This window comes from Wyeomyia smithii, chromosome 3 (genome assembly GCF_029784165.1).
Source record: "Wyeomyia smithii strain HCP4-BCI-WySm-NY-G18 chromosome 3, ASM2978416v1, whole genome shotgun sequence".
In the NCBI taxonomy this organism is placed as follows: Eukaryota; Metazoa; Arthropoda; class Insecta; order Diptera; family Culicidae; genus Wyeomyia; species Wyeomyia smithii.
The window spans coordinates 72739520-72883698 of NC_073696.1; the positions used below are offsets into that span (position 1 = coordinate 72739520).

General features: G+C 39.8%; 3 protein-coding genes across 6 annotated transcripts in view; 1 reads left to right on the plus strand and 2 right to left on the minus strand.

Annotated features, from left to right (window-relative positions):
* Positions 1 to 9155: 9155 nt before the first annotated feature.
* Positions 9156 to 72500, plus strand: LOC129729057 (uncharacterized). Its single transcript, XM_055687537.1, has 4 exons — positions 9156 to 9596; positions 57361 to 57461; positions 71165 to 71565; positions 71628 to 72500. The coding sequence occupies exons 2-4, from the start codon at positions 57362 to 57364 to the stop codon at positions 71784 to 71786; spliced, it is 660 nt and encodes a 219-aa protein (XP_055543512.1). The 5' UTR covers positions 9156 to 9596; position 57361; the 3' UTR covers positions 71787 to 72500.
* On the minus strand, positions 21628 to 23751 carry LOC129728343 (ras guanine nucleotide exchange factor R-like). The gene is made up of 2 exons (XM_055686779.1): positions 22808 to 23751; positions 21628 to 22765 (listed from the first exon to the last, which is right to left on the minus strand). The coding sequence occupies exons 1-2, from the start codon at positions 23749 to 23751 to the stop codon at positions 21628 to 21630; spliced, it is 2082 nt and encodes a 693-aa protein (XP_055542754.1).
* Positions 72501 to 87208: 14708 nt separating the features above from the next.
* LOC129732808 (protein gustavus) overlaps positions 87209 to 144179 on the minus strand; it is a 267291-nt gene continuing 210320 nt past the window's right edge. For 2 of the 4 annotated variants that reach the window (XM_055694080.1, XM_055694078.1), the window contains 2 exons: positions 92825 to 93732; positions 87209 to 91221 (listed from right to left, as the gene is read on the minus strand). In XM_055694080.1, coding sequence (XP_055550055.1) covers positions 91082 to 91221; positions 92825 to 93530 — 846 coding nt within the window. In that variant the 5' untranslated portion in view covers positions 93531 to 93732 and the 3' untranslated portion in view covers positions 87209 to 91081. Of the gene's footprint in view, positions 91222 to 92824; positions 93733 to 125911; positions 127143 to 140001; positions 140230 to 144179 lie in introns of those variants that run through there. The other 2 variants (XM_055694081.1, XM_055694079.1) reach the window with 2 other exon arrangements.

Genomic DNA, 144179 nt, shown 5'->3' on the forward strand with positions numbered 1-144179 from the left:
GCTTCACGTTCGATGTTCCAGTACCTCAGACACGGGCAAGGACAGCTGTACCGAGGATGAGGAGTGGGCAAGGGTTACGAATGAGGAATTCATTGTGATCACCAACTCCTTAAAGGTTAACAAGCCACTGAACTGGATGAAATCCCGAACCTAGCCATCAAGACCCCCGAGCTGTTCTGGCCTCTCGAGTACCTGGATGACCGACCCTTCTCGGAGATGTGGAAGTGACTAAAACTGGCACTATTACCGAAGGCAGACAACACTACCGGCAAGATGCATGAGAAAATATTTCTCAAAAGACTGGTGAAGGACACGGAAGGTGAAAACGGCCTGACAAGTAACCTGCTTTCGGAAAGGTAAGTCCACACTGGATGCTATTCTCAAGACGGTCTAGCGCAAGGGGCATTCGTTATTGCGCAATCATCACGCTTGACGTGGAGAATGCGATCAATAGCGGAACTGGGGCTCCAGCGCGCTCGCGCTTATGAGCATCCATGTTCCGTTGTCGTGGTACAAAATTTTGGAAAAATACTTCCGGAATTGAAATACAACACAGAGGAAGGTCAGAAGTGCACCCCAATCACCGCTGGAGTACCGAAATTTCCAGCCTGGGTCCGGTGTGGAACCTAATTTCATAGCGCCTATCGCCTTCATCCTAGCTTAATATTGTCTTCGGAACAATTGTTTGTATGAACGACCCGCATAATCGCAAATTGTCGAAAATTCTGAAAAGTTTACTATACTAAAAATAAAAAAATACTTTTTTGTGTTAAGATATAGGGGAATGATTTCTTAAGAAAAGTTGTAGAAGAATAAAAAATATTGAACTTTGTTGATCAAAATCTTTATTCGGTACAAAGTTATGAGAAATATTATATGTAACTTACTCAAAATTTAGTTTTTTGTATGTAATTTTGGAAAGTTACATTTTACATGAAAGTGTTGTTCGGAGCAATTGCTTGAGCACACAAAACACACATTTTTACTAAAAACCAGACATTTCCAAGACTTTTCCTCACATAGTTATAACATATTTTGGCTTATTTTTTGATAACTTCAACGTTAACGTATAGGTTGAAAGGAGCAAGTGGAATCATGATGTCAACCCTTTACTTGAAATTAAGCTGAAGTACTATAACCTCTTGTAGATTCCATTTGTCCCATTCCACGCATATTAGAGTACGGCGAGCATATGCTACAGTAGGTTTTCATATATTAAAAATACTAACTTTTTTGTGTTACTCAGTGGTCCATTTGGCAAAGTTTAGAACGTGCAAAAATATGAAACATTGCTGAGCAAACAAAATTCCTATCTTTATTGTGCACAGAGTTACAGAGTATTTTATATAAAAGTTACTTGAAAGGTAGTTCTTTGTACTTAACTTCTGTTAGTTACATTTCACAAGAAAAAATTGTTCAAAAGAAGCATTTGTGCATACAAAACACACATCTCCAGGACCTCTCCTCCCAAAGTTATAACATATTTTAGCTTATTTTTCCGATAGTTATAAAAACGTATGAGATAAACAAGGGCAAGTGGAATCATGATATCAATAATTTTCTCAAAGTTTAGCTCGAGTATTCAAATCTGTTATAAGTTCCATCCGTCCCATTCCGCACACTCTTTATTCTATACGAATAAATTTTATTTGTTTATTTTGTTTATTTGTGTACAAAATCCATCTGACCAATAGTCTTAATGAACTAGTATAAAATTAATATATGAATTTTGAATTACATTAAGAATGAAACCTAAGCGTTAACCTATTCCGAGCTTTATGGTACCGCACTTATTAGGGCAAATACCTCGAGGTACGATGCTGGCCTATCAAGCCAGTCGTCGTAGGTTCGAGACTCGGCTCGAGGGAGACTGTTGGTGTCAGTAGGATCGTAGCGCTAGCTCCGCAATTGTCCTGTACACTAAACAGTCGACTGCGAAGTCTGTGTATAAATGAACAGAAGGTCAAGTTCCGAATCGGAATGTAGAAGCAAGAATCGGAATGTAGTAAAAATTTTACAATTCTCTAGATTCCAATACATGTCACGGTTCTAAAAAACTTCCCGAAATCGAATGATTGGCCATTGTATTAAAAAACTGAATCTATCCTTTCCTTATTTTCAGAACCAAAGCAATAACGTAATCATACTGGGCACACTCGCGCGCAAAATCGTTGTATAAACAGGCATCTACGCGACACCCGGTTATTCATATTTTTACATAAATTTGTTTTCTGTTTCTACTGTACCCAAGAAGTATTTCCAGCCCTTTCTGGTTCAATTATGATTAAAATTCCAGAAATTGAATTTCTTTCCAACGTTTTTATGAAGTTAAAGCGTTTTTAACCGTTATTTCCTTTGTTTTCTAGCCTTTAGAGACATTTTTCTACCGTTGTGATCTAAATCCGGGTTTCATTCTTTTTTCAGGGTTTTCGAAGCGTTTATAGATGTTTCGCGTTACATTTACGAGAGTTTCAATGCATTTTATATCATGTTTGATTTAGTTTTTCTTGAGTATGAGGATTTTTTTCTGGTTTATAGTTGCTCTTTTATGTTATTAGATACTAATTTGAGATCTATTTTTAGCTTATTTTCTGATTTCAGAGGTGTTTTTCTGCTCCTTCAAACGCTTTGAAATTAATTTCTGTTATAACCTTTTCACTGTCTTACGTTTTTCAAACATTTTTGCTGAATTTTGATCATGTAATACCTTGGTCATTCTGTCTTCTAGAATTTAGAGATATGTTTGAGATTATTATATTTTATTGTTTTTAGCCGAGTATATAAAATTTTTAATTTTTTTATTATATTGCTTTTGTTTTTTTTTAACTTTCAGAAGTGCTCTAGTTAAATTTATTGATTATTCATGTCTTTTTTGATTTGCAAATTTTGTAGATTATAACAATCAGTGAGATTCAATTTTAAGAAGTTAAAAGTATGACGGTCGAGTGAAAAATTATTTTTCTTTTTTCTACGATTTAGACTAAAAATACTTATAAGTTAAAAAATATGATTAAAAAAGGCTACCAAAAACAAATAGGTAAATGTTCTTTTTTTTCTAACGGTAGGTTCGAGACTCGGCTCGAGGGAGACTGTTGGTGTCAGTAGGATCGTAGCGCTAGCTCCGCAATTGTCCTGTACACTAAACAGTCGACTGCGAAGTCTGTGTATAAATGAACAGAAGGTCAAGTTCCGAATCGGAATGTAGAAGCAAGAATCGGAATGTAGTAAAAATTTTACAATTCTTTAGATTCCAATACATGTCACGGTTCTAAAAAACTTCCCGAAATCGAATGATTGGCCATTGTATTAAAAAACTGAATCTATCCTTTCCTTATTTTCAGAACCAAAGCAATAACGTAATCATACTGGGCACACTCGCGCGCAAAATCGTTGTATAAACAGGCATCTACGCGACACCCGGTTATTCATATTTTTACATAAATTTGTTTTCTGTTTCTACTGTACCCAAGAAGTATTTCCAGCCCTTTCTGGTTCAATTATGATTAAAATTCCAGAAATTGAATTTCTTTCCAACGTTTTTATGAAGTTAAAGCGTTTTTAACCGTTATTTCCTTTGTTTTCTAGCCTTTAGAGACATTTTTCTACCGTTGTGATCTAAATCCGGGTTTCATTCTTTTTTCAGGGTTTTCGAAGCGTTTATAGATGTTTCGCGTTACATTTACGAGAGTTTCAATGCATTTTATATCATGTTTGATTTAGTTTTTCTTGAGTATGAGGATTTTTTTCTGGTTTATAGTTGCTCTTTTATGTTATTAGATACTAATTTGAGATCTATTTTTAGCTTATTTTCTGATTTCAGAGGTGTTTTTCTGCTCCTTCAAACGCTTTGAAATTAATTTCTGTTATAACCTTTTCACTGTCTTACGTTTTTCAAACATTTTTGCTGAATTTTGATCATGTAATACCTTGGTCATTCTGTCTTCTAGAATTTAGAGATATGTTTGAGATTATTATATTTTATTGTTTTTAGCCGAGTATATAAAATTTTTAATTTTTTTATTATATTGCTTTTGTTTTTTTTTAACTTTCAGAAGTGCTCTAGTTAAATTTATTGATTATTCATGTCTTTTTTGATTTGCAAATTTTGTAGATTATAACAATCAGTGAGATTCAATTTTAAGAAGTTAAAAGTATGACGGTCGAGTGAAAAATTATTTTTCTTTTTTCTACGATTTAGACTAAAAATACTTATAAGTTAAAAAATATGATTAAAAAAGGCTACCAAAAACAAATAGGTAAATGTTCTTTTTTTTCTAACGGTAGGTTCGAGACTCGGCTCGAGGGAGACTGTTGGTGTCAGTAGGATCGTAGCGCTAGCTCCGCAATTGTCCTGTACACTAAACAGTCGACTGCGAAGTCTGTGTATAAATGAACAGAAGGTCAAGTTCCGAATCGGAATGTAGAAGCAAGAATCGGAATGTAGTAAAAATTTTACAATTCTTTAGATTCCAATACATGTCACGGTTCTAAAAAACTTCCCGAAATCGAATGATTGGCCATTGTATTAAAAAACTGAATCTATCCTTTCCTTATTTTCAGAACCAAAGCAATAACGTAATCATACTGGGCACACTCGCGCGCAAAATCGTTGTATAAACAGGCATCTACGCGACACCCGGTTATTCATATTTTTACATAAATTTGTTTTCTGTTTCTACTGTACCCAAGAAGTATTTCCAGCCCTTTCTGGTTCAATTATGATTAAAATTCCAGAAATTGAATTTCTTTCCAACGTTTTTATGAAGTTAAAGCGTTTTTAACCGTTATTTCCTTTGTTTTCTAGCCTTTAGAGACATTTTTCTACCGTTGTGATCTAAATCCGGGTTTCATTCTTTTTTCAGGGTTTTCGAAGCGTTTATAGATGTTTCGCGTTACATTTACGAGAGTTTCAATGCATTTTATATCATGTTTGATTTAGTTTTTCTTGAGTATGAGGATTTTTTTCTGGTTTATAGTTGCTCTTTTATGTTATTAGATACTAATTTGAGATCTATTTTTAGCTTATTTTCTGATTTCAGAGGTGTTTTTCTGCTCCTTCAAACGCTTTGAAATTAATTTCTGTTATAACCTTTTCACTGTCTTACGTTTTTCAAACATTTTTGCTGAATTTTGATCATGTAATACCTTGGTCATTCTGTCTTCTAGAATTTAGAGATATGTTTGAGATTATTATATTTTATTGTTTTTAGCCGAGTATATAAAATTTTTAATTTTTTTATTATATTGCTTTTGTTTTTTTTTAACTTTCAGAAGTGCTCTAGTTAAATTTATTGATTATTCATGTCTTTTTTGATTTGCAAATTTTGTAGATTATAACAATCAGTGAGATTCAATTTTAAGAAGTTAAAAGTATGACGGTCGAGTGAAAAATTATTTTTCTTTTTTCTACGATTTAGACTAAAAATACTTATAAGTTAAAAAATATGATTAAAAAAGGCTACCAAAAACAAATAGGTAAATGTTCTTTTTTTTCTAACGGTATATTACGGAAAATGAATTTTCGAAAAGATTAGTTTATACTACTTGTTTTACTTTCGACTATGGCAATAATTGATAATGTAATACTTAAGTATTTTTTTAATCAAAAATTTCAGATTAAATTAAAATTGCAGGCTTCTAAATTATATGTTGATTCACAACCTTGGCAACGGGAGCTGCAAGCATTTCAAAAACTGTATCAACAAACCTGTATTATGGAACCTTTTTTAAAATTAAGACACCGTATCGCTGACAGATTAATTTTGTGTTACGAAAATCATAAATGGAAAGCAATAGTGTAACACTATTTACTTTGACTGTGGGAATCATAACAAATATAGAGAGTGAAATACATGGCAGGTACAGTGGCTCACTGCCATTTGTGAGTAATGTAATGCTTCTCATTATTGCGATGCTTATCTTGAAATGTTTTCAGTATACACGAAAACATCAAGCATGTAATGAAATTTAATTTAGTCGAATTGAAAAAAAAAAATGCTTCTGCCTCAGGTCCAAAGTTTGTTAGACTAAACACAGCAAGAGGTTACTACCTTTGGCATGGGTTGATATCTTAGTGACCCTCACGATACCAAGAGTAATGAATCGCTCGTACATCATGTATCCTGACATCGCCGATGTCGTGTTCGGTTTAGCCAATAGAAGATTGAACAGACACGGTTCTGTCTGGCCGGTTGTTCTAGTGGCTTTTCGGACACCTTTCAAATGTTATTCCCCTTTACAGAATGTGCGATGATTTTAAGTTCAAGTTCATGACCATATAATTGATGATCACCTCACATGCTGCTGCAAACTGCGCGTACCAGGCTGAGTGAAAGGCATGTGTTGGTTCATGTAGGTATACACAAAAAACTATGCATCCAGTAACACACGTGACATTAAAAATCGTTTATCCTTATTGCAATTAAATTCGATTGGTGTTTTTAATTTCTGAGCCTTAAATGAGCCTTAAATCACATTTAAAATACTAAATAATTTGATGTACCACGAGAATTAGCAAGGATTAACAATTTGAGGAAACAGATAGCGTATCAATGCAGTATGGTTAACATATTTTGACAATTATTTTAATGCCGGATGGAGAGGCTTAAAATCGAAAATGGAACTCGAGATATAAGCGGAAAATATCAAGGTTGAAAATTATAAATGAAACCAGGTTTTGTAAAACCACCTACATCGAGGTTAAGCAAAGAATCGTTTTGGCAGTAATTCGATGATTTGCTTGATGGGACTATACAATACATACATATTGGATCCATTTGTCGGAGCATAAAAAATGCACAACGTGCATTCGCTTAGGAACAGCGTTAGGCCACCAACTACAAAATTTACCTTTCGTTTAAAGACCAGTTTCACAGGAACAGACCAGAAAGTTTAAGAATCACCCGGAGATGTTTTTGCTATGTTTTTCAGCCCCTAATAATGCAAATGGATTTTTTCGCAAAACTTTTCTAATCAACTCGAGTAATTTGCAGATTTCCAAACAAACGAGGTTGAACATTGAAACTTAAAAAAAAAATAAAAATACCAATATACCAGTATAGAGCTGTTGTAGCTATTTAGAAGTAACAGTTATGCACATTTGGAGTTTTTCTTAGACGCAGTTTTTCTTAGACTTCGTAAATAATTGTGCTGGAGTATCTTCCCATTTATGCTGACATTTTCAAAACGCTTGGAGATTTTTTATTTATTTATTTTTTTTTTTGACTTTTGAAAGGTTGCCGAACATCTGGCGTTTCTACTATAGAAACAAAAAACAATAGCATGTAGAGTAATTATTCGTTTTTCGTAATTCCAGTTCCGTTCGTGATGTTAGATGGTTTGTGGTAAGGTGACGGGCTCTCGAACTTGGTGATCAACATTGCCTTGGATTGCCTCGTATGCTCCTTGGTTTTGCAGATGATGTTGCCTTTACTGGTATTAACCGTACAACAGTGGAAAAGGCATTCATGCTATTTGAGAAGGACGCGGTTACTGATTATCAACTCTACCAAAAAGCCCAGTAGAGAGCGTAAAAGTTTGTATTGGTATTGACATCATGACAGTTGAGAATATCTTTGAAGTAGGTAATGAATTCTTGTACCTTGGTACTCTCGTAATGACCAGTTTTCGGTTTATGCAGCAAGTTAAGGTCCCGCAGCCTGCATGTCTGCACGACATTCGTGCTCTGTAAGACACTGGATATAAAACGATTTATTGCCTCAAAGGTAAAGTAATCGAGTAATTATGTGTTTTTATAAGTACTAGTATCTTTGTAACATTCTATAGAATCTGCTTTTCTACTATGTCTTTTCTATGAACAACATTTTTCATCAATTTAACTACATTTCATAATAATTTCAATACGTAATAATTTGGAAATCAATTTGGTAATGGCAAATAAAAAAATGGTTGTCATAAGTACAATCGATATTTGTAACTGATATAACCATAAAAAGGTCTATGATCACGTTATTAAAATAAAAGATCAATAGTATAAAACGATAATGTTTCGTGAAATATTTCGCATTCTCGGATGGCAGGTTTATAATGCGTTTTCAATTAATTTCCAAAAGTCGAAAAAGTGACGTAACGCCACTGTTGTAAGATTTAATTAATTTTTTTTCAATATTCTATCAATTATTATTAAACTCCTAACTAAATTGTACTCTTCCAGAATGTTTTCTGTAGAAGTATGTGGTTATTTTATACCATTTCACATATACAGTTTATAACACTGGTAAAAAGCGAAAAAAAGTTGTCCTAGGGCTCAAAAAAGCTTTTTAACCATTCCTGTAAAATTTGGTGCCCCTACTAAATGCAAAAGTGCGTCGAACGGCCGCAGAGTAAATTCGCGCCGGGTTCGTTTGCTTATGGGAAATTTCATTTAAGTTCACATGATGGGTGAAAAGCAATAGTTTGCAGCGATTTGAAGAACGGCTTGTCACGTTTGCATAAACCTCATATTCGAGTATCCCAAAATGGTGCGTTTCAAAAGACGTCTTTACTACGATAAGGATCGCCGAGAAACTCGTAACCGATTTTCTCAAAATGTTCGCTATTAACGTGTTCAGTCCTCGAACAATAATTTTTGTCATTTTTCAAATATTGATTGAAGCATAACTTGCTTCAAATTTTCATCTTGATTCGAGGATGGAAATACTACTACTATTTAGTCCTTTTACAAAAGTGTTTAACAAACGTGATTAAAACCTTTTCGCAAGTATTTTTTTAAAAATTAACGCGGGTTTTTACGCATCACATATCTAGTGCGTAAAAATTGACTTTGGAGTAAATAATTTAGCATTCATTCCGATAAATGGTGTATCCGAGCTCAAATGCGCCTCACGTAGTAACACTGTTGAAAAACGATACAGAAGTATGTTTTCGTGTTTCAAACATGCTTATTTTCAGTGGCAACTTTATGGCTTATTTTATTTGCAGTTATCCGCTAATTCTGAACACATGAATCAAATTTTTGCGTTTCGTAAACATACGACCCACACTGTAGTGTAAGGCAAAAGCGCGCGCCGAGAAAGCTCACAACGGCCGGCCCGCGAATCTCCCGTTTGCGTTTCTCTCTTTCTGTAGTCGACTCTCTCGACGTATATTCCCAGAGGTCTGAGCCCGTGTGGATCTCCAATGATGGCACAGTCCGGCGAGCCGTTTGCGAGCGTCGAGCCTCTTGCATTGTTGCTATTACCATTATTGTCGTAGTTCACGAGCATCGCCGTCGTCGTCGTCGCTAAAGTCATCATCGCGATCCTCGTCGTGCAGTGCAAAAAGGGGGTCCCACGATAGTGTGTAGTTCCGCGTGTGCACGCGAATCGTGTTCGGGGGCTCATTTAGGCCAGCTATAAACCGATACCAGAACGTTTTGCCATTCAGTCATCTCTCCAACTGCCGAAGCGTACTGATCTCTCCTGGCTACAAGACCAGAGGACGTCAGCCACATCATACCGTTAGTGTTTTTGGTGCTCACCGTGTTGAACCAAGTGTTGTGTACCCTCTGTTGACAGCGATCTAGTAACCTGCCAGGGAATCAACGGGATCCGTTTACTGATAGTGGAAAATCGTGCATTTTCGGTGTTATTTTTAAGGTAAGTTCATCGATCGATTTCGGGATGACCCAATAACCACGTGGACCACGATCATCTATCCGAGTGTCATGTACCGCATGCCGGTGATGGACTGTTTTCGCGATTACTGGTGTGTCTCCGCGGAGAGTGGCCAAGTGAAATCGAACCAAAACAACCCGTTATGATCGGGAATGTGGAATGAAGTAAACAGTGGAATTTTTCCCTCAAGTGACGCATAGTTTAGCAAGAAAAAAAAAAGAGTAAAGATTACCTTCGTACCAACCTTCGTTATAGCAAAACGATGATGAAAAAAAAATGAATTCCGTTCCTGTTGGAGGAAATGGGAGTACAGGACAGACGTGCAGCTAGATAGCCTAGCCGCATGAAAGTTATGTGCGGTTACGAAGCGTGGTTTTAACAGTTCTTGCATTTCTCTCGCTCCGGCGGGTATGTTGGCCGCGCGAATGCCATCCAATTAAAAATTCAAAACTGGTAGCGGTTTCTTCGAAATTCCGGTCCTCTTTCACCGGGACCGGGAGTGAGACCGATGGGTGTGTGTGCGCGCGCGCGTACTTGCGCAAAAAAAAGAGAAATGCGCGCGTGGCTCTTCAACTACTGCAAAGTGGCCTCTTAAATGCCGGGTTGAACTGGGTATTCGCGCAGGAGGAGACATTACTATGCGTGCCGTGCCGAAACTGTCATCCGAACCAGGCGAACCATTTGGGGTGGTTTAGCTTTCCGGGTGAGGCGACGAGTAATTGAAAACGAGTGACGGTTCGATAACATCTCGACATCAAGTGTTAAATTGATGAATGCCACCGGAGAGAATGGACTGAATAGCGATGTTTTTTCGGGTTTGCTGTCGTTATTTTATTTTGAACAGAGACGTGTGTATTGCTCTCAAATATAATTCCTCCGCAATTTTAAATCGGTAATCCCAAAGTATGATGTTGCATTTTGCCTAAAAACAGTTGTAACAGTTGTGAAAAATTATTACTGCAAATATCCTAACAGCAAAACTTGTATAAGAAATGGTTTTTGTATTTTATTCATTTTGGGTATTTTGATATTGTTAACCAAAATATCGTAATATCATTCCAACGATCAAAAATAGATATCAAAAATTTTATGAATATCAAAAACAGTGCTTTCAACATATTTTAATTTAATTTATTTAGCTCTACCAACACATCTTATCTCTGTTTCGTAGTGTTTTTCATATTAATAACTATTAGCACTAGTCAAAAAATATCTGTTGGTAGAGCTTAATAAACTAAATATTTTGCGTTTTGACCGTCATTGATTTGCTGTATTTTTTTCTGATGCTTTTTTCCGAGGTTTTCACCTACGCTAAAGTCTTTTTTCACATGGGAGTACGCAGTGCATATAATATAAGCGTAGTAAAACGCATAAACTCCGAAATCCGCGTGAAAAACCGCGTAAATTCCAAAATCCGCGTAAATTACGAAATTCGCGTAAAAAAATTTATTTGCAAAGATCATTTCTTCTGAAAGAGAATCACTAGCAGTGTTATTACCGCATACGAATCTGAGAATCAAGAAAAAATATTTTAAATTTGAGCCAAGTCATTGAATATTCAGTAATTGGATTAAGTAAATTCATCTGACACTCTAAATAAACGATTTAATAATTGAAAACCAATCAAAACATACCGCGTAAAAACAACTTTTCTAAGGAATCTGCGTAAATTCCGAAATCCGCGTAGAAAAAGATGCGTAAAAAAGACCTTAGTGTATTTTGTCTAATCAAAGCATTGCGTATTAGCCTGCCTCAAGGTCAATGAGCAATGCAGGTAAAATACACTTTGCACGAGATTTCACTACTGAACCTTTCCAGTGAATTAGACAAGTGATGTGGGTTTCTGAAAATATTACCTGATAATTTTCTGAAGATAAAGATGAAGAGGCTGTAGCGAACTTCTAAGACATTAGTTCGAATACACAATGAATTCATTGTTTACAGGACAGTGTTGAGAGTTATATCGAAACTTCATATTACATAAAATCAATTAAAACATCCTAGGCGGGACCAAACAAATGTGGAAAAATTCTAAACTAATTATTTTAATTCTTTAGTTATTTCTAATAATTTACCAAATGTAGGGAGACCATTCCTATATTGATTTCAATAGTTATATTCATATCATCACCTTTAATTGTCTAATTTACCGTAAAGTTTTATCTTTTTTCAAAGTTAAAAAAATTTTACTTTTTATATTTATTTTATCGAGTGGTCCAAAGTTTTACTTCGGAAAAATAGTAAAATTTGACGGCAAATGGGATAATTAAGAGCGATGAGATGCATATGGGTGTTGACATGAATGTATGAGCGGTTCTCCTCCATCATTTCACAAAAAAAACCTCCATTCAACGGATTCGGGAGTTGGAGAGTATTTTCTGCAGCTATTTGTGAGAATAAACATGCTCTAAAACTGTTCTTCTCATAGCAAAGGAGGGAATTTTCGGCAGTGATTATTATAAAATCTCAGGGGTTGGTAACAAAAAATTTTTTGCATAATGCTTATTCTCATCTCAATGTACCATATTACAAAAAATTACTCTATTTGAAATTATACTTCAATTTTGTTAGATTCTATGTAAAGTGGAATAAAATGAAAAGAGCAACTTTAAAACATGTTTATTCTCACAAATAGCTGCACTTCACAAAGAAAAATGCTCCAAATTAAGGATCCCAAAAAGTACAAACAAAATACGAATCTTGACAAAGTTTCACTGCTCAATGAGAATTTTGTTTCAATTTTCGAAGTGAAAAATAATGAAATGTGATATTCAACAAAAATGAAACGAAAATGGTATCGAAAACAGTATTATTTTTTCACGGATTTGAATTTTGAAAAGATTCATCAAGAAATTTTTTCTTCTATTTACCATTTTCAGCACTTTATCCACTGCAACTTTGAACTATGTAATTTAAAATCTGTTTACTGATTTATTCTAGTCTATTTTTTCGAAGTGGTTCCTGACTATGTAGTTTTTTTTGTCGATGGTTCCTTGAAGGATTTTGAAGGATTTTTTACACTGAGCAAATGCTGCACTGTTATTCTCAGGCTGGAGTTCCGATATCAATATATACATTAAAACAGGAAATAATCCTCCTAGTGGTGTAGTCTGGCCTTCCTCATACTAAATCTATTATATGTGTAAGTAGAATAGCTAAGTGCTTTCATTTTGAGAAACAGTATTACAGCCTGATGATATTTTTTCTTCTGAAAATATTTTTGTTGTTGTTGTGAGTTGATATTATTCATATTGTTCCCTTTGTTTCCGAGGGATATTCGACTGTAACACGGCTAAATACCATTAAATATGAGTATTTTCAGAATCGGGATGATGTCCACAGGCCAATAATCGTCCACAGAAACTATTTTGTAGTTTTAAATGGCAACGTTTGGTTTTTGGAAAAAAAGTCTAACAATAGGGATTCTTCCGGAATCGGAATAACGCCCAATGACCGAAGATTAACGCTAGATGCCTGAATGGTGAATTCTGTTTGCTAAAGAACGTCATTAAGTGACTAAATATCAGCCAATACGGCTATTCCCGGCATCATGATGATGCTCAGAAGCCGTGAATCAACTTCAGATGTTTAAAAAAGCACTTCAAGTGTCTGCAAACCGATCGTGGATACCATTGTAAATTCCAAGATGACGACAAACTTGTATTTCAGGTAATGTTTGAATTATTCACATACTGTGAAATGTGGCGTTATATTTGTGAAGCTAGTAGTGCTAAAAAGAAAGTAAAATTTAAGAAATGGATTTTAATTTTGTCCCCTCCTATTCTAATCTACAGTGGAAACATGCAACTAGTTTAATATAAAAATAAAAACGTAACATCATAACGCAATTAATTTAATTGTTATTGTTGCTTTCGTTTCTGAGGTCTATTCAACCGTAGAATCGCTAAGAAACACCCGTCATGGGTATTTTGAAACCAAAAAAGGTTCGAAGGCTGGAAATCGACCCCAAATATTGGATGGAAACTTCAGGTTTCTGCTAAAAAACACACGCAGCACTGTCCATTCGAAAACCCCAAGGACGCGTTGCTCCTACACGAGCATGGTCCAGGTTTCGTGGCCGTAGAGGACTACCTGTCTGATCAGTGTATGTAGATGGTCAATTTCGTGCGGTGGCGTATTTTATTTGAGCGGAGCGTACTCCGGAGTCCAAAGTAAGCACAATTTTCTGCCATAAGACGTCGATGAATTTCTCTGCTGGTGTCGTTGTCAGTAGTCACCAGTGAGCCCGTCCGGCTTCAGCCTTCAGTCTGATGTACGTCTCCGTCATCTTATCAAGGGTTCGTGCTACGATGTTGATGTCATTGGCGAAGCCATAGAGCTGAACGGACCTGTAAACCTCGTCGAGATTCTAAACAACTCGAGAGTATCCCCGAAACTCGAACCACGCACATCATCCGATCCATCGTCGACTTGACGAATCGTGTCAGTTTAACCGGAAAACCGTCATAGTGCATGATCTACCATAGGTGATCTATTGTGTCGTACGCCAATTTGAAGTTGATGAACAAATGGTACGTGGGCACGTTATATTCATGGCATTTCTGTAAAACCTGACGTACCGCGAATATTTGGTCAGCGGGTATCAATAAAACCCGCCTGGTATTGCCCCACGAATTCCCTCCCAAACGGTGATAGTTGACGTATAGTCGTATAGAATTTGAGGCTGCGCTCAGCAGCGTGTTTTCACGGTAGTTGCAGCAATCCAACTTGTCATCATTTTTTGTAAATGGGGCATACTGTACCCTCCATCCACTCCATCGGTACTACCTCCTCATACCAAACTTTGGCAATAACCCAGAGTAGCGCCTTAGCCAGTGATTCGCCATCGTGTTTCAACAGCTCGCTGGGGAGTTGATCAGCTCCAGCTGCTTTATTGTTTTCAGCCGGCGGATCTCCTCTTAAACATCCTGGAGGTCAGGGACTGGAATTCTGTCGTCATCTGCGCGTACACCGAGATCTACTACCGCTTCGTCGTCGTTTTCTGCTAAATCGCCATTAAGGTGTTCATAGTAAATGTGCTTCTCAATCTCAATCACCTCACACTTGTTCTTGAAAAGGTTACTGTCCAGGTTCCGGCATATGTCGGCTTGTGGCACATAGCCTTTACGGGATTTGCTCAGCTTCTCGTAGAACATTTGTCTGTCATTCGCACGGTACAATTCCTTCATCGCCTCGTGATCTCGATCTTCCTGCTGACGCTTCCGAGTCACCGAGTTTCGCCTGTTCCGTGCGCGTCGGTAGCGCTTCACGTTCACCCTCGTTTGGTGTTGCAGCATAATCGCTCGTGCTGCATTCTTCTCTTCCACTAACTGTTTACACTCATCGTCAAACCAGTCGTTTCTCCTGTTCAAAGCCATTGTACCAAGTGCCGCTACAGCAGTACTACCTATGGCTGATCGAATGTCCCTCTCGTCATCTTCAAGAGTAGCTGCGCCAAGTTGCCCTTCCGTTAGTAATGCCGATGACATAGTAAGAAGCGCAAATAGCGTCGCGAAGCGATTCTCGTTGCCGCGTTTAAATGTTCAGCTCTATTTACGTTATTCGCGCTTACTATGTCACCTACCTAATGCTGCTTCCAGCTGTTGCGCATATCTCGTGCAACTTCAGCATCCCGTAGTTGTTTCCGTAGTCGATGTTCGTCGACGGTGGGGACTTTGACCCGTAATTCCCTCCATCGAAAGTTTTGAGCGCATGCATACTACAACGAGGTAATGGTCCGAATCTATGTTTGTACTGCAGTAGATGCAAATGTTGATATCGTCTGAGAAGAATTTACTGTCAATAAGAACGTGGTCGATTTCCCAAGTAACACACAAAACATGTTAGACAAGAATTTACAATGACAGTAGTCATATAGGAGTACTATAAGCGCAATTGCAAACTTGTGTTGTTATATTCTTGTTCTCGAGATGTTTTTTCATAGCAAAATTGTGTCTCATAGATTATTGAACATAGACTGCCGCTGCTTGTCCGTACCTGTGTTTATGATGTTATCAAAACTGCACAGAAAACAAATCAAATACATCATTTGAAGTTGTTTTTCACCAGTGATTCAATCACATTTCGAAAACAAGCTCGTTTTTTTCCTGGTTTTGGAGATGTTTTTTTAATAGCATGAGTTAAACGAACAATAACTATTACATGAATGGCACTTGTTTTCAAGTTGTCATCCAGATGTTTGCACTATTAGAAAAACTGTGTATAAAATGCCGGGGCAGCCGCGCCTGTTCAATATTACACGCCAAATAATGACACTACGTACCTACAAAGTGCTTTTCTTATGATTGATTTTAGTATTCAGCAGCCAACGCAAAATTACTTGATCAAATTGTTATTTAAATATTTGTACGATTTCAATAAAACTATTCGAGGTGGGTAAAAATGTGCCACGAAAAGATAAACAAAACGCTTGCAGTGCAACCAATATCACTTCATTTTTTGTAACCGTATATCTAACAATGTTTTCTAGTTTTGTTATATTTTAAGTCTAGATAACGTTGAAACTACACAGTACCAAAAAATGAAATTTACAACTAATACAAATGAAAGCACATATAACGGTTTTTAGCACATAAGGTGGAAAACTTATATAATTTCACACCGTTAATAATGCACAATACAGAATCGTTTGTACGTTTGTCGTAAATTTGTACGTTAAGTGATATAAACTTAAAACTTTGAATATGCATGCAAATTAACAATATATTCATTTACATTGCATGTGAATATAATGCCACACGGAATAATACATGGTTTCCAATGCTCCAATTATGTGCATTTAAAGAAATGTAAATTTTTTCACTAAGTATGCGAAAACAATTTTAATATTCAAGCTACAGAAACAATCCATTTTGAAAGGTTGTACATTGCATATTATAATCAATTTAAAATTAATTGAAAGTACCATTGACGACACGATTGTCCATCTAGTCGCACTGCGCATAACACCACATTTGCGCATGCGCTGGGTAGATGTTGTCATAGCAACGCATTTGCGCATGCACTTAGTTGTAGCGGATTCTGACCCACGAATGCGCGAATTTCTTTATTCCACTGGGTCAGTGCAGATCTACCCAAGAAAAAAGAAAAGACATGCGATTTACTACGCATGTAAGAAAGAGTTGCCAGATAGCTGTTTACGAACTAAGCCCATGCGGTGGCGGGCTAAATCGACTCTTGTTGCTCTCTCTATCTAACGTTACATTAAAATCAGTTGGCCCTCTGGCAATCTGTCCAACTACGCAGGGGCTATTCCGTGCCAGGATACAATAGTAGATTTCGGTAAGGGAACTAGGAGGAATTAACGAACTCAACTGAATTAAAACGATAAGACTCACAAAACAATGCGATAAGGGAGTGCAGCTTAACATAAGAAAATCAAGTTACATTGCTAACTTAACTCTATTGGCATACATACATTTTGCCACCCTTTACAAAGTTCACATCTTTAACTTATTCATATCGGTGGGGGCCCCTTGATGTTGACTTTACTGTACTTCACACGCTGCCACCGGTGCGCTAGATCCCTTTCTGTCTTGCCTAATCGGCAAGCATTGCGACGATCGTGTAGTCGGCTCCTTCGTGTCCTTGCGGTCTCGCTATCGCACGTATGGTTGGCGGGAACGAAATGCAGTAAATTCGGCTCAATCGGTCTTGCCTTTGCAGTCCCTAGATACTATCACTACGCTCAGAGAGTCTCGTTGCTGTGGCACGACCGAAGCACCTAAGCCTGTAAATTAAAGGCCCTCTAGGAGGCCATGTGACGTCATTCATTTGCTACAGAAACGCTGCAATTTATATGATGTACCTTTCGAAGGCCTTTGGGTGTCTTGTGTTTACTCTTTCGATACTTAAATCCAACGCAGCCGAGTCTCGTTGTGGCTTAATCTGTCGTCGGAGCTAGTGCCGTATAACTCTACACGAAAGAATTGAGGTTATGTTCTCGCTTAGGTCGTAGTTATGAGAGTTACCTTGTTTCTTGGGATTCGCAACTCTCGTAGCAAATCTATCTCTCCAAACTATACAGATGTTACGTGCAAGTCTTGCGATAGCTCATAGGGAACTTGGTGTATTGATTGGAATGAAGTCAAACGTGCTCGCGTTGCATGCGGTTATCCGAGAACAGATCGGGTGGTCCCTTTGCGATTAAAAGGCACCAAATTAGCTTCTATTGCATGGGCATTTGAGTGTTTTACCTTTTGTTTGCGGGCTATTGGTGTAACCTGCCAAATCGTGATATGCGATGCGTCAAACCTTCTATTTCGAGCACTTCAGATCGGCTTCTTAAGGACGACCATAAACCACCTTCACTCTATGACTGTACCGTGCAATTGTCTGAGCCAAGCTTTGTTCCCGAGGATTATCGTTGCAGAGCGAGAGCGGGCAAGCGGGATTCATGTTGTGTTTAGAGACTTCTAGCGAGAGACTGGTCATTATACTCGCTTCGATTTGGTAGCGATGTGAGTGCATGCAATTCGTAGAGCTTGCACTCGAAGAAAATTTACGGTATTTTAGTCGGCAAAATCTCGAAGTTGTAACACAACATCATGCAAGCGGCAACGAAATTTTTGCGGGGGCTTGCATCCGCAAAAATTTCGTGGAATGCTGACGTAAGATTTTGAAGAGGCTGATCGATTCTTACTCTACACAATCTCGAACAAATTTGCTCCCATTTGGGAATCGATGATTGCCGCTTCTTCACTTCCAGGAACTTGTATACAGATCTTATTAGTTAAAGGTAACTGCTGCTCTTGCTACACCTTTTGGTGCCAAATACTTCCAAGAGTTTGATACTCGCTAATAGACTTAGCTGAAGATTTCTAACACTAGCTTATATCTATTTATATCTAGGGCCGATCGCATTTTCAAAATCTGTGTTATAGTTTTGAGTTGGGCGCCAGAAATTACGCCGAGTAAATACATAATAAGCATTTTAACTGAACATTGATATATAGTGAACTTGCAGATTGAGTACTTTGTTAGTGAGTCATTTTAAAACAGTTTGGCACTTGCGCTGTTGTAATTTGCTTGAGGCGACTAATGTTATGATCTTTCTAGAAGAAGCAACGTTATAATTAGCGTTTGCGTGGGTGACTTGTGAGCTTTGCGTAGTAACTCCACTCCTTTCTGTCTGGTGGATCTAAGGAGGATTTTGTTTGAAGTTGTGGACGATAGATGGTTTGTGCTGACCGTGATCGACAGGGTTCCAAGGCTAATCGTATAGGGCCTCTGTTCGAACAACGGCATCAAGTCCTGTGGCGGAATCGCTCTTGATCTACAGTTAAACTGCGTACATAGCTGGTTAAGTAGATGATCAATCTGGTTTGATGTCCTTTAAGTGATAGACTCCGATTCTCGAAGTTTTAATCTCTTCCAATAGGTAGTTGTTGCAGCCTTGGACTTGTCGTACAATGCATGGTATGAATTTTGCTCCTAACTTCTTCGTGCGGTGCTCCGCTGCCTGGGATAATTGAAACGAACGTCTCCAGACAACATCCCCTACGTTGAAGCTTCTGTTTCGCGCTCTTAGATCGTATCGCTTTTTGCTATGTTCGTGAGCTGCCCTGATTTTGGCGATTACAAATTGTTGAATGTTCTGTACTGTCTTAATTCGCGCCTTTTGTTCCTCCTCGGGATTTTGCAAAGCGTTAAGCTGGGCCAGTGGATATTGGTCCGTAAACAGGATGTGGTCGCGACCGAAATTACAATAGTACGGGCTGCATCCCAGCGTCTCGTGTTTTGCCGTGTTAATAGCACAAACTACCTGCTGAATATGTAGGTCCCAGTCTCTTTGGTCCTCATCTAAGAGCGATCTAACACACGTAATCAGCGTGCGATTCGTTCTCTCTGCAGCATTACACATCGGTGTGTAAAATGCTGTTCTCATGTGGATAATGTTGTACCTCTTTAGCAGTGACTGAAATACATGAGAGAGGAACTGTGAGCCTGAATCGGAGACTATGATCCTTGGCGTTGAGAAGCGATGAAATACGTACTGTTCCAGGAAAGTAGACATCTGCTGTGCATTCGCTGAGCGAAAAGGCTCCGTGATGACAAACTTAGTCACCCAATCGACGATGACCAGGAGAACGGTATTTCCCCTTTTCGAGCGAGTCAGAGGGCCGATGTAATCAATCGAGATCAGTTCCCATGGTAGTTGTGCTGGTTTTGTGCTTCCTAAGGTTGGTGTTAGCGTGGCATTAGAAGCTTTGCTGGCTTTACATACCTCGCAAGATTGCACGTATTTACGCACGTCTTTCGCCATCTGAGGCCAGTAACAATCTCGCTGTATGCGATTGAGTGTGCGTTCTGCACCAAGATGCGCTGCTGTCGGGATGTCATGATTGCGATGCATTATGTCTCGCCGTTGATGCGTTGGGATCACTTTTTTCCATCGATGACATTTACCTCCCGATTCGTCCTTTGCCGTGCAGTTTTTATAGAGTTGCTCTCTTATCACCTTGAAATCTGGAAAACTATCGGGGTTCGCCTTGACATCTTCCGCCAGTTTATTATACCATACATCTGAATGGGCTGGAATTGATGAATCGATCATATCTATTATCTCCACTCGACTCAGACAATCTGGTACGACGTTTGAACTTCCTTTGCGATATTGATCTTGGCTTTCGTGAGTTCTGTGAGTGGTGCTGCGATTCGCGAGAAATCCTTAATGAAACGGCGGTACCAGCCACACATACCGATAAAACGTTGGACTTCTTTCTTTGTTGTAGGGGACGGAAACTTGCTGATTGCTTCTATCTTCTCCTCGTCCACGTGCCAACCTGTCTCGTCCAGAACGTAACCCAAATATTTCAGGCTTTTTCTGCCGAACACGGATTTTTCCGCATTGATTGTCAGCCCTGCCCTCTCCAACCGTTTTGCAATTTCCTCCAGAAGATCCAAATGTTCCTGTAGTGTTTTGGTAGCAAGCACCAGGTCGTCAAGGTACACGAAAACCTTCGGTTCGAGGTCAATTAAAGGTGACTCATGACCCGCGAAAGAGCTTGACTGGCCGTTGATAGTCCAAATGGGACCACGGTGAATTGAAAATGTCCACGTTGCGGAATTGTGAAAGCGGTTTTCTGTTTAGATCCTTCTTCTAACGGTATTTGCCAAAACGCAGACTCCAAATCAATCGAGGATAGAAAGGTCGATCCACTTAGATTATTCATAATAGAGGCTATATGTGGAATCGGATAAGCCTCCTGCACTATGACTGAATTTAATTTTCTTGCGTCTAAGCATAGTCGCATGGAGCCATCCTTTTTCTTGACTGCCACTGTAGCACTATTCCACGGACAGCAAATCGCATTTTCGATGACGCCTAACTCTAACATCCTGTCCACTTCTTTGTTCAAATTGTTCAACACGAATTTGGACATCGGGTAATGTTTCTGCTTGAACGGGGTCGCGCTTCCTGTGTCAATTTTGTGGTAGTACAGGCTCGTCCTTCCTAATTTGCCTTTTCGCTGTGAAGTCGGAAACTTCTGAATTACTTCCTTTAACCGCTGCTTTTCATGCTCTGACAAGGACTCTTTGATCGATTGCTCGGAATTTAAGTTTGCCGTAACACCACACACGGTTGCTTTTACGCCGAAGTGCGACCAGAAGTCCATCCCTAAAATGCAGATGGAAGGCATCGTTTCAACAAAAAGCACGGGTAGAACACGGCTCCTGTTATTGTAGAAAATGGGCACTTGGGCGAAAAACGATACTGAGTGGGCTGAGTCGTCTGCTGTTTTTACTTCCCCCTTGACGGGAAATTGCTTCAATCCTAATTCGTCTGCTATTTTGCACATTGCACCTCCCATCAGACTGCAGGTAGCGCCGCTGTCCAGGAGCCCACGTATCTGTCGACCTAAGATGCTGATGAATGCGTATGGACGATTGTCGCTGTTGTGCGGATTTATCACGATCGATTCTACTTTACTGAAAGCAGGTATACTTAAGAGTGAAGGGATGTCGGTTTGAATGGAAGAGACCCCGCCCTTCATTGAGGGTTCTCCCAACTGCGGTTTCCCGGATGCTGCGGACCATTTGTCGAATCTAGCTGTCTCCATCTCGAGATACATGCTTCGCAATTGCGAGTAGTGCAACCTTTCCTTCCACAACTGTAGCAGAAAAGGTAATGTTTCGGGTTGGGACAATTTGGATAAGTGTGACCAGGTTTTTCACACTGCCAACATATGATGCTTGGTGTCCATTCCCTTGTACGTTGCTCTCCACTAGTTGGTGGATGTGGATTCATTGCGGGCCTTTCTCTAGAGTTATTCTGTAAACGCAGTGCGTTCACTTCCTCCACATTGTTAGAATCTACCTCATTACGTAGAGCAATATCGTGTTGAAGCATTTCGCGTTCTAGAATGTCCTGTGGGTTCAAATTTTCTTCTAGTTCCGAGCTGAGTTCCATTGAGTTGATTTGTGCTGTGTAATGCGGTTGCCGGTTGAACGATGGCCGGTTAGGAATGTCCATCCTGTTTGTCCCCGGACGCTGTTCTGGTTTGTTCCAAAGTGAACGATAAGTTGTAGCAGATCTACCTCGCATGGAGTAAGATCGCGACACTTCGAAGTCTTTACAGACTGTGACTAATTCTCTAACTGTGCTAACTCTGGAGGCTGCTGCTATGGGGGTGTAGTCTGAATTTAGGTGAGATTTTACGATAAATAGTCTTTCTGTCTCTGAAATTGCTGGCTCTACAATTTCGAAGGCGGCTACTAGGTCCCTGTAAAACGTGGTGAATGATTCGTTTGGGCCTTGAAACCGCAGATATAAGTCTTGCTTGATGATCTCGGAATAATTTGGTGGTAGAAATTCCTGTTTAATTTCCGATTTGAACACCTCCCAATTGGTTAGATGCAAGTAAGATCGTGTGTACCATTGAAGAGCTCTCCCCTTCAGCAAATGCTTGATAGAACGCAGAAGGGTTTGCTCCTCAATTCCTTCGGTGTCCGCGTATGTGTTTACTTGGTTTAGGAATTCGCCCAATTGTATGATATTGGGTTGACCCGCATATTCGAAAGGCCATTTGTGTACTGGTTGTGTAAACCTATCCAAACTTTGTGCTTGTCCACTAGAGCGTGGTGTGTTTGGTCTATGTTGTGTTCGCAAGAAACGCATAAAATCATTCCTGAGATCATGAGGTAGCTGATCTACTCCTGGAATTGAATGCAATAGCCCTGGTTCCTGTTGCCTATTCAAATCTAACGAAGGATTCGCTGTATCGCCTAACTGGCTGAAATTTTGCTGCTGTTGTTGTAGATGTCCCATCTGGTTTTCCAGCTGTTGCCGCTTTGCTCTTTCTTGTTGCAAAAGATGCTGCAGCTCCTGTTGCTGCAGTTGCAACTGTTGTACTTGCTGTTGATGCATCTGCTCCTGTTGATTCTGCCACTGTTCCCACTGATGACTATCGTGCTGTTGTTGCTGTTGCCGTGAGAGCAACTGTTGCTCTTGTTGCAATTGCAACTGCAATTGGTGCAGTTTTCGCCTTTCGTCTTCGAGTTGATGCTGAAGCTGTTGGTTTGCCTCACGCTGTTGCTGCATCAGAATTTGTTCTGCCGTTTGCTGCTGCGGTGGCTCCTGATTTTGAATCTGTTCCTGCGTTTGTTGGGATTCCTTCATACTTGATTGCAGTTGAGGATTCTCCAGTTTTTGTAACGTTTCCGCGTCACCCGCAACGTCACCCGCATCGCCTTTTACCTCTGAGTTTGTGGTTGGCTGATTCATCAAAAAGTCTTGAATTCTTGCTAACGTTTGCTTGATTTTAGCCAACGATTTGTTTGCATTTGCTACGATCAAGCTATCGGTAATTAGGGAGAGACGAAGCTGATAGTGCATTAATCTCGATCGGCACATCTTCAATTGTTCTGCATTGTTTTGCCTGATGGCCATTTCGACGTTTAACAGAATATTTTGTAACCTTGCTTGGCATTGGTAAATATTATCTACGTCGGACATAATGTGACTAGAAGTTGTCGGCAAGGAAACCGACTTGTTTTTCAAAACTTGACGCAGCCGTGTTAGTTTTCCTAATTTGTCCTGTCCTTTTGTCTCCTTTAATCCTCGTATCCTCCACTCAAAGTCCAGCTCATCGTCTGCCAAGTGCTCGAGCTCCATGGCTAACTAGCGATTGCTATTTCGAGTCTTTACTCACTAATCACTTCCTCGATCACTTGCTACCCCCTAACGCATTTACCGTTATGTCATATAGTCTTCAACTTTTGTGGGTTTTTAGGTTGGGCGCCAATGTTGCTCTCTCTATCTAACGTTACATTAAAATCAGTTGGCCCTCTGGCAATCTGTCCAACTACGCAGGGGCTATTCCGTGCCAGGATACAATAGTAGATTTCGGTAAGGGAACTAGGAGGAATTAACGAACTCAACTGAATTAAAACGATAAGACTCACAAAACAATGCGATAAGGGAGTGCAGCTTAACATAAGAAAATCAAGTTACATTGCTAACTTAACTCTATTGGCATACATACATTTTGCCACCCTTTACAAAGTTCACATCTTTAACTTATTCATATCGGTGGGGGCCCCTTGATGTTGACTTTACTGTACTTCACACGCTGCCACCGGTGCGCTAGATCCCTTTCTGTCTTGCCTAATCGGCAAGCATTGCGACGATCGTGTAGTCGGCTCCTTCGTGTCCTTGCGGTCTCGCTATCGCACGTATGGTTGGCGGGAACGAAATGCAGTAAATTCGGCTCAATCGGTCTTGCCTTTGCAGTCCCTAGATACTATCACTACGCTCAGAGAGTCTCGTTGCTGTGGCACGACCGAAGCACCTAAGCCTGTAAATTAAAGGCCCTCTAGGAGGCCATGTGACGTCATTCATTTGCTACAGAAACGCTGCAATTTATATGATGTACCTTTCGAAGGCCTTTGGGTGTCTTGTGTTTACTCTTTCGATACTTAAATCCAACGCAGCCGAGTCTCGTTGTGGCTTAATCTGTCGTCGGAGCTAGTGCCGTATAACTCTACACGAAAGAATTGAGGTTATGTTCTCGCTTAGGTCGTAGTTATGAGAGTTACCTTGTTTCTTGGGATTCGCAACTCTCGTAGCAAATCTATCTCTCCAAACTATACAGATGTTACGTGCAAGTCTTGCGATAGCTCATAGGGAACTTGGTGTATTGATTGGAATGAAGTCAAACGTGCTCGCGTTGCATGCGGTTATCCGAGAACAGATCGGGTGGTCCCTTTGCGATTAAAAGGCACCAAATTAGCTTCTATTGCATGGGCATTTGAGTGTTTTACCTTTTGTTTGCGGGCTATTGGTGTAACCTGCCAAATCGTGATATGCGATGCGTCAAACCTTCTATTTCGAGCACTTCAGATCGGCTTCTTAAGGACGACCATAAACCACCTTCACTCTATGACTGTACCGTGCAATTGTCTGAGCCAAGCTTTGTTCCCGAGGATTATCGTTGCAGAGCGAGAGCGGGCAAGCGGGATTCATGTTGTGTTTAGAGACTTCTAGCGAGAGACTGGTCATTATACTCGCTTCGATTTGGTAGCGATGTGAGTGCATGCAATTCGTAGAGCTTGCACTCGAAGAAAATTTACGGTATTTTAGTCGGCAAAATCTCGAAGTTGTAACACTCTTCGCAATTAAATAAATCAGCGAACATTCTGTAATGCATAATCTTTTTTTCACTGATTGACAAATAGAAAACGGTATCCAATGAATGGCGCATGAGTTTTTTAAAAGTAAAACAATGTTTCACCATGAAATTTGACGCGCACGTAGAACTTTGTATTACAAGCATCGAAACGTCGATCTAATATTGTTTCTTATTTTCCGGTGATTAATCGGAACGCCAATGCACGCGGATGATGCTGTAGTTGAAGAACCGGCCCTCAGTTCTTAACTTACACATCCTCTCACTGAAGGCACTAATTGGGTTGACCACGCAGACCAAGCCAGTCCCCAGTTGTTGGTGGTGTCACAGCTCTGGTAAGCGATAGTCTATCGATGTCCGCTTCTCCATATCTTCTGTCCCGACCAGCAAAGTTTCGGCAGTGCTACGATATAGAAGTGGCGTGGATTGAGTTCATCATATAAGACCCTCTCACAGCCGTGAAAGTATAACGACCTGCAGTTCCATGTATCCAGTTTCCAACCGTGTTCCTATTTCGTTGCCTAGGTCTGTGCCGATAGTTCCGATCCGTATTTACTTCTTCGATATTTGCAACATTTGGTGTTTTGCGGGGCGGCTTGTTGGGCCCCATCGTGTCAATTCTGTTTAGAGTTCCACACTGACACCAGGACGTTGATCAGGCCCTTCTAATATGGAGATCAGACACTGTTTTGAGCCGCACCATCTTGGTGAACAGACGCTCGAATTGGCGGAGCATTTCCTCTGCGCCGCAGTATGGTTAACGCGCCAATAATCGCGTCGCACCTTCTCACTCAGCTATTGCAGCTCCTTTCAAGTTCAACACACCATTTGAAGCCCGGAGAAAAGTTTTCCCGAACATAACTTGTCAAGTTAAAATGCTGCTCTTTTTATTGACTGGTCACAGCAAATTGAAAAGTTTTTTTTCGATATTGCTCTTGGATAGAAATCAATTTTTATCTTGAATAATATTACTGTCATACTCACATTTCTCAACCACAAGCATTGTTGGTAGGTACAAACTGTATTTCGAATTTAAGAGTACTCTATTCTCTATCCCTTTCGAAACATTTTTCGGTTCAGTATAATTATCAAACTGGGATTTGAGTTGAGTTTCCCGTGGAGTAGCATAATCTATGAGAGATGTAAGGAAAGTTGATTCGTTCTGGAATTAGCATCAAGTCTACTGCAAATTTTTTTGGCATAAATGTATAAACAAGAAAACGCAATGACACGTGGACTGCAGCGTCGGCCGATAATTTGCAATTGATGACGATTCCTGGTTTTGCCAGTCTGTTCGCTTGACGTTTTTCTATAATTGCGAAAAACTACCTCCAACATTATATTGAACAGATCGATTGCATCAATTAAATCATACGCGCAGCGCAATCAATCGACCCGATATCAAAAATCAATCTTTCCTACACACTCGAAGAAAGTCTTCCATGGCGCTTTGGCCAAACTCACGGAAGCGTGTTTTCCGTTAACCACACCCGCATCAGGCTCAATTCTTCGAACTTTCGATTTCAGCCAACAACCTTCACTTTGCCTGTAAAATCGCAATGTTTATCAAAATATGGCTTTTGCAACCTCTGAGTTGCACTCGTGCAGGATTACCCATTAATGTAGGTAAAAAAAAAGAAAAGAAAACCAACAAACGTAAAAAAAATTGTTGCACTTGAAAACATGCGCGGAAAGACCTTTCCGTGCAGCTTGCTTTTAATTTCGTTTTTCACACTGCAATTTAACCGGTTTGATCGAAGCGTATGACTTCAACTTTTGACGTCAAGTGCATTAAATGTTGCTTTCGCGGCCGGACACATTTACATAAGTTCCCTGACTACAGGGAGAGAAAGGTGACGCGTTAGACAATTAGTTTGGGTTTTCTTCTGCTCGATCGTTTTGCCTTTTGGGTGATGAAAATCAATGAAAGCATTGTTTTGCACTGTAGAAAGACCCTCAAGTAGACCGCAATCGAATCAAAACAATTCCAATCGCGATACAACGAAAAAACGTAAACTCATTTGATTTGACGGTGTCTTGTATAAAGCTAAAGCTATGATTATGCTAGTTGGCTGTAAGACATGAGCAACCCGAATGCGCCCATAAGGGCGGTAGCGGTTTAATTCACATAAACCTTTACTAAACTTATGCAACCTAACCTATGATTCGAAGACTCATCAGGAATTAAATTTACGATCGTCTTAGCACGCTCGCGATGAAAGAGTCTGTCTAACAGTGCCGTAGGGGTCAGATTCAAAAGCGATTAAAGTTTTATGGCCATTAGGCTTTCACTGAGCGGTGTTTAATGGTTTAAGTCCGATACATGACACTGCAGCCGTTGACTTTTTATGTTTGCTGTGTATTAAAGGGTGCTTCGTAGCTTAAAAGATATTTGGTATGAGAAATCGTCCCAGCGTGATGATCTAATGTTCTCAAACGCTCAAACGGAAATTTCTAGCCGGAAACAAACAAAGCTCTACACTTGTGCTGTTACAACAAAAACGACTATTGAAAATGAGAGTTTATAGGCGTTTGGTGTAACGATGTAATAAATTGATCTTACATCCATCGAATAGTTTTATTACTTTGCTCTCACTGTTTGTGAAGAACCGCAAACAGTTAACTAAGGAGAAGGCGAAAGGTGAAAAAGTAGCAGTAGTTTTCCATTGCATCGGTTACATCATGCATTTTTTCCAGGTGACTTCCAGTCCGGCTTCTCTAGACTGTTGAATCACGGTTGTTTTGATAGGTCAAATGCAAATTTACACGGTGGTATGCCAAAACAAATTATCGAGTTTTAACCACCGATTATGTAATGATTTCAAACAATGAGGACTCGATCACCCGATGAAATCGAGGATAACCGCCGTTAACCTTTTCGGCAACTTTCCGAGGATTTGCACTGCTAAGTCGCACGCAGCTCGAAAAGGGGGGAAGAATGTGTGTCGACATGCTTTAGCTTCCTTTCTTCTCGTCCACAAATTAACAGGCGAAGCATGGATCAAAACAAAATTGAGAGTGATTAGTGGCAAACCGCGAAAATAAGCCAAAATTTTTTAGCGAATAGGCGAATTCGCCTCACGCACCTGATGGCAGCAGAGACGTTTGCCGGCCTGCGAATACTAATTTGGAAGTCCAAAAGTAGTGGGTTCGGCTGCCGGGTGAGGCATAATATGCTCCATAGTTTGTAGTACGTAGCGTCGAGGGTGCCGATGAGGTGCTGGAAAGGGAGATTGCATAATCCCCTAATCGGTGGGTGGTGTTTGCAACTCGAGTGCAGTCAGCCGTGTTTTGCAAGGCAAATAAGACGACGTACTATCAAATCCGGATTGTTACGAAATTGGGAAGTGCAGGATCAATCAATAATGGATAAAAATATACGATAAATAACATTTTGAAAGCTGTTTTGATTTTTAAGAGGAATTTTAGAAATAATTTCAATCTGAACTGATCAGAATGCTTTTTGTCGTGTTTAATCATAACACTGGCTATAATTGTGCTAGATTTTTCAGTTTATTTTAAAAACTTTATCCTCCTATCGGTTTTGTTCTCGAGTTTATTTATGTAGTTTTGAAGGCAAATATAAATAGGAATTAGTTACTTACCCACTGATGTCACTAGCTGCAAGCTAGCAATAATCAATGTCAAATGATAATCAACGATGAACACTATGAGATCACAAGTATTTTTGTTGGTAAACATTCATGCATCTTTTTGTCATCACTAGCTAAATTTTCTATTGTTCGTTTAACAGCGAAATCTTCAAAACAAATTTATGACATGTATGGAAGTTTTAAAACCGTTGAGATGAATTGATAATGAACGAGTTCAAAATCAAAACAAACAGTCACAGTCACAGATGAGGTCGGTGTCAAATTTTTCATTTTCTTTTAACTTTTTTCACAGCCTATTTCATAATAAACTGCTTACATAAAAAAAGTTGTCCGCACTCAAACCGCTACAAAGTCAAGTGATTGGATCATCATCACATCATCATCCTCTAATTACGAATTGTTTTAGTGTTAATAGAAATGTAACACTTTTTAGTTAAGTCGTGAAGTTTGTTTAATGAGTTAATATAGCGCAGTTAAAGCGGGGACTATTGCTAGGTAATTACTAACTTGATGATGTTACGATCAATTTAAAAATCAATATTAACTTATCAACCCAGTACCGCCCACAGACTTGAAGAGGAGTTAATCAATCAATTAATCAAAATCAAATGATTCATTGTCTCATCCAGTAATGTTTTATTCCGAATTAGCGTTTCAATTTCATCAAGTAACTATCTGTTCAAAACTTTACTTGCAAACAAGTTAATAAAAAATTGACATGTTAACGTTACAATCTGTGTTCCTCGTCTTTGTTGTGTACGCGCTTCGCGCTCGGCAGTCAAAAACGGCTTAAAGCTGTTGAATTCCCGTCAATAAAAACTGACCTTCGGCAAGCATAATGTATGTTGTTCCAAATGACTGCTCAGCTGCTCGTAAATTTTGTTACCGTCAGTCAAGCCAGCAGTGTGATCGGAACCATTTCTAATTTGATTCCGATCAGCTTTCGAGGGAGGAACACCTTAACATGGTTTCCACGTTCCCCTTTTCACGGATGATTCGACGATGACGAACCCATCATTTGCTATACATATATTGCAATCAATACGAACAATGAAGAAATGTTGAAAAGACTACTGAAACCGTGCGTTTCGCGCGGCATAATGTTGTGGCTGGTAAACAAACAGCACGCGCATTGGATTGATTTTTTCTGCTTTCCATAGACCCGTTGTTGCGGTCTGAATGTGTACTCACACGACATCCGATGATTCGGAAACATTTCGAAGCGCGTGGTGGAGTGGAATTCAGGGAGCTCACCGCCGGTTCATATTTTTACGATATTTACATACGCGAATGGTATAGTAAACTGGTTCAGGTGAACCAGCACACACGCACATTTGTCTTCAGACATGCAATCTAGAGGCCGCTGCTCTTTCGAGCGACAGAGAGATTAAAAAGTAAGAGAGAGAGAGAAGTTGTTCCGGATTTCAAGCCACAATAAAGTTTTCGCTTTCTAAAGAGCAAAGCGACTCGTTGGGGTTTAACGAGGCCTGCCCTCATCTGGTTTTGTCACTTTCTATCTGTATACAAACAAATAAATGGTTTATGCTCTACCAGGTGAAGTTTTGACACTTTTCTCTGTAAATAACATGACGCAGAAATTACACACTACGCGGTAATGCAGCGACCTGCGATGAAACGATACGATTAAGGGCTTGAGGCATAGTTGTCTGAAGCACCGATTGAAAAGAAATAAATTAATGCAAGTGACAGACAGTTACGAGTATGATTACAGGTAGTTTTTATTAGAGTTTTGCAAAGTGATTCGACAAAGTTATGTATAAGAAGTAGTACACGAGAAAAATACTTATTATGTGATCCATAATATTGTATTGTTCGAGATAAGTTATTGTACCACAATGCAGCTATAAACAACTCCAAAAAAACGACAGGTTGTTTATGGGCAGTTGGTGACCGTGATATGTATTTGGTCAACACAAATGAGATGTGTCGGCTGAGATCAACACAGTTGAGATATGGCTGCTTAACTTGACTGACGGAGTATCGGAATACTAATACCAGAAAAGCCAAAATCAGTGTTATATTGTTATAATTATTGATCTCTTGCTTGCGAATCAAGAGTCATGGCTTTCCCAAAACTTCAAAAAGAAAGAATCAACAAATCTGATACGGCGACTACCGGTTTGTGAAAAACAGCTTAAAATAAACAAATACTATCCAATATGAGTATCTCTGGAACCAGAATGATGCAAGGAGCACCATTTTGAATTGCTAAATGGCAACTTCTAGGAAACAGTCGCAAATGACCGAAAAATACTCAATATGAATATTTCCGCTATCGAGATGATGCATAGAAACCAAACATTGACCCTGGATACCATTTTGAATTTAAAGACGACCACTTTTAGTTTCTGGAAAACAACCAAAATAACTAAATACCTTCCAATATGGGTATTTCCGGTGTTAGATTGATGCCAGAAAATCTGCTGAAAATAACCGAATACCACCCAATATGAATATATTCAGAATTAAGGCGATGTACAGAAGCCAAAAGTCGAGGATGTTGTCATTTTGATAAAACCAATCATTTTAAACGATTTGTTATTCGACTTTGATGATATCCTATGACCGATTCGTCGTGCATTTGCAGATTTTAAGCACATCGCAAGGAATCAATAAATTTGGAAAGTTCAAATAGTACGATACCACATTTAAATTATGTTGAGGCCACATATACTGATCAAAGCAGGTATAGCTAAATTATAAATAAATTGTTATGAAGTTTGTTATTTGTAAGCTTGAGAGATGACTCGTTCGTATGGCACTAGTTATGTTCAAATAAGTCACGTAATCTTTGAGATAATAGACTTTCGTTGTTTTATTTACAGTTTGATACATAACGGTAGCTTAAGTTCGATTATAATCAAATGAAAAGGGAACGTATAGGGCAGCCAAAATTTGAAACCATGTGTTCAATTATAATTCATCAGTTAACCCTTAACTAGCCCGCTCATCTGATAATAATATTGATCAAATCGGTTTTTTAGTTTCTGAGATAATGAAGTTTCGTGGTTTTCACATCTCGGTACATTACAGACGAAGTTACAGTTCGATTAAAGTAAAATTCAATGGGGTGTTATGCGGCAGATAGACTTATTATTTGACACTAGTTTTGTGGAAATCGGTTCAACCATCTCTGAGAAAAGTGAGTGAGTCCAAGTAGTCTTCGGAATATGTTCCTTTGCATAGCTGGATTTCAGATTTTTAACATAACAGAAAAAGTAACAGTCCGATTGCAAAACAAATCAATAGGGTCTCATGGGGCAACTAGACCTTCCATTTGACACTGATTTAATGAAATTCGGTTCAGCCATCTCTGAGAAACATGAGTGAGATTAAACAGTCTTCAAAACACGTTTCTTTAAATAACTTTTGAACCACATGTTCAATCTTTATGAAATTCAAAAGTTAAGGGTTTTTCAGGTAGCTCGTTTATTTGAAACCAATTTTGTTCAAATCGGTATTGTAGTTTTCGAGATAATGATGTTTCATGATTTTTACATTTTGATAAATAACCTCTAAACTAAAAATCCGATCACAATGAAATTTAATAGGGTCCTAAGGGACATCACGACCTTTCATTTGCAATTTATGGAATTTCATGAAAATCGGTCCAGCCATCTCTGAGAAAAGTGAGTGAGAATAAAAATCTGCACATACACACACATACACTCACACATACATACAGAATTGCTCAGCTCGTCGAGCTGAGTCGAGTGATATATGCCATTCGGCCCTTTGGAGCACTTTTATACTTTCGGTTTTGCAAGTGATTGCTATACCTTTCTAGGAGAAAAGCAAAACGTTACCTTCGATCTTTGATGGATTCATCGAAAATAACTTGGCGATGTTTCAATGATTTCTACTGGCTGTCGTAATCGTGCAGGCTGACGTGAGCGCTAAAAGTTGTTTTTTTTTATAGTGACTCAAACCACAGCGGCGGGGCGGTCCGCCCCGGGTGTCACCCTCGAGAGGGTGACATCCATGAGGAAAATTTTGATATTATATAAATCGATATTATTTAAATTTGCTTTGTATTATCTCAACCAATTTTTCGGAAATTGGTAGATTCAGTGCAGTTGAAAACGAATGTTCTAACTCTCACAATTTTTTATAACAAAATGATAACACTGCAACCTGGTTGGGGTGACACCCAAGAGGGAAGGGGTGATACTCAAATTTTCCGCCCCGGTAATCACCCAGTCACGCTATGCCACTGAACCACAGGGCCATTCGCCACTTAGCACCAAGGTTGTCGATTTGTATTTTTTGCGATTCAACGCTAGAACATATTGAACTTGACCTAGAAACGCAGAAATTTGATCAAAAGTGTGAAAAATAGCACAACGACAATGGAATGGCGTAACCGTCATTTCTACTGCTCGTGACGTAAGCTCAACACAACTATATTTGCCACGCGTTTATTACATTGAAAGTTACATTGAATCTTTTTGGCGAATCAAGGTTAGTATAATAGGATCGTACTGCTAGCCATGCAGTTTCAATAAACAGAAAGGTCAAGTTTCGACAGCAAAATTTGAATACCTAAAGCAGGTATTAGACGGAGCGAATATTTGCTATTTTTGGTACGATTTTCATTTGCACAAAATAAAATCCGTACCAAAAATAGCAAATATTTGCTTCGTGTTATACCTGCTTAAGCTTTGCTTTGTTTCTGAGGAAGGGTACGGTGAAAGCGTGACATAATATTTAGAGAAAGGGAGAAACCTTTTAAGTACAATTTGTTGTGTTTGTTTGTGCAAAAATATATATGTCAACTAGGCGGGATTCAAACATACGACAACTGACTTATGAAATTAGCATCGTACCTACCTCGCGACCAGGGCGGAGGTGCTGATGATATTTATATACCCTTAACTGGTACTGAGAGATACAAATTTACCGCGGTAATTTTTGATATTCAAAAAATTACTAAGAGTTGCACTGGTATGATAATACAGAGTGATCTCAATGCAACAATCCCATATGTTAGTGGGGGATTACCCTACACTAATATAATAGCTAACTGCAGAACTAGCTACTCTTCTTTACAGCGACCCTTCTTTACAGGGCGGCCAAGTACCTCTAACGGAATTTCGGACTTTCGCTAGAACACTGAATAAAAAAAGCAAACAAAATAAACAACAGCTCCTGATGCAACGATCTCTGGCGGGGTAGTGTTGAAAACTGCTCCTTGGCACTTTGCCGGGGGTAGCTAATGACTTTGCTCACCCTCTCCGGCGAGTAAACACAGATTAAGCACACAATTCACGGGCCAACAGGACAACCTTCGTTGGTCATACCAAAACGGAACAGCCTTTGCTTTTACGGGACACAAATTGTAAAAAAAAAAAACGATTAAAACGTGCTCTTTTTATAAAGAAAACAAGCGACGAGTGTTACTCGTACCGTGATCGAGGCTAAACTCATTAGCCCGCGATGGCTGTCTCCGCTGCCGATCAAAACAAACCCACCGAGACCGAATTCCCACTTTTTCAAAGTTAGAGGAAAATTTCGGTCTATTTATCCTCAATCATTCATTCACAAACATGACAAAATAAAATATCAAACAAAAAAATTAACGATTTTAAACGAAAATAAACAATTTTATGTAAACGATATTCAGCGCAAGTGGTACGAGTAATCATGTTGGGTACACGCTCTCGCGGGAGTATCCGAATAAGGGTAATTTTCATTCATACACTCTCTCACAGCAGTACCCAAAATTAGGAAAATTTTCCACTCGATGCTAAATATGCAACCGAACAGGTTAGAAACAAAAAAAAAACGAGCAACCATTTTAATCGACCATTTATGGTGAGGATGAATCTTTGCGTAAATGTTTCTATGGATAAAAGATGCCATTTTATGCTATTGATTTTTTTAATCACGACTCAATTTCGAGAAGCTATGTAGAAATAGTATTGGTGATTACATATTTTTAGAACCTACACGGTTTGTTTGATTACTAGGACGTCTTCGGCAAAGTTGTAGACCAGTGGTTCCCAACTTTTTTGGTTCCGCGGCCCCCTTTACTAAACACAAAGAGCTCCACGGCTCCCTTGTGCAGCACAGAGAACTTCGCGGCCCCCCAGAAGATGTTCAGAAAACAATTTTCAGTTTTTCAGTCTCATATCGTCTCGCAAGTCTAATTTGTTTCACGGCTTGGTCCTGACACGCAAAAGAATAATGAATCTGCTTTCACAGAGATATCTGGAAACAAATTTTAGTTGCCCGTCAAAGTTACCTAAAGCTTCGCGGCTACCCTAGATAAGCCTCACGCCCTCATTGCCGACCGCGGACCCCCGGTTGGGAAACAGTGTTGTTGACAGTAACATTGTTTGGCTATACCAGTTTTTTTATATCATCTGAAAGAGTTGTGTGATATCGTTCTTCGGTTTTTTAATCACGAATTAAAATTGCTCAAAGTCCATTGAATGATATTTCGATCATGTACCTACCAAATGTCATTTAAAAGATTCAGAGCGATTTTTGTTTTTCATTTAAAAAGTCGAAGGACAAAGATATACAATTTTTAAAAATCACGTTTTTCTCCAAAAATTACTCGCTCAAATCAGAAATCCGTTAATATTTAAACAATCCAATTAGGACAAACCAATGAGGATTGTCAATTGAAAATAACTTTGTCGGACTTTGACTTCAACTTGTATCAACCCTGGGGTCTTACTATATTGTTTATTGTTTACTATTGTTTACTATAGATATTAAAGTGTTTCCATTCCAAGAAGACTGCACCGGATGTCGTATTGCGGCATGTTGACTGCGTTGTTCTACGGAAGAAGTCTGAGAGCAAATCTTGTGAATTTATTTTGGACAGCTTCGAACTGAGCATCCAAAGAATCGTAAATAGACTCTATATTACATATGCAGTCTTGAGAAATGAGCGTTAAAGCGAAAAGTATAGTGATCGTAAGCTGTAGTGAAATCTTTCGTAGTCCGCATGATGAATCCCAGATTGCAATTTGCTTTTGCAATAACGTTAGAGTAATGATTACGAAAAGTGATTGTAGACACCCAGATCTTTCACTGAATATATACACGCTCAAGTTGAGCGTCACAGATTTGGTAATTTCATATAAATGATGCGGTTTTATGGGTAAATGATATAATATATCATTTTCAGGTATTGATAGTCAGGCAGTATCTCCGGCACTAATCTTAAAAGTAATCGATCATTCGCAGTCTTCAATGTTCCGAACGATAAAATATATTTTCAAGTCATCAGTATACACTAATCTTCCTTCATAAGAAAGCAAACAGGATGTGTCGTTGAATAATATCGAAAATAATAGTGGACCAAGGTTGCTGCCTTTGGGGAACGCCAGAGCTGTTTGTAAAATAATCGGATTTCGTCGCAGCAAGTTTAACGCAAAGGTGACGATTAACCTTGTATGACTATAACCAACGTGTGAAACTGATGGGCTCCCAAACGGTCCAGTTTTGCAATCAGTATTCGATGGTCAAAGGCGGTCAAAGGTTGCCTATACATCAATATATACCGTGTCGATTTGATTACCATTTCCATTATTTTTCAGACAATATGACGTGAACTGAACAAAATTTGTGTCAATAGATCCCCCGGGAAAGAATCCGTGTTGAGACGGTGAATTGTATGATTTGGGAGCTGAAAATATGATATCTACTACCAAAAACTTATTATAGATTCTTCTATCGAACGAATGCAGATAACGATGAGTGGGACGCTGAGCGGTTCGGTGCATTTCAAGAGAAACAGAGACGGAATGCCATTTGGACCAACCGCACTTGACCGTTTCATATTTTTGATTGCGATTAAGATGTCACGTTCGGTGAACCTTAAGTAGTCAATGACATCACAAGGGACATCCGCCAAAGCGATATCGATCAGCTGAGTGGAAATTAATTCCAGGAGAAAAGCATCAGCAAAATTCGTCGCGAATAGGTTCCACATTCCTTATATTATATATTGGCTTATTCGTTGTTTAGGTAAACAACAATTGGTAGATCATTGACCATTGGGGACATGTCTGCATATCGACGGTGTTTTCCACACAGAAGGGAGATTCAATATCTAGCACTGTAGAAGGTTGGCCCGTCAGCTATGGAAGGCAGTGAGATATTTGCCACTAATTTGGAACCGTTCTACCCACCATCCATTAGTACGATATGTTTAAGCGGAAGCAGGCTTTTAGTCCAAGAGTGCGTCACCGGTTAACTAGATGTTATATTCTGTCAACCATGTTAGTGAAAGCAAACATTAAGTGATTAATCAGATCAATCGAAATCGGCGTTTAAACAAGAGCTTGACAATTTTCAATAGTACAATAGTTCGAATGATGCGGGTTTATAGATGATTTGCAAATGGATTGCAGTAAAAATGAAGGAAATTGGTTCAAAACTGACTGTGTTTTAAACATTGGAAAGCGGACAATTTCTGTGACGCCTTCAATATTTCCGATTATGTTATTTTATCATCTATATATGTTGTCGTAAGACTTAATTGTACGTGAAAAATTTGACGGCCGACAGATTTTGATTGCTAGCACTCCCGATTGCCAGCCACCCCCCCGTGTTGCTAAAATACGACAGCTTTTCGCTAGAGGAGGCACCGTTCAATATAGCTATTGGTGATCCTGCCAATACCTCACTACTACAGGAGAAGGTAGTGCCGCTACACCGCACAAAGACAACTCTTTACTAGAGGAAGCAATGTCACTGCACCTATCGCTGACGCCACTGGTACTCGCTGCAGCCATCGCTGCTTCTTAGTTAGGATCATGCTAGTAGCCATCCATTAGTGAACTGATTGGTTTGAGCAGAACCAGGATCTTATAGTGCATTCCCAGCCGGGTTTTTTTTTCTGTACTTTTCTTGAAAGTTTCTGTATGCGTTCTACATATATCGAAAATGGTGAAATTTAAAAAAATACACCCTAGTAGAAAATAAATGAACCACTCTAATGAAAATCGAATTTGAGATACCTAATAAAAAATAAAATAATTTACATCCGGTTTGGAACGCGTTGTTCGCCATTTTAGAAGCCAGTTCTAAAATATTCCATATTAAACCTTCGGTTGCCCCGAGAATGGCTAAGCCCCAGAAGGACGATTTTCGATCAATTTTTTTTCGAAATAACACCAGATCTTTTTAAGAAATTTGGCAGCGAAAAATAATTTTCGATTCTCCCAATTTCCTGTGGTAGATTTTTGAGGGTCGAAAAATCACAACTTTGAGCGCTCTGAGGCACCCCTGAACCCCTAGATTTTGTGCAGATGATTTTTTTTTGGACCGATAAACAAAATGAACATGGTTTCAGAAATTTGACATGACCCTTTTCGCTGCCATGCATGTATATAAATACTGTTGTATCATTTACTTTAAGCATTTCAGTGCGACACCAGGAACATACTCATGGTAAAACATGTACATAAACAGTTTTCTACTAGTTGCTATATTGCTCTTGTGTCTCAGTTAACAAGCTGATTCTCTTAGCGATTTGGATATCGAGATGTTATGTTTTTTTTGTTGAAAGCGCTAAACCCTAGAACTCGTGCCTTAAATAGGCTTTAATTTTTTTTTCTTTCTCTGCCACGGCAATTTTTTACGCCCCATAGTAACTTTTTCTTGTCTCATCGAGACCTTTCGAACCATATACAATACCAAAATCTTCCAATCTCCTTTAAAGTGAAATGGATTCAATTATTTTGACAATAACTAATCCATTTATCAGTTCAATACATTCGTTTTTTGTACGTTCATGAAAAACTGTACGCAATTAGGTCATAACATAAACTTAACACAGACGCTAGCTAATTTGACAAGTTATTGTAAAAGAAAAGACATAAATGCTGCAGAAGCGACGAACCGAAGTGCACCGTATTAACAGTAGGACATTATTTCATTGGCCATGTGAATGCACATTCTAACACAACTATCAACTTCGTTGCTGGTGAAGCTCTCATTCACACGAGACAGTCAGTACAATGGCATTTCTACAGAGCAAAGTTGCGATTATATCGGCTGTAAACCTAGATTCTTTTGCATTCTTTTTTTTCCTATTTTTCGCCTGTGAAAAGTTTCCCGCCCAACGCTTTTCATTGTTTGCCGTAAGTTTTTCGAACATCGCAACCCGAAGGCAGTTGTGTGCTGCTGAAAAGATTAGCTGTTTTTCGCTTCAGTGTACTGTATGCTCATAGGTTCGAGCGACTGGTACTAATAGATTCCCACCTCTTGTCAACCAAGCCTGAGAGTTACTGAGACGCAATCGGAGAGGATAGACAAAAACAAACTCTGAATGGCAGATGCAATCTGCAATCGGGCAGAACTTTGCATATTCTGAAGATGCTGGAAATAAATAGTCAAATCTTACTGGGAGCCAGATGTAGAACAGATGCAATGTTTAACTTTTTGAGTTTGCCTTATATAAACGAAATATGGATTGAGTATATATTTAAATTACAGTTAATGCGAGTGCGAATTTAAGTTTATTAAGTGATCACGGCATATAATTTTCCTCTTCCATTGCACCGAATTGCACCGGTAAATTATTATTCCATTTTTTGCGATTTCATCCACCTTCATTAGCACACGGCTGGCACGCGATGTTCGCATTCGACGATTAAGACAGAAAACAATCATCAGATTTCAGTCCTCACGTTTGTCGCGTGAAAATTTACACACATCAATTCAGCGGTGAGCTTCACGGCGGTTGCGATCGCTATCGTTCTTCTGCTCAACTCCACCCGGTACTAATTATGCCGAACAATGCAACGACTAAGTGCAAACGAGTCAAATTTAGTGCGAACTCGAAACCGCCGCGAGTTGATAATTGGCTTGACTTTTTTGAGGCGAGTCAAGCGAACTCGCATATCGATCAGGTATGACCCTTCACGATCTGACCAGTAACGCGAGCTACAATTATTATAAAAAACTAATGTTGCTTTTATGTACGCAAAATGACAGTCGTTTTTTTTTAAATATCATGGGACTAGAAAATATTTTCAATAGTTTTAAATTGTGGTTAAGCCGAAAATTCAAAATATCATCTGAGCACCAACAGACAGATGCATTGGAGTCATATCAGAATACCGATAATAGTTTCAAATTTCAATTCAATCAGGTATCAACACTACGAAATAACGAAAGCGGGGGCCTAGTGTGGTTGGTAACGTCTCCGCCAACCACGCTCGACGCCTGGGTTCGAATCCCACCGCCGACATAGGTGTCGATGGTTGTGAGGTGGCGTGATCCACTCACAACCAACCCAACTGGTCTAGATTCAATCCTAGCCGACACCGGGAGATTTTCTAAGTCGAAAAATCTCTGGGATCACGCCTTCCATCGCATGAGGAAGTAAAGCCGTTGGCGCCGGTCCGTTAATAAACGGGTCGTGAGTTAGGGACCTGGGTGTGGAGTCGCCTCCCTGGGCGTCGGTAATTGGCCACAACAGTGGTGGAAATAGACCGACGGAAAATAAGCGAGAATAAAAAAAAAAAATAACAAAATTACAGACACACAGAGTGTTTTCAACTGGGACACTTAAAATTGAAAAAAAAAAATGAATAATTCTGTAACAATTCTTAAAATTGTTCATAAAATCAGATTGGTCGAAGAATTCATCGGCACATCCATAATGACGACATATTTACATATGCATGATTTCTTAGAACGTATACTAATGAAAACTGAGAACTTGAAGCTTATCTGCCATCCGGTTGTAAACCCTAATTATACCGCACATTGAAATGCCATGCAATCAATGCACAATGAACCAGAGCCAAACCGAATCATACTAACGTTAGTTTCTTTCGTTCCTTTCATTCCAGGTTAGTACCCTCGAACAGCTGTGAGATAAAGACATCTTCGACGGCTTCGGATGCTGGGCGATGAAAAGGTTAATTGGTATACTGCACGACCGCCAGCGTTCTGTACCATTCTATTGCAGCATTATGCGCATAATGTGCAGCAGTTAGTAGCCATACAGAAGTGCGATGACCATTGACGTTTCGCAAATCGTTAAGTTGCATCTGCCAGGTGTTGTTGCTGTTTGCCGGACTTGTGCAACCGGCTATTCGCTGTAGGGGCAGAGTAACTAATCTGGAAAGTTTCGCAACAGTGCCAACAGAGGTAACAACTATAACTGGCTGGCCGCTACCATGTGATCCGCCATCCGAGCCAGTCAAGTTCATTAATCGTGGACTTTGGTTAGACGGGGGGATTGGAACGAGTCATTTCGCGCCACCGTACCATGGGGAGTTGACGACTGGAAGCTTCTTGCTGCAACCATGTAATTCTTTCATAATTTGATGGAACGTTTTACAATTAATTCCTAATGTTTGCGAACATATTACCTTGGGCATGATTAGATGCAATATTGATGTTAACGTCTCTTGTTTCAAGCCCATTGGATTCGTTCCACGCTCGACGGTACCCATTTGTACAGTAATACCGGATGTTTTACATGCCAGTAAAACCCGAGCTCAGCCGCAGACTGTTTTGATACGCGACAACATTTCTGCCCGGTTGTAGCGGGCGAGATTGATGGTTGTTTAGTCCGTGAACCGTTGTCTGTAGCAAGTGGCAACAACTGTGATTATCAGATTCGCAATGGCCAATTGAGAGTTCCTTATTTGGTCGGCAAGTTTAACCCAAGTGGCGAAGATAAATTTTCTCCTTATTTTTTGTTTCCTTCGAGGGCCATACCAGTTGCCAGCCGGTGTATGAGGTAAGGGTCGGCACTGGAAACCGGTGCCGCATGATTCTCCTGTGGTGAGAGGATGGAAAAATTTCCGAAGAATGCTATGCTGCTGACCAGATACGTTTGTAAAAGTTGTTTCTTTTTTCCACGCACAGTCGCCTGACGAGTCATTTCCCTTTCACTATCGGAAATAATTGAGCATCGCGACGATTACCTCGAAAATACGAAATGGTTTCACTTTTATAATATTGCGCAGACTATAGCAGTGAACCACACAGGACTAGTTGGGGTGCCGGAGATGATGAAGTAATGATGGGTATATGGCTGATCGTTGATCTTTAGCTGACGTTTAGCACGAAAACTTTGTGATGCCTAGGAAATCGATTTGAAAAAAAAATATAAACAACACCAAATCTCGACGATCCATGAATTTCTGAGATATTTGGCATCGAACAATATTTTTCGATATCGACAACTTCATGCTTTTTTTATCCGGTCAAAAAAGTAAAGCTTTAAATGTGAAGACTTCCAGAAGTCTCATTGCTTAAAATTAAGGTAATGTTTTAGGTCTTTGCAAGGGTCTTGTAATACATAGGTTCCCGTACGAGCAGTGAAACTTGCAGAGTAGACTTCAATGTTTAATTTAGTTAACCACAAAACTCATGTTTATCACACATTTCAGAGAAATAATTGCAGTTTAGTTTTCAAAAAACATTTGGTTTCACATTTGTTCTTTTTTAAGTGCTTCTTATTCTCTCTAATCCGACGTTTTTAAGATATTACTGATTACTAAATTTTCTCAGCTTTCCAACGAAACCAAAAGAAGAGGGAACTTTAAGTGAGCTTCCTAACACCCTGTTTAACCCATAAGTGAGCATTTGGCATATTTATTTCATTCAACTTCAATGCCATAACCGTACGCTTGCACCTTACGCTTAACTCCACTCATTGGATTTTGTACAACATCTGGCAGCAGTTTGACCTCCTTGGGATGCTTTCGTAGAACCTGCTTCATAATAGCCCAGTACTTTTCGATAGGCCTCGGTTCCGATGCGTTGTGGGGGTTCATGTCGTATGCAGATCCTTCTGGTCTTTAGCTCTCGGAACGAAAGACCTGGACAGATTTAACAATTTTTAGACCACATGCCTGATCGAAGCATTGGGATTCCGCGTAAACGCGTTCACAACACATTTGTGATACTGATCACTAAAAGAACATCTATACTGACCACATTTTGTTTAGAGTTTTATAGTAACGTTTAATCTCACGACTCATCGTTGACTGCACGATTCCAAATTGTATTCGCGGCGTTACCCGAAAATAAATTCGGTACGTTTCTTTTCGGGTAACGGATTTTTTTTCCAATTTTCGAAAAAGTGCCAGCAAAGAAAATATAGTCACGGTCCTCCCACAGACCGTTATTATAAAAAAATGCACCAAAGGATCTGAGTACACCATTCGATTCGTTATGACGCACAATGCGTTGAATGTAGGGTAAGACGGGAGAAAAATCAAAACTACACGATTTTGTCGATAAAACATGTTGATGTAACAAGGAAAGTTGTTCATTACCTTCAGTGCTACTAAATGCATAAAGGTCTTATGTGATTCACTAAATCACAGAACTGTCCCAAACGCCAATGCACTCATTCTATACCAGAAACCGTTAATCTCTTCGTAAAAGTTGTACATTGTAACGAAAACTGCGGTTTCTTTGTTTTACTTACTTTTAAACAATCGCAAAAATGACTTATTAGGAATTCTTTTATGTATTATTTTTATTTTTTTATATATATTCAATTACCAGAGTAACAAACTATTTTAAAATTCTTCATGATGCACAGGGCCGGATTTAGAAGCTGGGGAGCCCGGGGCAAATTTGTTTGTAAGGCCCCCTTTTCTTAAAACATTTAGAGGTAACGTTTTGGAAGGTGACGAGCAAAAAAAAGGTCGCCCTAGGACTAGGGGACGGCCTTCAATCGGGAGGCCCGGGGGATTTGCCCCCCCTCAAATCCGGGCCTGATGATGCATAATATAATATCTTACCAATTAAATTACAAACTTAAGGTTCGATTATTTGTTTCTCGTTCACGATTCGTCTTTAGTGGGTGCATCACCGTCGTTTTCCACGAAATACCTGGATAAACACGAATCAACTAGTTCTATAATTCGCCGTTTTTAAGTTCTGGTTGAGAAGCTTTCAAAATATTCTTGAGGAAGCCCACGAGAAGAAATGGAAGAGCAAGCGGTGACTCCAACCAAATTTCATGCTTTTTCATGAAATACTTTTTTATCCTATTGTATTTCTCCCACTGCGAGTACAATTTCGAACAATATACAACAGAAAACTTGTGCAAATTTTCATAAACCTGCTCAACTGTGTCTTCTGGTAGAGACAATGTCAAGTATCGAAATACACATGATGTTCTTCTGCTTACATTGCAGTTAACCCACTTCTCAAAAATTTGCCGTTAACTCTCGCAGGGTTGCCGTTAAAAATCTCGCAGAGTTGCGAAAGTTGCAGCTCATTTTTATATATTTTGTAGAGGACACTTCAAGCAAACTTTTGATATATGTTCTGGAGAGGAACTCGGTGGAACATTTTTTAAAACGCTAACGAAAGTTTGAGTTCGCGTTTTTCCAAGGATTAATACCTTCACCAATTCATCATACCGATTACTCATACACGCAATCGAAACTAAGTTTCTCTATCGATGGAATATATTGCATTAACCTTGATTGTTATTTTCCATTTTATTTCATTGAAATATACAAAGTAATTAAGTTCTACCAACGTTTAGAAAAACGAGCGACAATTCAGCACGAAATGTGAAACTAATGATTGCTCTGAACGATGACGCTTGCTTTTCTTGTAATAGTATTTGTGATGCTTCTTAAAGCTCACCAATACTTGTTCACAACCCAGGAGGTATCTGTGAACACTTCGGGGTACTTGGTGCAACCAAATGTAAAATATAAGTAACCAAAAGGGGAAAAATCAATAACTTTACAATTGTAGATTTGTTTGTCATGAGAAGGACAATGTTTGTATTGGAACAATAGCCCCCAATCATTAAACAAAAAACGAATTTCGTTTTGGTTAGTAGTTTATGAGCACTGTTTCTGTTTCACAGCAACCACCATCCACTTTGTCAAATACACACTACAGTCGAAAAATGTCTTCTGCCGTGTCGCGACTGACAGCAGAAGACGGTTGCACCATCGCGAATTGATGTTTGTAACAAAAATACACTTGACGGAGGGTTTATATAGCCAACCCGAATGGTGCTGTCCGATGCCTACCGGACTAAAGCAAAAACTCAATTTAACTCTTGATTTCGGGTTTTCAAACCCGAACCCGACCCGTACCCGTCGGGTTCGGGTTTGGAAATTTTGAAAGTGTCGGGTTCGGGTTTGAAAATTTTCAAAGGTGTCGGGTACGGGTTTGGCGGAAAAAAAATTTTCGGGTTCGGGTCGGGTTTGGGTTTGAAAATGTCGGGTTTAGGTCCGAAAACCCGAAACCCGACTATATCAAATAAGCAATTTTACAAGATAATGATGTCAAATTTCATGCAACAGTAAAAATCATTAACATTTCAATACCATTCGATGCTCAAAGCTTCAGGGCAGCCTCTAATTGGTACAAAAAATCGACCCCCAAAAAATCTCGGGTTCGGGTTTCACAAAATTAAAATTTTCTAGTTCTAGTTCTATTTCGGGTCGGGTACGGGTTCGGAAAAAGCCAAACCCGACCATCTCTACTACATATGCATCATTCCTGTGCTGCTTTAATGCATGAAAATGAGACCATATCTTCCACGGGAACAGTTGGATGATTGATGAAACGACCAATCACGTAGTAGAAATGAAGATGCGAGGTGTAAAGGAAATATTTGGTACATTTTTGGGATATCTGTGTATGGAAAGCAATCAGTCAATTTTTACATCGCTATACACGATTAAAATGTTACATAAAATTTTTTACAAGATGCGAGAGAAATCTCAAAATGGACCCCTAAAGGTAAGGCGTAAATTTCGTCAAAAAGTTCTAGTAGTACAAAATCATATCCTGACCTGTGCAAAGTTCCAGCGAGTTAAAAACCGGTAAATTAAAATGGTTGCCCTTTTGTGTGTAATTGTACTTATTCATAGAAATGGAAAAATCCGAAATTATCAAAAAAATTGATTTTGATCTGGAAAAACTACAAAAGTCAGAGAAATTCACTTCAGGGAGTTTTCGCTGTTTCGAAATAAATTCCTCTTAGAATTAAATTTGGCTACTTTTGCAGTCGATTTTTTAAAATCCTTTATCCCTAAATATTTGTTTCACTCTTTTTATGTTATTAGTAAATTTGTATGGCAGTTTCTAGCTATAGATTTGCTAGTTATATGCTTTGCATATACAATTCAGTTGCAGAAAATTTTGTTTACGAAGCAAACATTGAAAAACTGCAGGCAGTAATGAAGAACTTTAACTAATTTCGAGAAGAGAGCTGAGCATAAAACAATAAACCTAATTCGAAATAAGAATTGAACAAATATAGAAAATAATCTTTGGACAGGGATTTGAAAGCAAGTTAAAATACTTAACTTTTTTTAAATACTATTAAAATCGATTAAAAAGCGCTATGCATCAAAAATCGTAATACTTCTCGATATATGATTGGCTGTTGTTACCAAATCGTTTAGCGAAAGTTATAGAATGGTGCGAAATCAAAAATTAGATCCGAGTTGCTCCTTCAGACAAGATTTTTTGACATCTTGCATTATGGACCAAACTCGATCATTTCCAATTTTAATATTTTGGAAAGGATTTTGAGAAACCCCAAGTAAACTGATTTTCAACCAGTATTTCTCTTTTTATATTATTTTTAAACGATGTTCAAAAATGCAAGCTGGGAAAATCTGGAAATTTTATTCTTGAAGTTGTCTATGTTAGGATCAACCTGTTAAACCTTCAGATTTTTCGATGCAATGGTTTCTGAATCATCGTAGTTACTGCAAAGTCATTTTACGAACGAAAGGTCTTTGTAACAATCGAGTTTCAGATGGTTGATTGGTTGTTATTCTATTCGGTGATTGAAATATTCAGCAGAGTTTCCTTTCTTGTTGTTAATTTTGTGTTAGGTAAAATACGAAAAAATTGACACAGTTTTTGAACTGGTTCATTAAATCGCAGTTAGAAAAATCACAATACATATATTTAACAACCGTTCACAATATTACTGGTGATGATTTACATTTTAAACCAATTTCACAAGGTTTGCACTATATGTACCACGATACCAAAAATTGTCAGACAATTAACTCTCCAATTAGTTTGATAGTGTTCCGAATTCGAGTAAACAATTGAACAACGCTAATTATTTGGTTCTGAGTAAAAAAAAAAAAATAGACAAATAGAGTTTAATTTAGAATATCGTTGGATTGAACTAAATGCAACATGACATTTATGTCCAGAGTAAACTTATTCATATGCAATTGGGTTTCTCTTATATAAATAAATTCGTGACATTTGCCAGATGCACTTTATCCATGTTGGGAGATTGCGCGACCCTATGCTTTTAAGCCGATGGCAGAAGAGCTAGGCTGAGGAAGATATTTAATCTCCATTCGTTCCTTCTTCGTTATGACCAGTGACATTATTAAAACACGTATCTGAAACATATAACCTAAGATTTCAGTCTCCGTACCTGCCGGTTAGTTTGCTGTGGGTCGTCTATTTCGACATTTCGGAGCGCGTACGTGTATCGCTGCAGAAAGAAATTGCTGATAGGTGCATGTGTGCTACCGATGGCTTAACGAGGTGGAACAGCGCAAGTTTGGCAATGCTTTTTATGCAAATGAACCAGGCTAAGTCTTGTTTGGGTGCTGGCTGTCATCATTGCACGGCCCGACTGCGGCCGATTGCGCTCTGGGTCAGTATGGCGAAAAGAGAACCAACAACGATGTCATCACTGGCATTTAATTATAGACGAGCTTCAATTGGGGTCCGCTTTTTCGGTTCATGCGATTGGACCACTCCCCGGCTGTGTGGCGCAACACAATGACGTTCCCAGAGTTGGTGACATTGGGGTAAAATTTTCAATTAGTTGAAGAGGAAGGATATAATGAGTTGAAGAAATACAAGATTGACCTCAATGAACAAGATTTTCTAGTAGAGAACTGAGTTTTGTCCAAAAAAGCAGAAAATACAAACAAAAAATTAGAAAACTTAAAACAAAATTATACAACTGAGCATACATATGTAACCTCTCTGCCAATCAACGCGGCGGCATCCTAGCAAAGAGTTGCGAATAAATAAGACGAATTCAAACGAAACTAAAAGTACTAGTAGGACTGATCACGATCTTGCATAATAACGTACGATGGCGAATGTGCTCCAGCCGGTGAAGGATGCCTTCACCTGCGATGATGGTTGGGACGGCACGGTTGTTTTTTTTTCAGTTAAATATACGCCGATCGGTATGATGCTCTGTCTTCCTGGGCCATCCGCTGCTGCAAGGTTTGAAAATAAATCATCTTCCTCAGCCACCTTGGCGTGAGGACGACGACTAGTGATGCTGCAGGTCAAACTGTCAGCCAAGAAGCGCGCTTACCACCGTCGGTGTCTGGGGAAGAGTTGCAGCCGCCGGGCATATTTAGTGGCAATGTGTGCTGAACTCGACACTTCTTCCTTGTATGTCTATATGACGGTCCGCTGCCGGTATGGCGTAATACCACACCACACGGGCGAACAGCGGGTAATGAGAGGTTATTATGAAATGCCAGCGCGAAGGTACTTGTCTCGCGGATCGAAAGGCGAAGAACGCGTGGATTTTGGGTGATTGGGCTCTATGCCATACATTTGGTGCAGGTGATGCCGTCGGTTTTGATTTATGACTCGGGGGAGCGAATGTGGTAGCGCAAATAGTAGGTCGCGAAGATATTTTAACATGACATGATTGGCTATAACGTGTCTGGGAAACCGCTCTAAAACGTGAGTAGAAGATACGTGAAAAGATTTATATTATTACTTATACGTCTCCGGAATGAACCATTTTAAAAGATCATTACTGGAATGAGATGGATTGTGATTGTTTTTCTTGTGAAATGCAGGAAAAGAATGATTATGTAAAACTATCATTAACCTTGTAAACATTGCTTGCAAAAGTTTACTGAAATAAGATAACATTATATTACTATTATTTTACTCTCTGACAGCATTTATTTTAGTTCAGATTTTTGGAGGAAGCATGACGATTTTGTGTTAGTTTTTCTTTAGAGTCAACAGGTATAAAATACCGTAAAATACTTACGGGGCAATAAATGTTTTGTAGAGTTCGAGTGTGTGCCAGTTATACTAAGGTCGCTTACAGACATGCAGCCCTCCTTTCGAGAGGTCGTTCTTTTTTCTTTCGGCCGATGATCAACCTCTTTCGTAACGTTCAGAACGATGACGTTAGCGTTATTTTACGCACCTGCTTGTAATATAACAGCTTCCAAAGTTTGGTCAAATAGTAAGTGCGATATTCCATTACCTTGATCTAAACTTATCCCACCTTCTCGGTCTTCTGACATCTTAACCGCTAACTGAAGCTTTTGGAATTTTGATAACGTTCTCTTACTCAACAACAGACAAGCTCAGAAAGAAATGAGAGTATGTATTGTATATGGGCCATTCCATACGAGGTGACCACGAAAAAGCACAAACTTGGACACGACCACCACAGATTTTGCTCAAAGTTGGGAGAATTCTACTGTCACTTTGGGAAAATCTCAAATTTGGTGTCGATTGGAATACCCCCCGCTTTGTGGGACCCCCCTGTTTATTGCAAAGTCACGCATTTTTTGTTCAAAATCTCTTTTTTCTTTTCATTACAATTCATAGACGTAAAATGTCTGAAAAATACTGATAGATGATTTTTGAAGAAAATAAACCAAGCAATCCAGAAAAAAAATAAGTTTTGACCGGAAGTGTTGCCAGATAAATTATTTTTGTATTTGAAAACTAAATTTACATTTTTCGGCAAATGCAGTCATTTTTATTTTAAATTTGATAACTTCATCGAGTTCCTTGGGAAGTTTCACATAAGAAACAACTATCATCCCGAGGTTATATGAGCCAATCTCGAGACATAACATTTTTACGAGAAAAGTTGTGAACTTCGTAACAATTGTATTTTATAATTTCTAGACGTAAGACACCCGAAAAATAGTGATAGGTGAACTTTAAAGAAAATAAACCAAGGAATCCAAAAAAAATATTGTTTTTGGCCGGAAGTGTTGCCAGATAGATTATTTTTGTATTTTAAAACTAAATTTGCATTTTTCGGCAAATGCAGCTAATTTTATTTTAAATTTGATGGTTTCATCGTATTTCTCGAAAAATTTTACGTAAGAAACACTTATCACCCCGTGGTAATATGAGCCAATCTCGAGATATAGCATTTTTACGAAAATAGTTCTGAATTTCGTAATTAATTTTTCGTAAAAATATTATATCTCAAGATTGGCTCATACTACCACGGGGTGGTAAGTTCTTCTTACGTAAAATTTTCCGAGAAACACGATGAAACCTTCGAATTTAAAATAAAATTAGCTGCATTGGCTGAAAAATGCAAATTTAATTTTAAAAAACAAAAATAATCTATCTGGCAACACTTCCGGGCAAAAACAATATTTTTTCTATATTCCTTGGTTTATTTTCTTTAAAGTTCACCTATCACTATTTTTCTTGTGTCTTACGTCTATAAATTATAAAATAAAATAATTACGAAGTTTACAACTTTTTTCGTAAAAATGTTAGATCTCGCGATTGACTCATATTACCCCGGGATGATAGTTGTTTCTTATGTGAAATTTTCTAAGAATCTCGATGAAGTTATCAAATTAAAAATAAAAATGGCTGTATTTGCCGAAAAATGTTAATTTAGTTTTCAAATACAAAAAATTATCTGGCAACACTTCCGGTCAAAACTTATTTTTTTTTTTTGATTCCTTGGTTTATTTTCTTCAAAAATCATCTACCAGTATTTTTCGGACATTTTACGTCTATGAATTGTAGAAAAAAGAAAAAAGAGATTTTTGACAAAAATTGCGCGACTTTGCAATAAAGAGGGGGTCCTAGAGAGCGGGGGGTATTCCAATCGACACCAAAATTGGGGTTTTTCCAAAGAGACAGTAGATGAATAATTCCCCCAACTTTGAACAAAATCTGTGATGGTTGTGTCCAAGTGACATGTACACTTCGTATGAAATGACCCATAAGTAAGCTCTGTTTCTTTCCTCTGTATACGAGTATTTTTGATTTTGAACTAACGTCTATCTGGGAGTTATGTGCCTGAAATTGAAAATCTAGAAATTCAACAAGCGTTCTTTCTGCTGTAAACCACCCGCCGCATTGCATTGCATTGCTGAACATGCCCGGAAATGTTGGTAATTTTGTCAGGATCTGTCGCATCGTATCTCCTATCAGACATTTGGTCACTGCTAATAGTTAGCTGTGAGTATGCGGGTATCGTTAAATATGCAGGGCGTGCGAAGAACAACATAAGTACTAGAATCATCTTGTATTAATGGTAAATGGCAATCCGAAATATTGCTAAACCTAACGAAAATGTCATTATTGTGAGAAATACCAAAGCATTTTGAAATGCTCCAAATTATAATTGAAGAAGTAAATATATTTTTCTGTCACTCGCAAAACCTTTGGGACAGCGATAACAGCTACGCAAAAAAGTGTTTAATTGAGTTCGCTCTTTCCTTCCTGTTCATTCCAAACCGCGGCCAGTGCAGCTATCGAAAATGTTTTACTTCCCTTGCCATTCTCCAGCTAACGGCGTTTTGTTTTGCGACACACCCCTGGCAAGTTCAACTCTCAGTAGTCACGTATAAAAGCTCTAGTTTGCAGAAATTTAGTTTCATTGTCTAACCGATTAGCGCAGCAAGAGGACTCTCACCAGAAAATGGAAACAGGCTCAACCTGCGACCAGCAGAGCAGCAACTAGGCAGGCGACTTATTTTATCGCAGCGTTCCACAGCAAATGGACCAACCGACACAGAAGCACTGCATTGCTGACCATGTCCGGGCATGTCAGTAATTTTGTCTAGATCTATCGCGTCGCGTTTACTATCAGTCATTTGGCCTTTGCTGTGCGTGTGCCGATAGCGTTTGTCTGTCTTGTTTGCTAGCTTACAGTGTGCCGAGAATAACAACAGAATTGGAATCAACCCGTGTTATCGGTAAATGGAAATCCAAAATTATGTTAAATCAAACATACTTGTCTCCAATCTGAGAAATACCAAAAATGCTCTAGATCATGACTGTAGAAGGTTTTTTGTTTTTATATCACTCACCAAAATCCTGATAGTGATAACAACTACGCAAAAAGCGTATAATTGAGTTCTTGCTTTTTGTTTTTTAAAGTTAGTTGGCTTTTCGTTACTTTTTAAAATACATTACATTATACACTGGGCTGGTGCTAACATAGCATGAATTTCATTTCAATTGCTCTGGTATCCGGTTTCAAACAGTTTAGTTTAGTTTGCTGTTTGCTAAGAAAAGAAAATTAAACCAAATTCACTAAATTAAATGTTTGCCTTGGCAGTAAAGCTACGAACTATGAAGTAGAGGCGTTAATATTAAGGAGTTACATCCACTCATGTAGTAAAAAATAGCATTGATATCGCTTTAACGTTCAAGCATTAAGAAACACACTGTTAGTTAAAATTTCAGGAAAAACTAGTGGTAGAGTTCCGTCTACTATTTGTTCTGATGGAATAAGAAAATAAGAAATAGTCCAAGGTCATGCGGTTGTGCCTTGGAAACCACCCTGCTTTGCATGCTCAGTTTTGCTCAAAATGGCGTCGAAACAAGAACTATTGCGCAAGCACGGTACTCCCATAGACCGTTATTATAAAAAAATGCACCAGAGGTACTGAGTACACTATTCGATTTGTTATGACGCCACAGAGGAGTAACTCGAGTGGAAACCTGGCCAAAATTATTTTCGCTGCTATTTAGCAATATTTTGAGAAATATTGTGAGAAGTGGAAGTGGCTGGTTCGAGTATCGTATCAAAGAATAACTCTGAATATCACACACACAACTTAATGTTCACATTTACATAGCCTATGTGTCTTCATTAATATTAGTGTGCAGATGAAGTAATACGCTCGTATAATTTGTGTTCGCAAAACGGGCAGCGAAACAAATCGAAGAATTTACCAGAAGAATGATGAAACAAACTATCTTCATTTTGATTTTTCAATTTGATGCTTACAGATTATATGATGCCTCGTAGAATCTACGTAGATTGGAAAAAGCCTTTTGTACGGAGTGTTATTTACCCGGATTATTGATTCTGTGCATCAAGTTAATTTTAAGTTAACCTTAATTAGTTGAAATTCATTCACTTAACTAATCCCATTTAATCTTTGTTCAGCTGAAACTCTGTTTTAAGCATGAGGCAGAGATCCAGCAGGTATTTTTTTTTTTCATTTCCATTGTACGCGTGAACACTTAACGTCGAAATTTGTCATAAACAACATTTTTCAAATGGGTCGCAAATGTCAACCCGGACGTTACCGGATGAGATATTTGCGAGGATGTGTTCGTGATGTTATCAAATTCCATTCCCCCAATGATTATATGATCGGATTCCGCAAGATTTGATAACTTTTTCAATATTGAAAACGCTCGAAAATACGTAAAAATCACTAATTTCGAAAACTTCTTAAGAGTAGCTATAATTTTGAATTTCGGAATTTCTATCAACCGGTTTAATAGCATGGAACATAAAGAACTCGTTTGCTGTAAAATATTGATCAATTGTCATTTTTTTGACGCCTGGCACAACTTGTTACTATAATTGGTTCGATTCCCAAAAAAATGCTTGAAAACTTGGCAATGTTTACAGCGCTCCCAGCATATAATAATACCGTTTAACGTTAATCGAGTGATGGCATTTTGTTAAGCATTTGTTTAAGCTGCAGAAAAAAATAGCGGCACCAAAAAGTGACAAAAAACTTTTTTCTTATTTTGGCCAGCTTTTTGTTCTAGGTATTCCTCTGTGTGACGTCCAGAATCTCTGGTCAAAATTTCAAAATCGTCATACTATACATTTTTGATTAATGCCCTCTTGAAGGTCGTAAAGTACAAAAAGTGATATAAAAACAACGAAACACTTATTGTAAAGTACGTTTCTCAACCACCATTCTATGAAATAACTTCCAAAATAGTTTTTACACATTCATAAGTATTGTATTTCATGACATTTACAATTGGTGGAAAGATTTATTTGAAAAGTGCAAGCGCATTGTACAATTCTAACTGAACTGCTTAAAAATCTAACCCATTTTAAAACCAAAAATCTCCCGGTTTCGACTGTGCATAACAACTTGCTAACCTCATCAATAATTTGCAAGAAAGGTAGTGGAAGAGCAGCCAAAGTAATAGACAAAAAAGGATTTCGTTCTTCTTGTCTAAAGAACCACTGTAGGATGGCTAATTTGGGATTATTGTCCATCTTCAATGTGTAACAGTTCAGTAGCTTCCACTTTGTATAGATCCACCGATAATTTTGCGTGATAGAAGGGTCAAAGTGAGGAACGGGAGGAGCATGAGAATGAACCAATACATAAAAGTCTCTCTGAACTCACGACCAGGCTACGAGCTCCTCATACACTCAATCTTATTTATTGGGCTTCAAACTTTAATAACTTTTAATTAGTACATGTACTTCTGATTTTACTGATGATTCCGGTCAATGTCTCATGCTCTAACTTACAAAAAGCAGTTTGTATAACTTTTCTTTTTGCAAAAAAGTTGAAGAGGTTGTTGATAAGACACGACCGCAGAGGTAACGTAGAACACGACAGCCTGTCTTATGTCAATGTCTATCTTGGAATAGGTTTGGGAATACACTCAATTGGGTCTAATTAATTTAATAGTCTCTTTGCTCCAGATGACGTTTACCTCTGTAGCCGGCACCGCGTTTTCACTTGCTGCCGTACCCAAAACAAGAATGAAATTGAATTGTTTTGTGGCTGTCTTTTGTATCAAGTTGCACTAATTAGGCAGTGGCTACAAAGAGGCTATAGACAAGGGCAAATAGTGCATTCTCCATCTATGATATAACAGTTCAAATAACAACTTTCTGCATTTTACGATAGCGTAGATAATTTTACAACTGATTGCTGCAATTAGTAAGACTTGCGCGAAAAAATATGTGATTCAGGCTCACTAGCCAATAAATTCTTCAGATAAACTCAATTGTTGTAATAAATTAATTGTGTTTGTCAATGCCATTTATTGACAAGTGAATATTTTTTCAACATGGCAAATTTTTTATTTAGTTTGGATGATTTACAGTGATAATTAAATTCTACATGAGGTGATTTATAAGCAATTATGTATATACGAAAATTTCAATCGCTATACTGCTAGCCACACACGCTATATAGCAAGCCACACATGCTATAAACTATATAGCATATATAGCAAGCCACGCACGCTAGCCGCACGTTATATAGCAAGCCACACACGCTCTATAGCAAGCCACACAAGCTATAGACATGCACACGCTATATAGCAAACCACACACGCTAGCCACACCTTATATATTAGGGACATACGCTACAGATATTCACACACGTTATGTGCACACCCTATATATACATACGCTGGATGATGGTGGCTTCTCAAACCACCTGGCGGTGCGAGTCTCTTTCAGTTTCGGGTTGTATCCATCCAACGATATCTGAATTGGATTACCGCTGGTGGGGTCCAACTCAGATCGAAGGGAAGCCGAACTGAAAGAGGTAGGAACTGCAGCTAACCACTACCACCGCCGCTGTTACCCGATGCTGATCCACTTCGCCTACTGCCATCGGTGTTGATGTTCGCTGGTGTTGCCTGCTGCTAGTAAACTGATTTGCTTGAGGGGAAACAGTCTCTTATATAGCCCGAAGAGTGCATTCCCGGCTAACTAGGTACTCCATTCTGTCGTCCTTTTTAGGGAAAGGCAACAAGCGACCAATCAAAAGTCGACATTTGCGTTTCGACAATGTTCAACAATTTTCAATATTACAATAGTTTGAACAATAAGATTACAATTTGCAGCATTTGGACGGGTGCTTAAATGATTTTCAATCGATTGCTGCAAAAATGACAGAAATCGGTTGGAAACTGACTGGGTTTAAAACGTTTGAAATTGGACAATTTTTGTGACGCTCTCGATGTTTTTTAGGTTCTGAAATTGGATCCCTGTATTGAAATTGGGTCCCTGTAATTGTTGCCGTAAGACGTATTCTACGTCAAAAAGTTTGTGTAACTATACTGTGAAATTTTTTCACGTATGATTTATTGGTACCTTCAATATTCAATATCGCCTTATGGAGGTGACACTTTAAAGCAATAAGGTACAAACAAATTTCAATGACAAGATCTTCAAATGTGGATAACATTTCCTGGGTGCGCTATGCTTCTTCGATGTTATTGAAATCCGATAATTTTCAAAAATAGGTAGAACGATTCATTTTTTTAATTCCTCTTAAAAACCCCTTTCAAAAACTGCTAATACCCCTATGGCGATTTGAGCATCATTCGGCAACATTTTACTTCAATTATTGTCTTAGAAACCCTCGTCAACCGGCTGTCAAGATCCCTCACTGAACCATAAACCAACCATTTGCCATAATCGCGGCTAACCGTGCGGGTGCAGAAAAGTTACAGTAATCACGACGATGACATTTCGGTTTCATCCCATACCGTAGATTCGATCCATCGGGCAAGCGAGCAGGTACTTACCAATCAACGGGCTGTGGGAGAAAGTTTATCATGCGGTACAATAAACCTGAACCGTAGCCTCTTTCTCGAGAAAAAAACGGCAAAGCGTGATTGGGCATTGGCTGATGGCATTCGTGTTCATTTTCTTCCTTGTTCGTGGTATCCTCACGAATCGGTTGCTGGTTATTTAAATGCAATGAACACGGCACGAATATTGATAAGCGTCCGTAAACATTACGTAACTGCGTTGGATGTTTCAGAGGCTGTTTTTATTTGTTTTTTTTCTTTTTCTTTCATCTAAACAAAGCCAGGTCACATATTTTCGGTGATTGGAATTGTTGCATGAGCGATTAATAACGTGAACCGGTGCTATGGTGATGTTGCCTTAGTCACTCGATCTGAGGTTTCTGTTGAAGTTTCAAAATAACATGAACGAAACACATTATCAGAACAAGAACCCGCTAGAATAGAACTGAACTGACATTGACAACAATTCAGCGTATTCCGAGTACATTCCTCCGCTCATTCGATTGACACATTAGTGCGACTATGTTAAAGCAAATCATTTAATCAATTTCATCTGCTGGAAAAGTACATTACCATAACAATTATCCCATCTGTACATTCCAAACCAATCGTGAAATTGAAATTGATTGCGCCCCAAACGGCAACCGATATCGGTTGAGAACCAATGCTAACAAAAGCCGCACCGGTGCACTGTTTGTGGTGTATCTGGGTAGCTACCTACCAGTAGGAACAAAATAAACATCGAGTTTCAGGAAATGGGCTTGCCGCAACGATGAGCCGACAACATGTACGGAACCGCCGCGATTCGTTATGGTTATTTTGGCGCATAAAGCAACGGAATTCCACTGAATCCACTAATCGTTCGAGCTAGATGGCAATTTGCAACTAACAATGATGCTACTTCATTATCCAAGGGGACATTATATTAACCGTGGCTGTATTTTCTTTTTCTTTTCTCGCAAATTGCAGGATGTCCGTTTTGCGAACACTGGCCCTGCTGACCATCGGTGCCACCGTGGTACTGGCACAGCGACGGCTCGCTTTGCCTGATCCTAGGAGTTGTGCCAACCGTAAGTATTCCAGCATGTTGCGCTCAGTTCACGAGAATATATAATAGTTAATGATAAGCTATACGATTTTAATACAATTTGAGCTCTGGTGCATTTGTTTTTGTAAATTGCAAATGTTAACACGCTGAATCCGATCCTCTTACTTCATTGGTGTCCGACAATTAGGTAGAACGCGTTCAAGATTTTGTTTTGCATTGTGAAGTTAAAGAATCGTAATTATTGGAATAAATATGCATTTGTGCTCATAAGCACTGAACTATAATTAAGTACCGGGAACTTTCCAGGATTCTGATTCAATTTCGTTAGTAAACCTCATTATGAATCAAATCTTATACAGAAAATTATCTTTTCTCCGCACTATTATATGTTTTTTCCAAACAAGGCATTGTTCTATTACTGTTTGGTCTACACGCAAAAGCTGGGTGGTGCGGAACCACATCAATGTTGTGTAAAGTTAGATCATCTCCTGTGTAATTTCGAAACCAGTGCAACGAATGTGTTTTGTTCACAACCCATTCGATGCTCTAGCGTATTTTGAATGTATTTAGAAACTCCAAACCACTACAATTGAGAGGTTTCAATCGGTGTTCCAGCAATCAATACTAATAATTCAGGTACTGATAAGCCAAATCAAAATATCCTGATCAATTAATTTTCATGCATCAACATTCATTCAAATTCATGAATCATGAATTTGAAAACAACATTGAATGCGGAACAATAAAAAAGACATTCTGTGTGTTCAAAACATTTTGCATATAACTATGATTTTACTGGTTCTATTCATATGCGTTTGGTTCCATTGACTGACACCAGCGAAACTAAACTTAATGGCAACAATGAATGTACAAAACTCCAAGGGAACTGTCAAATCAGCAACTGAAGTCAACTTAAAGTACAAGGTATTATAAATACTCGCTACAATGTTCCTGTGATTATAAGAAAAAGATAAAAGCAAGCAGTTCTGATTTAAAAGTCATCCTAATGCAATTTTCTTCTTTACTTTTTACATGAGGTATTAAGTAAATCTTGTACGTTGGTTTACTGTATAAATTCGTTCGAGATAAAAATTATGACCGGATAATTTTTAAACAATTTAGGAAGTAAGAAATTTGTTTAAACATTTTAGTGCTGGTGATTATTTTTCTTCATTTTCGATTTTACATTTTTTCACCACTTTGAAAACAAGTTCATCAATTTCATTGTTGAGAAAAATACTATTTTTTGGAAGAATTTGATTTTTATAATGTATATTCTGACACATAGAGTCTAAGCATGGGTTGGCATATATTTTCTAAAGAAGTATAACAAATCATGGCAGCTACGATGAACAGGGACTGCCCAACATACTATATAGACATTATGGATTTTGGTCGAAATTATCGGAATATAAACTTGTACAACGAGATTCTTGAGTTGCACTAACTATATTTCAAATAATATACATCTTTTATACAAGCGTAAGTGCTATGAACTATGCCAGCGGTTCTCAACCTGGGGTACACGTACCCCTGGGGGTACTCGAAAGCCTTCAGGGGGTACGCGAAAGAAAAATCAGTAATGGCGGACAAAGCAACTTGTTGTTCAATTTTGCTCCTAATGCGTGACTGTAGCAGTCAAACAAACCATAGTTCAATTTAAAACCTGAACTAGAATACCACAATGAAATCTACCACTACTCTCTCCCACTTTGCGAGAACATTCCAAGCCAGGGGGTACAATCGATATAAAAAATATCGCCAAGAGGTACGCGGACAAAAACAGGTTGAGAACCGCTGAACTATGCCTATCTACAATAGAAAACAAATGTGAACCAATGTACATGCCTACCTACAAAACGGTTAACCTTCTTGACTCTGCCTATCTACAATGGGGCTTATTACGGGAGTCACTTCACGGTGAGATGACAACCGTAATAAGCACGGTGAAAGTGATTCCCATTTGATTTGCACGCGTCTTTTTTCACCGTGAGATTTTTTCACTTCGTTCTCACCGTGAGGTGACATCCGTAATAAGCCCCAATATAAAGAGAAGATTCACCAAACTACAGTTAGAAAAAAGGGATGTAAAAGAACGCGAAAGATTTTTCCAACAGGTCAAAATTAGTATTATCGGCCTTCCATTACACATGCCTGTTGAACATTTATTTAGGAGGTCACAACAATTAAACAAAGCCGGTTTAACATTTTATTATTCCGCTGTCTACGATAACAATGCGTTCAAAGACGCGTCGCTCTTTTTTGAACTTATCATAGTAATTCTACAGATGCTACTAATCTAGCGCCTGCATGAAAGGTAGTTTAAAGGATAAAATTTCGAAGCCATTTCTGATTAAGAAAAGTTATACAAACATTGAACAACTATTTTTTACTATCCCGTATCGCCTTAAACAACAAGAAAGCTGAGAGTAGCGAATCAAACCTTTGAAATCAGTCCATGCAAAAAGAAAGAAAAAAAATCAAATTATTCATTCAAATTTTGGTTGGCATATTAATGGATAACAATGCGTCCTGTGACAATTAGAGTAAAACCATCTCTGGTTCCCCGGCACAACCAGTCAAAAAGTAGAAACAACAACCAGTTGAATTTGTGATCTTTTATTCTCCCGTAGAAAGATCATTCTGTTTCATAACCCATATAATGTTACTGTTTCCAAAATGTTTAGACACTAAGCCATCCTAAAAATTCTTTTGTCTACATACCTGCATTTATATCAATTTATCGTTAAAAATTTAAAGTGACCAGACATGACTCGTTTCGTGGGTCAATCCCACGTTTGGCAAAATGACTTGCCTCAAAAAAATGTCCTGGTTCATCTAAAGAGTGTCGCACTCGTTTCAAATGTCTCGCGTTTTAATAAAACTGTCCTTCTGTAAAGAACTGAACTAGCTGGCGGTTTCCAGTTGAAAACCATGTTAGCAGAAAAAAAAGTGAATATTGTAAAGTTTGAGTTTGGATATTGACCTTTATCTTTGAATAAAATCATTTTGAAATGATTTCAACATTTTTAATTGATTCCCAGCGATGAAGTTTTGGTCAAAGCCACTTTCAAAACTCTCTACTCTAGGTACTTTCAAAACAATACTAATAAAAAGTTCAAAGAGAGAAAACCTGCCTATCACTAGTGAAATAAAAGCAATGCAAAAGAAAATGAAAATAAATTAACTCAATTTGCGAACAAATTAGTTAAACACATCAAAGCAAACATTTCTGGTCGGAAAGCTGAATTATAGCTCACATTCCCTTCGTAAATTACGTTTTGTTTAACAATTCAACTATCATCTTCACCAGAAGCGATCCGTGACTTTTAAGCTTACCTGTTAAACTACAGATTTGTTGAGTCATAATATGGTGAATAAATCACAGCTACTATCTGGTATCGAAAAAATGTAATTAAAAACGTATCATGCATGAAAAATCATACGCCTATGGACGATTAGTCGCTGATCTTTAGTGTTTTTTTATGTCAACCGGCTTTACAGCTTGCATGTAAACTTGATACACATCCTTCTGCTTCTGTTGATTAATAACCCTGTGTAGAAGCTTCTTCATCCAACGCAACGGTTTGGAACAGACGATTGTACTCAACATGCAGCCTGCAGATGAAGTTCTCCAGCCTGTAGCAATCCATTTTTCTTCAATCCGCGAAGTATCCAATATGAACATTATATTTAATCTCTTCGAAGGTAAAATCCTGCAATTCCTCGCCAAACTTCTCACTCGGAGCTAAGACAAAACTGTTCACCTGTCCGGATAGGTCCGCTGTGACAAAAACTATGCAGTTTAACTGTGAAAATTTCGCAAACGTATCAATGTTGGCGATGTTTCTTAAATGCCGTCTACGTGAAGCGGAATGGTAGACCAGTAGTACTTAGTATCCTAATATTTTTCATCCTTTGGAGGTCGTTATTTAGGTGATCATTCTGAATTATACACTCTGTTCTCTAAACTCAATCCAAAACGCAAATATTTGTAGCAAGAAAATAATACGATTTGTTCACGAACGATTGCCAGATTGATTTGACGTTTCGTGTTTTTTGATTTGCATTTTGCCAGGGACAGGCTTGCCAGATCTACGGATTTGTCTCACTTCTACGGAAATCCCGCATAACGAATAACAATAAATGGATGATAGTTCGTATGGTTTAACGATAAATCATACAGTCTTGACTATATCCTGAACAAGTAGTTAGGCACATTTCTGGTTATTACTTATGCGGGATACAGATTTACCCCAGAAGTGAATTAAAATCTGTTGAGCTATCAATATATCGTGCATACGCTAAAATAAAGTGAAATAGAAAGTTTTTCTTTCGTAAATGAAACTATTTCGAATGTTTTTTTTTTTCATTAATATTTTCTTTTACATTAGTAAGAATAAGAATAAAATATCAAAAACTAACAACTGTCCTTGTTAAAGTCCGTGAGGAACGCCAACACATTTGAGTCAATTCGTTCATCATCATAATGAAGGTTGTAAAAATAAATTTGAATAAATTTCAAGACTGAATCACATTCTGATGGATATTTGAGGTAAAAAACTGCGTAAATTTTGAAAAGCATATCCACTGCGGCAATAATGCTTGTACACTTGAATTTTAGGTTGTCTAAAATAACTAAAAAACTATCTATGGTATCAAAATTAAGTCCTGCAGCAATGATATACGGTTGAATAGTACTACCCCTTGCTTTAGCGACCATGCGGCGTTCAGCCACCGTTTCTGCAACTTTAGCTTCGCTCTGTAATTTAAAAAGTTCAGAGTTAATGACGTTATTCAGTATATATATTTTGATAGCACTCACTTCGATGTAAGTTACGAAACTATTTCGACAGTCGCGCAATGTAGGTTTGATTCTTTTTTGTCCTTTAGAAATGAAAAATTGACGCAATATCAATGGCAGTGAATAAAACGCTAGGAAACATTCGGTATCTAAATCAAAAGTTCAATTAGAAGACATCAATGATTGAAGAACTCTCAAATTTGTACCCAAGCTGCAGGTGCTTGCTAGAACCTCGGTCACAGTTCCCATCACCTCTTTGTCCTCATTCAAGAATGGATGATATTCCGAATACAAGCTCTTAATGCGTTTTACAAATTTCGGAACAAGTTCATAAAAGTTTTTCGCATCGGGGTGTATACGTTTAAAGTCAAAATCAATCTGAAAATGGAAACGATTGTAACTGTGTGTTTTCTGCGCAATATATATATTTACACGGATTTATTGCACAAACAACTTACCAAAGACAAGATGTCCTCATGCTGGCTGATTATCTCCCAGTCTCCAAATTCCAATTCCCCAATTAATGCTTCATTCCGTCGAAGAGCAAAGCTTGTGACCCAGGCATTATAAATTTCTTCGCTACGATTTATGCCTAAATCCTTGAGCAACAATTAAGCGGCTGAAAAATTTCTTATAACCGACCCATTTGCATCATAAATTTTAATTCTACTTACCAAGGCAAGCATTCTGATCGTATTCTTCCAAAAGCACCCATTCGTCAACTGGGGGCTGGTAGTTAGTATTTAATTCCGTTTTACTTCTGGGAAATCGTTTATCGGTTCTTTGTAAATATCGGTACCGACTATGAAGCAATCCACTGGCACCTTTCTTTTTTGTACAAGGGACGTACCACGTTCTCAAGTCTTCTTTAGGCAGTTCTCTTTGTATTATTGCAGTCATTTCGGTGCATATTTCGCACGTAATGTGGCCTTTGCCAAAGCGAAAAAAATGCTCGACCATTGCTTCTTTTATCAGTCTTCTGCAGCTGGCAGTGTACGCTTTGTTTTCATCTTTGCGGTATATTTCCAAAAATTTCTGGCCAGCCTCGTACCGCTCGCAAATTTCAACGAGCGTCTGCAACAAAATATATTCAGTTATATATAATTACCATCATACATATGACATAAATGAGTGTAAAACCTTTTATAAAAAAATATGAAAAATGCTGAATTTTCAAAATTTAGCTTGGCTTAACATTGCATGAAACATAAATAGTGATAATTATGATGGACTTACCTCTCGGGGATTATGAGGTTTCTCCAAATCGGCCTGCGTAGCCTTATCCGCTGTTCGTTTTTTCAAAACATTGCAGAAGTCTATTCTGTCCCTCAGGATCGGGAGTAGAATGATCAATTCGTTTTTATTTTCAGCCAAATAGTTAAAGTCGTCCATTGTATTAGCTGCAGCGTCGAAAACAGCAATAAGGTGGTTTAATTTATGAAGGCACAAGAAATTTTTCGTTTTCTCGTCAGCCATTTTTCACTTGCAATTAATAGAAATACTTAGAGGGAGAGATAAACGGAGAGGAAAAAACTGAATATGGCAGCTGGGTTTCATAAGTTGAATGTGCCAGATCCCTTGACAAAGTTCAATGTTGACAGACTTTTTCGTTCGACTGGTGATGAAAACACAGAGGAAAAATAAACTGCATCGCAAAATGTTGTAAAAATCGAGAATGAGTTGAATTGAATTTGTATTTTTATTTTATACATGAAAACCGAAAAATTCCGCATGAAATCTAAAAAAATTTATCTATAATTCGGAAATTTGGCGCTCGCGATGGCAAAAATCTGCAAAACTGTTGATTACAAATCGTTGTGAACGGAATTTTGTTTCGTTATATTTTGCGTACCATTTATTTTCCAAATGACCGAATCCATCGAGTTGAATCGATTGCGTATATAAATTATATGTATATAAATCCATTTAGTTCAAAAGTTGTTGTTTGCTGCTTGCACTGCTCTACTGCATTCCACTGGGAAGTAGTCACTAATACACTCGACGTGAAGAATAAGTGCTGCGTGTATGATACATATTTTGGTTTCGATCTCTGTCAGTGTATTCATTACACAACTGTTGCGTTATACATTTTACACATTTTTTGTGAAAAGCCAGAGCAGTGAATGTGTGTTTTGAGAGGACACATTGGTTGATTAAAGCTGGAACTTTTGCGTGTAGATTGTTTTACAATTTAGCTAAATTAACAGGAAAAATTTTTGGTTGGAAGTTCTCATATGCCCTATCTATAAGAAGGATCATCGATTGGATTGTTGCAACTATCGAGGCATTACGTTGCTCGGTTCCGCATATATATTGCTCTCTCGTATACTGTTCTTCAGATTGAGACCTTTTACGGAATCCTTTGTTGGCGAATACCAGGCTGGTTTTCAGGGGCGTTCCACTACGGATCAAATTTTCACCCTGCGACAGATCCTCGATATGTTCCGGTAGTATAACTTGCAGACCGACTATCAGTTTGTAGTCTTTAAGGCGGCATTTGATTCAGTGAAAAGAAACGAGCTGTGGCAGATAATACTAAAACGCGGTTTCCCGACGGAACTAATTAGGCTGATTCGTATGGCGCTGGAGGGATCGAAGTCTTGCGTGCGGATAGCTGGCGAGACATCAGCTGCGTTCGTAACGTTAGATGGGCTGAAGCAGGGGGATGCGCTCTCTAACTTACTGGTCAACATCGCCCTTGAAGGTGCAGTACGAAGAGCAAACGTGCAAAGAAGCGGTACGATCATCATGAAATCTCACATGCTCCTTGATTTTGCGGACGACATTGATATCATCGGTATCGACCGTAGGGCCGTTAAGCATCAAAACTGGGACTTGTCATTACCTCTACCAAAACAAGATACATGATAGCTGGCAGGGAGCGCGGGAGTTCCAGTGGTGTTGGTGCTGAATTGGAGATTTGTCTGACTGCGACCAGTAATTTTGATCTTTTGTGGCAAAATGGAGATTGATGTGAAACGATTTGAAGTGGTTGATGAATTTGTCTATCTTGGTACGCTTGTGACATGTGACAACGATATGAGCCGTGAAGTGAAACGACGAGTTGCAGCTGCAAACAGGGCCTGCTACGGACTACGTAAGCAGCTAAGGTCCCATAGTTTGCAAACTCGCACAAAACTAGCGCTAGCTCTTCACGGACATGAAGCATGGACACTGAAAGAAGACGAGTGCTCGGTGTTTTTGAGCGTAAAGTTTTGCGATCGATACTTGGCGGTAAATTGGAAGATGGAGTGTGGCGCAGACACATGATTCACAAGTTGTACCAGGTATACAAACATGCTGATACAGTGGAGGTGATTCAGCGGGGCAGGCTTCAGTTGGCTGAACATGTAGGCAGAATGCCTGATGAGAGAGCCGCCAAAACTATTTTCAGCAGAGAACTTGAATGGGACCTAATGGGGGAAAAGATATACGGCATGCTGGTGCACGAGAAGACTGGAGAACGGCTGCCCAAGACAGCAGAAGCTGGACATCTCTACTTCGTTCGGCCCTAGACCGATGAACGGTCCGTTAGCCAACAAAGTAAAGTAGGTTAAAGGTAATATTTATCGACTTTTTAATTCAAGATGGCGGCCAAAATTTTGAACACTTCATATGAAAGCGCTTGATGAATCAGACGAGAGCCGTGGTGGCTTGTGCTGTATCTAGAAGTTGTCGCCATGTTGCTCGGGTTTGAACTGCGTTTCGTCAGTTCCCCAGGCGTCTCATCACCCGTAAGTCCTTTCCGATCTGGTCGAGCCATCGTGCACGCTGCGCCTTTCTATTTCTACTGCCGGTAGGGTTGCTGAGGAGAAGTAATTTTACAGGTTTGCGTCCGGCAGCCTTACGAAGTGACCGCCCCACCCCACAGTTGGGAATCGCTGGCCATCAGCCAAAAAAATTTTTTTTCGTTAGCTGTTTCATAATATTTTTCCTTTATTGCTATAACATTCAAGTGTCTAGATCCAAAATTTGGGCGCAATAACATGGAATCTGAATTTTTTATGACTCTTCAAAGCTTGGCTAACTGACTTTTTTTGTCATTTTTTTTGAAAAAAAGTACATTACTTTGAAATGCTCTGTAGCTTCAATGATAGCTTAGATTTTTTTGACGTCAAAGAAAAAGTTGTTGTAAATATTGTGCTAAACAAACCCTCTTCATTAGATATTGTAAAATTTGGTCATAATAGACCTGACAATAGAAAAAGTTTAAAAAAAACGTGATTTTTTGTAGAAAAGTAGCTTAAAAGTTTAGTTGCCGCAGTTTGCCACGGTTGTGACTACATTCAAAATTTAGGTAAAAACGTAAGCTTTCAAATGCATACTGTCCGCTGCTGCGCAAAACTGCGCAAATTGTCACTTTAGTGAAAAAAGCGATAGCAGTTTTTTTTTTCATTTTTTTTTTTGAGGTTGAAATTTCATCCAGGATTAATTTTAATCATAACCATGATACCCCATTAGTGGAAATTTATGATATCGAACTCAATTTGTAAGAATAAAATAAATATTTGGGCAAAAATTACAAAATTTATCAATTAAAAGTTATAAAATAAGTGTTAAATAAGAAAATGGTAAACAAATCTTTATGAAATTTTAATTATGTCAAACTTCATCACTTTCTGCAAATTTAAAACAATATTAAAAACATTCAGCCCTTTTCAATTTATGATCATGAAATTCGCTAAACTGATTGAAGTCGTAAATACTAGCAGCAAATTCATACCATCAAACTCCGGCTAACAATACCCCTTTTGAAGATTGCTTTCGCTTCGCACTCGTTGGCATACAAAAGTAAAGCACACATTTTGCTTTATGAGAAAAAAACAAAGAACAGTTGTCGCCCTCCGCATCTTTTCGTATTCATTTAGAACGTTGTGTCATTCCAGGGTCTTGGTTTTCAAATTCATAAATTCGTTGAATTTTATTATGGAGCCTTCAACTTCAGCGGCACCACCTATTTCAATGTCTAGTAAGTTGTCAATTCATGGTGTTATACATGTATTCAAATGTCCTCTTGCAACCGTAAAAACCGGATTAGAAAGATAAAATATCTATGAAACAATGAAACATCCAAAATTACTAGAAGAAATGAAAATTGCAGCGAAAGACATTTTTCCTGCGGATAAGTATAATGAACTTCAAATTTTCTGGAAACAATTCAACACGAGATTTTAGCAATCACAGCGGAAGATGATGATGCTGATGATGATTTTTCCAATTTGTAATCAGTTTGTATTACTTATGTTGTTTTAGTTTATTAAAAAAATATATATAAATATTTAGGGAAAATTTGTTTAGTTCGAGGGATCGTCCATAAATTACGTATTTTTTCAATGGGGAGGACGCCCGGTGGCACTACTTGTGATCAAAGATCATATAATTCTACAAAAAAAAGTGCCAAAAAATATTAAAAATTGGATTTCGTGCTTTATGGACGACCCCAAACAAAAAATGGATGCCAAATTCGTGTTCAGCGCCCCAAAATTATGTAAATACCAAGTTTTCGTCGCATTTATCGACACTTTTTTTGCTTGGCCAGCCTTTGTATGGAGTCGCCCCACTGTGCACCCCGCAACCTATTGACTTTCGCTAGGTTTACATTAGGGTTCTCTCCAAGCAGCGCGTGTCGCTCATGGCTCATGCGCCGTCGCCATTCTCCGTCGTCCGTCTATACTACACCTCCAAACTCCAAGAGCGTTAAGATCCTCCGCGAACAGCGTTGTTGTCTCGATTCCGCAGAGGACTACCGGTCTTATCAGGGTTTTGTGCAGCGTCAACTTCGTGCGTCGTCTCACTAGACTCGATCGAAGTGTCTTCCGAAATGAAAAGTAGGCACGATTTTTGGCCTGGATGCGTCTCTGGATCTCTTTTCTGGTGTTATTGTCGGTGGTCACCAGTGATCCCAAATACACGAGCTCGTCAACCACCTCCAGCTCAAAGCCGTGTATAGAGCCTTGAGTCGGGAGGCTGATGTTGTTCTCCTTGGAGCCTCTCGGTCGCATGTATTTCGTTTTCGACACAATTGTTCGCAGTCCGATTCGCCCGGCTTCGGCTTTCAGTCGGGCGTAAGTTTACTCCTCCGTCGCGAAGTTACGTGTTATAATGTCAAAGTCATCCGCGAGGCCCAGAAGGTGAACAGACCTTGTGAAATTCGTGCGCCTAGTGTCGAGTCGATACCCGCCCTCTAGATCACACCTTCAAGGCAGAAGTTAAACAGCAAACAGGAAAGTTCATAACATTGTCTGATTCCTGGCTTGTGGTGGCTTTTATCTTGTTCTTCGATCGACTGTATCATATGTCACCGAAGATGTGATGTGTGTACTCGCGACATTTCTGTAAGATCTGTCGGGGTGAGAAGATCTGATCCGTGGTGGCACGGGCTTTCATGATGCCCGCTTGGTACTGGCCCACGAACCTCCTGTATAAAGGCGATAGACGACGGAACAGGATCTATGAGAGTATTTAGTAGGGGCTATTGATAAGCGAGATACCGCGGTAGTTGCGGCACTCCAGCTTGTCGCCCTTCTTGTAGATGGGGCACACGACTCCCTTCGTCCACTCGTCTGGCAGTTTTTCCTCCTCCTACATCCTGGAAATGACCCTCTGCAGCGTTCTAGCTAGCACATCTCTCCCATGTATAAAGAGCCCGCTCGTCATGAACATCTTCATGACTTCATGAACTTCTAGGGCTGGTACTTGGTCGTCTGTTGCTGGTGCTCCTAGGTGTCCATCGAAATACTCCTTCCACCTGTCGACCAACTTGCTGGTACCCGTGAGAAGGTTCTCACCCACGTCGTTGCATATGTCGGCTTGCGGCACATAGCCTCTGCGAGACCTTCTCATAGAACTTTCACGTATCACCGGCACGGTATAGCTGCTTCAGCTCCACGTGTTCACGATCCTCTCGCTGGCGCTTCTTTCATCGAGAATCGTGGTCAGGTCGTTTCGTGCCCGTTTGTAATTGACCTAGAGTTTCTCCAGCTGTGCATAGAACGCTTCTTTCTCTACATCGGGTTTTCCTTGTGAGGACAGTGTACATTCAATTCAATTCTTGATTGTTCGTAGTATTTTAATTTTTTGGCTTTACTAGGGCTGCGGATGCCTCGTCTCGCAACGGGGCTGCCGTCTTGGGTGTAGCTGTCGAGACACCGTATTTAAAAAATCAGCTGTCCGCTCCGAATCAGACGCTGTTTGAGTCGCCCCTAACATGGAAAACAGACGCTCAGGCAAGCTGCCCCCCTAGAAGAACAGCTCTCCTTTCCTGTCAGCATACGAACAAGCTCCCATCGGTTTACCAATCTTCCCTCGGTTGCTCGTATCCCAGGCGGTACCACGTGAAGGTAGGGATAGAAGTTGCTGGGCATTCTGCTTTGGACCACACTGGGTACCGCTGGTACGCACTGCTCAGCCATTTACCAACCATATCCGCTTAAGGCTTTGTGATTAATTTATTCGTCACTTTTCTACCGGACATGATTTCAAAACGGAATAGGAATGAAATCAGAACCAATCGGACCGGAAACAGATTTTTAAATCTAAATCAAAGTTCCGAATTCATAAAAACTGCCTTTTTCTTTAATTTATCAGCAAAAAGCCATAGGACGAGGAACAATAGTAGCATTCTTTCCCTGATGAAGACACCAACCGGTGTTGCAACGTTGGACAGAAACAAATAATTTGTTCCAAATTGAAAGACCGCTTAACGAAAATCCCCCGATATCAAAAATACCGATTCCCAAACTATACAAAAAATTTAAGATTTTTACAACTATCCCAACAGCTCCAGAAGATGTACAATTTAAAAAAAAATCTCACCGCAAGTTGCACTTTTTGTTGGGCAAGCAATTTTCGCATTGACTGTGTGTCACTTTCGAAACGAATCAGCTTTTTTTCAGAAAATCCTTCGTGAGATTCGGTGGTGATGACAATTCGCCTTGAGGAGATCCTCTGAATTGCTAGGTAGAAATTATTTTTTCCCTTTTACTGTTATCTGTAGACTGCAAAGTTGACGTTCGATGAAAACACATCGTAGCCGATTGCATTCAAGCTTGAAGAGTAACAGACTACACACTTGTATCCGCAACCTTGCTTGCAAACCGATCACATCGAATTGCTTTGGCGAGGGCATTCCATGAAAGATTGCATGAATGATTCAACAATTTGTTTAATATTAATGTAGGTTTTCCTTCAGATCCTATTTCCATTTAATTTTTTTTTTTTCAAGTTTGAGTAATGGTAGTGTCAAATTGAGATTCTCCCGTTCTTGATGTTATTTTTTTCTATCGTAAATTTTGTGCAAATTAATGTTGGGAATAAATGCAGCATCAATTGAAACGTATAAGTTCATTGAGCATAAGAGTTAAAAATAAACGTGCAGCCAAAGATTTGCTCTATATTTATTAAAATTTTAGTTTTATTTCAACCCTCTAGTGCCCAAGATAATTTCTAGTCGGGCTTCGGTAAAATCACTATGAATCAATATAAACACTTTTTAAGTATTTATTGAAGCTTTTTAGTGGTTTGATTAAAACCCGCCAAAAGGCGGCGTAGGGCACTAGAGGGTAAAAAGAACTTTTTGCGCTTATTAGCTATTTGTTAATTATGCCAATGAACGGTTTTATTTTTAAATGTATAAGTTTGAAATGTTCAGATCACACGAGATATAATATTGAAGCTTTTCTTTAGAATAAATTAAATCGGTGTATTTGAATTGTATTCTGAAAGCAAAATTACATGAATTTCTTCTTAAATATTTTATCTTTTCGAAAAAATGCTCTTACGAATTTTAGGTTACTCTTTGAAAGAGATGAACTCCCCCTAATAGTGACCCTCCAAATAATTTTGACTTGTGCTGAGTAGTTTAGAACTTGAAGATTTTATTTTGAAATAACACAAAACATATCGTACCATCTTTTTCACAGGCGTCCGACACGCAACCTATCGGGATGCCCGGGGCGTTGCACATTCCTACTTCTTCAGTTGGGAGCACACCCCAACGCGCAACCTGGAGGTCGACTGGCTCGATGCCCGTAACATCTGCCGTCGCCACTGCATGGACGCCGTCTCGATGGAGACACCGCAGGAGAACGAATTTATCAAGCAGCGCATCGCCCGCGGAAATGTGCGCTACATTTGGACGTCCGGCCGCAAGTGCAACTTTGCTGGCTGTGACCGCCCAGATCTGCAGCCACCGAACGAGAACGGATGGTTCTGGTCTGGTTCGGGAGTCAAGATTGGTCCGACCACTCAGCGCAACACCGGCGACTGGAGCTATACCGGAGGATACGGCCAAGCCCAACCGGATAACCGTGAGGCGGCTCAGGTTCGAACATGAATTATTATCCATTCTCTCTAGAAATTTACATTACGTTTCTATATATACAGGGTAACGACGAATCCTGTTTGTCCATCTTGAACAACTTCTACAATGACGGTCTGAAATGGCACGACGTTGCCTGCCATCATCTGAAGCCATTCGTTTGCGAAGACTCCGATGAACTACTAAACTTTGTTCGCTCCCGCAACCCTGGAATCCGTCTTTAAATCGAGGGGAGGAACGTTAAACTTTAAAAAACTATCAGCAATTTAACTACCTGATCTTTAGTCGAACATGTTTGGCAAATCCGCAATCCAAAACAACCCATTCAATCCCCAAACCGACAAAATGTTGCCAAGTCATTAGGTGCCAGCAAGCTATTCAACAAAATCGACAGAAATTGAATCAAACATTCAACTTTCCCAGTTAAAAGCAATTACATTCCATTAAAAAAGAAAAATAAATGCTGCTGTGAAAAGTGTTCGATATAAATGGAAACCATTTGCTTTAAAATCGTCGATTAGAGAGCGTTCGATCAGTCATTGCTTGCGCGGTTAATTAAGACTAGGCAACATTTTTTTAAACCCAACCATAAAAGAAGCGAAGAAGAAAACGGAAGAAAGAAAAAACAGCAAGAACAACAAAACCAGTACGTTAAACTAATCGTGTTTTTATTATTTATTGTATTATAATTATGTTTTAAAGCGAAAGCAAATCTCATGATAATCTGTGCGAATTTTCTCTGTACAAAAGAGTTAAGAGAGAAGAGGAAACCGAAAGTTAGGATGAGGCAGTGGCACTAGATTTGCGATATGTGACCAGGAACCTATTATAGTCCACACATCTGTATCGCAACGCTAGTGCCAATGAATCAGCATGTTGTACATTTGTAAGTTTTTGTTTTCTAATAGGGAAAATAAAAAGTACTAAATTAAATAAAAGTTTGGAATTATTGATGACAAAGTTTAATTAACCTTCACTATCTGTGCAATTGGTTGTACCTTCACACGTTATTGACACTAACTGACGAAAGTCTGATGAGGATTGCAGCAATCAACCCTCGCTTCACTATAAAGTTTTTCAGGTTGCTTACTCATATTGTATCTATTTCAACGCATTTAACCATAAAACAGTTCTGCGTTCAAATCGGTGTTCTGCATCAAATAAAGTGGTCGAAGAGGCTGTATAAAATTTGATGAAAAAAGATAATGGTGGTTCGGCTGTGAATCTCTTTTTTTTTAATAGACACGTAATTAACACGCGAGCAAGATCGCGCCAAATGACCTATGGTCGAATATCGACCATTTTTGATTTCAATGAAACTTTGCACACGTATTTGGCTTAGTAAACTGAGCATTTTTCTCAGATGGAGAGATTTTTTACACCCATGAGTTACATTCTAAAAGGACGTATGCCTTTTGGCATAGGTTTTATTCGAAGCATTGTAGCCCAGAAACCGTTGGACGTATAGAAAAACAGTCTGAGAATGAGTTGTAGGGAATTAAAAATGCACCATAAAAAAAATATACACTGTACAAAAAAAATTTTTTTTGAACAAAAAAAATTAAAAATAAACATTAAATTTCAATTTAAAAAAAAGAGTTGAACGACAAACATATTTTTTTAGAAAACATTCGACAAGGGGGAACGTGTAGGTAGGCTAAGGTTTAGCGCTTGAGTTATTTATCCAATCGTTTTGTTGTCAAAGAATGAATTGTATATTTTTGATCAAGCATTCCAATGAACGTATGGTTTTTGCTGGAGAACCATGGACAAATTAAGAAAAGCGTGTATTTTCCGAAATATTAATAATTTTTCGAGCTTAAATTCAAAATAACTTGAAAACCGATGCCTTTAGAATGTTTACTACCAGAAGCTTTTTGATTCAAAATGACTCTCTGCATCATTAAAAATCATCAGAATACAATTATTTTGAAAAATGTTTAAATTAGATTTTTTATAAAAAAATTAATCTACCATAAAAAAATTATTTTTCATTTCTCCATCCTGGACTTTTTTTCAAAAGTTGCGTACTAACGTCAAGTTTCCTAAAAAAAATAAAAAAAAATCAGCTCTGTTTTTTTTTAAATTGAAATTTAATGTTTATTTTTAATTTTTTTTAGGCAAAATAATTTTTTTTGTACAGTGTATATTTTTTTTATGGTGCATTTTTAATTCCCTACAACTCATTCTCAGACAGTTTTTCTATACGACAAACGGTTTCTGGGCTACAATGCTTCGAATAAAACCTATGCCAAAAGGCATACGCCCTTTTAGAATGTAACTCATGGGTGTGAAAAATCTCTCCATCTGTGAAAAATGCTCAGTTTACTAAGCCAAATACGTGTGCAAAGTTTCATTCAAATCAAAAATGGTCGATTAAATTTTCGCGTATTCCCAGGCGATTTGAAATGATTTTGCTCACGCATTCTTTTTTGACACAATTTTGCTCATTTCTCCATCAAATGCCTTAGAGAAGTCGAGACTCAGGGTTGATATTTGAGTGAAAGTGAAAAAAAGCATCCATAAACGTTATTTTTTTTACAATCCTTTCAGAGTTCTCCCTTCCCGCTTTTTGCATGGAAGTGAACTGTCAAAACACCTCATTATATTTCATGCGATGGAAGCAAGGCAACAAAATCAGTTTATCAGTTAACGAAGATTGTCAAGGCATGCATTGGTCAGTGTCAGTGAAAAAGTGATTCGGTGAGGTTCATTTTGGTTGAATGGACTGTTTGTTTTTCTTTTTCGCTTTGAAGTGAAGGTCATTTGGTTGGATTTGACGTCAAATTTTATTCCGTAACCGTGAACGATGCGCGCAATCTATTTCATCTGAGTATAAAAGCACGTTACTAGGACGAAAATCTTGTGTATCTGAAAGAGTGCTGCGATCATTGGAAGTGAAAATTAAAAAGGATTGGCTGTAAGTTTTGAAGAATTTTGCTGGGGAAAATGACTTTTATCAGCACTGGTTGAGAGGCAACAGTGTACTAGAAAATAAGAATGGGTTGTTCTGACCGCGACGATGGTATTCAAAAAGTTGCCAACAACCATGTTTCACCGTTAGCAACTTTATAGGGCTTTTTAGTAACTTTATAGCAAAAAGAACTTAAAATAGATTTTTATTGCACTTTACTAGTTTTATTTTCGTAAATATTAACAGTTCATTACTATGATATTCTGTAGTCAATTCAATACTACGTCTGTTACTTATTAAATATGGGCGACTGAAATGGTTATTTCCTACCGAACTTGTACCTATGCAGATTTGTAAGTAGTGAATCTTCTTCAAATAGCTCAAGTTATGACATTTCAAACTATTTTCAAACTATAGAGACTATTTCATAAATTAATGGTACGTCTGAATTTGAAGATCAAAGTAGTCCCACAATATTTTATTAATAAAATAGCTAATACCTATGATCTAGCGATGTTGTAATACTACAGATTTCACGATAATATCGTCCTGCTTATGAACCTTAAAGTCTACTATCAATTAGACCAAACACAACAGCAGGGCTATAAGAGGTTCTAAGACATTTGGGATAAAAAAAATCGGTTTCGAAATGGTCTGCATTTTTTCCTCGATAAAAAATGAATCTTTGACCGTTTCCCGGCTCGACTAGTGAGCTTAAATTTTGCCTGAAGTCTTTTTTTGTGACGACGGAATTTTTTAGTGCTACTGCTTTCTCCAAGGTCAAATATACGCATATATTTTTCATACGATAGGCTCATTTCCATAACGCAGACATCAAAAAAATAAATGTAATGGTTCCAAGTATAAAGTCATAGGCCAAGTCATAAAGTCATAGGCAAATTGGAACCGCATTCGAGCAGAACAAACAAACCAGACGAAAATACCGGTGGTGCAGCGAAGAACTAACGTACCTGTTGTTTTGTCTGTAATGGTCAAAACAATGCAAAATGTTCTAAGATTACATTCATTCAACTAATATTCTCTCGAGACTTTATAAAATTTCTTGTTTTGACAATCATAGAAAAAGTTATAGACAAAAAACTGATTTTAAGGAGGGGTGTTCCACAAAAAACTCTATTTTGTCGTGTCCAACGTACAGATAGGACATCGCAGTATTCAGCAATTGTTTTTCTTTTAAAATTTTCCACAACTTTGCTGAAGGAAGCAATATATATTGAAAACTAGAAAAAATATTTTTTTCGTCTCACCATTAGGTGGATTGATCAAAAAACTAAAAACGTCAAAAGTAAGGCCTTATTCTATGAAATAATTTTGCTGAAGACATGGAGTACATGAAATCAATTTTTCACAGTCAAATCTAGGACGATCACGATTTTTCGAGTTTAGACCACTGTGCACTGTGGGATTTTCAAATAAATCTTTTCACCAATTATTATTGTCTTGAAATATAACCCTTGGAATGTGTAGAAACTATTTTGGAAGTTGTTTCATAAAATGGTGGTTGAAAAACGTGCTTTACAATAAGTATTTCGTCGTTTTTATATCACTTTTTTGTACAATACAACCTTCAAAAGGGCATTACTCAAAAATGTACCGTACGATGATTTTGAAATTTTGACCAGACATTCTGGACGTCATAACGAATCGAATGGTGTGCTCAGATTCTTTGGTGCATTTTTTTATAATAACGGTCTGTGGGAGCACCGTGGTGATATTCGCTTAATTGGAAGCCGAGAACACCTTTACACTTCCACGAAAAATCACTGGGATGTTGGAGATAAGGGAAAGGTTTGCAGCAGGGTTCGTTTTGGTAAACGGCGCGCTGAGTTCGAGTGCCGGGTTCATAATAACACATACCACGCCTATGAGTTTGATATATCGGCCGCGAAAGTCGTAATGCGATCCTAACTTATTCTGTTTGCTAATGTATCACCGCAAAAATAAAGCGCACGCGAGGTTATGGGACAAATTACCAATTTGGAACAAACTCAAATATTCGGACATCTCCGCGCAAAGTCATTATACTACTTCCGAGAGATATTATTTATTTATTTCAGTCGACTACACAATCTTACAAAAATTCTATCCTCGCTGACGCCTCGCCACTCATATTACCTCCACGTAAAGTGACCCTTTTTATACAGTAATCTGTTGCGCGTTGTTGATCTATCCGTAGATAATACGTCCTCTTGGACTATAAAATGCTATACGATCTCACGAATGCACACTCTCGACAAATATGAATCACTCTGGTCTTAACGTATTTTTCAGTTATCCGACCTATTGGTTCTGTTTCATTAATTTATTGAATTTTATTTGAAAAGTTACGAATGACTTACGAAAAAACAAGTGGAGTCATGAATGCAAATAAACTAAATTAAGAAAAAAAATGGACGGAACAAAATTAGCTAGAGCACGATCTAACGAATTTTCCCTACCGTACTGAAGCTATCAAGCTCGACGAATTCATAGTGTTATCGTAAATGCTATGCGCGCTATAGACACGGGTAACGGCCGAAGTTTATATAAACCCGTATTTTTTCACGTAGATTGGTGAGTAAAAAATCCGACGAACAATTTTTCATGTAAACAATTTGATAGTTTGTCGGGACCTAATATTACTATCAATCACAATCAACATTATTAGTCACACTACGAAAACCGGCGCAAAGACAGGGATAGTAACAACGTATCGGAAGTAACATCGTTTTCTTTGACTCAAGAGAAAATATTCCTATTAAATTAAAAATTAAGCAACATGCATGCATTCAAAGCCCGATAGTTAGATAAAATGCGTATGAGCATAATAATACAATACAACTTTCGTAATCTTTTTGCAAAATGCTAAAGCAATCATTATTTATTTGATCTTTTCAGACGTGTTTCGTGATGAAAATTTAGTATAATTATTAAAAATAACCGGGGAGTAAAAATATCAAAAGCTAGAGAATTCACAAAATACGAAAAGTGTCGCGCAGGGACAAAAAATTTTTGCCCATTCCCTATACAGCGATAATGGGTTTCTATGAGATCTTGTTTAAAATAAGCTTCACTTCAAGAAAACATTAAAATGAACAAACTATTCGTCATCCCACACACGAGTCCCAACGTAGTAATAACTATTGGCGTAGCGAACATGAACACCACTACCAAAGCACCATCATGGCAACCAAGTACCTGTGCATCAGTTTCATGGCGGTTGACAGTTTTTTCGTCAGCCGTCGCAGCAAATTAGGAAATGCAGAGAACGCAAAAGAAAGGCAAAGGATACTAAGCTGGTTTTTCTGTCTCGCTCTCCTTTCTTTATCACTCGCTTGATCATGATGCCTGTATCTATGCAAACTATTTGGGTTATACCCCGACAAACAATTTTGTTGGATAACGGCTTGTTAAGCTATATTTAAGCCGAAATCCACTGAATAATAGTTTATTAAGCTGTAAATCAACAAAATTGTTTGTTGGGACGCGTTGAAAGAGATTTTGAAGGCTGTTCGCACCAATGTGAGCACTCATATGTAATTGTCAAAATGTGCGTGATGACAAAAGCAAAAATATTTCCTTCCTTCTTTTTCGCATGCAAAAACCAAACAAATATCAGCAACACCGTCAACGCAATAGCGTTTTTCACCCGCCATTTTCACACCTATAGTTACAAACCGCACATTGATTGTTTGTTTGATAAAATTCAATCATATAATCCACTTAGACGAGGTCCCTCCATCACATTCGTACACGGCACACATAGTTTTACTAAAACATACTATTTTTGCTTTTTCTTTTTGTGAATAACACTGATAATTTGAAAAATGAAACTACAGCAAGCAAGAACCGCGTACTGATTGTTGACCGTGCTGCCAACCTCCGGGATACCAAATGTGCAGATTTGTTTGCAAAACGCAGATTTTTGGAGTCCGTGTGCAGATTTTTAGTGATTTGCAGATATTTCCAGTTTTCCAGGGTTTCTGCAAATTTTTGTCAGATTCTCCTTATATTTGCGCAGATTTCCTTAAAAGCAGATTTTTACAGATTTTTGCTTGCGCGAGCGAAATTTTTTCGGATCACGGGTAGATTTTTTTCAGATTTCGAGCACATTTTTCCGGTTTTTCGAGCAGTTGTAGACATTTTTCAAAAACATCTGGCATCTCTGCAACGCACACTGGCAAAAATGAATCCAAATTCTTACTAATTAAAAGCCGCTGGGCTGGATACCTTAAATGTCGCATTTCTTATGTAAAATTGGTCAAAAAATCGATAGGTGTTATTTTCATTCTGTGCAGGGCAAGCCTGGCAGTGAAAATGATATGAAAACACTTTCGCAATGCGGTAGTTTTCATCAATCTCTGCTAGCGTGTTGAGCAGTATAGTCATAATATTTTTGCGCTGTTCGTTTTGTACGCTCATTTTCTGGATTATACGTCGAGTACCTTAGAGTGCCTTCTGGATCTCTCCAAGGGAACTTCCATGACCAGCACCAAACCGCCCCTTACTGTATCATTAAAAGATATTACTGATAGTGATAACGTAAATCAGATGGTATTCAAATAGTGAAAAAGAAGAAGATGCTCGATAGCCAAAACCCAACTGTTCTAACAACTTCTATGAGTAAGAGGTGCAAAACCCAAGCACAAGCACGTCTTGCCTTTCGATTTGTCGGACTCAGCATCGAGTCGGCTGCTGCAAAACAACATGTTTACACTGCTATTGCCCCCGCTAATCATTCCCTTACGGGACCTACTAAAGCTCCAGGCGGAGCTTTGAAAATTATCGCTGGATCCTTTCTACAAAACAGCAAGCAAAACCGATTCGGTACTCGACCTTCTGTTTATTATATTCAGACTTCGCTGCCGACTGTTGTGTGTACAGGACAATTGCGGGGCTAGCGGTACAATCCTACTGACAGTAACAGCCTCTCACGAGCCGACACTCGGAACTACGATGACTGGCGTGTTAGGCCAGCTTCGTACCTCGGAACCAGCTGAGTGGCTACAAAACATGTTGCTACAAAACATGTAGCAAGGGTACCAAAATGATGTGCTCAAACTCAGAGGAGTATCAAATGGTTTACCAGCCTTCACCGAGTCGACAGTAAAATCCGAGCTTAAAAATCTTGGTTTCGAACCGGAAGTGGTTTTCCCGATGAATCGCTGATCTTAAACCGACAAGGACTACCCCTACCGAGATGAGCTGTTCATGGTAATTTTCACTAACAGTGCGCTGCGGAATACCAAGTATCTATTCCACGCCATTATTCAGTGGGAACCGTATCATCCTCAACACCGTGACGTAATCCAGTATACCATCTGTCGAACCATAGACATGGCAATGGTAGACGAAACTGCAAGTTAGCTGGAAAACATCGCTCTTCGACCTGCCTTTAATCTAATGACACCGAACTGCACCAAACTGTCGCGCCACCAGTCGCAGCTGCCCGAAGCATGCAGGATGCATTCGCATTCGCAAGGCAGCATCAACAGCCAACCAGAACGGACGTCACTGAAAGCCACCTTCGGTTAATACACCTGAGCAGGAACCGCTTCCGCTCCCGAATATCAATCATCCGAATCGTGGCACCCCGAGATTTCCTCGTCGCCGCTGCTGCTCATCCAAGCCAAGGATCCACCAGGACCCGAGGATTTTTTTACGCAGGCGTTACCACTGGGACCTTTGCTAGTTCTACAGAAGACGACCCTTCACTATCTACAGAGAAATAAGTCAAAAGCATCTGAGCTGCATTCGAAATCCAGCGTAAGTACAAAACACGAAACTAACAGCTCTCTGCAATCGTCGCCCTAATTTACAAAAACGAACGGAGTTTCCTATAAAGCCGGAAGCTGAAGTGTTTCTTTAAAGCTTTCAGCTGGTACGACTAGATAGGACCGGTGTAGAATGTGGAGGAGTTGCTTCCACGGTGAGGTGCAATATCAAGCCGGCCATTATAATAACTTGACACCGGAGGGCCCCCAAAAAATTTCCTAACTCGGAGTTCAATCTGTCCTGGCCATTCTTCTTGGTGTCATTGCCGAGACGGTGGTCAGTCATACTCGGCAAAACTACCACCGCGCCAGCTGGCGTTGGACCCCCTCCAGCGTGCGTCACATAACATCACCAGTCTTTTCGTGCTGGAAATCTCTGAGTGAGATGCCACCGTTGACAATGGCCTGGTTTGCAAGCTGCATCGAAACAATTTCTCAATGTATTGAATTAAGAGCCAGTTCACGAAAGGCGCAACCATTTTTCTGAGTGACGTTGTTTTGATGTTCTCCTATTGAGCTTAAATTCTTTGCGTTTGCTTGTCTATTCAACGGAGGAAGTTTTGAAAAATTTCAATTTTTTAGTTTTACTTAGAAGTGCCAAGACCTTTTTCTGTAGAAAAAATAGCACCCCGAAAATCGTCAACGTTTTACGTAGTCGGTTGTTCTGGCAAGGTAGAGTGATTATCCAAATTCACAGCAAAACCTATTAAGTCTAGCAGGAAATATTGTAATTTGAGTGTTTTTGACGGTTTTTGGTAAACAACCTTCTAGGGTTGTTTTACTCTATTTGGTGCACTTGAATTATACAAGCTCTTGAATTGCTCTACAAAACACTATATTCAGATTTTTTTTCTAACCATGTTGAGAAGAGTAGGATGACCCTGAAAATTAACAATTTTTGAAAGAAAAATTTTTTTTGTCATGTTACCTCTTTGCTATATATTGTTACCATGCGTTTTGAAGTACTTTTAGTACAGAATGATAACACAAAATTTTAGAAAAATCCATGAAGTCTAGCAGGAGTTATGGCACTTTTTAGTATTTGGACGTTTTTGGACATATCCGGCCGTTTTACCCCACTTAACCTCAATTGAAAAAAAATGATATTTTGCAAAATTTCCTACCTCGAATAAACAAACAAACGCTGAAAATTTCAGCCCAATCGGAGAACATCGAAACAACACGCGGTTGCGCCTCTCGCTAACTGACTCTTAATCTAAATAAAAATGATTGGTTAATGACTGGACCAAAGGCGCAAAACAGTTCCCTTTAGTAAACCTCAGCCTTCTAGCTACCAAACCGCTACCTTCTCGCGGTACCAACTGATGTGTGAGTAACTAATGGAAAGACCGGTGAAACCGCTGGTCACATGCTAACAGGTGGCAAGGCTGTTTTTCTCAGTAGGAGTTCTTGGGATCGACACCGACCGAGGCGTTCTGAGTAACGCAGCACAGTTAGAGAGTGAGTACGACTGCTGGCCAGAACATGATGTCAAGATCATCATCGGGGACTACTACGCTCAGGTTGGCCAGGAGGAGGAGTATAGACCAGTGATTGAATTTTTCTGTGCACACCAACTGACGAATAAGAAAGCTCCTAGACTAATCGACTTTGCCACCTCCAAGAACATGGCCATACGTAGCACCTTCTCCAGCATAGCTTTGACCATAGATTCACCCGAAGATCACCTGATAGAACAGAAACACAAATTGACCACGTTTCGGTAGATGGTCGGCACTTCTCGGACATTATGGACGTCAGAGCACATCGAGGTGCTAACATCGATTCGGACCACTACCTAGTAATGGTTACGATACGCCAAAAACTATTCGTTGTAAATGGCGAACATTTTTGTCTCTCGTCACGGTAAAATTTCGCGCGATTGAAACAACACGACGCACGTCGCAGCACAGTATGCATCATCAATCGAAACTGTGCTGCCAGAAGAGCGCGAACCAAGAAGCCCCTATGATGATTGCTGGAACGCCGTCAAAAACAACTATTAACAGTACTGCGGAGGAAGTCCTGGGACACGTGCAACCGAATCGACTCAACGAGCGGTTTGACGAAAAATGCCGGCAGATCTTATACGAGAAGAACGTAGCGCGAGCAACAAAGTTGAGTAGAGCAATTCCAACTCTTCAAGGAAAAACCTAAATTAATCCACCTAGCGGTCAGACTCAGCCTTTCTTATCCAAACTTATTATTTGTAAAAATAGATTTACACGAATGCTTAAATCCAATAAAGGTATATTCACTCTTTGGGTTCTAAAATATTGATGTTGTAATTAAAGTATAAAATATGAAATTTGACGTAATGTTAGTGCTTTAGAAATAGCGAAATAAAAGAAATGACTCTTAATTTCGAACAATTTAATCACGAGCGATACCAGGAACGTTCAGATAGTACGATACCACAGTTGAATCATGTTGAGGCCATATATATTGATCAAAGCAGGTATAGTGTTGAATAGTCTTTTAATTTCTTTTCTTTCCAAAACTTTTGAACAGCATACCAAATTGTTATGAAGTTTGTTATTTATAAGATTGAGAGATGACTCGTTTGTATGACACTAGTTATGTTCAAATAAGTCGTGTAATACTTGTGATAAGAGACTTTCGTTGTTTTACAAATTAAAACATAACGGTTGCTTAAGTTTGATTACAATCAAATGAAAAGGTAACGTATAGGGCAGCCAAACTTTGAAACCACGTGTTCAATCATAATTTATCAGTTAACCCTTAACTAGCTCGTTCATCTGATATCAATATAGTTGTGTCGGTTGTGTAGTTTCTAAGATAATGAAGTTTCGTGATTTTCACATTTCGATACATTACAGACGAAGTTACAGTCCGATTACAGCAAAATTCAATAGGATGTTATGAGGCAATTGGACTTTTCATTTGATATTAATTCTGTCGAAATCGGGTCAACCATCTCTGAGAAAAGTGAGTGAGCCCAAGTAGTCTTCGGAATATGTTTCTTTTCATAGCTGGATTTCACATTTTCAAACATAACAGGCAAAGTAATAATCCGTTTGCAAAAAAAAATCATTAGGGTCTTATGAGACAACAAGACTTACCATATGACACTGATTTTATGAAAATCGGTCCAGCCATCTATGAGAAACATGAGTGAGATTAAACAGTCTACAGAACACGTTTCTTTCCATAACTTCTGAACCACATGTCCAATCTTCATAAAATTCAAAAGTTAAGGGTTTTTAGGTAGCCCGTTCGTTTGAAACCAATTTTGTTCAAATCGGTTTTGTAGTTTCTGAGATAATGATGTTTCGTGATTTTTACATTTTGATACATAACCTCTAAACTAGAAATCAGATTACAATCAAATTAAATAGGATCTTATAGGGCAACTAGACCTTTCATTTGCAATTAATTTCATTGGAATCGGTTCAGCCATCTCTGAGAAAATCGATTGAGATTGGGAGAGCGTTACACACACACACACACATACACACACATGCAGAAAATGCTCAGCTCGTCGAACTGAGTCGATTGGTATACGACATTCGGGCCTTTTGAGCACCTTTATACCTTTAGTTTTTGCAGTGATTGCTATACCTTTCTGAGAGAAAGGCAAAAAGTGAAATGATAGAAATGACTTTTAAGGTGAAACGGGATTGTGGCCTTTTCCTATACAATTTTGAGGTTGGAGTTCTTTTTACTTTTGTAGTTTGAGCGTAAAAATTCGGCTTCCACTAAATAAACAGCGCTCAAATTGCTACTTCAGGCATGCAACAGTCGTGAAAGCAATTGATCAAAGTTTCATGTACGTAGTCTTCATAAATCAAGAAAAATAAGATTGCAAAATTCGAGTTGATCGCGACCACGTCCCGTTTCATCTTAATTTAACTTCAATCCCGAGCAAGGCCGCAAACATTGAAATAGTACAATATCAAATTTAAATGATGTTGAGGCCACATATTTTGATCGAAGCTATAGTTTTAAACAGTCTGGGAGTTACGTTCTTTCTATAACTTTCAAACCACATGTTTGAACATTATGAAATTCATTGTTTAAGGGTTTAAAAGCCCATTAATTTGAATTCAACTATGTTCATAGCTTTTGAGATATTAGAGCGTTTTTCACACTCTGACGCAGCGCCAATACTAAAAGTTTGATTACAATGAAATTACAATTCAATAGCAACCTAAGCGGCAAATAGACCCTTCATTTGACCCCAAGAAAAAAAGAATCGGTCAGACCATATCTGAGAAAAGTGAGTGCGAAAAAAGGAGCACATACACACGTACACACCCACACACAAATATATACATGCAATATATACATGCAGAAAAGGTTCTCTACCTTTTAATTTGGGATCGTTAAGAGAAAGTCAATATGTTTACTTTCATTATGTGATTTCACATTTTTATGAACAACGGACAAAGTAACCATCCGATTGCAATGAAATTCAATAGCAACCTATGGGGCAACTAGACCCTTCATTTGACACTAATTTTGTTAAAATCGGTTCAGTCATCTCTGAGAAAAATGAGTGAGTTTAAACAACCTCAGGATAACTTATCTTTACATAACTTTTGAACCATATGTTCAATCATAACGAAATTTGAAAGTTAAGGGTTCTAAAGACAGCCCGATCATTTGAAACCAGTTTTATGAAATCGGTTGTGTGGTTTCTGAGATATTGATGTTTCGTGATTTTTACATTTTGATACATAACCTCTAAACTAAAAATCCGATTACAATGACATTCAATAGCAAACTATGGCGTAACTAGACTTTTCATTTGCAATTAATTTTATGAAAATCGGTCCAGCCATCTCTGAGAAAAGTGAGTGAGAAAAAAAAGTTGCACACACACACGCACACACACACATACATACATACATACAGAAAATGCTCAGTTCGTCGAAAGGGGTCGAGTGGTATATGACATTCGGCCATTGGGACCACTTTTATACCTTTGGTTTTTCCAGTGATTGCTATACCTTTCTAGGAGAAAGGCAAAAAGGGCCGCCAGGAAGAGGAGAAATGCGAAGAGCTCGAGCAGCTGCACTTGTCGTGTCCATTTTCTGTTCGATTTCCTCATTGTCCTCTAATTCCGTCGTCCAGCAACTGGTCGCTAGTACTTTCCTCTAAAAACTGACTCCCTGCACGCTTTCAAGCCTGGTTTTGCACGCAATGCAGCCAAAGGATCCTTACCACACCCATACACATGCATATATACCCTGGTTCAAGCTTACTCAGGTCGATTCAAGCAGTCCTCCCCAGGGGGAATCTATCTGTCAAATATCGTGTAACCGTGACCAGCATATTTGGCAACAAGGCGTCCGGTTGTTTTGGTTTTTGTCGTTTTGATTGGAGTAAAATTCAGTAGAATTGTAACGTTCTTTTTTACCAAAACTCTAGAAATCGCGGAAAACTTTTATTCATACTGCGTTGCGTAGTGAAATTTGGTGGCAGCAGCCTGCAATTAGCTGAAAATCATGAACTTTCCTCGCCACACAGGAAATCTTTTAAACGTCATAACGCACACATATATGAATTTTGACAGCAGTAAATCCCCCCTGGTTCTCCCTCTCTCTTGATCGAACGCTGGAAAGAACCTCTATTACAAAATCACACACATTCTCTTCTCTTGAATATATCGGCCCACTGTGATATATTCTTAATGTTGACAAAGCTAAACCGTTACGATACACTAAAGGAATTAGTGGATTATAAATCATGGTATTTATTTCATTTTTTATTCAATTATTATCTTATTTTATTTTTATTTACTATCTTCACTACATCTCCGAACACACGAAACACGAAACTATACCAAAAACTCAACGCATCCCGCAGAGGCTTTGTCCCACGAACCGAATTGTGTAGGGATAAGGTTGGAGGAATTTAGACAGATGATCGTGAGGTGATCGAAAGGTGGAAGCAGCACTACGATGGACTTCAGAATGGCGTGCAAGCAGGAGATCACAACAGGAGCAAAGGAAACGTTGTTGGTGCAACGAACGACGAAGATTTGCCTTCTCCAACAATAAGTGAAGTTAAGGATGTGATCCGGCAGCATATGAACAACAAATCTGCCGGGAAGGACGCCATCGGAGGGGATTTGATAAAAATAGGCCCCGACAAATTGGACAGCTCGCTGCATCGGCTGATCGTCGAGATCTGGGAAACATAAAAGCTACCAAAAGAGTGGCAAGAAGGGGTAATCTGCCTCATCTACAAGAAGTACGACAAACAAGACTGTGACAACTATCGATTGATCACAGTCCTAAATGCCGCCTACAAAGTGTTCATCCAGGCCATCTTCCAACGTCTGTCACCATTAGCCAGCAGATTTGTAGGAAGTTACTAGACCGGCTTCAAAATTACTGTCTCAAAACCTGAGTCTCCACACCAAGTGTATTCTGTACAAAACGCTAACGCTAATAAGACCGGTCGTTCTTTACGGGCATGATACGTGGACAATGCTCGAGCAGGACTTGCGAGCGCTAGGAGTTTTTGAACGTCGGGTGCTAAGAATCATCTCTGGTGGTGTGCAGGAGAACGAAATCTGGAATGAGGCGTGAGATGAACCAGAAGCTTGGCGCCTCTTCGGCGAACCCAGTATTCACAAAGTGGCGGAAACTGGAATGATTCACTGGGCAGGGCATGCATCTAGAATGCCATAAGCTACCATGCAAAATTGGTGTTCGCTTCAAATCCGGTAGAAACATGAAGACAAGGGGCGCAAAGAGCGAGATGTGTGGACCGGATGGAGCACGATCTACAGAGCAATTGTGCCCACGGAACCGAGTAAATTGCCTGAATTGCGTTACGCAGGCCATGTCTTAGGACATACGACTATTTAAGTAAGTAAGTAAAAATGTTAGCCGCAGACTATGTTTATAATAACAGGTTTGTTATGTCAGTATTAGAGGCATCCCGAAGTTTGGATCTGCATTTACTTATTAAAAACTCATTCAACTAATATTTTGTAATTTGGTTTTATTTTTTTATAATCAGTTTTATACAAAAAGACATTTATTGTTTACTTTTTTCTTGTTATCATGTACCATAATGCTTATCTTGTTCGAAGACTTTTACATTTTTCGGTTCGTTACTCACGTCTAGTGTTCAGCAACTTACGCAACGTTGTTCTTGTGTTGAGAAGTTGGTTATGTTGTGTTAATTTTCCAATCAACTCGGAAATCTTGTTTAAACTGTTACATTTTCACCTGATTAGCGTTCGCATTTATAGAACTGAATATTTGCTTTATCTGGGCTTTAGCGTTCTAAAATTGCCTGCCATTATCGCGCGATATCGTTGCTTAAAACAGATTTCTATACTGCTACACGACGGTTCTAACTTCGTGTTTTTTTACTGTTGCTGTGTAAGCTTTATTCAGTGCGTGTGTGCTTTTACCTGGTTGTTGATCCTGTCGGTAATCATTGTTGCGTTCGCTAACCGTCAGAGACAGCACGGGTAATACTATCGGTTTGTGCTCTTTCTTGCATGCTGCGTGCTGCCCCCCTTCCAGGTAGAGGTTGGCATTAATGGGAATAATTTCTTTCTTGTCTCCACATGTTGACGCTACTTAAAATGATTAAGAATTGCTGGAAAGTTCCTGTGCTTTTCTCCTGCCTTTTGCTTACTTGTTCTTTCTCTGAATTCGAACTTTCCCTCCTAGACTAGAATATGTTCAATTTCTGTTACTATTAGCTTGCGGAAGTTTTACACAATAACATTCGGCTCATTGGGTTAGTTTGTGCAGTCTGATGAATTAACGAAAAATATCGTCCCCAAGGTGAGGTAATTGGTTGCATACTCTTAGGCCTTTTTCTGCGATGAGTATGCAGCCATACCTAATAGTAATCGATTGAATACTAACAGGCGCATTGCAAAGTATTCTGGCTAAATCCTGACAGCACAGCCTTATAGCTAACGTTCAATACAGAAACACTAATAACTTAATGTTAATATTTTTCGTCTTGTAAATAAAACTTGTGTTTATTCAAGCGTTTTTAAATACTTAGGAGAGTGTTGTGAGTGTACTGCTGACAAACGCGTTTCCAGTGGAATGGAGCTCAGCTTTCTGCTGCTGCAACGCGAATCGTAACATTGGCCGAAACGAACAAAAAACATGCAAACATAAAAGGATTTGGAAAACAATAAAACTCTGAAGACGTTCATATAAAAATCATTTATCTATATTTTGACTATTTCTCTTGTTTTAAGCATTTTATACTATAATAATCAAAAATGAAAATAAATTGAACAAAGAAAAAGAAGTAAACAGAAGAAAAAAAGGGATTTTTATACAAAGAAACCTAAAAATAGGACAAATCACTTCACAATTTGTTGGCATTTCTGTCGGATTTCACTTGTTTTTTTTTTTGCGATATTTGTACAAAACTCATAATCTCTGCGATTTCAAACTATCCTCTGCACTGCTCCTTCCGCTGTGTTTAATTTCCCCCTTTTCTATTGGTATCTTTTCTGCAGTAACTACGATGTGATGTTGGTTTGATTTATGGCAACAAGAATTTCCGGTTAACAATAAATAAAATAGTCGGTTACTGCTCGTTTCCGCGGCGATCCGTGCAGAAGGAACTGTTCAGAAGGCTACGCTATCGTGCATTTGTAAAGCTGCCAAAGTTACACTTTCATCCTTATTGCTGAAAAACATTTTAGCACTAAGGTTGGTTTTGAAGAGAAGAAATTAAAGACGGAGGTTTCATTCAAATTATTCTCATTTGTTCATGCCGTCGGGTTTTTCTAGTCGGTCGATTCTCGCCCTTTTTTTCTAGTTTTTCGTGCCTAGCGTTGACAGTGAGAGTAACTCTTTGAAAACAAGAGCCTCCCGGCATTTGCAATGCTCTGTAGTTCGCCAAAACCAGAAAACCCGTTTTGCATCGTTTTAGTTCGGTATTCTATTTGCGTTTCCCAATGTTATAATCGAAATGTTCTGTGATTTGCTCGACTTTCGCACTAATTCGATAGTTTTGTTTCTGTTTTATTTATTTGCTTCATACTGCTAGTAGAATAGTCCCACTTTGACTGAGCCTCTCGCATTCACGTTCATCCACAACCGCGCGCTTACATTGAAAAAAAAAAGGAAAAACTTCACTCGCCTACAAGCGGATGCATTTCCGCTTCTCGTTCACTCACGCTCATATTGAATATTCTTACAAAACTACATTTTCCTTGCTTCTTCTACTCGATCACTTTTTTTTCTGTTACCAATAAACTTATTTGTTTGTGTGTTTGCTTTTATCTGTGTCGTTCTCGCACTCACTCTCTTCGTCATTGTTTGCCAATGTCTCACTTTCGTGTTAGTTGTATAAAGTTGTGTTTAATCAATCTAAATTTAAATCACTTCGAATAATAATAAAAAAAATCACACGGATTTCTTATCTGTCTTATCCTTGTTGTGTGGCTTTCAGTTCCGTCAATTTTTCGATTCGTTTTCTATGTCGTTCTTGAACTTTTCTTTGCTTGCTTGTTGAGGTTATATCCTAATAAACTTCTACAAAAAGAAAGAAAGAAATGCAAAAGTCGGTTGTTGTTACTGCTGTGAACAGACTCCGGTACGTACTTTTTGTGTTATGTGTGTTTGTGTGTGCTTTTTGCATTCGGTCAATCGCATTTATTCCAGCTTCGGGCATTGCACGATCTTTTGCTTTTCTGTTTGCTTGTGTCAAGGTGCAGGACTTACCGAGAGATAAATGCGGGTGGGTATTTGCAGCATCAAGCTGGAATGTCGCATCGCGTACCTGAATCAAACCCAACCGGAAGAATCTTCGGGCTTCCTTCACCTGAGGGAGTGCAAATGCTGTAATTGTTTGCTGTGCTTTACTTAGATTTGTGTTGTAAATAAATAGTACTTTTCCTGGCCTCTTTCCTATCGCGAATTGCCGTTCAAACGATGGTTTTTCTTTTGTTTCTTGTTGGAAGAACAGATCATCCTCGGGCGAGCTGCAAAGCCGCAGCTTCGCTTCAGGTGATAAATGCAAAAATTTAGCAATTTGTTTTCTTGTGTTTATACTATTTCTTAGTTTGTTTCGACGTTCGCTTGCGGTTTTCACTTGCAATGATTTATATGTTACAGATTAAAAGCATAAAAAACAGAACACATTATTATGCCTTTCGCTGAGCTTACTCAAAGGAATAAGATGAGGGTGTACGGAAAGGATCCAAGGTTTGGAAGGGAAAGTCAGCCATTTTCCTCTCTTAGTTATTTTACAATTGCTGAAATCAAAAAGAGTGTAGTTTGCGCCTTTTGATTTCGGTTTGATCTATCTTACATGTTTTCTTCCTTCCTTTTTACAGCTTTTTAAAAGTGAAAATATTTTTGCCTTTTCCATATATTTTTCTCCAATATATATACTTAATTTTTTGTTACTGCATCTGTTTTTTTTTCTTTCTCCTAGTGTTACTATTTCCCTTAAGTTTTACTTATCGCAGAGTCCGTATATTAAAAAAAAACGTTTTGTGAGATTGTTGGGAGTGGCGGAATCGAAATCCCTATTCGCACAAGGTCTGTCAGTTTGCTGGCGAACAGAACCGAAAACTATCATTGTTTTACTTCTTTTTTTCCTATCCTGAAAGCTCAGATAGAACACGTTCCCTAACACGTTATCAACTACAAGCTACACGCTGACGTTCTTAGCCTAGTGTGGGCATCCGGCTCTCTAATGATCCTAATTTAACCAGCCTACGTCACCATGCTTCTAGTCCTTTCGCGCTCATACGTGTTCAATTAATCCGAGAGGAGAAATTAATATCTAGCCAATAATAATAATAGTAAGCGATAATTATTTTCATTAAATAATTAATAGTCGGCTATTGGGTTTCCTATTATCTTCGGTCCCGGTACAGTAGATAGGTTTTCATTGACTGCGGCAGCTGGAGGTGTTCGATGCGCTCCTCAAGGTGCGTTCGGCCGATCTTTTGGCGGATGACTCGTCGGCAGAGGTCCATCAGTGGCAGTGGTTCGGCTAAAATAAATGGAAAAGAATACATTAATGATGTTTCCAACACGAATGAGTACTACATTGAGCTGCAGTAGAACTATTATTGTCAGAAGAAAATCTCAACATTGAAGAAGCGAAGGCCAACAAAAGGCAGGTGAAAAGTTGCTCCCGCATTGGCAGACAACCGTCGCTCCAGTTAGCCATTTTTCGAGGACACCAGACCAGTGTGAATGGTTTGTAAATAGACACGCGCGCTCGCGCCGGTTAATCAATTTCGGCGGAGGTTTTTTCGTTTACAGAACCACAATCGACCGTACACTGATGACGTTGAGTTACAATCACTTTGCGTGGCCTGGACCTCGTCGTTTCGTTCACTAAAAGACTGCAAGAGAAAGGCCCGCCAAGCAGATACTTCATTCGGAATCGGTTCAATAGCAGTCCAAATCGGTAACGAGGTTCGAAATTGACGATTGGACACAGAGGTAGCAATATTATTGTTTTCTCTCTCTTTTATTTTGAACTCAAATAACATTAAATAATATGCTAAAAGATGATTAGAACAAGCGCTAACGTTTTACTGTATATCTTGATCTTGTGATCTGTGCCGTACCAATTCAACTACCCCTCCGATGACGATTTTAATTAGAAAAATCTGTTCTACGGACGCTTTTCTGTTCAAAGTTGCGTGAAACGTAACCGTAATCCATTGTTACATGTATATAAATTCACGAACTCGAACGAGTAAACGCTAGCTTACGCTTAATGCAAAATTGAAGTTACTTGTTTATCGCGTTTATGACGATTACGACAAAAACGACATTTGCAAACGCTCGAGCCTCTCAGCTGTTTGTTTAGGATTTAGAGGACGTACGGAACAGTAGATTCAGGTGTTGTAAATTTGATTATTATTCGAATGCAAATTGTTATATCCTGTCGACGTCTGAGAGGCTTGCGTGCTTCATGAAAATGTCTTGATATGTAAGTTTCTTGTTTTGAGAATACTAACTCAATAATCTCCTTATTTATTCCACTCAGTCAACTTTTGTGAATACCGAAATTACCGTATTCGAACCGAAATCGATAAAAATTAATTCAACGCAAACAAACTTCCCGACCAGAACTGTCAAATGATATCATTGTGCCATAATCTGCAGAGTAGGCTTGTGTTGGTGCATTTTACATGTGTGAATGTGATTGCCAAACATTAGTGCAAAAATGTCTTCTTTCGCTGGCTTGAAAGGTAATTTGAGTGAATTTTTGGTTGTATTTATCAACTTGGTTATTAGATCTACAATATGGAGCAACTCAAATATTTACATATTTTAGTGTTACCATTGGCACAATCTATGGGACAAACAAATCTACTCAAATTTTGTGTTCTAAACACTTCAGTTAATGCACGTGACGAAAACTGCACGTTTTTAGTTTGCAAACACAAAAAATTGATTGAGAACATTGATAAACATGGTTGCCGAACTCAACTGGTGCAAATGAATTCAACATTTGTGCAATTTTGCGTTTTTGAAAATATTAATAAATCCAAGAACTAAGGAAAAATCACTAATACATTTCCAACAAAAATAGCTCTGCTCTGCCGCACAAAAAGGGTCAAGCTAGCGATACTTACGATCGAGGCCACCGATGTACTTCATCGTGATTTCGCAGTGCCCCCAGACGGCGGACACGATCGGGTACAACTTCCGGCCCTTGAGCCCCCGGAAGGCCACCCCCAGATACTGGCCGTCGACAATGAAACTGAGTGTGCCCTCGTCCATATCTAGCGCCACCAGGAATTTGTCCGGCACTAGGAAGGTCTCGTCCGGTTTCAGTATCGCGGGGTACGTCACGCCGGGGCAGGTTTTCGAGTTGTGATACAGCATATTGCGCCCCAGGTCCCAGCCCCAGCTCTGGTCGTTGGAACCGACCAGACTTTGATAACCTACGGAGTGTAGTGGTGCCTCGGAGGTGGCAACACCGATCACAGCATGAGTACCGCGCTGCCGCGTCGACCAGAACACTTCCCACACGTGCAGACCTTTCGTGAAGCCCACCTTGCCTCGTATACAGTCTGTGCTCTGCGCCACCGGATGCCGGTGGAATGTCATCTTGTCGTCTTCTTTCACGAACACATTCAGCGAGCGATCCTCAGAATTCCAGGAGTATTTGATCTGAGTTTCCCGTGCTACCGGGGGCATGTCGAGCAGGAGATCGAGACGAGCTGGCCGTTGAAAGTGCGCCGCTAGTTCGCGAGGAATCTTCGGAATGAATGGCGATGGTTGGTCGCGGCTGCTGACCGTTTTAACACCTCCGCTAATCTTTTGGCCCATGTTCATACCAGGGTGAACACTACTGCTGGTACGACTGTTGCGGGTGCTACGGATGGCAACCTTGTACGAGACACGGATACGATCGAATTCGCGAGGATCTATGCGGTTGAGCACCACTCGGGGCAGCAATGTGGAGGTGGATGACGATATACTCTGTGGACGGCGACGTTCGCTTGACCTTAGCACCGGACCCCGGCTACTTTTATATCTGAAACAAAGAGAAGAAGAAAAATGGCAACGAGAGCCCAATTAGAATCGTACAAACATTTGACAGAATCATTATTAAGCGCTATGCAGTGCACACAAATAGATTGTAAGGTAAAAGGCATTGTCCTTAAAAGGTAGTATTTGATCAAAACAAAACTGCTCTCGTACTCCGGTCAAGGTTAATTAAGCTGACTGTACCTATAACATGTTGTTATGGTAAGAAAGGTTGTTATCCTTGCAGGACCAGTAGTGGGCCAAATTCGCGGGGGAGTCGCTCGCAGAGCAACCGTTCAATGCAAAACTTCGAAAGGCTCGAAGCAAAAGAAGTCCGACATCTTTCCGGTCGTGGTGACTGCGCTCTAGTGATAAAACCGTCCGTCGAAGAAAGGAATTCAATTGCAAGGTTAATGTAGTCTATTTACGGAACATTCGTCATACGGCGGCACAGAACAGACAACCTCGCCATGAATCAGTAAGTGCTACTGTTAATGACGTCGAATTGGTAAACAGTGAACGTCCGTACATTCACATCCAGCTTCTCAAAGATACTGTGCACAGCCGCTTAGCACAGCAGCAGCTTGTGAATAAGTTGCTCCAGTTAGGGTCCGACTAAGGCACGGTGGGTAAAACCTACCGTTCAATGTTAAACGAATAAGCTAACTAGAGTTTTTTGTAAATCCACCACAATCTCACTGTGCGGCGCCACTTCCCTCACAGCGGTAAGAAGTGATTTTTGGTTAATTCGTAATTATTTTTGCAGCTCTTTTTTCGGTTCGAAAAACAACGCTCCCCCGGTCTGCCCGCTGGTCAAAACGGTAAACAAACACATAAAATGAAAGCCAATATCGACAAGTTTCGCTCGCAAGCGGAGTGAAAGATTTCTTGCAGGTATTAAGATCGAGGCTGATTGCGCGCGCGCACGTCGTATTCACTCTCGCCAGATCCAGCGGCCATTCCCTTTGCTCTAGTTTCGAGGCTGGTTGCGTCCCAGATTACCGGACCTTACAAAAGGAATGGCTGTTGTTCCTTTCGAATTACCTTTTTCTCATGTGACACACTGCGGCGCAATCGAAGAACGGCTGCACTTCACTGGTTCTGAGAAGGACTGACATGTTCCATCCGATCGAGGAGAGTGTCGCGCCGTTCGCCTCGGTTTGCATTTTTTTTTGTTTCGGAATATCAAGAAGTAAGTATTATGTTTGTTTATCATTAATTCTTCACCGACTGAGTCAACCTTTCGTAGATTGTAGCGGCGTTGGGAATTGGGGTTATCTTCAGGGCATACGACACGGCGGGTACATTGGCGTTCTGCAAGCTTGTATATTTTTCGGTGATAAGCCACGGCTTCTTGCGACCTAGGCCAACGGGATTCACCAGATGATAGTCTTTGTTGGGGCTAGTTTAATTTTTTCTGCGACAGCTTGAGTGTAATTCAAGTCATAAAGTTTTTTGCCAGCTTGTAATGCGGCTCTGAGTGTCAAATAAAGTGCATATTAATGTGTTTTACCTTATCTTTTTATTTTTTTATTATTGTCTTTTAGATTGACGATAAGAATAACATTCATTTTTTCGCTGCAACATTTTATTGCATTCAATCATAAACATGTTTTTGATTAAATGCAGTAACTTTCCAAAAACGCATAGAACAGATATCGTTCGGGTGATAACAATAGTTTACGCAACTAACACTAGCGCTATCTGCTGTTGTACTCGCGCAGTGTTCGTTGTTTCGACAGCAGCGCTAGCGTACGTGCATGTGTCAAATTGGGAACCACAAATATGTGTTTTTAGCTGGAAATTTGATATGATCGTTTTCAATGCTTTTAGTGTTACGTCTGTTATAGCATAATACAATTAACGTATTTTTTAAATCATTGTTTTGCTGCTTATTTTTGAAAATCCTTATAATTTTTAGTTAACGAGCATTTCAAGCTCAAAGTCTTCATTGACATGTTACAATAATAATGTTTTCATTCTTTAGTGTAATTCTTCAAAAGACATATGCTAACATTGATTATTTGAAAGTAGAAAAAACATTACTTCCCACACAACTAAGAATCTGATCATAATGACGTTGAAAATGAAGATGTAGATAAATAAATGTTTATCCAGGAAAAAGTAGAACCTTCAGTGAAGCATTTATTTTTATATTTACTTTTATATTTCTACAACACTGAAACCTTGCGTTTCAACCACAGAGTAAGACATAGTTCGAGACGATTGCTTAGAATGATGCTGATACTCTCGGTGGCTCCTAGTTCGTGGATATTGATGAAAGGCTGTTTTAACCTATGAAAGATCACTCAATGAAAGATCACTCAAATGAGTTAGGTACTCTTATAAAAGAAGATGGTGGTCTCGAGATACAATTCTGGCCTAAAAAACCATGCGTCGTAGGTTCGAGTTCGGGTCGGGAGAGACTGTTAGTTACAGTAGGATAACAATTGGCTGCGAAGTCTGTGTATAATAAACAGAAGGTCGAGTTCTGAATCGGGTTGTAGCACCAAGGCTTTGCTCTGCTTTGCTGCTAGCGAAACATTAGAGGTAATGATCAAAACACACTTTTCCGGGTCGATTATTAACTGAACTGATGACCAAAGTACATCTGCAACAATTACTGGAATTTTTGTAACCAGTACAGAAATTCACGAAACAGTGAATACGATGGCTGGGCTAGGTAGAACTAGGAATGATGCAATTACTTTGGCCAATCAGTTTTCTACCGAAAGTAGACTTGGATGGGCAATAGACTCCTTCGTAACCTGTACTACTACAGAAGGGTAAAGCAGTTCTAATAGCCGTTCTAATACAACTCTTTCAACTTAGTTTAATTCTAGGTTATATTCCGAGAGCGTGGCGACAAGTACGAGTTATTTTATTTCCTAAGGCCAATAAAAGGAACAAATTCCTGCCAAAATCCTTTAGGTCAATCATCTTATCGTCAGTCGTTCTCAGAACAGTGGAAAAAATAATCGGTGAGCACATCAAAGTATCATATTTTTCTAAAACTCCTCTTAGCAAATATCAATTTGCTTACCAGGAGGGAAAATCGTCGGTAACTGCACTATAGTTGCAAAGCTGGAGGAATCTTTTCATGCAATGAAGAAACGAGGCTTCGACAATTGCATTATTCATTGGATCAAAGAGATGTTATTAACAAGAGAAATATCAGCAAGCCTTGATGATATCGCAAACCGAATGCAAAGTGCCTTAAACATTGTTTCCCCGTGGTGCGTTAGAGAAAGCTTAAATATAAATCCTTCAAAAACCACTATCGTCCCATTTACACGTAGAAAATATGTTATGCTTAATGGTATAAACAGTGTTGTTAGTCTCACTCATAAACAGCATGCAACACTCCATGTGAGGTTCTCGTTGCTACCGATACCACACACTGTAGAATTCTCCATTAAAGTTTTTTCTCATTCTTTCTCGTTGTCTTCGTTGCTCGCATTCGCTCCCGAGATCATAGCCACATACGCGCGCCTACTCTTTTACTCGCGTGTACTTCCCTACTCGCGAGCACAACCAGCTGAAGACAATCATTCCAAGATGCATTGCGATGGTTGCGGAGATACAAAAAAAAAATTTCAAATAGGGTAACAGACTACTTCGTTAGTGATTTGATTCGGCTGGTTTTGCATAAGACTACTGTAGCGTTCCAGTATGTGCGATAATTTTCAGATTCTTCCCCCACACTCGGCTGTCGGTGCACGAAGCAAAACCGAGCAGATGACGAAAGCATTTTCGTTTTTGAACAAAAGAGTTTTTGCGTGCGGGTGCAGCAACAGCAGCTACTCAGGCGGGTACATGAAGAAGAAAAAGGACCTCGGAAGCGTGTGTGCAAAAGACTTGAGAAGCGTAGCATATGTCTCGTTCTCAAGCAGAAAGGAGGAGAAAGGTTTTGCTTCTCGCTCGTTTTGCAACGTCATTGAAACGACCACTTCCAAGAGTGATGCGTTATCCTAACTTAGCAACATTGAAAAGGGGGAATATGTCACAAAATATCAACACGAAAAATAACCTATGATTCAGTCTTACCACACATTTGATCAAACCATTGCTCCATCAAATTATAATTTTTTTCTAATCACAACCTATGTGTACCTTTTCAAAGCTTTTATCGTAAAATTGACGATATTGAGAATCTGTTTATTGTGTAAACCCCTTCTCTATATTATTGTTTCCGGCATTAAATCGCGAAACACATACGAATCGCTGCCATCAATGTATGCCGCACGCAGTGCGTAGCAGATAATAACGTGTAAATGTTAATTTTCCATTTCGAACCGATGGATTGCGTACGCATCTCTGCAGAAGAGAGTGTCGACCGCGGCCAGTCCAACCTCTACATCTCATCGGTGCTAAACATGTAATATATGCGCTAAAATTAGCGTCGCCTTCGGTCCGCTATCGGTAACCGATGCAGCAAGTTAAAATTAAAAGATAATAATTGCGAACCTTCTGGCCCTACCGGCCAAAGTGTTGGTGTTCGACGAAATGCAATCATTGCAACCCATGCGCACACCGCGGCGTACAGCTACCGATCCGTGGCGGCAGCGACATGATGCTAATTAGTGCAATGAATCGTTGGAATCGATCGCCGTGATGTTCCGCTCTACTGGTCGATTCATTTTATATCGTTTAAATGCCAAATCAATTTTCAATGGAATCTTCAACCTTGTAGCATACCTCGAGCAGCAAAGATCGATGCATTCTATCATTCAAATGTCACTGCTGGTAATGGTAAAAGACATCGTTATACGGTGGCTCTCATGGGGTACTGACAACAAGAAAAGTCATAAATCAGAAGCGGAAATGAACATTAGCCCGGCAGTCAGAAAACTTATCGATTAAACGTCAGCATTTGGAACCACAAAAAACGAAAACGAGGGAAATTACATCTTAAGTGCGATATTCCATCTATGTACAGCGGGAAACGCGGAACGTGGAATCGTTCCAGCATCCAGCAGTTACTTTGGGCAGTGGTGGCAACAAACGAAAATTCCATATTGGTAAATGGTTTCATCTCATTTACCATCCGGCTACGGATCATGCGCAATGTCTGCAGGTTCGATCTGAGAACTCAGCATCACCCCTTATGTGTTTGTACTCCTTCGCAGTACGTTTGTATATATAGAAACAACTCTAACCGAGGGGACGCACGGGGCTGGAACGTGCCTGCCTTGCTTTTCTCGATTCTAGGGGTTCCCGAATCGAGTCCTCGGTACCAAAGCCGGTCGATATTGTATGACAAGTTTCCACACCCTAATATATTAAATTCTCGGTATACTTTTAGCGGTAATCTGTAACAGAAAACAGGAAAAGTATTTCGAATATTGTCGAGGGGTCCAGTGATAAATAGATGTGTATGTGTTTGTGTAAGGGAATAAGTGGTACACTCAGGGGTGCGGTTACCGACTTCCGACTTCGTACATTAGAGTTCATTCATTTTTTCTTCTATTTAAAGAGCCACAGGGGGATGCGGAACAAGACAGACAAGTAGGGAAGTGGTTATCGTTTATCTGTCAAATTTGATGGCCCCACATATTATCGACAAGGCTTGGATGAGAAGCATAACAGCGAAGATATAAATTATTCTTTGGCACGAGTCTAACTGGGATCAATCAGGGAAAAGTTTTCGTAAACACGTTCACCCCTCCTACGCCCAACCATACGCCGCTTACTCATGACGGACGGTGGCTGATGTTTTACGCCAAAACTGCAGCCGCCTGGCTGCCGGGGGTGAAATCAACGCTTCACGCTTGTTCATGGTGGCGACAGGAAAAGTGGCTGACCCTTAGGGAGAAAGAAGAAACGAAAACTTTTTCCTATCGGCCAGCAGAATGGCATACAGCAGGGTTCTTGACCTGGTTGGTGTATCGATTTCAAACGGAAAGGTCTGTTCGTATACAGCTCAACCGCTAGAGGCGTTTCTCGAGACGTTCTCCATGTGTCCACGCAATTGACAGTCGTAGTTACTTTTGCAAAGCGACTATAAATGTAAATTCTTATGAAATAACAACGCAACCAATTTGTCATATTTCATTACTGGCAATCGGACTGGTTTTTCTTAGTTTTGTTCATGTATCTCCATATACGTGGCGCTGTAAATGTACGCAATTGGCTGCCCCTGGCGGCTTGATTTTTTTTTCTGCGGTTTTGCTCAAGTACAGAATAAAGTAGCAAAACTTGAAACAAGCTGTCGGGTGTGCTTACTAGAAGTTTACAACTCGTGTGCTTGTGTGTATGTGTGTTTACACGTCAGAATTCGCTTGAACTTGCCGCCTCTGGCATTAGTCTGGTTTATCCGAATTGTAGGATATTTGACAATTCACGTAGCAATTTTCAGCACTACACAGACTTTGTAACGTTTCTTTCCCCACCTGTAAACCAAGGATTTTGTTGGCACTTAAAAAGGCTGATTGAAACTTGCCCGTTCGTGATACAGGACTTTATTGAGTTTTTGTCAGTGATTGGTCGATAGTCGATTTGTGTTGTACTCAGATATAAACAGCCCGGACCATTTGTTTGGCTAGGCTACCGTTGGTTAAAGTTAGCAGTTCAAAGTATACAACTTTGAATATTGGTATACATATATAAAAAATGACCTAACAATTGTGCCTCAAAACTTTGCGCGAGTTCGATTCTGTTGGGCCAGAAAAGCGATGGTGGGAACCCAGTTTCAATGGAAACAGGAAGTACGGCATATTGCCTGTTGCCCCACAAACTTGGGCAGGACACGTCATTAACGATGCAGGAACAAGCTCCTACTAACCACAAAAGAGTGTAGCTCAGATGTGGATCAAATTACATTCTTCCTCCGAGCCTGCTTGGCTACCCGACAAAATGATATCGTCTACGTTGCACACAATACTTCTAAGACTTCATTATTTTGGAAATGGTATCAGAGTTATTTAACAACCAGACAGTTAGGTGATGTAACATATCCGGAGAGTTAGTGAATGATTTAAATATTCAACACAGGAGTCGCTTTTCAAGCATCCCCATGTCTGCAATGATAAAACATCAGGAAATATCGGTGTGCATTCGAAAATTTAATACTGAAAATTTCTCAATGACTAATTGACAACAACAGAAATATACCATGTAAAACCCATATTTTAAAACTACGGTAAAAAACCTACTTAATAAAATCAAACACCGTAACTGATGACTATGATGACAGTTCCATCAACCATCATCATTGAGTAACAACGAGTATCGCCGAAGGCTATCTTCTACCAACGATAGAAATTGGATTCAAACAGCTGCTCAGTCATCATTTAGTTATTAAGCGTAGGGAATTAAAACAGATATAAATTTCAAAGCAGTGATGTCTTAGTCAAAAACTGTGTTACGCAGTCTTCACACCGCATCCATTTATACGACAGCAGCGCCAGTGTTCGCGCATTTGTCAAGCTGGAAAACTATGAAATTTTCTCCGTAAAATCATCTCTTAGAACTAAAGCATTCGCGTATTACAAACCACATTAGTTAATTTTTAGCAAAAAGGCAACCAATCGCTGCCAAATTGTGCGTGATTTTTGCATCTCAATAATAAACAACAGCATGGTTAGAACTTGTGGTGCCATCGTCGTACCTGCAAAAAAACTGTGCGTTTAAACATCTTGCGGAAGCGAAGGTAAGGATGAGCGTCACGTCTACCACGCTGTACACGCAGACGACCGTGAATGAGTTGCTTCAACTCGAGGCTACACGGCAGGGCCGCCATGAGCAAGAAGCCACCGCACAACAGTTCACCTGCTTTTCAGTGCCGTTGGAGGAGCATCTGTTTCACGCGGATGATGACCAACATTACCGGCTGTAAACAGTGAGCTAAGCGACAAAGTCGCGGCAAGCTTCGTTCGCCAGGGTCACCGCAGCAAGATCGAGCGATCGACGACGACGCACGCTGTTAGTGTGGGAAACTGGATATTTATTCGCAAATTCATTGTACAAATAGCTGCGATTCGATCGTTTCCTGTCTCGTTGCGTCGCGTTGCGCTGGCTAATGCAAAAACCTGTGCGAGTGGTAGTTTCAAGTGCCGACTTGAAGCGCCGTAATCCGGCAGAGCGCTAGAGCATTCGCTACTTCAGGCCACATGATCACCGCAGCCACTGCTGCTGTTATGTAAGGTCCAATCGTCAGCGAACATGATGATCGGATCAGAGCCTACTCCGTACAGTGGGTAACCTTCAAACAGCAGCAGCGATATCGTAATACCGTAACTGGAGGTGTCGATCAGTATAGGAACTGAATTCCTCCGAGTTTCCGAGTTCACCTCATCACACGGTTTCCCTTCCATCCAACACAAACATTCGTTCAAATTTTGCATAGGTTTTTTTGTGCAATTTTCAGTCGCCGACGAGTGCGCTGCAAACTGACCACATTTACATAACCTTTACAGATGGACTCGAAACTGGCGCGTACGCATTCCAATAACAATTAGACTATGTAGCACGCTAATTTGCGCAATTGCGGAAAATGTAACTCAGGGCCGAGGGGAAATCTTTCGTCATCGCGACGATTAATCATCATTGTGTGTCCGAGAGAGCACGAGACGGGAAGGAGGCGTGTCATGGCTATTAATGTGTCAGAGTGGCCGCGGCGACTAATCGTGGTTGAATGTCCACTTCTCGGTACAGCACAGGGTACCTATCCGAGCAACCCTCGCGCGCTCTTGAAAGGTCAGGAAAGTAATTTCAGTTTCGTTCGTTGAGCAGAAAAAAAAAACAGACCACTACTGCGCCGGACTCGGCCCCAGTACATTCGTAGTCACTTGCGGGTTCGGTGTAAAATAGTCAAGGTTTTACAAAGTTACCGCAGACGCCGTGTTATTACTCGAGCATGGCCAATCTCGTTCATTCGCTTGCTCGCTCGCTCACTCTCATCGGCGGCTGTAACTGCAAAATTAATCGTTCCCAGACACCACGCGCTTTAGTCGCGGCTTTTTATGTTGCCTGAAGTGAGCATAAGCGTGTGCAGTTATTTTTGGGAAACAGCGATTTTGTGCCACTTAAACGCCAGTACTGGTGGTTAGATTCCGATCGTGTCTCGTCTAGATTTTTGAAAATTCGTTAGTTGTAACCTCGTTGGGATTGTGTCTGAGAGCAATAGTTTTTGAAGTTTTGATTCATGTTTGAATATTATGCATTTAAATAGTTGATTCTAAACTTCAAACTATAGAGTTCTCGCTGATCTCAAGACTGTCTTTCCGGCTTGTATTGTTGACAATTCGGCTATCCCCAAAGTTGTGGACTAACAACAACTGGCCGAGATAAAAAACGCATATTTCAATGCGTTTTCTTTCCACGGCCATTCAGTCCAACGATGAAAACGCGCACTACGGTTGACATATTGCACAATTACTCGCCATTACACGGACAACTGCGAAACAACTGTCGTTTCGTGTTTACGTGTATGTCCCCCCGCTGGTGATGGTAACGTGCGGGATCCAAAAGAGTAGCTGACCTTTTACGAGTTCAACCGTAGTGATGTCCGTCAAGGCATTCAAACTCACCTGAAAAGAAACAGAGAAAAGATACCGGTTAGTGTCACTGTAAGTACGCGTAAACAACGCATATGAAAATACCAAATTCCGTAATGACAACCATATCATCAATCACTCTGTTAAAGCGCTAAAAAAAGGAAACTTGTTCGGTGCAGAAAGAAAAGCTTTGCCAACGTAAAAATACACGTGTGCGTGTGGTTACAAGCAGAGTAGGCAGTGTGACTTTGCCCTCGTATCCAAGTGAGTTTTAAAACTTGCTTGCACATTCATTTTCGGTTTGCACGTAAACCCTACTAACAGTGCTTTACACTTGAGTTGGATTTGAGTTTTAATCCTGCATAACAACAATTGCATAAAAATCGAAATGCGATGAAATTCGCGCCGCGTCTGCTGCAACAGTTTGTTGCATTGTCCTTTGAAAGCATAAATTCGATCTAAAAACAAAACTCATCGCGTTACATCATCGCCTGCATCGCTGGATACATCGTGCACTGCATGCATTGCACGCATTTAAACTCAATCGATCAGAGTGTGCGGTGCAAAAAACTCAAACTATCGAGAGGAAACAGATTCAAGTTTGATTCAAATCTGGAAAAGTGTTACTCAGTTCAACTTTGCACGAGTTCATGCCATCACTGGTTACAAGTAACATGGCACACGTATTATGGAGTTACCTTCGCCGACCTTTTCAGAAAACAAAAGACCAAGCGCCATTGAGAAACCAACATCAAGCCAGCCGTTTTCGTTAAAATTTATGCAAATTACAGCGACCTCCACATCCACGGAAACTCATCGACCGCTGTGAATTGCCGCGCCGCCTGGTGATCAGATAGTATACGAACTATTTGGCATTTCTCGCCGCTTTCCGTTTTTGGTCGATTTTCAAGATCACGCATGTTAGCACACTACACCACTCGTGGCGGGCGATTAATTCAAGTGTGTGAAATAGCAACCCGGAGGCGGGGTCGGTCGTTGTTTCGAATTCAGGTTCCGCCGTCTCACAATATAGGCAAAGTAGACAAAATTCAATGAACTGCGGTTGAACACGTGCGAGCGAGCATCCCACAGCGAGCTTCGATGAAGGAGAGCAATAAATAAAAACAAACAATAACTTTTTTTTCGATGGTACTCGAAGGGCGCTAGTAGAGAGCAAAAAAAAGCGGGGGAGCCACACAGACATTGAGTAATAAAACCAGTTGCGATGACCCCGAGGGCAACGGGTGCCACACCGCAGCTGCTAGTTAACGGTTCGCGCAAAGTGACTTCATAAAGCTCTATCACATTGTGGCGGGCCATTAGCTAGGATGGTGTCATCGGTAAACACTTATGACGACGGTCTCCGCTTGAGACTCCGGGCGCTAATGTTAAGTATCAATAATCCACACAAGAGCTGTTTCAACTTGGCGCTGTATGGGAGGCCTCCATATTATTACCTCTCCGTAATCTACGTACCTACTACTGCTTTGGCAAGTGTGAAGAGCCTTGCCAGTTGACATCTTTTACGATGTTATATACTTTTTTTCACAACACGGCACACGTGAGTCTTTTCGTGAAGAAAAATACTATTAACATAAAGCATGGAATATGTAATAATGATTGAACTTGGACTACTGAGATTAGTGAGATTACAACCACAGATTACAGAAATGTCATAGACAGAATATGATATTAATCAATTAAAGGTGATAATGAAGTGTGAAAATAGTAAAAATAACGTCATTTTATTAACCTCTTCCTCCCCCTTTGGAAAACTCTCCGAAAGTCCCGGCTTCAGTTGTGCGCTTGCTAGTCCCACGATTAGGAGAGGAATTATCAATGTCCGCAATGATAGCATACACGAGAGAACGAATAAAAGAGCGAGAGTGCTCTGTGCGGCGTAAGCGCTGCGCTCGACATCGAGGGGCCGCCACATTGAGGAGATTTTTCAACTTCGGCCGTTGCCGCCGCACAAACTAGCGTCATGCTACTAAACAATACGACTAACTGCTGCTAATAAAGTGGCCAAGGTCATAATTATTACTATTCATGTAATTTCATTACCTATTCACACACTTGTTCATGCAGAAATTCATGCGCTCGCTGTCTCGTTTTGTACTCGCCCCGACCTGATTCGGTAGCGATGGGCTCTAATACCAAACTTGCGCTCAGTTTTGTGCACTCGCGGCTAAACGGTGGCTAGTTAGTGGACTACAACAGTTTTGCCACTTTGTCACGGTGATTGATTGCCATTGTGTTCTACCGGTTTGGTACTTGCGGCTAGTCGAAATTAGCAACAAACCCCGGAGACCGAAGTCACGTTTCGTTCAATTTCCTGTCACGTTGACAGTTTGTAATCATATCATACACCTCTCGATCCGACATCGTGGTGTTGACGTTTGACTGTTTATTGGCGTCATCAGATAACCCTTCTTACTCTTTTCAAATGCTAAGACAGAATGTTTTTACTGATTGTATTGTTTCATTGTTTATTTTTTAGTCGGGTGAATTTTTTCATCAAATCCCTATGCAACGGGTTTCAGTAGTTTGCCAACGAAGCCGCATTCCGGATAAACTGACTATCGTCAGTCAGTTAGAATGGCTGCGATTGAATCAATCGCGGGAAAACTCAGCGTTCTGTGAATTTTCTGAGCTAATCATTCGTGACGTACATACGTGCCGTCGACCGGTCGGACAATGGTTAGTCAGTAGAACATTGTGAATTTGTTTGCGCGTTAAGTTTTGCATCATAACTGTGTCTCAGTGAACAAAGAACTGACACGGTGAGGCCAGCCTAGCGCGTGTGTGGGACGTGCCCGTAAAGGTGGAAACAACTGGTTCTGGATTTCCGCTGGGCAATGCTCAGCACTGAACGTGCCGTTCGCAGAAATTCAGCTGCTGCACGTGGCCTCGCGAGTAGTTCCAGGTGTACGAAAAACAGTCTTGTTTTATCGTTTATCCGTCAAAGTGCAACGGCTCATATGGACCCGCGTAACACGAATTGCAGCCACATTTCGGAACACTATAATGTTTATTTTTATAACTTGATGCAAAAGGTACTAAAAAATGACGAACATTCACAAGTTGGCATTGTTTGTTGGTACACAGGACGATGCCGTTGCAGCCAGTTGAAGGCTGAAGACGGCCGTCTCCTACGTGTATGCCATACGCGGACGCAGTGCTGCATGATTTCTGGGAATCAATTGGCGACAGCCGGCACCAATTTGGTTGCATTCAATGAGTTAATTAACCACCACGAAAACAGAGCACAGCGCTCTGGTGTTGTGTAGTGGAGTTGTTTCTTTCGTCGTTGAGTTTAAAGTTGTCGACTAATTTGAACGTCCGTCACGTCCTTCCTGCAGCGTGATGTTCGACCCGCCAGTAAACCGCCCCCAACACGCGGTAGTGGTAATTAATTAAGGCAATTTACGCACCCAAGTTTTAGTCCAAAGTGGCGTGGAATGTTGCTGGTGCGCTTTTTTACTTAGAAACCGGATTCAAACTTCAAGTTTCAGTTATATGATGCAAATGTCACTAGGGAACAGGTCTTTGTCGACTTCATGGAAAACTACTGCTAGCTCTACAGTTCGCCCTGAGCAGAACAACCGTCAATGACAATGTGTTACTAAATTTTGCAAACAAAAATACGGAACTAGTGGCAACCCGTAATCGCCACGGTGCGCAGAAACACAGCTGCATGCGACTTACTTTAGGTGAAACATCGTACAAAGAAAAGATCCCTTCTGCGGGTGGGTGACGGGTGTGGGGATACAAGAGACAGGCGACCAATACGAACACGTATGATAAGGTCGCGGTTAGCAAAAGTGAACAAGGTACCTATGGGAAAACCGACAATGTGTAAACAAAACGACACGCAAATAGTGACAACATTGAAATGCCCATAAACACCACCTTTACAGTGGGAGTATTTAGCTAATGACTAATTACTCATTAAATTGAATTTTATTTCATGTTTTGTTGAAACCCTTGGTCAAATATGAATTCAGACAGTATCTTTGTTTATTTGTACATTAAACTAACCGCCTTTGCAGTGCTAATCTATCTTAGATAAGACACCACAAAGCGACAGATGTGGCTCACAAATCGAACATGTCGCTTCCTGGCCGACTGGTAGCAACGCGGTTCCGATTGAGCCTTGCGCCCTTTGGTAGTGGCGGTTGTCAATTCGATTCAAAAAAAAAGCTCAACGGCCGCGTGCTCAAGTGCGCCAACTACTAACTACAAAGTGTGTACGGGTCGTTGGCGAAAAATTTCCACTTATCGCATCGTTTACCACGGACTGGAAAACGGCGAAGCGAAACCGGCGGAAATCTATTGTCAGCCAGTGAACTGTTTACTCGGTCATGCAGGTCGCCTCAGATATTCTAATGTGCGTTCCAACGTAAGTACCGCCCTTCACCAGACGGATCGTTTGCACATTGCATTCGAACGTCAAAATTCGATAACTACGTAATAGTTTTGGAGAAACAGACGAAAAATGTTAGCAACTGTGTGATTTATCTTACAAACACGCTGAGATATTGCACGGAAAAGCAACCTCGGTCGGACAGAGCCAATGCAAAGAGAGTTTCGACCGTGGAATGTTAATGAAAACAGATGTTTTAATTTATGATCGAAAAGCAGATCTCTCACGCAGTCAACATTAATGTGAGCAAGTGGGAAATCTTTCACACATTACTCGTCCTCTGTACCCGTGTTCGATTTAGCTCTTAGCATTGAGTTTGAGTGGAAACACACCAGCAGCAAGCGAGCGCACTGAGGAGTGATCTTCAAGCGCCGAGAAAATGATGTATGCGTAAAGATATTTTGGACGTGCATCTCGCACAGAGTGCGGCTCCCGAGAGTCAATCGAAGCTGGGGTGTTTCTGGGAAAACCAACGTATAAACACTGTCACATTTCGAAACGGAAAACGAATCGGAAACGGATTCATCCTACCGTTGAATTACGGCCGTTTAATTAGTCAGGTTGGGAGCTATTTTTGGTCGATTCTCAATTCAAACTGAATCAGCGCGTGGCACTCGATAGTTGGTGCTAGCTAGCTACCGGTGTTCTGATCAGACACATCCAACTGCAGCGAGTGTCATTGACTTTAATCGCTAGCCAGCCGGACCAGGTTTCCGGATGTTTTGAATCGACTACATGAGCGTTCGAAATTCTGCTCCGCTAATCGGTCAAAGTAATAAAAAACCAGTTTTTTTTCTCGAGTATTAGGATGGCTATAAGGTGGCGATGGTTTTGCAGCCTTGAAACGATTCAACTTGGTGAATACACATAAACAATAACAATATCGCACGCTAGCCTGGGGGGCTAATCTGCCGTGATATGACATTGTGACGTAGATCCAAGTGATCAGTTTTTCAGTACGGCCCAAAAACGAAAGAATTTCACGTCACTTTTGTATGGACACTCTAGCGGAATTTTTTGAAGAAACTATCGTCATATCACGTCATCCTAATTTGCATGAGTTAGTTGGACACAATCGATCTGTTGGTGCCGACAAGCGAATAAAAAGATACTAAAGTTTCTGGAATGTGTATATGACAAAAAAAAAAATGATTCGAGATAATTAATAATAACCGGTTCGAAAAAGGATGAATTTTGTGAGGATTATTAGAACTATCATACGCGCAAACATGGTATACGTATCCTTCCAGCAGCTGACCGCGACGGCGTGATGTGGTGAGGGTTGTTCCATTTCAGCTGGCCTCTAGTCATTTTGCCCTGTCAGCTGCTGCTGCTGCTATGACCTGCAAGCCTGGCTGATTCCTGAGCCACTAGCATTGTTCTTAATCATTAGCGCAAAATTAGCAGTCCATAACGCCGGCAAGGTAGTCCTCCTCCGGTGGCAAAGACGCGGGACGGACGAGGGCTGATTCGGTCGGGTCGATTTAGCCAACGGGGCAGAACTGTACCGCGAGAGCGATACGCACACCCGCGCCCGAGCCTGAACTCGGTCGGGTATGAATTTCACAATTGAACAAAAGTTTCCAATGAATAATTTGAGATAATGTGTGATTATCATATTTTCAGGTGTACCAAACTAGAAAATATAGCAAACAGGTAACCCGCAGATCCCTGGCAGTCGACCGTGCTGTTGTTGACTGAGAGGGGGTACCGGTGTTAACGCGACGACGACGGCAGCTGCAATGTGCGTTGCGTTACACAGACCTTATTGCTTTCGGTGCCATTTTTGACGGTTTTTGCACTCGCTAGTCACTTAGCTGAGACCGGTACATTTGGCTGCGTTTTATGGATTCTAGGTTTTCCATCCGAGCTTCCGCAGCTGAACCGAATAGCAGCGTATGGCAGCTTGCTACGCATAGATTCTCCCCGGTTGGCAAGTCACATGGACAGACCCAGAGAACTGTGCAATGTAGCCAACCGACGCCGCCGCTGCCGCAGCCGCTGTTCAAAAGCTGCGCTTCCGTAACCGGTTTTTCGGTTTCGTTCGGTTGGTCGCTCTGTATGACTCGGGGAGACCCTGAGAGCAGCAACTGAACCAGCTCTCCAAGTTCCGGGGCCACGGTGGAAGGCAGAATTTTGGAGAGCTTCTTTTTCGATGCGATTCAGAGAGCGTCACTGTTCCGTACGGTTTCAGTTCACTAGCATGGAGCGAAATACAAAACTTGAAAATGCAGAAAACAAAAAAAAACTAAACAGCAAGCGGCAACCTAGAGTGGATATGGCCAAAACCCAAAACCGGGAGGGAAACCGTAGTCAAGTCGGTCCGACTCGGTTGCCGAGCAAGAGAGTTAGAGAGAGGGATATAGACGGAACAGGCAAAATAGTTTACGTTCGGTGTTCAGTTCACGTTTCACTGAATTGAAAACAATACACATAAATGTGGTGTGCATGCTTCGGATCGATTGATCTCACGAATGGATTTTCATGCTACGACAAGCGTCTGTTGTTTTTCACTGCTCTGCTGGAACAGTTTGCTCTAGTGAGACGGCGACGACGACGGGAGGGCGAAAAATTTTTGCGCTACATATTTGGGATAGCGTAACGCAGCAGCTGCCCAGACCCAGCAGTCTGAGTGTCGATGGTCCATCTAGAGCTTCCTAGCCCCGGAGCATAATACGGTTACACGCTTGAGCCACGGTGCGTCCGTCGTCGCTCGCTGGTGCTCAAGATTGTCGACAGCTGATCGGATGTTTCTCAGAATCGGGGGTTGTCTTATTGTAATTTGATTTCTTCTCCTCTGTGCAGGTGTTAGTGAGGTATGGCTTAGAAAATAATCGACCTTCAAGGCTGTTTTAAGTCTGATAGAGGTGCGTGAATAAATAACTTTTTTAATTTTTAACGTGTAAAATGAAAATTAAAAAAAGGAAAAATATGTCCAATTTCGAACGCTGATCGATCGGTTAGTTTCCAATGGAAATTTTTCGTTCATCTATGCATCCGCCCAAATGCAAAAAATTGTAATTTGATTATTCGAACTATTGTACTATTGAAAATTGTCAAGCCTTGTTAAGACGCAGATTTCGATTTTTGATTGGTCACTTAATGCTTGCTTTTCTAAGTACATTCGACAGGATTTTATACCTAGTGAACCAGGAATGCAGTTTTCGGTTTGCTTCTGCTCAAACTAATTAGTTTACTGGTGGATGGCCACTGGGACGGTCAAAGTCTGTCGGCCGTCAAATGTTCAATGTGAAAACAGTTTTCCACTGTATTATCAGAGAATGTGCTCGATTCCTACTGTCGTAGAAATCACAGAGATGTGATTAGCATCCTATTCAATATTGAATGAATCAACAAATCAACTGCGGTTCCAAGGATTGTTGTCCCAGCGCACAGTGGTCCAATAATGCAAAAAGTGGAACTCGTATGCTGTGGCTAATTTAAAAGATAACTCTCTGAGGTCTTTGATATAGATATATATTTACACACTGGACCCAGGTTTGGCTTGAGGCAGGCCACCAATAGCCTTCCGGAAGGTCCAAAAATACCGTAATTGAGGTCAATTTTCTAAAGCGATTTTAGAGCTTCCTAATTTTTTCGAAACTGCTTCTGCGGGATTTACTAGAAACGAAATGATTTCACCGAAAGATCCGGAACTAGCGTAAAATGTCAATTTTCAAAAGTGTTTCTAAAGCTTCCTTTTTTCGAGACCAATTCTAAAAAGAAAATGATCTTTTAACGAAATATGCTTCAAGATGGCCACCACGTGAACCACCGGTACTACCATAAAAGAGATTAATTTTTAAGAACAGTCCCACTTTTTTCTAAACCACTCCCAGACGAAAATAAATGATCTCATGACAGAATGTTACTCAAATTTACCATCAGATAGCCCCCCGAAAGATCCGGAGTTACCGTAAACGAGATTAGTTTTCAAAAACAGGTCCTAGTCCCATCTGGACTATTTTTCCAAGGCTGTATCATATTTTCAGTTCACTCATTTGTCGCTCCTATAACTACATACACTGTCTGCTTTAATGAACAGGTTCTAGTATTTTCCGTGTTTTTTTTTTCGAACCTATCACATGCAAAAATATACCATAATATCAAAGAAAAGCCGAGATCTGATAACTTATACCAAAGTTATAGCCAAAATAATTTCGGTAGTCTACCGAAAGTTGAACCTGGGTCCATCGTGTAGTTATTATCGACCAAATAGCAATTCTAAAGATACCAGGTTTTTTTCCTTTGAATTGGCCCCAGTCGATCTAGATTATTTAAAATGTCTTCTGTTACATATACACTAGCGCCACAAAGTGACAGAATTCCTAAACAAACAGATCATCATTCTATAGTACTCAATTACTTGAACAACTCTGCTGAAGACATGAATGTTCTATGTTTTAAGATTAGCGAGCTATAATGCATCCTTCATGCTTAGACTGGACATGTACTACTTTTGCTCTCAATGTTTTCTGGTTGTCATTATTTTTCCCATAGAACAAAAGTGGTTCATGTTTTTCCATTGAAGTTTGTGTAAGTTTCTCAACCAGAACTCGTAATGCTTTCATGTACCGTCTTTTGAAACCTTTCCAGCAATGATTTAGTGCAGTTATGTTGGGAAAAATTGTTGAAAATAATTTACTATTTGAGTGTTTTCGTTTATCGCGTCTCCTGAAAAATTCACTGAATGGCACATGTACCACTTTTGCTCTCAACGGCTCATATATGCGTGATGTAATGCATGGAAGCCTTCTGTCTCCGTCAGCGCTCATTGTCCTTTTCAATTGAGAATCGTCATGTGAACTACATAAAGCTATTCGTTGCAAGAATTACATTTCTGCATTCGGAAGTCTATCACTTTGAAATATATGCTAAGATTACGATAGACCGTCTTCTCAATCGTAATAACTTAAGTAATAACTTAAGGGGTTATATACCATTTTGGTCGAGAAAAATGAGGGAAGTTTGAATCTATTTTTAAGTGCATAGCACCATTTTCATTGCATCAAAGGGGTATTTTTCTAAAAGTACAGTTTATCAACAACAACAAAATACGTTTGATTTTGAGATACACCAACTATTACTGGAGTAATGGCCGTTTCCCCGAAACGCTATTTTTTTGCAGAGGCTTGCGGTGATCTTGATAGAGCCGAAATCAAAAAACTCATATTGTTTCATTAGTTTAGAAGTGTGCCGGGTCCTTGAACGATCGCTTTTATAAGTATTTTGTTTTCAGTGCAAATGGGAACATTTTTTCCAAAAATTGCACGTTTTAAGCGTTAAAAATTGCATTAAAAATTTTTTTGCGGCAAAATGTAACTGTATGTTTCGAAAAGCGATCGTTCAAGGACCGGCGAATTTAATAACGAAAATTTGAGAAAAAAGATGAAGGAAATCGGTTCAGTAGTTTTCCCGCAATCAGGATCACGGCAAAGTCATTTTTCGGAAATCACTATTCCGAGATAATCGCGTGTAAATTTCCAGTTTAGCTTATGCGGCCGTGGCGAAGCGCGCTGCAAATCGCTCTAACTTTCTTCCTATTGCTCAGATCTTTATAAAAAATTGTGAAAATGTTCTCAAGATGTTGTATTTGAGGATAATACGATCAATTTTTTTCGGTTTTTTGAAAACTAAAAAGGTTTATAACCCCTTAAGTTATAAAATTTTATCCAACACTATTTATTAGTGTAAATCTCAGGAAATGATGTGGGGGCCCCGAAACGATTTGAAATTACAATTGGGGTCGATTTACGACCTATTTATATCATACTTGTTTCCGCAACACTCGTATAAGCTGATATTTGGCCATCTTAGACTATTTTCCTGGAACATTATTTTAAAGGAGATTTTTAATTAGTGTTGGACAAAAGGGATCGATCATTTCTGAATACAGTGCTTTTTCGATTTTATCACGGTCAAAAAAAATTAGACCGTGAATTTGGCGAAACCGTGAATTTAGCGAAATGATAAAAATTGAATTTTTTGTGTTGGATTCAATTGAAATTTATGATATTTTGAGTAAAATGATGCACTTGCATAGTTGAATGAATGTAAGTTCAAGATACAAAAGAATAAACAAGAAAAGGATAGTTTTTGATATTTTTCTCTATTGAATTTTCGCGGGCTTTCTCACGGCTATTATACATGCAATATCAATATGATTTGTACTGCCCATTCTTTAGCATAACTAGCAGAGCCTAATGCTTGTTTATGTGAAATTGTGGAACCGCTAGATTTTAAAATTTTTAAAACCACGCTCTATGAGAACCGAACTGTAGGGATTTTTAAGTTGTTAACAGATCTTCTTTCTCAACTGCTCGAATAATACGAAATTTTTGCTTCAAAAACAATGAAATACGTATATTTTTCTCTAAATTATGACACAAACTATTTGTAACAGATATGACACTTGGTTGCCTCAGAAAATTGATCAAATAAATTGAGTTTATAAAACTATACACATGCAAGGACACAAGGCACAAATGAAAATGGTGTTTCGAATACATTTTCTGCAACTGGAAGTACATTATTCTTGATTTGAAGTTATTTTCAAAAGAGCGTGATAAAAACGAAAAAAAAAACCGTGATAAAGTCGAGCGTGAATTTGGCGAGTAGTGATTAAAACGACTGTTGATAAAAGCGAAAAAGCACTGTACAACAATGCTAGAAATGTAACAAACTAACAAACAACCTTTTGTAGTTCTACATCAACCTTGCGGTCGTGGCTTTGCATACAACCCTCCTTTTTTAACTAAAATGTTTCAAGAGATACTTAGATATAGACTTAAGTTTTCATTTAAAAATTTTCTGCCACAAGAATGACACGCGTAAAGTACACAAGACCAAATTAAAACTAAATACCTAAATACCTAGCACAAAAAACTAGATGAATACAAAAAAGTTAGATTTAGAATTCAATTAAATTAAACCATTTGAATAGATATTTGTGGCAACAACACATCAACACACGATGAGCGACAGAGGTAAATATACGTCATTAGGAAGGATACATAGTTTATGAATAAAATAGCATTGGCCCCCGGAACTTCAGTTACAAGGTACAATTGGACAGATCGAGGCATTGCTCCAAGCACTAACAGTATTAAATTTTACTACTACTATATTAAACTATGATTCCTACAACTAAAACGGCTAATAATTTTTTGCACATGGTACCCAGATTTACAAACGCCAAAATCTTTTACGCAGTATGTAAGACTCTAACCACTCTTTACACGAAACCGTTTTTCGTACCCCATGATTAGGTCGACGAAGTGCTAATAGATAAATGTGTATCGCCACATTGAAAAATAAAAATCTAAACACTACTGCATCGGTATTGCTTTTGGCGTGATTCGAACGGATTCGGTTTCTTACTACTCATCATCACCATCATCATCGATCACTCTGTCGCTGGATGACTACAAACGCAACCCAACAAACCGACTCCGAACTCGGACCGCTCGCTCTCTAGCCTAGACACGCAGCGAATCCGCTTCCGCGTTTGCGTTGGCTGAGTTAGCAAGCAGTCAGAACTTTTAGCTGACGGTTACCTCATCCGGACAGTGTTGATGTGCTAATCACGCAGACCGTCGCTGCGATGAAACCATTAAATGATGAACGGGTCCTCTTTTGGAAATTTTGAAGGACACAGTTTCTTGAACCTGACGCTTTGCTCCCGTTGATAGAAATTTCGTCCAAGGAAACGGAACAGTGTGCAGCGAGAGTTCAGTCAAGCAGGTTCAAACTGATTAAATTTAGAATCTACTTTATTGCCCGGCTGCGTTCTCCTGCCGAGCTGGAGAAGGTATGCGTTCGTTTCGTATTAACACAAGTACTTTCTTCCGCTAATTCTCAGCTCGTCCGACCGCATCGACGATCGTCGTCGCGTGGGTCGTCGCCGCCAAAAGTGCACTTCTGACGAAGCGTCATCTCAAATGGATAAATTGCTCTCTCGGGTAACGCTTCCCGATGCGAGTTACATAAGTGGGTTGCCGAAGAGTCTGGGAGTTGTACGAGGGCGTCAGCTAGCTAACCTGACTTGACGACACGGTATGGATTAACCAATTGAAGCGATTGATTGATTCAATAAATGGCGGAACGCACACGTGCGCTTGGTGGCCTCAGATGATGGAATGTTTTTTAGCTTAAGTAAGGGCACAAAACGGTAGAGCGAAGTGTCGAGTCAAAACATTCACCGGTGGTAATAAATCGAATCAAATATTTCTGAAATGGGAGCCATGCTCGAAGCGTATTCATTATTACTGTGGGCGGCAGCTGTCGGTACCTTACAAACAGCCTTGTCCGTTTCGGTGCAAAGGGAGCCCAAAAGCTTAAAGTTCGTATATGCTTGAACATTCTCGGCAGCAGTCAGTCAGTTTCCATTATTACCGCTGCCGGTATATAAATCAAGATTGAAAGGGTCGTCCGATGCTGAGCCACTGCTGAGAACCAGCATATCGTACGCATTACTTGTAGGGTAAACCATACTATTATTGGAAAATCCGATTTCCGGAGTCGACTGGTTCCAACATCGGTTCCTCCACTGCTTTGTCGCATGGTAGTCAAAACGAGCCGCACAATTTCAAGGTTTTGTTGCGCTACACCTCCTTGGCAGCCATTCGCAATGTCTTGCATTCATATCTCCCAACGTCTCTCAAAGCTGCGTGTCATTGGATAATTGAATTTCAAAAGGCGTACGGCGAGTCGGGTATCACAACGTAAGCCTGCCTCCGGACTTGGTGTTATGTGACCAGCAAACGTTGGTGGTGTCCCCGTCCGATTGGTATGCATTAACATAAGCCATCGCTGCCGTCGTTGTCGGACCGTGCTACGCACATTTTCGTTTGTATCTCTGCGCCGTGGACAATATGCTCGGTTCTTATTCTCGTTTAGAGGCCCGGTCCGTGAACTGAGGCGGGTTTGTTCCTAGCAAGCAAATTGCTTTGCGGAATTTGAATTTCAAATTTCACAGCTGAATGTTCGGCTGAACTCGTCTTGTCTTTTTTTTTTTTCTTGTTCCGCTACCAGTGTCCATTGGCGAGGAGATGGCTTCTAAAGACGTAAGTGATAGGCAGTTTGTCTCACCTGGTTATCTAAGCTGCATTTGTTTCGCAATCACCGGTAACGTGCTGATTTGAGATAATTGAAATTCATACGACAGAATTAGAAATTTGTTTGCTTTGTGTTCACAAGTGATGAAATTTTGATATGATTTGCAAAATCTTCAACGGATTGTACAGCTCAATACATTGTAGTTATATTGCGGAGAGATCGTTTCCCCCTGTTGGACACCACCACCCAGTAACGTACGTTACTTTCCTTTGAATTTGATCCTTTGACGTATCTTCTTCAACCGTTACCGCTTGGTTCCACTTGGATCCACGTCCATGGTTTCGTAAAGCAGCTCTTTGGGTCGAAACGCTCGATATCCCCACGTCAAAACTTCAGTTCCGCATATGACTAAATGCGAAATGTTAGTACTTCAATGTGATTGGTGTTAGCCACAACCATCGGTAAGTTTTGCACTAATTGAGCTATTTTTGCACGATGACGATGTCCGCGGAAAACCCAAAAACGAACGAAGTATGGATCGGAAAAGCGCTCAAAATTTGGTAGCGTGTAATTCGTACGGAGCTAGTCGAATGCATCGACGCAAATCGACTTGCCTACAGCAAGCAAGCGGACTAGAATCCAGCTCCCTGCAGTAAGTCGCTCGAGTGTGGTTCAACACTTGGGTAAATTCGTACCTACCCAGTCTGCAGTAGCAGGGGATACGCGAAAACTCACAGTTGAGCGAGCTGCGAAAAGGTACACAACTTCAAAATAAATTTCTTTGTCTATCGATCGAGCGCGAAAAATATAAAATATTTAATACAGCAAGCAGGTTGCCAGGCTGGGCAGAAGGCGAAAATTTTTCCAACTCTCGCTTCTCGAACGCCAAAACATGATCCAGCCGAATGGAAATTCGTTTGCTCCGAACACCAACCCCTTCACGCCGGCCGGGCCATCATCTCTTTAGGCTCAAGAAAGCGCGGAAAAAGTACGCGCATCACTGGACCGATGAATGGAATCAATGATTTTACAAATTTTACCGCTTTTCGGAATTTTCGCTAATAGTTCGCCAGTCGACTGACTTCGGCAATCGCTGGCTATGGCGGCTGCTGGCTGATATGTGTGCTCAACTCTGCTCGCTCAACGACTGCGAATAATTCCGAAAGTCTGTAACTGCCGCCCGTTACCACAGGCGGGGATCATTGATGCGGACCATTGCAGCTGCAATTTAGCAACATGCAGTTGACCGGCTGCAGCCCGGGGCGACCCTCCGCTATCCTTTTCGTTGCACTGCTGGTTGCCACTTCGGACAAGCGGAACAATCTTCCTCTTTTGGCTAAAGGGTAAATCTGTTTTGTAGTTCATCTGCGATTTTATAGGACCGGAGATCTAATTTCGTTTCCGTGTACGTAATCTGTGTTGATCTGTTGAAAACAAAAAATATTCCTTTTTTTTTTTCCTTTTTGCATCACAGTTTTCAGTCCTTCTAGGAGTAGTTTAAGCAGCAAGTAAAAAAAAATATCAGAAACCCCCGTCCCATTTGAGTTGTGAAGTTTTAGGTTGGGTTTAGGTTTTCTGATTTTGATGTATCAGCGGGTGTAATTGACTAATCAAACACGATTTCAAGACAATGTTTATCGTTGTCCTTCGATTTTCAAATAAAAAACAAAAAACTACTCGAAATGTGGCGAACTATTATTCAATGCATTTCGAGTAGTTTTTAATCCTCCATTTAAAAATCAAGGAACAACGGTGAACGCTTTAAAAAAAATACATTTTGCTTAGAAAATAACATTTTTTCAGCTGAATCAAAAAACCGTGAAAAACGTTACAACCCAATTCCATTCCAATTCAAGTAACAATTTTATTTTATTCAAATTTAAAGACAGTCTCAGGTACCCACGGAAAACCAACAAATTAATTTTTTGGACATAAAAAACTATCAAACCTATTAGTAAGAAAACTTATTTTTTTTTTATTCTCGCTTATTTTCCGTCGGTCTAGTTCCGCCACTGTTGTGGCCAATCACCGACGCCCAGGGAGGCGACTCCACACCCAGGACCCTAACTCACGACCCTTTTATTAACGGACCGGCGCCAACGGCTTTACTTCCTCATGCGATGGAAGGCGTGATCCCAGAGATTTTTCGCCTCAGAAAATCTCCCGGTGTCGGCTAGGATTGAATCTAGACCAGTTGGGTTGGTTGTGAGTGGATCACGCCACCTCACAACCATCGACACCTATGTCGGTGGTGGGATTCGAACCCAGGCGTCGAGCGTGGTTGGCGGAAACGTTACCAACCACACTAGGCCCCCGCTAAGAAAACTTATTGAAGTACTTAACACATTCTTGAACCTAAAACTGACTGAGATAGCATTTAAAATAATCTCTCTTGTCGTGGATTCCTTCATAAGTTTTGGAATAAACATTTTTAAATCACCTGTACCAACAAATACAAATTAGAAACATACTTTACATGTATAAGACGTTATTTGAAAAGTGAGTCGAAAAACTATTGAATATTCGTAACGTTTCTAGAATAAAAGTTTAACTTTGTTTTTTTTTTTGTAATGTACACTTATGTACACAGAGTAACACAGTTTATATGTCAATTTTACTTGGGTAATATAATCGTGAATCCACAAATCACCATTTGTCCGGATATAAAACTAGTCTTTAGTTTTTTAAATTTATTTGAACAATTATATCATTACGGCATGCCAAAATCTTTTCAATTGAAAATTATCAGGTGAAAGTGACGCTGTTGACCTGTGATTTTAATCGAAAATCATTTGTTTCATTTTCGAGCACTTTGTAAGTCCCATGACAACTACTCGAGGGCTCTTGCACTGATTTTGACAGCCGAAGATGGCGAAAAAAAGAGAAATATTTTTCACTTGACAGCGAAGGTTGACAGCATCACTGTAGCATGACGATTTCCCAATTGAAAATGACTTTGAGTGCTGACGTAAATGAGCGCATCCAAACAGTACGTTATGCTTATAGACAGTTGAAAAATTATAAAAATATTTTGGAAATTGTTCAGTTCATTTTTTTTCACATCCTTTTTATTGTGTACTTTCTCTTCGAAGAAATTTTTGCCATTACCAGTGGATGCTGCCATGGCCTTTAATTCGCGTGTCCATCGCGGTTCCAAGTGCGGCTTGCAGTGGATCAAAGGGCAGGCCCTCCCACTCCGTGCATGATATAATGTGATTTTTTTTAATAGGAGGAGATGTTTGGTGAATAGGAGGATGTAATGTGATTGATTACGGTTTAACACTGCTAATCAAATGACGTTACATGATGTTAATTTCAAATGACACTCAAAGGAAAGAAAAGAGTCATACTTTGCGTCAGTAATCCCGTCAATTGAAACCAGGCCTGCAAATTTTCACTGTCAGCAACAGAAGATCAGTTGAAATTGAAAGCTGTGAGTATCAATGCCAGCACTAACGAGCTGAAAATGAAATTACTTCCAGCTTCAACTAGTTGACAGTGGTAACATTGATTACTGCGATTTCGCACACTCTATGATGTTTTAGCGATGTTTATTTGTTTGAGGTCGTAAATGTTTTTATCTACTTCATCGACTTTATGCAATGAGATTTTCGTTGAGAATTGACACAGGTGACACTCAATATCAGTTTGACCTTGAGAGAATGAAATTGCTGTTGTTTCATTATCGTTTTGAAGTTTCGAAATTTTGCAGCTCTGTCAAACAGTCTGATTTACAGCTCTGATTGAAACTACACTGATGACTGTTTCATTTCAAATGAACTGGTGAACACCACCAGACGGAAGAGAATCCCGCAGTTAAGCTCATTTGACAGCGAAAATGTTCATCGTAATATGATGGCTGTCACTAAAAGGAATGAAATGGAAATGAAACTGTTCGAATCAAAACGATTGCGCGAAATGCTGTGTTTTATTCTTATGCTCCGAAAATGTGGAGCCCTGATTTTTACAATAAAGCAATTGCAACTGTCAAATATTTGTTCCTTATACAGTCTCTTCTTGTCACTTATCTGGTACCCTTCAGATTATTTTTTTTTTCAGCATTTACTATTCTGTTCCTTGAACAGGGCAGCTCAAAAACATCGAAAACAATGCATGAACTTCTTACCGAAACGCAAATGAACACCAAATCGAATTTGCAGCAGAGAACAACAGGAAACCATTCAGCACTCTTATCGCTCCTCTGTTGAAATGCATTTGTACTATCAAATCAACTGTCAATATGTCCTAAGCAAATAGCTAGAATTTCTAGCCGAGAACCTGAGATAACGGCATGTTATCTCTGTTTCGTTTTCGCTATCTTGCTATGTACACGACTTCCGCGATCGAGCAAGATGTTTCACTCACTCACTCATCGACAAGCGCTTATCTCCCCCGGCTGGCCAACGTTGACGCACCTCTCCTTCGACAAGGTTCAACTAACATCGAATGACACCGGGCGATGCTAATAGATCGTTCGGTTTGGGTACGCTTTGAATCATAACCTGTGGGCATTCTTTCTTGTTCCAGCCAACCGTCGTATGAAAAAGATTACGCAATCAAACGAGCTTCAGTCGATCGGCAATCGTCTAATCATTACCGCGACGTAACGTATATTTAGTATATTCCCACGCAATCATTAACGAACACAATCGCCGCAATTGTTGTTCAACGTTACCTCTGATTTACCCCCGCTTCCAGGTCTGCTCAGTCAATAGCGAACAATTTTCACCATTTGTTGACGTCCGTGTAGTATCGTTTAATCATCGCCGTTGTCGACGACAATGTTGTGGTTTTTCTTCTATTAATAATTAATCTGACATTCCACCCTTTCGTATAGGTAACTAGAAGGAAACAAAAGATACTTCCCCTCCCACTGCGGAGACACATTAGTTCGCTAATGTCTCAAGATGCCTGGTAATGCTGTAGTGACAATCGAGGCTTGAATCAGACGGCTAATTAGCGTAACGCCATGCACAGGTGAAAAATCGCAAACAGCGCGTTAAACTGTGCGATGTGGTAGGAAAAACAAATGTTTCCTCTTAAAACCAAATGAAATAATAACCTTTCAATTAGGAGAAGAATTGAGATTAAGACATTTAGTTACCATAACACAACTCGTTGTGCACAAAACAAACAGCGAAATATAAACAATCAACATCACATTATGACAACATTTAACAGCAACTGTCTCACTGTGTGTCTTGCGTAGTAACTGTAGCCTACCGGCCAAGGTGGGCAGTAGACCTCGGGAAAGCAAACGCAACACCACCACCGCCGCCACTTTGTTGACTATTCACGAACTGGCCACTAAACCAAGTCAAGGAAAATGGCATAAAAAATATATGTAGATGCAGTCAGTCTCATGGCATACGAGCGGCATTCGGTGGGGTTTATGCTCGCAGCTCAAAGTCGGTTGCCTTTTTTCCTCTTGGGAACGAAGCCGCTGAACTATATATAGATCGCTTATAGGTGACCATCTTTTTACCTGTTTGTAACCGCCGAATTTCGATTACAGCTGTTCGAGGGTAGCTTGTTCTCGAATGGCAACCGAAAAGTCAACTTAATTCCATCCTCCGGTAGGTATCGCAAAGTCATAAATCTCGTCGTTTTCGGCTATGGGAGTCCATCACTAATGCAACACGCAGCTGAACGATTGCTTTTTTACGAGTTCTGCAGGAACTGGTTTAGGGGTTTTTCCTTCTCGGGCGAAAATGATGCTCGACTACGAAGGCCCGTGTGGCTAATTGTTTGTGTGTTTGGTTCACATCCCATCAAAACGGTCGTTGACACAGATCATTTATCACGCGGAATAGAGCAAGAATTGATCACTACTAACCATGGATAACGTGTTCAACCAAAAGCTAAACAAATTCCTATCGTTTATCTGTCACATCTGATCGGTTATCGCGAAAAAGCGATTGGCAAACATTGCTGAATTGACTCTTTGGCATCTTAAATAGCTTGTGTGGAACTTCGATTAGGCAATTGGTCTCTCGAACTCTCGACGGCCGACACTCGGCCGTGTGTCTGTCTGTCACAGCCTCGATAAATTTACACACTGAAGCGTGTAAACGCAACCAAAAACCGCACCGCTCGTAAAATGTTGGACGCAGCACCAAGCTGCACTGCTGTTTCGGCGTCGTTCAGTGGCACTTGGACAAAATACTAAACTGTCTGCGCTTTAAGATACCCGCGGCAACCCGGGTGGTGCTACCGAGTAGCCGTTTTTATTGTGGAAAATTAAAATATTTCAATTACCGTACTGGAAAACAGTTACGCAGCCGTTCACAACTGGCAAGTTACTGATTGCTAAAAGCCTTTCCATAAACGCATGCACAATTCTCCAACACAGTGTGTCCCTTGACACTTTATACATTTCATTAGCACGAGAGACGGCATAAAAACTGAGTGTGCCATGGAGGCGCAAAAAATAGAACGCACTAACCAGCATTGGCAGAACCCTCGACGCGTAAATATGACAGCTGTTGTGTGCGCGTTTTGGTCTCCTGACAAACGAACGAACGAAATTAGGGTAGCGTTCCAAAACGTTCGGCACACATATGGTCTCAACTCGATAGACCCTTCGCGTACGAGTGCGACGCAGATTTTCTCTCATCCATCGTCGGTGACGATTCTACAGCAGAAGCTACACTGGAAAACAGCAACACTCCGGGCCATAAACCGGTCGTTGAACCCGTCGTTGAAACTGCAGCAGATTAGCCAATTGATGAACGTCCCGGGAGGAGAATGCGACGACCGACGCACAAATTAATTCAATTGATCGGCTTGTTGAATGGTCTGCTTCGTTTGGTTTGGAAAAGCACACCAGTGAGAGATGGAAACTACACTAACTAATTTCATTATTTGACATCAATTGTAAATAACGAAATATCTGTTTATTTTTTTTTATAATCCACAACAGAATTTGGGTGCATATCACTTGAGTTTCCGATTGCTTAGATTAGCTCAGTTGACGCAGAACCAGCCGCAATTCAGTCGACAATGAAAACCGTTGAAATATCTAGACAAACAAAAAACACATGTCGAAAAAAAAAACGAAACAACTTAAAAACCATCTGTGCTGCTTATCACATTTCCTCGGGCCACAAGTAAACCGTCGTACGGTCTCCTTTTGACCTGCTATTTCTGCTGCCCTTCTAAGAAATTTGTGACTAATATTTTCGGCTGCGTTTCACGGAATGAAAGCTAACGATAGAAAAACAACAGCACAGACGTTTGCTTCGACAGAGCTGCAAAATTGCAACTTGAGACACTACGTGTCTACTAAACGAGTTTAGGCATCGTCGTTAATTTTGTAATAAATTCGGAATATGATTCATATTATGTTATTGTCTTCAGGAAGTAAATTAAAAAAGGCATGTCCGAGACACTGACCAAGAGAATAGTTTTCAGAATCTGTAACTCTTTCAGATTGTATATCTCTAAGCCTTCATGACTGAATAAAAATTTGTCATTTTCAAACAGATATTTTGAGAATACAAACTGTTTACTTTAGATAGAAAAGCACAGTTAAATCCAAAATCATCAAACATTACGCGCACATTTTCCTTCTACCATTATATATTTTTACACTTTAAAACGGAAATACCTTTCAACTGACCGCAGAAAGAATTCCACCGAAACCCACCCAAGGGCAGGCGGTTCACCGTCTTTGATCAGCGGGAGCAAATTTCAACCGGAAACTGACGGCATGCCGTCGATCGGCTTTGAATGAGTCAGATTTGAAATTTGGTGTGAACTAAAATTTCGACTCTTTTTCTACAACCGTGTACATGAATATGGGTAAAACTATTTGTCACAAAACATGGCTCCTCGAGGAAGACCATTTCCAAAAACTAACCCATGCTGAAGGTGCTTTTGAATCACTGGTCGACCTCATCTGTCTGTCGTCCTTCGGGAGGCTCATTCAACTCGTCGCGTTGTATTCAAACGTTGATTTTTTTTTTCAACCCACAAGTAAGCCAAACGCAGCCTTTGGTTCATCGAAAGGAGTAGGACCCCCCTGTCTGCATATCATCGTCGTCATCATCATCAAATCGCGAGCCATGCGCTTGGATTTGTTCATCGACCATGTGCTTCATCATCATCATCATCTTTATTGGTATCTCATTCGCTTTGTCTGCTTTTTTGTTCCGGTCTGTTCCGTCCGGCCTCCACATCACCGACAGCCAAACTCGTAGACGGTGAAGATGTACGTGCGATCGCACGTACGGAAGAGGCCCGAAACAAAGGATCAACTAAGCGAGCGATGAGCTGGTTCTTATGGTTAAAAGTGGTTCATTTGGGTTCCAAGGTTTTCTCTTCCTCCAGCTATACACACAGATGAAGGTAACGATGAGATAACAAATGGAAAATGTTTTTGAGGCTTACGTAAAGCAATTATGTAAGAAAGCAACTGGCACGGAGCCCAAAGTTCTTCGAGAAAGTCGATACTTGCTCCGGCAAGATTCAACAATTCTTCAAAATGGCTTCTTCTGACTATATCGTAGCACGACTAGAAAAGGAAACGGGTAGATAAATCATCCTGTTTCCAATGTTGATGCTGGTTTTCCTGCTGGCAGAACCACGGAAGTCAGTGCCAAATAATACGTTATACTTCACCCTGGTTTCAACTCCTCTTCTCTGCCTATCGAAAGCTAGCAAAGTAAGTAAGTGTATTCTACATCTTCACACGCATAAGCATACATCAATCTGATAACACTGCTTTCGTCCGTCAGTTTCCCAAACCGTCACGGTCCTGGAACATCAGGGTGGAAAAGGCAAACTGTACGGATGTGGATCCGAATAAGGACGGGTCTAAAAGCAATTGTCATGTTATCATCATCTGGATGAGTGTTAGAAACGAGAGAACCCTCTTCATTCGAAAGAAAAAAAGTAAAAGCAAGGGATTCGATTGCTGCAGTGTAGGTGGATGCTGCCGTTTCTATGTGTATGTACCCAGATAGAAGGGACGTTCTGCCTGAAAGAGGGTTTAGACGAGAGAGAAAAAAAACAGTCGAATTTCTATCCTCGATATTTTGAGACGATTGTTCAGAATAAAACCTTCAGGGACTGCCCATTGAAACACATCGAATTCGCTCGCAAACTCAATAGACATCGGGGTGGATTTGACCTCGACAGTAGAAACAGGCATGGGGTTTTTCCTAAAAATCGAAATTCAGCTTTGGGTTTCCAAACGTAATTACCTTTTACGTGCTAATTCCATTTAGCTGATTTTTAGCTGTGTGGAAGTATCCAATACTGGTTCAGGAGGTTGGTGGTATAGTTGATTGCTTTTCACGTTATCCGAGCCTTTTGTTTTCTCTCTAAAATATCACACTTTGTGGTATTGGTTCTTTTCTTCCGCAGTTGGCGAAATAAATTACGTTAACTTATACGCGAAAAATAATCGGAAAATTTGTACTATTCACTGGCTTTCGTAATTGAGATTGCTACTCTCGAGGAAGGGTTTAAACTGAACAACTTCGTTGCAAGAAAAAGAAACTATACGCGCGGTAGATGCGAATTTCAGGAGCTCATAACGCACGCCGCACCAATCGGACCCTTCCTTTGTGACTGTTAATCCTATTCATGCTCTCCACGTGTTACACTTTACGGAAATCATCCACAAAGTCGTGAACCACATCGCCCAGTAATGCATGCACTTAGTTACGTTCACTATTTCTTCAGGTAGTACGGGATAGACTTGGGCCCGTGTTCACAAAGTTTATTTCTCTTCAAAACTTTCCTTCTGTGCACTTTTCAGCTAAATACTTTCAGAGGCTTTTGTTTGGTTGATTCGTGGGAGCCCGGGTGACAAAAGTCGTATTGCTCCACGATTTTCAGCGAAAACGGCCCTGAACACATTAAGACTTCATACAATTGCCTTCTTCCGCTTCCTTTGCGTCGTCCTGTTTGCTCTTTCTTTTCTCTACACGACTTTTTCCCGTGTATCTTCGATTACTTATTATTACTAAGTTACTAACACTTTATGCACGGTGTAATTGTACTACACACTTTTCTGCATACTATTCAGAGCTGACTGCCGGTTTCGAATACCGAACAGGACACACAGACCGTCTGCGACCGATATAGAACGACTCCGGGTGTGCGTTAGTTTCTATTTTGTGTGCGTTTTGCGAACGGACACTATCTATTGTTTTTCGTTTTTGCTGCTGCTACTACTGTTGTTCCTTCGTGTAACGACAGCGACCCACTGCTGGATGGGGAAGTAGGAAAATCTCACACCATAATCAAACGACAAAAGAAAAAAAAACAACCACTAGACGACGACTGCGACAAACGACACAGGCTCCTCTCACCCTCTCTCTTTCTGACGCTGAGCACAGGCAGGCACGCAGGCAGGCTGGCAGACAGACAAGCGCAAGTGAAAACACGAACAAACCCTTCGATAGTTGCGACGCGACTAAACTTGGCCAGCACAACCGAGCGCGTTTGTACCCCCGATGGAGTGAGTAACAAACAGGCCGTGCTACCACGACAAACGTACAAACGATCGACAGACAGACGATAGCCGCTTGTGTAGCGGTGGTGGAAAATCGGAGAGAATGAAAACTCTAGGTAGGCATGTGGGCTCTCGATGTGTGGTTCGTCGAAGTGCGTGCGCGCTCCCGAGCGGAGCCGCAAGCTTTTTCGTCCGATCAACGACGACGAAAGAAAAAGGCGGAGGAAAATGAGTAAACCAAGCAGCAGTGCGGTTGGAGTATTTGTAGGTGGATTTAAGAGGGCTTAAAGGTTTAGTTGGCTACAAATCAGTTGAATAATATATTGTGTAATGTTTATCACCTGTGGCCAAAGCGTTGACTAACGAGAATTTAAAAATGGCACAGCGTAACAAAAATTTCCTTTTCTTTTGTCTCTATGTCTTCTATGTATGATTTTTAGTGAATTTTGATGCAAAAACAAATTTCTCCCAGTTTGAACACATTTTACCTTAAGGGGCAACAATGGCGCCATTTTGAATTTATGAGAAATCGAAAATTTTTAATTTACTTATTTATTTATTAGTCAACATTAACAGACAACAGATGTCCCAATGATGGTTAAGTGTCTTAAACTAAAAACAGTTATGTTAGCTACAATATAATAAGTACAATACGATATAAACAACAAAAACTACCTTATTCGTCAAGTTGTAGTAAAAAAACACAGAAAATCTACGGCGGATTGTATCACGTGATAAATTAAACTCAAAAACAGAAGATACTTTGTTGAGAACTCGCTGTATACCGACCAAAGCGCTGTTTTGTCCATAGTTGGTGCGTTGAAAGGATATCCTCAGCTTAGAGTTGTTCCGCAGTGCCCTGGGTTGCACGATAAGATTAATTACACCCAAAATAGCAGGACAATCGGTTCTACCCTGCAACGTATCGGCAACGAACATAGCTCTTGGGATGTTTCTTCGCGTCTAGAGAGTCTCCAAATGGATCAGTCGACATCGACTCTCATAACTTGGCAGACGGAACCGGTTTCGCCAAGGTAAACGACGAAGAGCAAAGCGTAAGAAGCGGCGTTGAACCGATTCAATTCTTACCACCCCGTTTTGGTAATGTGGGCGCCATACAGTATTCAAGCGTAGAACGTACTAATGAATAGTATAATGCTTTGAGGTAATACATGCTGGTGAAATGCTTTGTGATGCGGAAAATAAATCCTAGAGTTCTGGATGCCTTATCCACAATGTAAGAAACATGCCGTTTAAACGATAGTTGGCTATCCAGTATAACGCCTAGATCCTTCACATGGTCGACTCGTTGGATTTTGGTACCGCCGAACTTGTAATCAAAAATAACAGGTTGACGAATACGGCTGAAGGAAATTACCGAGCATTTCTCAGGATTGACAATCATGCAGTTTAGATTGCACCAATTCATGAAGGTGTTGAACCCGCGCTGAAGGCAAGAGGCATCCGCTATCGAACGGATCTTCAGGTATAACTTCAGCGAAGGACAAACGGGGACCTTTAAGTACACAGTTTACATCATTGAAGTATAATGGAAAGAATAACGGTCCCAAATAGCTGCCTTGCGGGATTCCAGACGAGGCCGAAAAAGGCACTGCTTGAAGATCGTCGATAGTCACGGTCAGTTTACGACCAACAAAGTAGGGATGGCACCAACGTAACATACTGCCGCTAAGACCGAGTCTTTCGAGCTTAGCAATCGTACTGACATGATTGATTTTATCGAAAGCCGCAGATAAATCGGTATACACTGGGGTCTTTTTTTACGCGGTTGGTTGTACCGCGTTGAAAAAATCCGCGTATAAAAAAACCACGTAATTTTAAAAAATCGCGTAAAAAACTCCATACAATAATAAGATCCGATTAAAAATAATGGCACGTAAGTAAATATAAACATGAAAAATGATATAAAAATGGTAACGAAAAACACAAAATAAGTTTTAGTGATTCTAAAATGAAAATTCATTGAAGAACATGACAATAACTTTTTTATAATAATTTTGCTACATGTTTAAGCTTTCGTTTCTTAAAAGGAAGTAAATCGCAACGACTCTGACTCGTATCGTTGCACAATTATTAATATATTTTTGTTTCTTCTTACCGAATCAACGGAAATTGCCTATTTTATGATAATAACAGCAAATACATTAAAAATATGCATTATTTAGATTAATTAAACAGAATATCTTATTGTCATGAACCATATGATTGATTTTTACTTTATTGGATTACTTATACTAAACTTATTTACTACCGCGTAAAAATAATCTATCAAATCGTGTAAAAATAATCCGCGTTATTGTAAAAAACCGCGTAAAAAAGTCGTGTATAAAAAAACCGCATAAAAATAACCCGCGTAAAAAAAGACCCCAGTGTATATGACGTCCGTTTGAGCGCGACCCACCAGGCTTTCCGCAACATATGACGTCAAGCACAGTAGATTTGTATTGGTTGATCTATCCGAGACGAACCCGTGTTGATCATCGCTCAAGTATTGTTTGCAGTGAGACAGCAACGGAGCCATGATCACAAGCTCAAACAACTTGGATATTGCGCATAACGACGAAATTCCTCGATAGTTATTAGGGTGGGGAATCGTTATATGGAAAAAAAACGAAACTTAATAGCAGAAAGCCAGAACCAAGGTTCTTTTATTATAATTGAGGCCCCAAACAATCCTAAATTTATCGGAAGTCGATTGGTTTTGTCTTCGCTTGGCGCATTGCATTTCAAATTTATATGGAGATTTGTATGGAAAAAACAACTTTTCTACATTTTCCATTCTAAAGAGCTCAAAATGAGCCAAACCATAGGTTTCATGACTTCAAATGGTAGGTTTTTTGATGCCTAACAACTTGGCCAAAGACACTAAAGAGCTAGGGTGTCCCAAAAAAATACTAGAGCTGTTCAAAGTTGATTATGTCGAAATTTATGTTGCGAATCATTTTTTCTGCCAACACTGCCAGTGTACCGGCGTAAGTCAGATTTCCATCAGAAGTAACCTCTGGAACACGTTGTAGATCTTACCTACACCTAGAATATTGACCTGAATTTGTTTGCTTGATCCAGCTGGGTGTATAAACTCGTTACGACAAGTTACTTCTGATGGGAATCCTGCTGACGCCGGTACATTGATAATGTTGACAGAAAACAAGATTTTATGCATTTAAATCGACATACTCAACTTTGAACAGCTATAGCTCTTCTTAGGGACATCCTTGCTCTTCAGTGTCTTCTGCAAAGTTGTTAGGCATCTAAAATACTATACTTTAACATATTGTAGTGTATTGTATTATTAGGGCATTATTGAGCTCTCTAGAAAGGTAAAGGCATAAAAGTAGGTTTTCCCATATAAATTTTTATACAAATTTGGAATGGAATGCGCTAAGCGGAGACAAAACCAATCGACTTTCGGAAAGTTCAGGGTTGTTTGGGACCCCAAAAGGAACCAAAAAAACTTGGTTCTGGAAAATCGATCACTTTTCCCCACCCTAAAAGTTATTGACATCCCTCCGATCTCCTTTTTTGAAAACGGGGAACATAAATGCAGTTTTCCATGGAGACGGAAAATCCCCACTGGAAAGGAACGAACCAAACACGAGCCGAAGAGGGATTAGCAGGTTCTCAATGTGCTTTTTTAAAAACGCAGAAGGAATTCCATCCGGGCCGGATTTTGTCGATGATTCTAATATAGAGGCGGCACTAGAGATCATTGTTTCATCTATGGTAAATCCACTCACGAGTGTTTTCAATCGTTAGTGGAACGTTGCTAGCAGCCAGGGTAATTTGCTTAGACGGGATTACTTCGTCGCGAAATGTTAGTGCAAATTTCTTCGCAAAGAGTTGGCAGATGTTTTCGGCTCAAAAGCGACTCTACCATTCCACATAGTTAGAATCTCTGCAGGGAATCATAGTTGGTGATACATGACAGAAGACACGAATGTCGGTATAGTAGAGCAGTAGGTAAGCGTAAAAAAGAGGAAAAACATGCACAACACGCACCGATAAATAATAAGCATATCACGCACTTTCAATGGTAACTTTGCTAATAATAGAAGTGCGGAAGACAACAGACACCCCGGCAATATCACAAGAGATCAAACGGTTGCAGTGATTAGCCCATGAATTTCCACACTCCAAACTAACAAATGACTAAACCAAAGACGCAATATAGTTCCCATATGCGAACCATTAGCCTTCCACCCAGACAATCAGAAGTCGCATAAGATTGCACGGGTTACCTCGTATAAAGTTCTATGGCACATCAGTATCGTATAGCTGTATGAACAACGTTTGTGTTTAAACGCATATGGTGTTATTTTGCGAACTTCTTGCGACGAGTGTAACATACTCGCATAGTAATACACATAAACTCATATCATGCCTGTTCAAACTTGTAGTAAACCCACAAAGTGATGATTATACGTATAAAGCAAAAATCTCCCGTATCACATCGTATTGCATATAAATTTAGTCGCAAAAGCTATCATTTTGTATCACCGTTAATGTCTAAATTCATAAAAACAAGTCTAGACAACTAAAAATCGCATAAGATTGCACGGATTACCTCGTATAAAGTTTTATGATACAGCACTATCGTATAGCTGTATGAGCAACGCAAGTGTTTCATCGTATATGGTGTTATTTTGCGAGCTTCTTGTGATGAGTGTAACATTCTCGCACAGCAATACAGATTAACTCATATCATGTATATTCAAACTTTTATTAATTCCACAAAGTGATAAATATATGCGAAAATCAAAAGTCTCATGTTTAGTCGCAAAGGCATTATTTTGTAACACCGTAAACGACTGAATTTATGATAACTAGATGCCGCTTATGTTTGCACAGCTTACATCGCACAAGATATTACGATAGATCATCACCTTGTATGACCAATGAGAATGTTTCATCGCATATATGCATATCCGCATATATGTTATGCGGAATCTTTGCGACAAATAGGTAATAAACCCGGATTCAAAAACCAAATCCACACACTGACGAGTATGCGCGAAAATCGAAAACCATCCGCATTACAGCGTATCACATATAAATTTAGTCACTTCCCGTCAGTGCTGATAAAAGTCATTTTCCCCAGCAAAATTCTTCGAAAATTACAGCCAATCATTTTCAATTTTCACTTCCAATGATCGCAGCACTCTTTCAGATACACTAGATTTTCGTCCTAGTAACGTGCTGTTATACTCAGATGAAATAGATCGCGCGCATCGTTCACGGTTACGGAATAAAATTTGACGACAAATCCAACCAAATGATCTTCACTTCAAAGCGAAAAAGAAAAACACACCGTACACTCAACCAAAATGAACCTCACCGAAACACTTTTTCACTGACACTGACCGATTCTTTGACAATCTTCATTAACTGATAAACTGATTTTGTTGTCTTGCTTCCATCGCATGAAATATAATGAGGTGTTTTGACAGTTCACTTTCAACAGTTCAACTAACTCGCAATACGAGATCTGATTAGATTCATGCTTTGCGACATCATTTGGTCATTTATACGAAGAAACTAGGAAGTTATCACCAAAACTCAGAGATTTCCGACAGCGAGACCACGGGGGAGTGGAAAAAATGTTGCTTGATAATCTAAGAGTTCGAGGTTCGAGTCCGGATGGATACCCAAACATTACAGCGTGTGTCCAAAGGAGAAGAAAAGAATGGTAAAAATTAAACACTGACATTTGTAATTGCTATTCTTTGTAATATGAATAGCAAGGGATAAATAATGAATAGCAAGGGATAAATAATTTTTATTAAAAGATGATTTATTCGCATGCTATAATAAACTAATACGTAGGAATGCGTGGCGAACATCGCATGAATATCTGAAATAATTTGCTAATGTTGACTTGTGAAGTCGCATTAAGTAATGAAAGAACCCGTAGTGTATAGTCATATATCGCTTATAGTTTCGTTTTAAATAACAAATATGAAGCTGTAGAGTGGCATTAAATAATGAAACAGCTCGAATAAGTTATCAAGCTTTAACAGTTAAAATCGTATATATGAACATTTTTCATCGTAAAAGTTTTTTGATATTTTGGAAATACACGCATACCGCCTCCACGTTATAAGCAACAGCATCTTGTGCGATGTAACAATCACGTATAAATGCACGTACAATGCGATGACTGTTTGCATTATACGCGTAAATTGGTTGTCTGGGCAGCTACCGAACTCCTATCACCTCCTCGTTGGTGTCAACCTGGATGCGAGTAACTAGCAAGAAGTTCGGGTCACCAACCCCGGTGGGGCCACCGGTCACATGCTGACAGGGGAAGTGGCCTTCCTTCCTCGGGTGACGAAAGCGGACTTACGATTGAATACTTGGAACATGGAACTTCTGATCTCTCAATTTCCTAGGAAATACCCGTGTTCTTTCCGAAGAATTGATAAACCGCAAGTTCAACATCGTAGCGCTGCAGGTGGTATGCTGGAAAGGGACAATGGTGCGTACGTATAAAGATGGACACACCATCTACCAGAGTTGTGGTGACACACATGAGCTGGGCACAGCTTTTATAGTGATGGGTAAGGGGTGGCCGGTGATGGCCGGTTAACCCCAGAATGTGCAGGTTAAGAATCAAAGGCCGATTCTTCATCATTAGCATTATGAACGTGCGCAGCCCTCACCTCGGAAGTTCTGATGACTATAAAGACGAATTCTACTCGCAGTTTGAACGTGAATACGATCGCTGCCCAAAATATGATGTAAAGATTGTCAGCGGGGATAACCACGCTCTGGTCGGTCAGGAGGAGGAATTTAGACCGGTAATTGGAGGAATTGGAGACGATTGACTTAATATGACCATACGTAGCGCCTTTTTCCAGCGTAGCCTCAAAAATCGCTATATCTGGAAATCAACTAACCAAACAGAGACGCAAAACGATCACGTTTTGATAGATGGTCGACACTTTTCAGACATTATCGACGTCCAAACACGTGGGGACGCTATCATCGACATGAACCACTACTTAGTGATGGTGAAGATACACCAAAAACAATCCGTTGAGAATAACATACGATACCGTATCCCGCCAAGGTATAATCTCGTGCGACTGATGCAACTCGAAGTCGTCGAAAACTACGCGCTTTCTTTCGAAGCTGCACTGCCAGAAGAGGACGAGCTGGAAGAAGCCTCTCTAGAGGTCTGTTGGAATACCGTCAAGTCAATCATCAGCATTGTAACGTAGAACATCTCAAGTCACGGAGTACCGAGTCGACGCAATGATCGGTTTGACGAGGAATGTCGGCAGATATCAGATGGAACGAACGCAGCGCGGGCAGTAATGCTGCGAAAAGTAGCAAGTCAGAACGTGGAGCGATACAAACAAATTTACTCTGCGGCAGATCCTACAAAAATGCCTCGAATTTTGAGTTCCTAAGCATCATCTCTTCAGCAACTTCAAAGCCGCTTATGAGTCGATTAATCGTGAAGAACTAAGTAGAATACACGACGAAAACGACTTTCCCGGGAAGCTTTCCAGACTGATGAAGGCTACGATGGAGGATGTGCAGTGTTGAGTGAGGATTTCGGGTGATTTTTCCGACCCATTCGGATTCCGCAGTGGACTTCGACAAGGTGATGGTCACAATAGGACACGTTGCGAGAACGACGGGCAATTACCCTGCAAAATTGGTTCTCACCTCGAATCCGGTTGAGACGAGACGAAGAGGAGCGCAAAGAGTAAAATGGTTAGACCAGGTGGAGCATGATCTGGCAAGTACGGGGCGCCCACGAGATTGGAAGCAGTTTTTGGTCTACTATTGAAAAAAAAAACGATAATTACTATGCAAAAACAGTTTTATTCTTTCACATAGTCTTCACCTAGAGTAACACAATTATCGTAGCGGTCCTCTAACATTTCGATTTTGTAATGCTCAATTCCTCTGAAACAAACATTTTTTTTTTTCAAATTTTATATCCTTATTCGAGTGACATCGCACGCCAGAGAGCTACATTTTCAGCCGGGGAAACAGGTAATAGTCGCTTGAAGCTACATCCGGTGAATACGGAGAATGGGAAATAGGGTGGGACAAAAAATAAATGTTAGCTCCCATGCACTTTTCGAGTACCTTATGGGTCCCATAACAACTGTGTAACTTTTCAAATCGATCGGTGAAAAGCCCGATTTGCGCCCGATTTTTAAAGTTCCCATACGATTTTATATGGGAAAATTCACTTTTTCAAAACTTATTCTCTATAAATTCCCAGTAAGGTCCTAAAAATATATCGATACATGATAGTTGTAGGAAATTTTCCTGGGAAAAACTCTTCTGAAGACCATAAGGCGCTACGATGCTTGTAGAAACAGCTATTCACACCAAACTGATTGAATGTCTGACGGATGGCTCACAATTGAAATTTTCCAGCAACACTGCTACTGCATGCTGTTATTGCAGACTTACTTAAGTATGAGAAATAATTTCGCGTTGAATTAATTTTCAAAGTATGATTTTTGCTCATAGTATCTTTGGGGAAGCCTCCAAGAAAAATTTAAGCGATATCATTTCTCATCACATGGTTGAATTTGCAACAGCAGCATGCTGCAGCAGTATTGCTAGTAAAATTCAATGGTGAGCCGTCCGTCAGACATTCAATCAGTTTGGGGTGAATAGCTGTTTCTACAAGCATCGTAGCGCCTTACGGTCTTCAGAAGAGTTTTTTCCAGGAAAATTTCCTACAACTATCATGTATCGATATATTTTTAGGACCCAACTGGGAATTTATAGAGAATAGGTTTTGAAAAAGTGAATTTTCCCATATAAAATCGTATGGAAACTTTAAAAATCGGGCGCAAATCGGGCGTTTCACCGATCGATCTGAAAAATTACACAGTTGTTATAGGATCCATAAGGAACACGAAAAGTGCATGGGAGCGAAAAAATAACACCATCGCTTTTTCCCCATATAACCGTGTCCCAGTCTAATGGGAAACCAGTTCGTAGCGCGATTCCTCCAATTTATCAATTGAATAGCAAGAAAAATGTGTGGAAGTGTTGTCTTGGTTAAAAAACCCATTTTTATATTATACCTTGCAAAAGTAAATAAACACTGGCCGATTGGACTCAGAAGTGGTGGATCCATGTTTTTTTCTATCATACTTTATACTGCGCGTAATCAATGCCAGATTCTCCGTCGAAAGCTTGGCACGCTGGTCTTCTCCGTTAATTGTTAAGAAACGCGCCACCCATCGCGCACACAACTGTTTCATATGTAAACTTTTACGCATGATATGACCAACGCTTTACTTCGGTTGGTTTGGTTTTGATATGGCTTTAATTAATTTACTCATTTTCCCTCTGCATCTTTAGACATGAATTAACGATTGTTTTTTTTCGTTTATTTTCCGGCGCGATTGTCTCAATTGGCCTTCTTAAGAGGGATGCATCGATGGTAGAGACAAAATTAGCAAATTAATACTTCAGGGTTGAATTAGCAAAGCAGATATTTCGAAACATTTGTCATTACTTTGCTTGAACAGTATTTTTTCAGTAAGTAATAAGCAATCCTTAAACGAAACATGAAATTCACTTTCACCAAGTTTACCAAATCAACAGAAGAAGAGTCATTTCGAGAGCAATAACATGAGAACGAGTCAAAAGCATTCTAATTTAATGATTCCTGTAATTTAAATAGTGTCCTTAAGCGCGTTACTATTTGTTACATAGGGAAGGTAAGATCAGCGTTACGTAACAAAAAATCTCTAAAGAGACAAAACAATTTTATTAAGCAAATTAGCAAATTCCTCTGCAGTTTTTCGAACTGAAATTCTATTTTTAACAACGGCTTTTTCCCGTTAACACGCAAGTTCATTAAGCAGACAGTATATGGTAGAGAAAGAACGAAAAATAAGCGAACTGGAAATATGATACAGATATGGAAAAATATACCGCATCCCGACGGGACTTGAACCCGCAATCTCCCTGTCTCCGGCATGGTGTTTCGACCAATTAATCTACGGGGGATGGTGGTACTGTTCCACAATCTATATCGAATCACAATAGAATAAGTCGGCAGCGGAATAAATATCGTATCGATATAGATTGTGAAACAGTACCACCTTCCCCCGTAGTTTTCGTTTTTTCTCTACTTCACATACTGTCTGCTTAATGAATTCCGCTGCAGTGTTACGTAATTTTTATGCAAATGCAAATTCACCTAAAAAATATTAAAATAAATTTTAAAATACAAAAATGATCTTTCTGACAACACTTCCGGTTAAAAATAATATTTTTTCGGGGTTCTATGGTTTATTTGCTTCAGCTAATGCAAACGAAAATATGCGTCATTTTGCAACAAAGAGTGGACCCCACAGCGCGGAGTATATTCCAATCGGTACCAAAATCGATTTTTTTTTCAAGTTGTACTGGATAAATGATTCCCTCAACTATGAGCAAAATCTATAATGTACGATACCAAATTTGTGCTATTTCGTGATTACTCCATATGGAATGAAAAGGAAAATAAAACAAACATATTTTTTAAATAAGAGCTAAAACATATCAGAAAAATTATTTTTATATAAAGAAAAACTGGAATTTTAATATGATTTTAGTTTTTTTTATTCCGCCTGCAAAATAAAGTGATCTCACGTTGTATTCAAGATGCAGCGATCAAATTGCAAAAGAAAAACTTTCTTACGAATTCAATACCTTTCCATTACGAGCCACCTAACAACGATAAGTAAGCGACTTGTTCTCTGCGTCATTTAACGTTGTGAACCGTACGCAGCATGAGGCACGTTGCGCTAGTGTGTGTGCTCGTAAAAGCTCAGCCAAAACCAATGACGACAAAAAAGCTCATGACCATGCCCTTCTCCGCAGCATAGCAGGCAAGGGAGGAAAAACATCGTTTTTGACTGTATGCATTTCGAGTCGCACACACACACACGTTCAAGGTTTGCTCGCCGCTCGATTTTTGCTGCTTCTTCTTCTGCGGAGCAAGTTCGAGGCAATTCTCTCTTCCGAAAAAAAAAGTTATGCTTGGTGTCCCGTCTGCCTGCACGCACTTTGTTCCTATTCACTGCTTTATGATGTTGGTAGCTGGTAAGCGCTTTGGCGATGAGGGATCGATCGTCGATCCTTTTACCCCCTTGGTTCACTACCCTCCAGCTATGACGGTGTGAGTGTGTATACGCGACTGGTTGCGCTGCTGTCGGATGGTGGTACAACTGCTCATTCCCTTTAATCGCCCATATCCTCTATCCTCAACGAAGACCCATGCGTCGCATAAACGAGCATACATACATAACGAACAGAGCTCTAAAAGCGACGAGTTTTTCGTCATTGTTGTCGTTGTCGTCGTCGTCGTCGTTGATTGCTTGCTTGCTCTTTCGGTTGGATGGTTGATCGACTGGCTGGCTGCTGGTTGATTGAATTCTAACCATATTGGCAACGTTGCATTCTGCGTTTGCAGGCGTGTGGTATGTTGTTCTTTAGGTATTGTTATGCTCCTTGCTGTTGCAGCGTTGTCGCATCTGGCAAGCCCTTCGCTTGCCATTTATCGACTACATAAAGATACGTGGTACGTGTGACCATCGATGTGTGAATGAGTTTCCTTTTTCGGCACAGGTTAGAGGACTCCGAGGGCACTGCCACTGGAGGGACTCGCAAATTATACACCTGATTCGATTTGTCGCAATTGGGAACATCAGTCACAGTTCCATTATCGAAATTATAGTCTCTTTCGAAGGTGTTTCCTGTGAAGACTACCGAAAGCGATTCATAATGTGCAATTACCTAGCTTTGCAACGATGCGCTTGAAGATTTTTGCATATAAAACATCCTATTTCAAAATGACAATTTGGTTTATGATGTGTGCAGTCTAAGCGACCGCGAATAATTATGAGTTCGGCATCATGATTGTGAAGCTGCTAACGGCTGCACGTAATTATATTGCGACAGGAGTCGCAGCTCCGTTTTAATGGGGATTTACTACCTGTGGGTAGCAACACTCATGTTGTAGATACATTTTGTTGTAATAATATAAATCCAGATCATAAATATATTCAGCTAATTATATACATACCCCTTATGTAATTTAATGTTTATCATTTTTGTAAAACAAAAAAATTATCAAAACTGCAACACATGATGAATGTGATGATGATGTCTTCATTTAATTAAAATTTATCGGTTATGTTTTCATGTAGTACAGTTTGTTTGAAAACGTAAAGTACAATTAAAAAGTTTCTTGTTTTCCAAAATATAACATTTCTTATGTTTCAACATTTAAGTTTTTCTTCTCGAAATAAAAATGTCGTTCGTATAAGTTACCTAAATGTAATTGGGGAAAATATGTAATATATATTATATGGATTATATTACTTAAAGTGCTGCCAAGAAATGTTTCATTCTCGAACCACATTCTCCGTATCTTTTCTTCGAACCGCATTTGAAAATTATCATGTTAATGTTCCTCTAACACTCGCATCCAAAGCCGGAAACAAAATATTCCGAAACTCAGCCGGTGCTAAAATCTCCCGTAGCGCGCCCGTTGCCCATCGAAACGTGGCAACGTGGCAGCCTCTATGTTCTGTACATCGCATTATCGCAAGCCCTAGCAGCAGCTTCACTGGTAGGTAGAAGGACAATGAAATCCGAAAACGTACGCACGACGAGAGAACGAGAGACTGATGTTCGATGCCGCATCCACAAATGGTATACGCATCCTGTCGCTCACTGAACGAAGAATCCTCGCCCCATGGGCCGGGCCGGACGCTAAAGTATGCTTTAAGGCAAAGAAATAGCCAAAGTGGAAATTGATGTTAGAAAGCTCACCTCGGTGTCCTCTGCAGGCGGAGTCCTTCCTGACCGATTACGGTTTTACCAACACTTTTGCCGTCGCGGTCGGTGGCGATGTTGTTTCTCCGAGTTTTGTTGAGAATCACGAATGAATATGCATGGGCTATTTATCGATCTAATGTCAAACCACAATACAATCTATGACACTCCAGTGTGCAAAACTGAACCAGATCTTGGTGGGAGGCGATAACGAACGAGCGAACGCACGGTAGGTGAGAGGCTGAATCCTCAGAAGTAATTACTACTGCAACAGAGTCGACGATGTGCACGTTTGACCACCACCGCTCAGCTGAGGAGCTGGAGCTACTACTGATTACAGAGAAATTTGTAGCCGACCGTATAGAAAACTGCTGGCCCACCAGGAATAGAGAACAGGGCAAAACAGCTGCTGAATGGGCGATGAGGTATGATCAAAACAAGAGCTTTCATGCTCTTTCTTTCGTATTTTTTTCGCTTCGTCTGCATCCTCCGTTACTCACGTGCGATTTCGCATCGAGTACGTACCATTCGTGTATCCAAAATGGGTACAGCAGCAGCAGCAGCAGCAGCGGCAGTGAGCAAACTACTCTGCAGTCTATCAACGAAACCAACCAAGGCGGGGAAGAGATAAGAACGGCCTACGGAACAGCAACCGGGAGTGTGTAATCGGAGTAGAATCGGTATTTAGGACCCTTTCAATTTTATGTGCGACTAACTGTACGGAATTATGCAAGGGTACCCGGCAAGGTAGTATGCAAGCAATGAATACGTGGAAGAGGTTGGGGGCAGTCAGCTGTTTAGGGTTAGCATTTGGAACGAGATTCGCCTTCGATAACAGGGAGAATTGCAGGGACGAAATTACTACACACTTAATTTTTTTGCCGGATCTCGGTAATTTATCGCCGAGAATGGCACCATTGAGTGCTCGGTTGAAAATATAATGACAGCTGTCACATAAAACTAATAAAACTTTCTTACAATCGTTGAAATAAAATGACGATTATGTTCATATAATGGCGTTTATATTGAACAATGAACAACAGATGAATGTCATTAGATTTTCATACCTAAACAATAATGGAACAAACACTGTGCAGCGCAAAGAAGTTTCTACAGATTGGCAGCAGCCAAAAAAAGGTTGGCAGAGGTTTTCACTGGAGGAAGTGTTGGCCAATACGCCTCCCACTGATGCTGCGGCTATAGTACAAAGGCTACTTTTTACTAAGGGATGTGCCGCTGCACCTACCGCTGAAGCTGTTACCACCACTGACGCTGCTGGTACTTGAAGATATTAACGCTTCAATTATTATTTAATTTGTTCTCAAAAGATATTTTGATTGCCAGCATCCGAGAACGTTTGTGTGTTGTAAAAATAAGATAACTTTTCATTGGAGAAAGTGTCGGCTGATCTACCTACTACTGCACTAAGGCAGCTTTTTAATAGACCAGCTGATCCTGCCACTGTTGCTGCTAAGTAAAGACTGTCGTAGCTGCTGTCCAGAACTTATATGACTAGTTTAGGCTGAAGCAGGCTCTCTTATCGGCCAAATAGTAAATTTCCGATCTACTAGGTCTATAATTCTGTCGACCGTGCTTGGGAATGACAGCTTTAAACGACAATCAGAGCTCTAATTTTGCGTTTTAACAAGGCTTGACAATTTTCCAATAGTTAAAATAATCAAATTACAATTTTCTGCCTTCAGGCAGATGCATAAAAGATTTTCCAACTGGTTGTTGTAAGAACGGAGAAAATACATTAACAACTAAACCGAGACATCAGCCGCGTTCGTAACGTTGGATGGACTGAAGAGGGATGCGCTCTTTATCTTACTTTTCAACATTGCCCTTAAAAGTGCAGTACGAGAAGCAAACGTGGAAAGAAATGGTACAATCCTCACGAAATCTCACATGCTTCTTGGTTTTGCGGACGACATTGATATCATCGGTATCAACCGTAGGGCCGTGGAGGAGGCCTTCGTATCTTTTAATAGGTAAGCAGCGAGATTAGGACTTGTCATTAACTCTGCCAAAACGAAGTACATGGCAGCTGGCAGGGAGCGTGAAGTGAAACGGCGAGTTGCAGCTGCGAACAGGGCCTTCTACGGACTACGTAACCAGCTAAGGTTCCGTAGTTTGCAAACTCGCACAAAACTAGCGCTGTATAGGACGCTGATACTCCCGGGAACCCTTTACGGACATGAAGCATGGACGCTGAAGGAAGCTGACCGACGAGTGTTCGGAGTTTTTGAGCGTAAAGTTCTGCGATCGATACTTGGCGGTAAATTGGAAGATGTAGTGTGGAGCAGACGCATGAATCACGAGTTGTCATGAGTTGTACAGGTATACAAACTTGCTGATATAGTGAAGGTTATACAGCGGGGCAGACTTCAGTGGGCTAGACATGTAGCCAGAATGCCTGACGAGAGAGCCGCCTAAACTATCTTCAGTAGAGAACCAGGAAGAGACCGTCGACTCCGTGGTAGGCCTCACACGCGGTGGATGTGCGCGGTGGAAGAAGATGCCGGATCAGCTGGTGTACGAGGAGACTGGAGAACGGCTGACCAGGACAAAAGAAGCTGGACATCTTTAATTCGTTCGGCCTTAGACCGATGAACGGTCCGTTAGCCAAAAAAGTAAGTAAGTAAGTACTAACCGACTTATTAGCATTTGAAATTAGACATACTTTTCACCGTTTCCGTTTTTCTACATCCCCATGTAGCCGAACTTCCTGAAAGACGTAGTTCTACGCCAAAATTCGGCAGTACATTATGCAAGATAGATTTCGTTTTACTTTTAAGTTAAACTAACCACAAGTAACGCATCTTCGCATAGCAATTACGAGAATTGTCGTTTTTGTACGTTTTCGTGTGAATCAGTTTTCGAATTATCAATTTACTTTCTTTTTGCGACTGGATTCCACTGTGAAATTCGAGGCTTGTTTTGTTGCCCAAAATTTGTGGCAGAGCTCGAATACCGTTACGATAAAAGTGTTAGTCTCTTGAAACTTTTCTCGAATCAAACCATTTTTCGATGTTTTCATAAGCAGAACGGCTTATTTGCCGGACCATGTATCATCAAACGGAACAAATGATAATCGGACGGCGCAATATCTGGCGAATATAACAGTTGAGGAAGAATTTCCCGTTTCAGCGTTTCTATCGGATTTTTAACGACTTTTGCACTATGAGGCCGAGCGTTGTCATGCAGTAGAATCACTTTTTCCTACTTTTGCTCGTATTATTGCCATTTTTCGCGCAATGTAAGACTAAATTGCATCAATTAAATTCGACGCTCTTTCCCATTGATGGTTTTGTTAGGTTTCAACAACTCACAATAAATGACATCTTCACAGCACAATCATTCGGTTGAACCGATAACGTAAGAGCATTGTCATGAGGACTGATTTTCTCTTTTTTAACTTGTAATTAATCCATTTTCCATCAACCGTCACGATAAAATTAAAGAAACCTTCCTTTTTTACTGCTGGAGCATTTAGTCATAGGCGATTAAACGACGCTCAACATCTCCTAGGTCCAAATCATAAGGAACCCAAGTTCCTTGTTTTTGAATCATTCCCTAAGCATGTAAATGGCTTGACAGGTAATCCTGATGCCAAAATAAGCTATTCCTGCACTTGGAATGTATCATTATCAAGCAATCCCTCCAATTCAGCGTTTTCGAAGACTTTCAGCCTTCCTTCATGCGAACAGTCGTCAACAATTACCATCGTCAAAGTGACGGAACCAATCACGACGGTGAACCAACTAAGACCGGAACTTACGTGAACTTTTTCAACTCTCGATGCGGTTCAGCCGCCGTTATCTTTGAAAGCACTGAGAAAAGTAACATTTTCCGCAAATGACGATAGTTGGACATGAAACCAAACATTTTCACACCACCAAAGTATATTGCGCCATAATGAAGCCACTAACATGTTAAAGCGGGTTTTTGACGAAATGTCTCAGCTTGGTTTATCACCTTTTAGATATTTTAAAAATGCTCACACTGACTGGCGCCATATATTACCAAATTGGAGACAATTACGACTATAAAAACGCCCAAATTAAGAGGGAGAAAATGCACTGGAAAAGGTGCAATCTATATGGTTTGCACTAAAATAATGAGCTTTTTTTCGGATTGTGATGGGACATATGATTGAGTTTGATAAATTTCCT

What these genes read in the sequence shown, in the direction of transcription:
- LOC129728343 (XM_055686779.1), bottom strand. Translation starts at nt 23,751, where the DNA reads ATGGAGCTCGAGCACTTGGCAGACGATGAGCTGGACTTTGAGTGGAGG. An exon ending in CAACAGGAACCAGGGCTATT is followed by an intron (nt 22,766 to 22,807) that starts GCATTCAATTCC and finishes TCATGATCTCAG; the next exon opens with GAATGATTTTATGCGTTTCT.
- LOC129729057 (XM_055687537.1), top strand. Translation starts at nt 57,362, where the DNA reads ATGTCCGTTTTGCGAACACTGGCCCTGCTGACCATCGGTGCCACCGTG. An exon ending in TCCTAGGAGTTGTGCCAACC is followed by an intron (nt 57,462 to 71,164) that starts GTAAGTATTCCA and finishes TCTTTTTCACAG; the next exon opens with GCGTCCGACACGCAACCTAT. An exon ending in ATAACCGTGAGGCGGCTCAG is followed by an intron (nt 71,566 to 71,627) that starts GTTCGAACATGA and finishes CTATATATACAG; the next exon opens with GGTAACGACGAATCCTGTTT.